This window comes from Chionomys nivalis, chromosome 8, assembly GCF_950005125.1.
Source record: "Chionomys nivalis chromosome 8, mChiNiv1.1, whole genome shotgun sequence".
Classification (NCBI taxonomy): Eukaryota; Metazoa; Chordata; class Mammalia; order Rodentia; family Cricetidae; genus Chionomys; species Chionomys nivalis.
Genome location: NC_080093.1, coordinates 15,612,155 through 15,731,998, shown reverse-complemented (window position 1 = coordinate 15,731,998; position 119,844 = coordinate 15,612,155). Strand labels below are relative to the sequence as shown.

The following is a 119,844-nucleotide window of genomic DNA, read 5'->3' as shown; positions in this document are numbered from 1 at the left end:
AGCAACCACATGGTGGCTCACAGCCATCTATAATGAGATCTGGTGCCCTCTTCTGGCCTGCAGGCACACATGGAAGGAAAAGTTGTATACATAATAAAATAAATAAATCTTAAAAAAAAAAGGAAAAACCTAAATAAATTGAAAAAAAAAAAGAGCTAGTGGGACAAGCCTAAGCTAAGGCCAAACTTTCATAATAATGAATCTGTATTATTATTTGGAAGCTGACTGGTGGGACATAGACTGGTTACAGTCTATAGAACGAGCTTCAGGACAGCCAGGGCTACATAAAGAAACCCTGTCTCAAATATTTTTTTAATTAATTTACTTGAAAAATTTTGTGTATACATACACATGACAAATGTCTGCCCACCATTTGTTTTCTCACTCAGCCACACACCTTGGATAGCCCTCTATGTTTGGTCCTTCCACATCCCTCCTGTGACTTCTGTGGAGTCCTCACCAGGGTAGGCACACTCAGGGTCTGAAACGCTATCCTCTCCAGGCAGTATTAGCCAACTCTGCTTCTTTCAAGCCGAGTCATTGCCAGGCAGGCGTCCCCCATCTTGGTCACTCTTCATTCCTCTCATGGTGGACTTAGAACCTCGGCCAGTCTGACCTCATCAGAAAACTTCTCAAGCAGCCACAATGGTCACAGTGATGTCCTCTCATTCCTTTCTTGGATGCAGATTCAGAACTTCACGTAGACTTAGGAATATTCTTACATTATTGTCTATAATCGGAGAAAGCCATATTCAAATGTCCACCAACTAAATACTATTCAATCCTCACAGGTGGCTATTATGCATCATTAGTCATTTTTACTGCAAGTCTACATGAAAAACTTTCCACAATATGTTATTAAGTGAGAAATAAAGTTTCCAAAGCCATGTGTATTAAATAATTCTATTTTGGTATAAATAAAATGTTGATTATGTATGCATAAAAACTAAAGCCTGGGAGATTTCATACCAAAATATTAAAAGTGACAATATAGGGATTATAGGTGATGTTTTAACTTGAATGTGTGAATCTACCAGATTTTCCTCTATTAGCATTCATATTTATGTATAGAGAGGAAAAGACACTTCTTTAAAACAGCAGTTCTCGTAGGGTGGTGGAGGTGCATGCCTTTAATTCCAGCACTCGAGAGGCAGAGATAGGCTGATCTCTGAGTTCAAGGCCAGTCTGGTCTATTGAGTGAGTTCCAGAAGAGCAAAAACTACAAAAAAAAAAGTGATTCTTAACCTGAGGAACATGACCCTCTCACAGGGGTTGCATATCAGATATCCTGCTTGTCAAATATTTACATTACCATTCAGAACAGTAGAAAAAAATAGTTATGAAGTAACAACAAAAATAATTTTATGGTTGGAGGTCACCACAATATAAGGAACTGTATTAAAAGGTTGCAGTAGGCCGGGCGGTGGTGGCGCACGCCTTTAATCCCAGCACTTGGGAGGCAGAGGCAAGCGGATCTCTGTGAGTTCGAGACCAGCCTGGTCTACAAGAGCTAGTTCCAGGATAGGCTCCAAAACCACAGAGAAACCCTGTCTCGAAAAACCAAAAAAAAAAAAAAAAAGGTTGCAGCAGTAGGAAGGTTGGAAACCACAGGTGTAAAAAGTTGAAGCTGACCTAACTGAACAGAGCTCTCTCAAAGCACAGGTAACACACCTCACAGTCCCTCCCTCTCTCCCTGAGAGTTTCTGTGTCCACCAGAAGGAAGGGGGAGGGGTGACACTGCCATTTACAGGCCTAGTGTTAAGCAAGTGCTGGGGGCTTCTCCATCATCATATCCCACATTTACAACAACTAAAGGGTCATTTACATATTACCATCCTATTTTAAAGATGAAGAAACAGACACACACAAAGTCACTTCCTGGAGAGAAGTAGTGGCACAAGCCTTTAATCCCAGCACTCTAGAGGTAGGCAAATCTCTGTGAGTTCCAGGCCAGCTGGGTCTACAGAGCAAGTTCTAGGACAGCCAACACTGTTACATACAGTCTCGAAACCCTGTCTCAAAATACCATTAATAGTAGTAGTAATAGTAATAAATAATAACAACTTCCAATCATTTAGTTAATGAATAACTAAAACAAAATTCAAATACCATTATTCCTGATGCCAAAGCTCACACTAACACTCTTTTTAGAAATGCTCTAGTTCTTACTTTGAAAGTTTCTACCAAATCAAGCTGGCTGTGGTGGCACATGAGTTTAGTCCCAGCATTTAGGAGGCAGATTCTTGTGGCAAAAAAAAAAAAAAAAAAAAAAAAAGAAGGAAGGAAGGAAGGAAGGAAGGAAAGAAAGAAAGAAAGAAAGAAAGAAAGAAAGAAAGAAAGAAAGAAAGAGAGGGGAGAAAGGGAGGGAGGGAGGAAGAAAGCCCACCAAATTTCTTTTTATCTACCCCTCCATCCAAAGCCTGGCCTCAAAGTCAGGTGTAATGGCCCATGTCTGTAATCTCAGCACTCAGGTGACTGAGGCAGGAGGATAATCACATGTTCAAAGCCAGCTGGACTACAGAGTGAGTTCCAGAACAGCCTGGGCTAAGAATAAGATTCTGCCTTGAAAATTAACAAACAAAAAAGGCTAGGATATGGTTCAGTGGTACAGTACTTACCAGACATGCACAAGACCCTAGGTATGGGCTCAGACGCTAAAAGTTGAGCACCAGGTTAGTGAATGGATACAATACTGTCCAACCCTAGAAGATGTTTTGTACTCTCTGTGTCTCTCTCTCCCTCTCTCCCTCCCTCCTGTACAGAACCTTCTATGTCTTGAAAAGACTTTATCCTCAAAGAGAGAGCACCTGGGCCAGGAGACTCAGTAATGAGTAGACCAAATGTTCCCTTGCTCTCTGTGGAACTCCTAACAGTGCCAGTGGTGTCTCTGACTTTTACCTGCTCTTGGGACTCTTTTCCTGCTATTGGGTGGCCTTGTCCAGCCTCAGCATGAGGGCTTTTCCTTGTCTTGCTGTGTCCTGTCCTGTCCTGTTTGGTTGTTGTCTCTTGGAGGCCTGCTCTTTTCTGAAGGGAAATGGAAGGGGAATGGATCTGGGGGAGGGGAGAGTGGGGAGGGTCTTGGAGGAGTAGAGAGGGGGAAACTGTGGTCGAGATGTACATGAGAGAAGAATCTATTTTCAATTTTAAAAAGAAGAACAAAGCTGCCTGGAAAACACATCTTTAACGAGTGGGCACCAAACAGAACGTTTGTGCATACCAATGACCAAAGCAGGTTTACAAAGAAGCCGTAGACCAAAGGGAGAAATGTGTGGCCAAGGTAAATGGAAGTGGGTTCAGAAGGAAATTTCTGGAGCTTTGCACTGTGACTCCAGTCTTTTTTTTTTTTTCCTATTTTTTGTTTCTTCAGTTCTTCAGAAGTGATGAAACGTGTTAAATTTCAAAAGATAGTGTTAACATCTCAAAGACATTTTGAAATAATAGGTCAAATTTTAAGAGAAATTTGCTTAAATCAGTTGCTCAAGTTCACTATAAAGGCTATGGTCTGCCAGAGGTTCACAGGAGAAAATGAAAGTATTTCTGTCACCTATGCACTCAGTTTTGGTCCACAAAGACAGATGGCTGTTAAAAAGCTAGGAAGTAGGCATGAGCAGCTTTGATGGAGCCCAGCGTGGGCTGGCAAGATACCTCGCCCTGGCTGCTCTTAGAAGGGCTTGCATGTGCACACCCATCAGGGCAGAGCACAGGTATCTCGAAGATGTGCGGCATCTGCATTGCTTAACAGATCACCTGTTCTCACAGAGTAACCAACTGAAGTTCAGAGAGGGAAAGGAGTCTGCCTGGAGGCAGCAACAAATTTCACCACACTAGACAGCAATCTACTATATGAATAAATGGATGGATGGATGGATGGATGGATGGATGGATGGATGGATGGATGAGTTAGTGAACATGAGTGGGGTAAAGTTCATGGAGAGGCAGCATGACTAGGGATAGCCATTTCATCTTCTTGGATGTTTTAGGTTTTCTATTGCTGTGAGGAAACACCATGACCACATCAACTCTTGTAAAGGAAAACATTGAATTGGAGCTAGCTGGGTTACAGTTCAGAGCTTTAGTCCATTATCATCATGGTGGGAAGCAAGGTAGTGTGCAGGCAGATATGGTACTGGAGAGGTAATTGAGAGTTCTACATCTTGATCTACAGACAACAGGAAGTGAACTATTTACCACACTGGGTATAGCTTGAGCACATGAGACCTCAAAGCCCACCCCACAGTGGCACACTTCCTCCAACAAGGCCACACCTTCTAATAGTGCCACTCCCTACAGACCAAACATTCAAACACATGAGTCTATGGGGGCCATACCTATTCAAACAACCATAGAGACGACAGAGGAAATTGATTAAAGTACAAGGCCTCCTATTCACTAGTGCACATGTCCTCTGTAGTCAATACACAAAGGAATGTGTCCTCCTCACCACAGCCCCAAAACCCTGCCTTCATTCCATCACCTCTTCTCTCTGCCCCAGGCTGGTGCCAGAGGCAGCCAGGAAAGCACTGGTCAGCTCTTGCCTCCCTAGGATTTCCAGGTTCCTTCCTAGAGCCCTCCTCCCAGAAGCCCTTCTGGGCAGGAAAGTTATGAATGACTCCCTCCTGCCCAGGTAGAGATCCAGGCCAGCTACAGCAACCTTGGGGAAGCTGGTCAGTTATTCCAAATCACGCCACTAGACAGGAGCTGTGTATCCCCAAGCATTTTTGCAGAGACCCTTGGCCCAGCACCCTCTTACCCATGTCGTGGCTCAAGTCCTCCACCCTCAGCCCCCTCTGATCCGTGGCTCCCAGGACCCCAGTTCCCAGGTCTAGTCCTTCCCCTGAGATTCTCTGTCATTATCTTTGGACAGTGAGGCTTGTGTATCATCATTAATGGGCTAAACAGCGAGGTCAGCGAGGCAGGTAGCAGTAAATGCGCCAATTATGGCTGCACCTCCATCCCAGCGCCTTCGCTCCCAATCCATCTCCCCTCATCACCGGGCAGTGCTGAGCCGGCCCTGCCTTCATTACATTAATCAGGTTAATTCTAACTTAGAGTCCACATTCTAATCAAAAGGCAGTGGGGGGGGGGAGGGGAAAGTTGTCCTCCCAAGGAATAGGGTTGACAGCAGGGCACAGGCGTGGACACCTGGCAGCCTGGCCTCCAGGGCCAGATCCCTTTCAGGGCCTGTTCCCACTCTGCCAGGACCTTTGTGCCTAAGATTGCTTTTGTTTTCTTGATTCCAGGCAAGGCTGAAGGAGCCAAGGGGAAATCCCAGTCTGTCTCTCTAACAAATTGAACACACCCTCTTGTGTTCCCTTCTCCTTTGCATTACTGTTGGCAAGGTTGTGCACTGAGAACTCTAAGAATTTCATATTGCACTGTGTATGAGTAACGCATCCGAGTCGTGCAACTTACAATCGCTATAGCAACGCAGAGATGCTCTGCAGGCCACCTCCAGCAAAACCGAGCGCCTGGAGACAGCAAGAAGATGGTGAAGGAGAGAGACAGAGGCCACGGAGTTTATTTAGATGTCAACCAAGATCAACAGGGTCTCTTCCACCCACAACTTCTCCATCAGCCTTAACACCCCTCCATGCCCTTCCAGTTCTGTCCCCAGCCAGTGTTAAGCAACTTCACTGGCTTCTGTTCTTTCAGAATCACTGTGTTAGGGTGGAGCCCGGTATGGCCCAGACTGTGTCACTATACTGAAATTCCTGTGCTTGGGCATGATTTATTTATTTATTTATTTATTTATTTATTTATTTATTCATTTCTGAGACAGGTTTCTCTGTGTAGCCTTGACTGTCTTGGAACTCACTACATAGGCCAGGCTGACCTCCAACTTAGAGATCTGCCTGCCTCCTCTGCCTCCTGAGTGTTGGGGTTAAAGGCATGTGTCACCATGCCCAGCTTTTTCCTTTTTTCTTTTCCTTCTTTTTTTTTTTTTTAAGATGTTAAGTTTAATTACTTCAAGTGGAGGCTAGAAGTCAAAGCAGCATTCCCTGGTCAGGGCTCCCCTAGTTATAGCCCATCATGGCAGGTACTGTCACAAGGGTGACACACGGTAAGGTAGAAGCTAAAGTGAAGAGAGGGCTCGCTCCTTTTAGGACAACACGGCTGCAAGAACCCACTGAGACTTCTGGGAGAACGGCCTTAATCTCCCCACTAGTCTATTCTGAGGGCAGTGTCCCCTGGGTCACCTCTTTTTTGATGGTCTCGTTTTCCATGTCGTTTGTGACAAGTTCTCATGTTATGAGTCCCCTTTTAAAGTTCCCACCACCTCCATACTGCTTTCATGCGTGAAGGTCTGGGAACGAAATGACACACAAGTCATCCACATTCCCCATCTTCCCTGCATCCCCGGCTTCACCTCGGCTCTGATGACTCAGGGAGGGAGTCACTCGAGCCACAGAGTGGGGTTGGATTTACTTCTCTCCCCTTTCTATCCATGGGGTTGAAGAGATGGCTCAGAATTAAGAACTGTTAAGAAATTGCTCTCCCAGAGGACCCAGGTTCTAGTCCCAGCACCCACATGGCCCAGGGCATCCTCTGCCCTCCTCTGACCTGCTTGGGAACCAGGCATGCACGTGGTACACATACATACATATAAGCAAGCATTCATACACACAAAATAAAATAAAAATAAATAAGTAAATAGATTCCTATCCAACCACTGCTAAAACTTCCTCAGGAACCATGACAGCCTCGTGCTTGGATTCGCTTTTACTTTATTTTTGCTACTGTAACAGACACCACATGATAAGTGACTTACAACAACCCCAATTCATTATTTTTCAGTGTGGAGCCAAAAATATAGCTAGGCCTCACTGAGCTCAAATCAGAGTGTCAACAGGGCCAGTCTTTCTGGAAATCTTTCTCATTCTCTGGCTTTTCCCAGTTTATGGAGGCATCTGCATCCCTTGGCTCATCCTCCTCCATCTTCAGAGGCAACGAAGAAGTATTGCAAGCCTTTGAGACCGACTCTCCTGTCCCTTGTTTATAAGGGTTTTTGTGCACACAGTGACCCTTAGCAGCCTTAATTCCTCCAGCTTTGCAAGGTAATTGCAGGTTCTCAGTACCAAGCTACTGGTAGGTTATTATTCTGCCTCTCACAAATGCTAAACATGGAATTTATCTCCAAGTGCAACTAATTCTATACCTTCAAGACAGCCCTCCCTCTGCCCAGCCAGTCCTTCTGTTACTTACCTCAGATTGCTTAGACAGTGCAGTCACATGACTACATCTTGCCCTAGCCTGGTTCACTTCTTTTTAAAATGTTTTTAAATTAAAAAAAAAAAATAAGGGCCAGGTATGGTGTTGCAGGCCTTTGATCCCAGCACTTGAGAGGCAGAGAGAGGCAAATCTCTGTAAGTTAAAGGCCAGTGTGATCTATGGTCTATACAGTAAGTTCCAGGACAGCCAGGACTGCATAGAGATACTCAGTGTAAATAATAAAATTAACTAATTAATTAATTTAATTAAGTGTATGTGTGTTGGGGAGTGTACATGTCAGTGTAGTGTCCATAGGGGACAGAAGAGGGCATGGGATCTCTTAAAATAGAGTTACAGGCACTTGTGAGTCACTTGACATAGGAGCTAGAGGCCCAACTCAGGTCCTCTGCAAGGGCAGTGGCTCCTCTAAAAGACAGAGTCATGGTTCCAACACCTCTAATCTACTTCTTAAGTGTCTGTCTCATTGGATCAGAGCCTTCCATCGGCTCCTCCCAGCCGCCTTTCAATGTCAGGCAATACAACTAGCCCAGGAAAAGACATGCCAAAGCTCTAAAGCAACCTTCCAACAGGGTCCTAACTCAGAAGGTGAAGGCCCAGATTCCTGTCCCGTGAAGGCACAGTTCTCAAATTCCACCGCTGCTTCCTCAGAGGGTCCCTAACAGCTGCGCTTCAGTTGCCGGCAGTGGCAACAGCTTTCTTCTGTTTCGCTCTTTATCCCTGCTCCCTGGATTCACCTCCCGAATATGCTGTCTTTACCCAAGTCCAGTCTCCAGCTCTGATTTCAGAGACAATCAAGCGTAGAGTGATCGCTAAAATTTGATCAGTCATCATCCTTCTTGAAGGCAGTCGCTAGTGCTTGGTTACAGGTTAAAGGACTGTTAATGACCTGCGGCTTGATACTCAAAGCCCTGAACCGCCCAACTCACCTTTCTAATCTCATCTCTATGCCTCCTACTCACCCGGTGCACAGTGGTGCCAGATTTCACCATGAACTTGCCTATCCCCAGGCCTTCATTCATGCTGGGATCTTGGAGTTCCAGCCCTTGCCAGTGAACACTGATTCCTGGATACCTTTAACTCTAGAGCTCTAAGAACTGCACTCAGCTCCCTGCTGTGCTTGTTGCTCCCATCTTCCAGTTTGTCTTTGTGAGGCTCTGGTCCGGCAGTGTCTTCCCTGGTTCCTTTTTCTCCTTCCACTACCACGAGTGATCCAGGCTTTTGTCCTTGATTTTCCTCTTTTTGTTTGTTAGTTTTTTGAAACAAGGTCACAGGTGGTCCAAGGCGGCCTTGGACTTGTTATGGAGTCAAGGATGACCATGGACTTCTGACCCACCTATTTCTACCTCCCAAGTGCTAGGAGTACAGGCAGGGGCTGCCACAACCCATCCACCCCCTTTTTAATGAGGATCTGGAGATTTAAACCAGGGCTTTGTGTGTACTAAGCAAGCACCCAAGCAACCATGCTACAATCACAGCCTCTTTCTTTTTCTTTTTTCTTTCTTTAAAGATTTATTTATTAATGTGTGTGTGTGTGCGCGCGCACGCGTGTGCGTGTACCCGTTCCTGTGCCTGCATAAGTTTATGTCCACCATGAGCAAGGAACCTGCAGAGACCAGGAGAGGGCATCAAATTCCCTGGAACTGGAGTTACAAGTAGTTATGAAGCACCTGGGATGGGCTCTGGGAACAGAACCCAGGCCTCTGCAAGAGGAATAAATATTTTTAACCACGAAACCATCGCTCCACCCACTCTTTCTTCTTTAAATGTTTTTTTAACATTGATTGGTTGGTTGATTGATTGATTGATTGACTGTGTGAGGGTGTGTGCGCGTCACAGTGTGTGTCAGAAGACAACTCTCCCGAACTGGATCCTCAGGACTGAGCTCAGGCTACCAGGTTTGGTAGCAAAAGTTTTTAGCTGCTGAGCCATCTTTCTGGCCCTTCTTTTCTCCCCCAATCCCCAGAAGTCCGCAATCTTCCCTCCTCAGCCTCCTCAGAAATACAGGCATGTACCACCATGTCCTGCCCTGGACATTCTTGGGTTTTGGATTTGGTTTGGGACTTCTTTTGGTTAGTTGGTTTTGATTTTGATTTTTGATTTGTTTGTTTTGTTTGCAGAGTTAGGGATGGAGCCCAGGGCCTCATACATGTTAGGCATATGCTCCACCACAGAGCTGCATGTTAGGCACATGCTCGGCCACAGAGCTGCGTGTTAGGAACATGCTCCACCACAGAGCTGCATGCACATCCCATTTTTTTCTTGTTCCACCCACACTCCTCTGCTCCTAGACATGTGCTTACATGTTCAGACTAGTTCTCCCTGCTGAACTCCAGCCCTGTATTTAATTGCTCCATGGATATAGCAACTCTAACGTCCTAGTAACTTAGGCTGCGTGTGCTCAAGGCTGAGATGTCTTGCTCTCACTCCCGACGCTGCCTAAGGAACCATTTACTACCTCGCTGTTTAGAAACCCTAACACATGTTTCTTCCCTATCCCCTTTCCAAATCCTGCTCATCTTACCCAGTCTAATCCCTCTTCCTTCTTTGCTTAGGCTATCATTACTTTCCCCCGCATCCTCGAGAGATCTTGCCTCAAGTCATGCTCCCCAACCCCTTCCATCCAGCAACCAAACCCATCTCTTTTTTTAATTGTTGCTGTTTCGTTTTTTGAGAATTTTTTTTTTTTTTGTAGCCCTGGCTGTCCTGGAACTCTCTCTGTAGACCAGGCTGACCTTGAACTCAGAGATCCACCTGCATTTGCCTTCCAAGTGCTGGGATTAAAGGTGTGCGCCCTCACCACCTAGCTCAAACCCATCTTCCTAACAAACATATCTGAAAGTTACTTCTCATTCAAAGTCCACATTTTTTCAGCACTATCTTAGCAATGGTTTTCAACCGGTGGGTCCCAATCCCCTTGGGAGACACATATCAGTGATCCTGCATATCAAATATTTATGTTGCCGGGCGGTGGTGGTGCACGCCTTTAATCCCAGCACTTGGGAGGCAGAGGCAGGCGGATCTCTGTGAGTTCGAGACCAGCCTGGTCTACAAGAGCTAGTTCCAGGGCAGGCTCCAAAACCACAGAGAAACCCTGTCTCGAAAAACCAAAATATATATATATATTTATGTTATAATTCATATCAGTAGTGAAATTACAGTTTTGAAGTAGAGGGTCACCACAGCATGAGGAACTGTATTAAAGGGTCACAGCAGTAAGAAAGGTTAAAACCACTGCTCTAGAGTCCTTTCTGTTCCAGGGTCTGCCCTTCTGAGGGCCCCTGCTTCCTGTCATGTGACGAATACTGTTGGATCCAGCCACCGTGCCTGTCCTGTTCCCCATCCCCAGCAGTCCCTTCTCTTCTCAGAAGCTGCAGTCTTTTAAACATCTCTTCTGAGAGCTTCCAGAACGGTGCACCAGAGTCATCCATACAGTGTGTGCCACAATCATGGCATTGCTTCTCAGCCTCCTCTGGTGCACCGCAGCCTTGAACGCAAGGACCCTGGCTCCATCATCTGCCCCACAGCCCCACGCCTGGTTCTGGCAGCCATGCATTCAGTGCTTCCTGAACAAATGCACCAGTGTCGGTGCAGCTCACACACACGATGACACACAGACAGTCGCTGCGTTATTCATAGTTCCATGGGCTGTGGCAGCCAGCCTCACCCATGCTCTCATTACAGTAGGCAAGGAGTCTCTGACAGCCAATCATATGCCTCTAACGTCACATACCTACAACCAAATACCAGCATTCACCCACATACCCACCTCCACATCCACCAAACCACCCGCAGTCACACCCACGCAGACAGGCCTGGTCGCAAACTCCCACACAGCCGAGCACACACGCACACAGAGCCCCACACCCGCAGCTCCAAACACCTCGAGGGCACACTTCATCTCCAATTGTGAGCAAATGCTGTTGGTTTTCATTAATCTGCAGACTCTGTGCTTGCCAGTCTCTCTGGCTCCCCCTCTCCCTCTTCCCCACTTTCTCTCTTTCTGCTCCGAGGCAGGTGAGCGCATCAATTTTCTCCTCGTCTGTGGCAGTTAAATTAAATGGAATCGGCCTGATTGCTGAAAATCAAAGGGAAGGCTGATAAAGCAATTAAATCCCTCTAATTCCTCGTCCTGAAAGGTGCAGTGGCTCTGAAGCTAATTAACTTCATAATGAAAATCCTTCTTCACCCTCTCAGGTTCTTCTCCCCGGGACCTCTCTTTTCCTCTCCTTCTGGGGAGAAGCTGGCTACTGCAGAAGCGCTGGATCAGCAGCCCTGAAAGTCAGAACCCTGGAGAGCTCTCAGAGGCCCTCTTACCTCCTGATTCCAGCTCTCCCCCACATCCTGTCCTCACTCACCTGCCCCAACACCTAGCACCCTGATTCCTATACCTTGTTTGCCTCTTAACATTGCGTCACACCCCAGACACCCCGCACTAGACCAAAACCAACTCCACCCCTGCGCTCAACCCACCTCCCCAACAGTTCCACCTCCACAACAGCTCCGTCCTCACCCCAAACCTCCTACATCAGCCAAGCCAGTACCAGATCAGGCCAACACCCAGCCTCAACCAACTGCAGCCAGTTCTCCTACCAGCCTACTCTAGCCTACCACCTATATAGCTCTGAACACCCCATATGTGCCAGGAGCTATAAAGAGGAGCAAACCCCAAGCCCTACCAGGAGGATTTGTTTGCCTAGAGGTAAGGACAGACTCGAGAAAAAGAGAGCCACTGTATATGAGCTATTCAGACCTTCCTAAACAGAACTTTGCCATTTATTTGAGATATATGAACGAAGATTGAGGGCTAGGACTATAGCTCAATTGGTAGAGTATTTGCCTAGCACACACAAAGACCCAGGTTCAATTCTCAGCACCATTAAAAAAAAAAAAAAAACTAGATGTGGTGGTACATGCTTGCAGTTGGTAAAAGTAGGAGGATCAGGAGGTCAAAGTCAGCCTAGGCTATATCAAAGGTTTGAAGCCAACCTGAACAACATGATACCCTGTCTCAATATATAAATAAACAAACATAGCCTTTAAAATAAAAAAGCAAAAAATTATTTCTCACGGTTGTGAAACTGGAAACTACAAGGTCAAGGTACCAGCAGCTTGTGACCTGTTTCTTCACAGATAGTAACTTCTTGTTGTGTCCCTAGATGGTGAAGGGGCCAGATAAGCAGGAGTCCCTCTTATGAAGGTTTTGCCTTTATGACCTAATCACTTCCTGACAGCTCTACCTGCTAGCATAATCTCATGAGGGTCAAGGTTTCCACATGAACTGCAGAAGGCACACACAGGCATTGAGACTATCGCACAAGACCATTAAAGGGGCCATGCAGGCTTCCAGAGGCACACGGGGCTCCTAGATGGGATCCGCTGGGTTGATTCAGGGAGGGAGATGGTGTCAAGGGAAAGAACTTAAGGGAGTGAGGCCGATGAGGGTTTGGGAGTTGGTTTGGAAAAGAGTTCTGAGGCCTGGAAGGCCTGCCCGTGCACAAGGCAGGGGCCAGGTAGAGCCATGTCATAGGGAGCTGTGAAGGCCATAACCAGCAGCCTTGGCTTCCTTCAAGGTCAGGGCTTGGAGAAGGATCAGCATCAGACAGAAGCATGTTTGTTGAGTGTGTCCTCCTCAACTCCATGAGTGGGAAGAGGCATCAGGGAGCCTGGCTACCTCACAGTCATGCATGAGAACGCATAAGGAGAACTGGAGAGCAGGGAGCGCCGGAAACACCCAGCCAACATTGGCCTCCTGGCCTTCCATGATGTGTGAGAAGATGCTTTGGTTCCTGCACTGCCTGTTGTCACTGGTACATTAGTATCCTCCTTCTCTCCTTCTGGGAAGTGTCCCCATACTGTCAAACATTACTTACTCATTGATGGCTATGAGCCTCACAAGGGAACAAGGCAGGCTGTCATTCACCACAAGAACCCCTGCCCAACCTATGACAGCCACCCAGTGGACAACTGTTGACAAACACACGGGGATGAGCTATCATCCACAAATCCACCCTCAGCTCCGGAGCCCGTGGTCCAGCAACAACTGAACAGTTCTACCTGGGTGTCTCCTCTCACTTAACATGTTCAAAACCAAACCCAGGACTCCCTCAGCCTCTGCCCTAACCCTTCTCTGCTCAGCTTCCCAAGTTAACAAACAGCACCATGAGCCTAGGCTAAAGGCTCCTGGCTCCCTTTTCTCTCCCACGCCTAGCCCCACTTCCAGTCAGTTTCCGCTCCTGTGCATTCTGTCTTCCCTTTTCCACTGCACAGCCCCAGTTGTCCCCTTCATTGCCTTTCCCCAGTGGCTTCTTAACTGATCTTTTTGCTCAGGTCCCAAAGCCTATAATTCCAGCATGTAGGAGGTAAAGGCAAGTGGGTCTCTGTGAGTTCAAAGCTAACCTGGTTTACATAAAAAGTCCCAGGCCAGCCAGGGCTACATAGTGAGAATGTGCCTAAATAACAAATTAATAAATTAATAAAAAATTAAAACTCTACTATCTCTCAGGATTCTCTGAAATCTCTATTTTAACTTTATAAATTTTATTTTTATTTTATATGCATATGTGTTTTGCTTGCATGATCTGTGCATCATGTACAGGCCGTGTCCAGGGAGCCCAGAAAGGGTGTATAATCCCCTGGGACTGGAGTCACAATTTTGAGCCACCCTGTGGCTGCTAGGAATTGAACCCCAGTCCTCTGCCAGAGCAGCCAGTGCTCTTAAATGCTAACCCATCTTTTCTGCCTACAAGTTTTCTTTAAAAGTTCTATTTGGAGTCAAGTGGTGGTGGTGCACACCTTTAATCCCAGCACTCAGAAGGCAGAGGCAGGTGGATCTCTGTGAGTCTGAGGCCAACCTAATCAACAGAGTAAGTTCCAGGACAGGCAGGGCTACACAGAGAAACCCTGTCTCAAAAACAAAAAAGTTCTATTTGGGTCAAGTTTGGCAGTGCATACTCATAATCCCAACACTCCAAATGCTGAGGCAGGAGAATCCAGGCTAGGTAGAATGGCACAGCTGGTCGTTGGCCAACACAGGATACATAGTAAGAACCTCTCTCCGAAATCAATAAATTTGGGTTTTAGTTTAAGTTCTGTTTTGTTTTCCTTTGAGCTTTTCTGTGCCTTTGAAGCTTTCTACATTGAGCAAATATTAGCTAGGAAAAAGAAAAGAAAGAAAGAAAGAAAGAAAGAAAGAAAGAAAGAAAGAAAGAAAGAAAGAAGAAAGAGAAAGTGCTAAAATGACTGGAATACACCTCAGCTCTCAGCTATAGAGAACTTTTCTTGGTGTGTGCCGAATCCTAGGTCTCACCTCCAGGGGAGAAGAACATAAGGAAGGGGACAATATGTTCACTGTTGATCCATTTTTTCTTTTCATGAGAAGGAAACAGTTTTAATACAGCCGAGAACCCCCTCTCCGAGGCTCTCATGCCCCCACACTGGGCTTCTTTCCTACCTCCTGGATGATTGGCGTCAGTATTTGCTTGCTCACCTGTCTCCCTTACACAGTGAGGCCCTTGTAGACAAGAACCTGTGAGCACTGCGTTCATGTCACGTAGCTCAGTGCTTGGCTCATCACATGTGCCCTATGGATTTTTCCCCCTGTGGTGCTGGGGTTCAAACCTGGACTTTTGAGAATGCTAGGCAAGCCTCTACTGCTGAGCTACACTACCATCTCCCACACACATACCCATGGTAAGAAGTTCAGGGTCCCATCGAATCACAGCATCCCGTGGGGAATAAGGTGTTGGGGACACTCACTTAGAGAAGGGACCAGCAGCCAGTATGCCCATTCCTGCTCTATCACATTCCCACCCAACACCACTAGATCTCTCTGCATCCTTCTGGCTCAAGGGAAGGAGGATAAGATGATTTCCCAAAAGTAGAAGGCCATCCTAAGGGCCTATGACCTCCATCCTACCCCAGCCCCGGTTTGTAACTCCAGAGACCCTCAGAAGTGTGGCCAGAAGCACAAAGGAGAGAAAAGTGGGGGGAGAGAAGTGAAAAGAAGGGATGGAACAAGGGAGGGAGGAAGGCAAGGCAGGACGGAGTGCCAGAAATGCAAAGACTGAAAGAAAGCCTAGTTATGTAGATGCCGAGGAGAAACAGAAACGGCGACAGACTCAGGGGTCAGACAGCCGGTCAGACACCAAGGAAGGCACAGGAGCATCAGCACACAAAGCTGGAGTTGGGGGATATGGATCATGAGGAGGAGGGAGAGGAAAGAGGGCTCCCAGCCCTCTGCAGGTGCCAGCCCTTATTTCCAGAGCCAGCGGGCAACACCCAGCAGGGGGTAGATGAGGCTGCAAAGTGAGTGATGGGCGCTGATTTGGGCCCAGATTCTTCGCTTGTGGGGGCTGGCACAGCTTTGAGACTAGGGAGGCCCTGGGTAAGCACACCAGGCTGAACTGATGATGGGAAGGAGGTAGAGCATCTCTGTGGGAAAGGGTCTGGCCCTTTTCTTTGAAGCATTGGCCTAGAGCTTGCTAAATTAACCAGTGATTTGTGCCAAACGCCGGGAGATTTGAGTGGGGACAGCATGCAAAGCCAGCTTTGAAGAGCCTAGATACACATTCCTATACACACAAAGCATTCCCGAGGTCAACATTCACACCTAAAACAAACTTTAAGTAGATGACTGCTTACCCACACTCAGGAATACTGTTTGAGCACATACTGTGTGCCACAATCATCTAAAACATTTGCACACTTAGTCACACCCAGCACAACCCTCAACTCCGTGCTCTCCAGGATCCATTGCATACACACAGCCATATCACCTCATCACTACCCAAACTCACGTTCACACCCACTCACATCCAGAAATCAGTCCTGCCAGGCCTACGACATTGTCACCAGGTCTCACTCATATCCTCACAGTTGCTCAAAGTGAAAGGTGACATACACAGATCTTACCCATCACACAAGACACTTGACAGTCTCTGAGACTTCCTCCCACGGACCCACAAGTAGATATGTACATGCATGAGCACACACATGCACATGCAGGTGTGCGTGCATACACACACTTTAAGTTCAGCGAAAGTAACAGGATAGCCCCAGAGAATGTTGGATTTAGAAAGTGCAAAAGATAGCATTGAGTCACTGAAGTCACAGCCTTAGCAACATTAAGTGGTGGTAGGCATGGCATCTAGGACTCTTGGGGACAGTCCTCCCATTCCATGTCTTGTTCTCTGCCCACACTGTCTTCAGAAGTCATCTGCCCTGCCAGGGTCCAGTCCCCCTTAGTCCCAACAGTTACCCTTCCCTGGCCCCTCTCCTGTCAGCTCATTCTCTTCCCATCTGCATCCCTTCTTCTCCCCCCACCCCCCCATCCCCACCCCTCCAGCCTTGGCGATAAAAGAGCCAGATTGGAGCGGGTGCCACGCAGCTTCATTCCCCACCATATGGGCCCAAAAGCCAAATCGTCAGCTAAGCGATTAAATCAAGTATGTCGAACAAAATGTTATGAACTGACATTATGGGTATATAATTTTATGCCATTTGTTGCCATCTGTTTATCTAAACAGCCCCCATTCCACACAGACACACAGACTCACACCTTCCCTCCTACTCTCCATTCAGCGGATTCCCCGCCCAGCCAGGGCCAGAGGTCAGGGACAAGAAGACATGTCCACAGAAGCTAAAGGACTGAGGCATTTGAGACTCGTGGGAATCCAAAAGCATTGGGGGCCAGGATCCCCGGATGGCTGAGACAGAAGAGTATGGGTCATTATCACTCACTGACCTGAGAGGGGCAAGGCCATCATAGAGGTGGAGGTTAACTCGCCAAAAGTCATGGCCACAAAGGATGTGACTGGGGCCTCAGCTCAGGACTATGGACCAAAGCCAGGGAACCTCATTGGCAAGCCTCCAACATAGCACGTGACACATGTGTGGGAGGGTGTGCTATGAAGGGCTGGCACACAAGTAACAGCTGTGCACGGCCTTGGCTGTGGACACTTCTCTGCGCCTGCTCTGGGCCTGAGATTCCCTCAGAACCAAAAGCAAAACCAGGAGTCCAGAAGCTTTAACGGATTCACTCACGTCTCAACACAAGGCCACAAGACAGATGTCCTGTGATCCCCAGAAGCAGGGCACTACTTCCTGTACCCCTGTATCCCCCAGCTTCAATCACTTGGCCTCTTGATGACAGGTCTATATTTCCTGCAGGCTTGAGCACGATACACAGTCACAGGCACACAGGCATTCTGTCCTTCCAATCTGTGTCTGCTCCCCAGTGTAAGTCCTTCTGCGTGTCTATCCCATGTCTGCCATATCCTCAGTGCTGAGTGTCTCTGACTTTCTCACCTGCTTGTCGGTTTTCATCCTTTTCCAATCCGCTTCTGACTTGGTGCAGACTCAGCCCTTGGGATTCACCACATGAAGGTGATCTCCACGGAGGATATGGGCCAGGGTGAGGAGTCACGGTAGAGGAAAAGGTTACACACCAGAGACACAGGTGGTGAACAACCGGGTGGTCCTGGGGGCATTGGAAGCTGTGGAGCCGTACCAAGAGTCAGAAGGGTGGCTGTCAGCCAGGAGGTATGAGGAGCATGCTGGGATCACGTGTCCACACTGAACTAGCCCAAAGGTGCACGAAAGTCCAGGAGAAGAGATGGAAGACAAATTCTCTAGTTTATCGAGGCCCTTCCCCTAACACACACACAACACACACACTCAGTGGGTCTTTGATGCACACCCATACCTACTCCGGCAAACCCATATAAGGAACCACCGCATGCAAAGCCATGGTAACGCCTCCAGAGAGCACACCGTCACAGCCAAGTTGAGTCACTAGTAAAATACTCTGCTCTCTGAGCCCTTGCCAGACACCCCCAAGCCCACCTTTCAGGGCTATGTGCAGCTGTGTGAGCCCAGGAATGCTGAACTCAACCCCACTTCCATACACCGAACCACAGGGCTACCCAGTATCACCAAAGTATCCAAGTGTCCAACACTGCTGCGGGAAGAGATTGGAATCACCCAGAGAGAGTCAAAAGTGAGAGACAGAAAGCCATGAAGTAAGCCGACTCAGCCAGGAGAGGCTTGAGGCTGAACCCAAGACCGAGAGAGAGAAAAAAAGAGACGAGGAAACAGAGACAGAGACATTGGTCAAGAGACAGAAGAAGAACAAGAAAGACAAAGAGAAGAAAGAGACTCAAAGGCCAGCCGGGAGAAAACGGAACAGCAAACCGTGCGAGGGGACTCTGCGGGCGGGCGGGAGGGCGGGTGGGGGCGCCCGGGACGCGGGAGCCGGGCCTGCGCGGGTGGCGGCAGCGGCGGAGGCTGGAAAAGCTCATTTTGCTAGTAATTTACTCTCCTGCTTTTGGGCCGCTCCGCCTGCCGCTGCCGCCCGCCCGGGCTGCCTGTTCCAATATTAGATATAAACAAGTAAACTGTGTAATGGATCACATTAAGCAGGCCTTGCGTCTTGAGGCAGGATTTAATTTGCATGGCAGATTAGCTTGTCTTCCCAGCAAGGCACCCCGGGGCACCCCGAGCTGTAATAGGATCCCGCCTCTTAGAGCCCATTAAGGCAATTGAGAGCGCCTCCTAATCTCCCTCCCCGCCCAGCACCAGAATCCCCTCCTGCCGGACTGGGAGGGACTTGTGATGGCCGGACCCCGTCTTGTCACCCTGGGTGGTGTCCCATCTCAGGCCCCACCTCGCCCTTAAAGTGACAATCCAAATCCTGTGGGCTGCCCCTTTCTACCTCTTGCTTTGGCACCTAACCTCAGAGAAGTTTCCCTTTTCTAGCTCCCAACATATCTAAGTTAGGGGGACCGCTCTCATCTCACCTCCAAGTCTGCCCAAACTCCAAGCCAGTACCCCCAATTTTCTTTTCCCCCCATAGCTTCTAAACATTCCACCAACGAATGGGCTTCTTGGCTGATATCAAAACCTAGAATAAGTTCTACCCTGTTCTTCAATTCCCCCAGAGCAACTGTTTGTGGAGGCGCCTGTCCCCTTAGCGATATAGTTAGGACAGAGTTCAGCACGGGACTCTGACTTGCTTGGAAGTCAATGCACAAGTCACAGTTGGTTCCAAATTAGACTAAAACAAGTTGTTATGATAGCCCTCATTTGTGCGCGGGGCGGGGGGGGGGGGGGCTCTAAAGTTTATAAGCGAGATCCATAATATGCCGTGAATCTTCAGAGGACCCTGTTAAATCAACTCCACTACGAAGCCACTGAGGCTCAGAGGGGAGAAATGACTCACACAAGGTTGAACAGCCAGGAAAATAACAGCTATGGGGTTCAACCAGGTCTCCTGACCCTAGGGCTGCCTTGGGACACACCATGGCACTGGAATCAGTCCTGGGGTCCAGAAAGGAACAGGCAAATTTTAGGTTAAAGTCTGTATCAGGGTCGACATCAAGACCAAGCCATCCACGAATGCCCCACTCCACCACCATCCCCAACCTCCCACTGGACAGGCAAGTGGAGCCCACAGCGTGGGCTCATTTGACAAGAGATGCTTCTGCGTGGGTTTATTGGACTAAACAGCTTGGAGCCAGAGACGTCAGAATCGAGGGGGATTGATTCGTGGAAGGCAGAGAGGGGAGCTTCCAGTCTGTGGGCACACACCGCTGTGCTCCTGTATTGCTGGGGGGGCCACTGAGCTGAATGGGCCAGGCTGAAAGCAGGGAGCTGTGGCCCAGGGTGGGTGGGATGGAGCCAACCTGGTGGAGAAGGGTCAGTGCAGCCTTGCTTGGTTCACAAAGGGTCCTTGTTGTGGGTAATGGGACTCCCCTGGCAGCTTTATTTGCTGTCAGTGGCTTTTATTAAAGTCTCCAGTTTCAGACCCTCCAACCTTCAGTCATTGTGTGTGCTCCCCATGGGCCCTGCCCCCAGCCCCCAACCCCTGGCTAAGCTGACTCCAGAGGGCCTCCTGCCCTGCCCTGCCCTGCCTCCCACCTCTACCTCCCAGGGCGAGAGCAGAGAAGCCGCACGCGTATCTGATCTACCACAGGTTGGGCTGACCCTGAACACAGGGAGGTGAACTGACCAGGAAGAATTCACAGTGACGCACACATGTGTGCACATGTATGTGTGTCCTCAAGGGGTGTGTGCCCCTCTGTTTCCTCAGTCTGAGTCTGCACAGATATGTTAGATTGTGTACTGCTTAGAAATCAAGGAGGTAGGCAGGGGGACCACAGTTCGATTCTATTGGCGTTTAGGAGCACCTGCTAGATATCCTGACCCAGGAAATGCACCAGATCCCAGACCAATTCCAGAGGTAGGAACATAAGGTGTCCGGGCCCCGACTGCCATCTGGATACCTTCTCCCTGCTCCCTTCTCTCCTTCTGTCATAGGGGTAGGAAGGAAGCAGTGGGGGTAGACTCGGCCTTGACCTTGGGTAGGTAGGGGTCTGGACTATACTAACTATCTGCTATCCGTGGATAGTCTGATCTCACTTCACTGGGACCCAGAATTGTAGTGCAGAGTCCCAGATTGACTTCCCAGCCCAGAACACAGGCAACTGAGGGAGGCCTGGTCCTCGCAGTTTTTTTAGTTGGCACATCTGAGGTCTGGGAGTGGAGAAACTTAGATCAGGCTCCTCAAGATTACCTCCTGAAGCAGAAGTCTGAAAAAAATCTGAGCACTTGATCCCAGAAAGTCCTTTTTAGCTGGGGAAACAGAAAAGGAACACAGAGCGAGGCCTAAACAGTCATAGGTAGGACCTGGAGTGGGGGCAGGGTCTCAAGTCCCACTTGGGTGCTATACCTTGCCTGATCCCATGCTGAAGGGGACAGTGGATAGATGGCTACTCCTCTCTGTACCCCACCATATGAGATCTGAGGTGGACATGGTGCGAAAGCCTCTGCCTGTGTGTGCTGTGGGGTGTGGACCATGGACATCTTGTATGAATGTGCACGTGGGTGCATGAACATCCATGTGTATGAAGGCGAGTGTGTTGGGAAGAGGATTTGTGTGAATGCAGGACTTTGGAACGAGTCAAGAAATCAATTTGCATGCTAGTATGTGTCTCTTCTGGGGGTTCTGCTCCATGAGGAGCAGCGCCGTGGGTTTAAGTGGAAGGCGTCTGTGTTTGAAGGTGAATCCATGTGTCTGTTGTCAGCTGTCAGTCGCGCATACATTGGAGTGTGTCAGAGATGGGGAGGGCCAGGGGATCCACAGCCCTCCCCAGGGTCTTCTAAGCTCCTGGCTCGGCTTGTGCCAGGCCATTTGGGGAGCGCCCGTGTTTTATGGTGCGCGGGTGAAAAATGGCAATGCTAATAAGTAGTCGTTAAGTTGTCTTGCAAAAATGTTAAATGATAAATTGGGTAATGTTATTGTTGAAATGAAATATGTAAAATAAATGAGTTATTTATTTCTAATAAATATTTTGTTTACGATATATTTGTAGGGATGTTAATTATTTTCCCCCTCAATCGGGGCAACGTATAAATTCTAATAAAGTGCAAGCTGTGGAGAAGGCGGTGAGGATGGTGCTGGCTCCTCCAGGCCAGGCTGTGGAGTTCCTCTCCCTTGAGGGGTGTCCTTAGGACTCACTGCTGTCTCAGGCTTTGAACCTAGGGAGGAAAAAAAAAAGACTAGACCAGGTAAGGAACTCCTGCGATCCCAGCACTTGTGTGGCTTAGGCAGGAGAAGAGTGAGTTTTCAGCTGCCTAGGCTACATAAAAAGACCTTGTCTCAAAGAGAATGAGAAGGGGTGAAAGGAAAAAGGAGGGAGGGGGAAGGAGGAGAAGCAAGTCAGGAAAGAAGTCACAGACAGGGTCCCCATGAGGAGAGACTGAACACCCCAAGGCTGGGCCTGTTCCTCATCTAGATAGCCAACTCTGGGAAGTTCTGCCACTGTGGGAATAATCATCATGCAAATAGCAGTAAATACCAACAGAAACCAAACAGTAATCTTGTGTCACCTACAGCTTCAACTGCACCGGTGCTCACACTCGACTGTGCCCTCAGTGACTCCCGCTCTTCCTGCTCTTCCCTGCCCATGTTGGGGATGCCCAGAGAGACAGATAGTCCAACTTCCACTGTTCCCAGATCCCCACCTACACCCTGTCTGCCCAATTAAACTTTCTCTTGTCTTCCTTCAAGGAAGCCTACCCTCCCCACTTGATCCCACTTCTCCTCCCTCAGCCCTTCTCCCTCTCTCCCCACGCAGGACTGTCTAGGGCAAGTGGTGTCAGTGGCCTCTTCAGGGTAATCCCAGCAATCAACCTAGGCCCAGGCCTGGCCCCTAAGGCTGAACCAAGTGGGTAGAGGTGGGGTTGCACATTCTCCTTCAGAACAAGCTGCTTCTTTGCAAGCATTATCTCCTGGTAGTAATAAAACTGCTGAGGCAGGACCTGGTGGGTAGGGACAAGCAGCACAGGGACCTGATGTAGGATGGTCCCTGCCCTAGGGGCCATCCAGCTTTCCCTCCAGTCTTCTCTTATATCTCCTGGGGCTGAACTAGACCCAAGTTCCCACGGTGAGCCTGACCAGATGGGGGCTCAATCACTTAGAATGTTTTTATCTGGGGGCTGGGAGGGTCATGGAGTAGGGTTGGGCAAATTCAGGGTGTTCCTGAGAGTTCTTAAAGTTGGGGTGGAGATTCATGCTTCCTAGGCTGGAGTGCCTAGTGTCTATCCACCTGCCTCTGCCCACCACCCCATAAGCCTTTGCACCTACTTCCCAGAGAGCACTCCTGTCCACAGGCACAGCCTTGCACATGTATGTGCACACGCAAATGTGTGTGTAAGAGGCCCGATATGTGGGAGGACAGAGAGACCTTGGGCCTTGACTAAGAGGAAGACGGATAGCATCAGTCAGCAGAGACATGCCAGATTCACAAATCCCACACACAGACACACTTGGACACGCGCCCTCCTGAGTACTAGTGTTGTATACATCCAGTCACAAAGTCTCAGTCCCATATAGCCAAAGTTCTACAGACACTTCTCGTGGGGAGCTTAAATCAGGTCCAGGGGTTATGAGCAAGCGAAGACCAAACAAAAAGGGTATATGAATTCATCTGTTGGGCTTTGAGGTAGAAGAGGGTATTGACACTGGGAGATGGCGCCCCCTGCTGGAAAGAACAGCCACACCAGCTCCCCACCTCAAGCTTTCTCCCTTACCTCACTCAACCCACTGATAAAACACTCAGTATACAAGTCCGCCACACATCGGACAAGGTGCACGCAGGCAGCATAACTCTACGTTCTTTTCAAAACATGTAAAATAGTTGATCATCGTTTGTTTAAACTGTATAAATAATCCACCCAGTTTTAATAGGGTTTTTCTATGAATCGGCAACAAAGCATGAAATGTGATATTTCCACCATGAGTAGCTGGGAAATCAGTCACCTCTGTCCGTGAAGCTTTGCTGGCTGGAGACCCTGTACCATCTTATCACTCCCTTCCTTCCACCTCAAGCTTCACTGGATCTTCAGAATGCTACCTGCCCCCTCAGCTTTTGCCTTTCTTGTTGGATAATGGAGGGGGGATTTCCAAGGAGCTCCTGGTGGCTATTATTTGGTCTGAGAGCAAAGATCAGGCACGCTGTACCCCATTTCACAGAGTCTCCACCTCAGTTCAAAGTCTCTACCCTGAGTCCCACTCTAGGCTCCAGAGAAGGCTGGACTGAAGTTCAAGATGAACAGCCAATGTAGAGACAGTTACCTGGAACAGGGGTGTCCGTTGGTTTAGGAGTAGAAACTTTGGACTATTCGCCATTTCCCCCAGATGTCTTCAAAGCGTTCTCAAACTTGACCCCCTAGGCTACTGCACACCCACGTATGTTATGCACCCAGGAGGCTGCCAAACTCACCACCTAGGCTGGTGACTGAAGGTGCTCAGACCAAGGGAGTCACAGTTGGTTACAAGGAAGGTCGGACCTGGAGAACCAGATGGAGGGGAACAACAAGGGGGACATCAAAGTTGAGCGTTCAACAGAGATCAGAGATGAAAGCCTCAGAAATGAGGCCAGACTGGGGACTTACATGGGCTAGAAACTTTCCAATGTCCAAGAAAGGTTTTCTAATTTACTTCCGGAAGTCCCTTGACTCCTGACCCCTGGTCCTGCCACCAAGTCCTGCAGTCCCAAAATATCCTTCCTCTGCCTTAGGGCCCTGTCTGGAAAAGCAAATAGCTCACGGCAGTGACCAAGGACCTAGAAGCAGAGCTGGCTGGCCCTGAGGCACTCAGTCAACTCAGGCCAAAGCCTGGTGAGGCTCAGCCTCAAAGTTGGGCATGGGCCATGGGGGAGGGGAGGTGGGCCTCCTTCCGGCACCAACCACTGTCCACGTGCTCCACGCAGAGCAGGGCCTTTCCTTTCTGCCCCCTGCCCCTAGCCCTAGTTGAATAAAACTCAGGGGGTTAGGGAAGCTATTCATGGAACCAGAGAATGTGTGAGCTGCCCAGCAGCCCCTCTCATTAGGGGACCCCCGTCAGGTGGCGCTCATTAACTTCAAGTTGTCTCTTGTTTTAAAACTCCAGTGAGGGGGGCAGGGTGGCGGGCACATTGTCTGGCTACTGCCCCAAAGAGATTAGGCACCAGGGGAGGGGGCAGGCAAAGGCCCTTTAATTAGTTACTTTGAAAGGTTCCCTGTCCCCTTTCTCTCAGGTCCTCCTCCTAACCTCCCCCCTCACATCCCCCTCCTGACTGGGCCCAGTTTCGAAGGGGGACAGTCTTTTCTGCTTGGTAGAGCTGGCTGGTCACTGGGCTTAAATCCTTAGTCTTTGTTCCTGCCTGGACAATGGGCCCAGCACATCAGCCATAGAGGCCAGAGAAGAAGCAGGACCATCTCCTGTGAAGTAGGACCCAGTTGAGGAAGTGTATCCTGGCACCAGGACACAGCAGGAGCTGGACATCATGGACCCTTTCCAGGCAGACAGGAAGAGGACAGGAGACACACACACACTTGCTCCTCAGTCTCAAAGCCTAGCTTTGGCACAGAGTAAACAAGAGAGGCCAGGGTCCTTTTACAGAAGGAATTTCTTGAGGGCTTACCTAGAACCTCTTCCTGTCTATATAACAAGAATGGCTTGTTACAGGCAGAGCTGAGTTGGGTTCTCTCTCTACAGTTAGTTCATCAATGAGCAGTTAGCTGCTCTAGACTCTGTTTTCCTCCCCCCATTAAATGGGGGAGCTAGAGCCAGACAAGGTGGCACACACCAGTAACCCCAGCACAAAGGATACTGAGGGAAGGACAGTGAGCTAGCAACTGGCCTGGGATATAGAGTGATTTACAGGACAACTTAGGCTATATACTGAGAGCCTGTCTCAAAAACAAAACAGAGGCTTGTGTGATTGCTCATCAGGTGAGAGCACTTACCACTAAGACTGACAACCGGAATTTGATCCCCAGAAACCGTCACATGGTAGAAGAGAATCAGCTCCTGCAAGTTGTCCTCTGACCTCCACATGTGCACTGTGGCACACAGAGAGGCAAACACACAAAAACAGACAAGGGTTTGAGATGTACCTCAGCCGCTAGAGTAGCTGCCTAGCATGCATGAAGCCCCAGGGTTTCATCTCCGGCACCACTGAAACCAGATGTTGTAGCACAGACCTGTGATCCTAGCACTCAGCAAGTGGAGGCAGGAGGATTAGAAATCCAAGGTCCCACCTTCAATTCCAGCACTCAAGAGGCAGGCGGATCTCTGAGAGTTCAAGGCCAGCCTGTTCTACGGAGTAAGTTCCAGGACAGCCAAAGATACACAGAGAAATCCTGTCTCGAAAAGTCAAAAAAAAAAAAAGGAGAAAGAAAGAAAGAAAAGAAAAAGAAATTCAAGGTCCTCAGCTATACAGTGAATTTGAAACTAGCCTGGACTACATAAACCCTATCTCAACAAACATCAACAGCAGCAGCAATTTTAAAAGGCATGGAGGAAATTATGCCTTCTTCTTAGGTCGTGTGTAAGGGCATCTAGCCTAATACGAACAGACTATAAACATGTTACAGTTTTTACCTCATATGATTCCTATTAGCCTGAGTCTGACCCCACACCCTTTGTTATTAGGGGGCAAGCACATGGGACCCATTCTGCTTCTGGGTACTGGTGGCAAACGTGAACTAAGAAACAAAACCCCACATTTGAGAAAGCCTTAGCGGACAGGAGTGAGGAGGACAGAGTGAGTGAAGAATGGGAAAGCCAGTGGAGTGGGGGTGTGTGAGCTGAACATGAGAGAGGATTCCTGCCTGATCAGGGGTGTCTCAGGGTAGGGGTAGGAGGCCGAGACGCAGGAAGAGACGGCGATTTGCCTGGGTCAGCAGATTAATGGTCCTAATGAAGTTTCTGAGAGCATGGTGAGTTGGGGGGCCGGGAGCGTCCATGTGGAAACGCACATGACTGGGGATTGATCAGGCTGTAGATGAAACAGAGAGAGCTTCCCGGACAGCGGAGGTAGGAAATGCCAAAACCAATTATGCCCCAACCCCTCTGGCCTCCAGATCCCTCCTCCAGAGAGCCGGGAAGAGGCTGTGACCTCTCTCTGTGGGTGTGTGCACTCTCAGACACACACATAGACACACTGCTCACGTGCCTAGGTTATGCTCTGTGTACACAGGGGCAGACCCATTCATCAGAGGGATAGTTAGATGTTAGTGTTGGTGTGTGTGCTGTCTACACACACATTTTATCTATGTCATTTGACTCCTCATTGTTGTCCCCATAACCCACCCAAGACTTATTTTTGTCTGGAATATACATGAGTCACATGATGGGGGTAGTCAGGGAACCATGATAGCAGAAGAAATTAAGAAGTGGGGAGAGAAACCCTGTCTCAAAAAAGAAAAAAGAAAAAGAAAGAAAGAAGGAGGAGGAGGAGGAGGAGGAGAAGAAGAGGGGAGTCTCTCCTCCACAAACCTACTCTGGGCTCAGCCCTAGGTTTTGACCTATCAAGTTGTTTAGGTGACTAGTTCTTCAAGTAGATAACTGAAAATTTATCAGCCTCTGGCTAATGGGAGTGTACCCCACTTTGGGGAAAGCCTCCCTTACGGAAATAGTCAATTACGCATTGATTGCTTTGAACAGCCCAAGTTTGTTGAATGAATAAGTGTTGCAGGTCGGGCACCCTCTCCAGTTTAAAGAATTCCCAAAGGCTATCAAGGAACCAGATCAAAGGGTGAGCAAACATCCCGTACAGGACCTGGAGAAGCCCTGGGTTAAAAATCAACAGTGAGGAGGCGATTCAGCATACGATAAGGGTCCTCCAGACTCATAACACTGGACCAACAGCAGCAGGGGTCTTGAGGGTCTTTAGGGGAGAGGGGGGGATGGTGAACTGAAGGCACAGGAAGGCTTGAATTAGACTCCCGCACGGAACAACATTCTTACAAGTGATGTGTATGTTGTCAGCATCAGAAGCTCCAGACACAGGACAGCATTCCTGTGCTGTGCCATATGCGAAGGGCTGTTATTATAGTTATTAGCAATCACGTCTTAGCATAAAATCACTTTTTCTTAAATATGTGAGAAAAAATGACTATTCTTGGAGTGAGTTCCAGTCTATTCCCCTGGGAAATCGTTTCCAGTTTTATAGTGTAAGAATGTAAACCAACAAGCAAGTCAGACAAGAACACAAGGCCCTATTGGCAGTTGACGGTGACATAAGGGGGCCACCACCATACTGCTAGGATCCACACGGCATCCTTTTGTGGGATTAAACTCCAAAGGTACTGCACAGTCGGCGGCCCCCACCCTGGGGATGCCAGCTCACCCCCTTAAACTCCAATCTCACAGACTCAGTCACTGGGGCTCTTGACCCTATGATGGCTCCCTCTTCCCATGCCTCCCCCAATAGTTCCCCTGCACCCCGCCGCACTGTCTATGAGGCAGACTGCTCCTCTTGGGGCCTGCAAGCTTTTGTCAGCGTTATGTGAGCCGCTAGTGACATGGGCCCTGAAACCCAACTCGACTAAACTCATAAAAGGGGTCACTGTCTCTTTAATTAAAGTTCCCTGTTTGGAGGTTAAAGACAAACCCGTTTGATGGTGCAGGTGTGTAGAGGTGGGGGCGGGGTGGGGGAAGAGTGGAAAGGGCTGGAGGAAAATGGAATTCTATCCTTGATGGGAGCAAGGAGGGGCCTTTGTAGGGGCAGACTGGCTGACCGACTCGAAGGTCTGATGGGGGAGCCGAGGTTCCCTGGTGTGGGGAGGACCACAAGGGAATAAATCAGGGAGCCTGGGGGCCCCAGGGCAGCTGACTCTGATGCTCCTCAAGCATGCGTGCAGTCCAGGCCCAGAGCCAAGCCTTCGCATACTGCATACTGTGTGCCCTCAGCCACCCGCCCAACATTATGCCTCGCTGACCACTCCCCGCGCCCACTCTGGGATTTTCTCCCTTTCCCATCCCAAAAGTTCTCCCTTAAATGAGGGCCCAGGGCCTAATCCCATCTCCGCACAGAAGCAACTTCATCACAGTTTAACATAAAAAGATCAGCTGGTATCGACCCGTAATTTGGACCCATGCCACGCTATTGGCAGGAAGACAGAATAAGTTAGGGTGGCCATGTTTCAAAAATTCTCTGTGTGCACTCAATCACAGCCCAGGGAAGGCGGGCGGGTGCGTAATAACCCAGCCGCGCTCTCCATTTCCCCTGTAGATCAATGCTAATACCAGGAGGCCCCAGAAGATGGATGGAACCGACAGGAACCTTGAAATCCCGACACAGGGGCTGGTGCCTCAACCGATAAAGAATTTCACTGCTGCTGGCGCAGGGACACGGAAACCCTTGGGGTTGTGGGGAGACAGTCTGGCGGGGGGCAGAAAGACTGGAGAAGAGGCAGCCTCTCTCACTCATGGTTACCCCGTCGCTCTCAACATGCACACTAACAGGGGTACACCTTGGCTCCCACCCTGCTAGCCCAAAGCACGAATGCCTTCTCAAGGAGGCCTTGGCTCTGAGAGGGCTCACAAGGGCTCTCCACTCAGACACAAACAGGAAACTCAGACCTGCCACAGGTAGGCAAGGCTGCTGCAGCGAGACACATTTACTCTCAGGCGTCCACACCTGTGGGCACCAAGCTGACAAACAGCCACACTATACTGTCTTTCCCTTCTTCCTCCCATCTCTGCCTTCTTTGTGTTTCCTTCTGATGTTCTTCTTCAGGAAGTTGTTGGCTGATGGGAAGTCTGAGAACTTTCTAAGACATAAACCACTAAGACCATGGCATCTAGACAGAAGCACACACAGTGGGCTGAAGGCAGGGTCCTAGGTCCACAGGACAGCTCAGCTGCAGACCTCGGGCCTCTGTTTCCCCATGTATAAAACCAGACACTTGACTGGGCTATTTCTTCCCTGACTCCTCTTGCCCTTTCTCTCCAGGCTAGCCTGGAACTCCCTGGCTAATCCAGGCTGGCCTCCAACTTCTGGTGATCCTCCTGCCTCAGCCCCCCCCCGAGTACAGGGATTGTAGGCTCATAGGCATAAGTCAGCATAGCCAACTAGAACAGGAACATTTGGAGGACCACCTACCTATCCAGATACAAACACTTGCAGCATCCCACACCAATACAGGGAACCCCAAAACTAGCATTCTCAGTTTTGTTTGGTTTTACTTTCTTAAGATTTAACTGATAGACTAAAACATAAAATCTGTACATGTTATTACATATTAACATGCAGTATTAATGTTCAATGCATTCATGTGCTGAGAAAATGTTTAAATGTATATTTATGTATTTCCTTAAACAGTTATCATTTCTATATGATGAAAAATTGTAAAAATTTTTCTAGTTTTTTTTAAACTAGAAGGTATATAATTATTATTGGTACAGTCTTTATCTCTTTAGGATGACCTGAACACACACACGGGGGGGGGGGTGTCGTCTTTTCCTAAGAGTCTACATCAGGGATGCAACCTCCCCATCTTTCCCAGAGCAGGATGCCAAGGAGTCTCAGAAACCCACCCCCACCCCTTCAACCCTCCTAGCAACCCCCCATTTGGAGCAAAGAATCAGGAATAAAAAAGAGATACAGAGGACTGACAAGAGTTTTGGAGGGGGAGGCATAAGACTGAGGTTGGCTGCCAAGCGCTGACTGACTCCCTACCTGCTATCTGATTTCCTCCCGACCCTTGCAGGACAGGAGCCATTTGTATGGCCTGGCACTGACATCTTGTGGCCATCTCCAAGGATTGCAGGCATTTCAATCCTTGGTCACCTACAGATGGGAATGTGGTCATAGCCTGGTCCGGACTGCAGATCCCATGTCGGGAAGCTTTCCTCCATGCCCAACTGCCAGGAAATACATGGGGGACTGGCAAGCACCTCCTGGGGGGTCAGGTGAAAGGGCAGGAGGCTACCTTAGGAAGAGGCTTCACTGGATGAAAAAAGAGCTGGAGAAGGTGGTGCGTGAGGGAACTTCAGTCTAGGGTAGAAACAGAATCGTGCCCTTCTATAGCCTTTACCTAAGGGGAAACTGACCCTGAGCCAGGAGCTAGGGCTGAGGGAATAGATGTGGCTTTCCCTAGGCAGCCCCGCCAGAATGAGACTCTGCCCTGGCCTCATGCATGTCCAGACTGCAGGGAAGTGTTTACCCTCCTTCCAGCATTAACCTGTTGCAGGGTGAGATAGGAGAAGGCATGGCTTCACCCTGGCAGAGCCTCTAACCCTAGGAGCAAGAAGACTCAGCTCCTTGCCAGTGGCTCATCTCTCTCCGAGGACAATGGAAGCCCGGAGCCACCACAGTCTTCCATAGAAAGCACTAGTCTGGAAATCTAAAAGAAGCTGGCTTCCATCACCAGCCTGGAGCAGAGGACTGGAGTAAGTGGGGTCCCCAGAGCCAGCCTCCTCCATTCTGCAGAGATCTAAGGGACACACAGAGATAGCCATGAGAAGCAAGGGCCTAACTGGGGCCTCCCAGGACCCAAGCTTCCTCCTACTTTATAGAGCCTCCTGCCACTGCTGGAACCAGGTCTCAGGCACCTAAAAAGTGACAGACCACACGCAGACAGATGCCTCGAGTTCCCAGTGCCAGAACCCTGGGGGTGCTGGTGTCATGAGTTTGTTATAAATTAGAGACTCATTAAGAAAAGGTGTGAAGAGCTCAGTAACAGCTTTCGGGGGCCATCTTTTCGATTTCTTGTTCAGTTTGTTTATTGCGATTGTTCCTGTCTCATAAGCTTATTGCAAAACCAATAAAAATGATCTATTCAGAGAGAGGAACTGTTCTTTTGACTAGTAAGCTGCCACTTAGTTGAGACCCCACCCTTCCCCCTTTCCGATAGCTGCAGCCCTAGCCTGGTTGACCAGCTGTCTCCTGCCGCGGGGTCAGCAGAGGGTGCCAGATTCCTGCTCACCAGAAACTGTGTCCACCTGCCATGCAACCACCCTGGGCTGGCCTCAGGCCTCCAACCTGGCCCCATCACACCAATGATTATGTACCCCAGCCCTCCAGCCCAGCTCAGTTACAGGGGGATGGGTGGCCAGAACAGGGTCCAAGGACAATCACAGGAGCTTAGAATTGCAAGTGGAGTTTTGCTGTTTCTTCCCTGTGCCTCAGTGAGTCTGTGTCAATCAGCATGAGCTTCTCTGCACTAAAAACTAGTAGGATTAGCAGAAAGACCTTCAGAGGTTCCCTACAATCAGAAATCCCAGCTTTGACCTTGACAGAGCAAAAGTCACCAAAGTCACAATGGCGGTAATGGACATAGAAACCTTCATCTAAGGAAACCGATTCCCTCCACCTCCAGTTCAAGAAGGCAGTCTGTCGCACTCAGTGACTACCACAGTCTGAGACACCCTAGATTTCCCTGGATTGCCTATGTTTAGATTAGTGTAGAGATTTTGAGATGATTACTGGGGAGGCGGACACAGCATAGGAAAGGAGACTCGGAGAAAATCCAACAGACCTCTTGGTGGACCCACACAGAATTCCACAGCGTCACAGTGAGAGACTTGGAAACTTTTTCTCCCCATTCCTTTCTCTTCTCAAACACGGGATCAAGGTCAGAGCCGAAGTGACTTGGTCAAGGTCCCACGGTCAGTGGGAGAGTTAGGAGGACCCAAGATAACCAGGCTTTGCCTATGCTCTCTTCCACATCCTGTTCACGTCAAAGAGTATGGTGTCCTTCATCAAGTTGCTACAGCCGGGACAACCCCAGATGGTCCTTCCCACTCACTAAGAGCAGGCTTGCTCTTTCTGAAAGCAAGATTGGTCCTTCCCCAAGGCCAGCGCACTGGCTAACCCTGGGGCCTGGAGGAGGAATACACCTTGGGAGAAACATTTGAAGTTTCTCTCCTGCCCCAAAGACATAGCAGAAGTTGACGGTGTCTTTATCTATTTGAAAAAGGAAGATGAGGAGTGAAGGGAAGGTGACAGAAAACATTCTCAGGAAGTGGAGCATCTCAAGGACTTGGCGTATCTTCAGAGAGCCCTGAATAACATCGGCCCTTGAACTCTGTGGATTTGTTTACATTAACAAACACTTAAAAAAGCCTTACTACATGTCAGTACTGTTCTAAGCATACTACTTACTCTTTTGCTAATTTTATTTTATGTAAATTTAAGCTGGGCATGGTGGCACATGTCTGTAATATAACCATGTAGGAAGCAGAGGCAGGAGCAGCAGGAACTCAAGGTGTGTCTTGACCACAGAGCAAGTTCAGACTAACAGGGATGCATAAAACTATCAAAATATTAATCTATTAAATAATCCTGTATCATTTGATTAAGTTATTGAATCTTCTTACTCTTCTGAAGTAGATACTGCTATTAGTCCCACTGAGTCCTAGAGTTTAAACAGCTTGCCCCAGGCCTCACAAATAGGAAGTGGAGAAGCAGGAATCCAAAGCCAGTGATTCTGGCTCTTAGCTGCCATGCTAGTACAAAGGCCGAGAGAATTTCCCTCACCGGGCCTCTGAAGGGTCAATGTTTTAGTCTATGAAGGAAACTGACAATAGATAAACAGAAGAAAGATACAAATGCATTGCTTGTACGTGCACAAGAACCACATAAAATGTAAGGCTCAAAACAGGGCCAATATTGGGTTGGAGAGATGAACGACTTCGAATATGCAGAACCCACATAAGAAGTCACACGTAGCACATCTATAACCACAGCCTTTGGGGGGTGTGCTGGGGAGAGAGAAGGGAAGATTGCTAAGGTTTTCTTCTTGCTTTTTAAAAAAATAATTTTAAGATTTATTTTTATGTGAATGAGTGTTTTGCCTGCATGTATGTATGTATGTGTACCATGTTAGTGCCTGTGGAGGCAAGATGAGGGCTTTGGATGAGGATGTCAAATCCAGGCACTGGATCCCCTGGAATTGAACCCTGTGGGTTCATATGGGTCCTGGAAATTGAACCCAAGTCCTCTACTAGAGTAGAGGCATCTCTGTAGACCCTCACTGGAGCCTTGTGGCCACCAGCCTAGCTGTGGAGTCTCAAGAAGAGACCTTGTCTCAAGGGACTAAGGTAGAGAGCAACAGAGCAGAACACCAGACATCTTCCTCTGCCCTCCTCCAAAACACACAAACACACACCCATGTGCATACCCCCACACACTGAGTTCCAGGTGACCAGATGATTTTATTTTTGAGACCTCGTTTTGCCATGGAGCCCAGGGTTGGCCTGGGACTGTCTATGTAGCCTAAATTAGTGACCCAGTCCTCCTGTCTCCGCCTCCTTGCTGCTCAGATTACAGAAGTATGCCACCATGCCTTTGTGAAAGTTTTAGACCATGCATGAAAGAATGGGGGCTTGGGGCTTCTGGTGGATGATGGGGTGAGCTGCACAAGGGTGGGAGAGGAGGTGAGAGCTGAAAACTATCAGTGCTATTATGAGAGGAAAACCTCCCAGGTGACAGCCCTCTGGAGAATGCGTGAGTCCTGGAGTGTGTGTGAACTCCACCTCTGACAGCCAGATAAGACAGCTAAGAGCTTGTTTGCTTTACTAAGGGCTAATGTAGATTTCCTCTCTGGATGCTTTAACCACCCCAGGAAAGGACTGAAGTTCAGAGCTAGTCTTCTGCCTGCCAAGCCTCCGGAGAGCCAGCGGGAACTTATCTACACAGCAGGCTTTTGGAGGGGCGCATTCCAGCGCCTGGGAATCTTTTTACAGACAGCACAAGGACTGGGTGCTCCCTGTGATGGGGAGGAAGGAAGATGCTGAACATTCCAAAGAGATAGGATGTCCTTGGAGCCAGCACTTGTTTACCACAGGCTGGGGTGCCTGTGCCCTTGGTCTCTTTGAAGACCAGTGTTTCCCCGCTTGAGACAGGCAGCACAGACCCCAGATCCTTCCATACCATTCCTATTGGAGGAGGATTTCTGCTGGGTTCTGGAAGCCAGGGTGAGGGGTGTGGTGCCAAGAACCCACGGCCTCCTCGCTCCCTCCCACACAGCAGCCTGCACTGACATCTCTGAGAGGGCCTTTGATTAAAGAGACAAGTGACTTTGCCCATTCTATTGATCAGAATAAATTACTAGGAACTAATTTATGGGCCTCCCCACTGCCGATGACATGGTGGATTGTGCGCTATTGGTCAGTAAATTGGATTGTCAGGCTAGATTATTGGTTCGTATACAGTTATCTCTCATAGCAATATCAGGCAGACCAGGTAGAGGGGTGAAATCCTTTCTCTGCTGCCAGATGCCAGGATGTCAGGCAGGAGGCCTTCTCCTTGGCTGCTGGGGAGGGGTGGGGAGGGGAGAGGAGGAGAGGGGAGGAGAGTCAAGCGAGGCCTCTGTGCAGGATGCTTATTAATTAGTGCAGCATCGCAGCATTAAAAGAACATTAGTGTGTCTTTGGCTGCAGAGTGACGGGGAAACGACATTGTGGGCCTCCTCCTGATTCTCCAGCTATGGCTCTGCTGGGTAGAGGCAGGGAGGGGGTTGATGAGCAGACAGGGGGATGGGAAAGATAAAGGGTGAGGGGCAAAATGGGCCACGGGGAGGGGAAGGGAGAGAAAAGGCCGTATTTGCTGGGAGCTGCAAGCCGAGCGGATCTGCTAAGTGCCAACGTTGCTGAGCCACGCTGGGGAAATGGAGCTGCCGTTCTGCTCCGTACATCACAGCCAACGATGAAAAGTTCTAGAGCTGGGATTTCTCAGGCAATTTGGCCAGTGATGCATGGGGCAGTAGATCCTCGTGCACTCTTCCGTGCTTCTGCCAAGCCAGCAATAACAAAAACTTATTTTTTGCCAGGGAAACGGATATGAGTCAGGCAGCCCATCAGGAGTAAGGGGGGCTTTACCACGCCACTGCGATTTGTACCGCTCCACTGTTTCCCCGAGCTCTAAAGACCTGCCAGGAGGTGACAAAGGCGAGACAATTTCGAGTTCACAGTCCTGTGTCCTCGAAGCATAACAGAGTGCCATAGATGGGGACTTGCTGGGCCTGAGGGTTGCAAAGTCAGCGGTCTTTCCTTCAAGCCCCCTGGTGGGTGAGATGAGGGAGTGAATGGAGAGTTGGGGTACAGCTACAGATTCCTGGAAAAGGTTTGTCCCCAGCTCCAACCTCACAGAAGCATGGTGGGAAAGATCCCAGAGTACAGGAAGGGACCGGAAGAGGATGGCAAGCAGGAGGAGTATGGAGTATCAGTCTAGCCATGATTGCTGGAAAGAAAGCATCCCTACTTCCAGTTAAGACCATCTATGTCCTCTTGTCAAGAACTGCTGGGGCCTTTCCTGCCACCCAGACCCTGAGCCATCCTGTCCCTGAAGGGCTGTATTGGGAACCCCACTTAGTCTTGCTTTCTCTCTGACTGTTGAGGCATGAGCCCTGAGGAGGTCTGCACCTCCTCTGAGGCATGATGGGGAACACAGGCAACCTGTTCTCTGAGCCTCAGGCCTCGGGGCAAACAGTCAGGTGGAGCATTCAGTCCTGACTTTAGCTATCACCCTTCTCACACTGCCAGTGACCCAGCAAGTAAACCCCCGTGGGGCAGGGACCCAGGCTTCCGACTTGCTTGAGCTGCCCCTGAGAACCGCCCCAGGAGGTCTCATTAGTATCTACAAAGACATCAGGATCATTCCTCCTCCTGGTGCGGACTTGAGTTTTCTGAGACTCACACCATAAGCTAAAAATATTCTACACATTCCAAAAAGATAGCGCCTTCAAAGCTGAAAAGCCTCGGCTAAGCCTCCAGGTGTATTTTAGGCCTACCCCCTGGTCACTGCGATCTCTAAAAGTTAAACTACAGATCTGGTGAGATGGCTCACTGGGTAACTGCGCTTCCTGCCAAGCCTGATGACCTGAGTTTGTTCCCCAGGACCCACACAGTAGAAGAGGGCCAACTCCCACAAACTGTCCTCTGACTTCTAGCTGTGCACTGTGTGCCCCCAACACACACATATACAAACACACACACACACACACAACAAATAAGTAGATGCAATTTATTTTTTTAAGTTAAATTGTGGCCCTTGGCTATTTCAGTATGAGTTGCCATGCTGACTGTCCTCCTACTCTACCCTCTGGTGACAAACTTGAAGCCAAAGAGGAAAGACCTTCAGAATCGGAAGAAACAGGACTGAGACAGCGCCACTTCCTCTTGTCTGGCTCTACTATGTCCCAGTTTTCATTACAGCGACTATGTGGAAATGAGTCCACCAGGCCTCAGAGCACCCGGGCCTCCAAGATGGAAGAGTTTGCAAAGCTCGAAGCAAGAAAAGTAGGCCCACCGGCTGCTCTATAAATTAGAGACTCATTAAGAAGAGGCAGGAAGGCTTTGGGGGCCTGAGCCTTTCGATTTCTTGTTGGGATAGTTTATTGCTATTGTTTCTATTTCATACGTTTATTGCAAAACCAATAAAAATTATCTATTAAGAGCAGGAAACTCATCTTTTGACTTCTTGGTGGAGGTTTCTACAGAATAAACTTTAACTGGTCCAGCATAGCTTGCAAGAGAGGAACAAGCCCTGTGGAGTTACCTCCAGAAGCCAGCTAAGCACAGAGTAGGAGTGTCCAGACCCGGGGGCACAGACTGGGGAGGTCACACAATTGAGACTCTCCTACACAGCTCCTGTCCACTGGCTGCATAGAACATCTGCTGCCAGCAACTCCGGAGCATCACGGAGGCCTGGGAGGAAGGCCTCAGCAGGAGGAAGGAGATGGCCAAATGCTTGATTTATGGAACTATTCTTGAAATGAAATTTTTGTAAGGATGTTTCTAAACCAGATGAATAAAGTGTCCAAGATTCCAAAGGAAGGTTTGTCCAGGCGAAAGAGCTAGGAGCCGCCATTTGTTGCACCCTACTGTGGTGTGCTAGGCTCTACACTGACACCCCTTTTGTTGGCTTTAGTTTTGCCCCTTTATTAAAATTTTTATTTTATTATTGGTGTGGGTGTATTGCACATGTGCATACGGAGGCCACGGACAACTCTGTATGGCTGCTTTTCTCCACCTTTGTGTGGGCTCCAGATATTAAACCTAGGTCACCAGGTTTGCAAAGTACCTTTACTTGCTGGGCCATCTCACTGGCCCCTGTACAGTCCCCCCACCTTTTAAGGAAAAAAAAAGTGTGTTATGTTGGGCTAGGGAAGTAGCTCAGTTGGTAGAGAGCTTGCCTAGTATGCAGAGAGCCTGGGTTTGATCCCCAGCACCACATAAAACACGGTGGCTGTAATCCCAACATTTGGGAAGTAAAAACAGGAGGATCAGAAGTTGAAGCTCGTTCTTGGCTCTATAGGCAATTTGTGGATAGCCTGGGATATATGAGACCTTGCCTTCAAAATAAAACAATTTTTAAATGTGTAATTATCTCCATTTTATTAAAAGGGACACTGAAGGTGGGCAATGTCAGCGATGTGACTGGGGACCAAGGACAACACAGTCCCCAGCCTGAGAGCACCAGTCCTAGACGAAGTTACCACTTCTCTTCTGAAGAATGAAGAGGAGGTAGGTGTTCTCCTTGTGGGCCTCCAGGATGCCCTGGAGAGGATTCACAGCCAATTGAGGGAAAACCCACCCAACCGTGACTCCCGTTAGAACTTGCCTCCAGAGTTATCCACACCCCTAAATCTAGTGCAAAGAACCACAAGGGCTCTTTAATAACTGCTCTGTCAGGTCACAGGGTGAAGACTAATGGGCTTAGAGGAGGAGGCTGTGGAAAACACTCCAGGAAATAAATTTGAGTGATTAAATTTCAAGGCAGTTCATGGAACAGCAACCGAGGCCTAAACTAAGCCATCAAGTTACTTAGAGAATCAAGATTTTGATTTCACCACAGCTGCCCAGGAACCAAGCTTAAGACTGAAAATTATCCGTGGGACAGGAGAAAGGTCCTCTCACCAAGCTTCAGACACCCTCTAGACCTTCCTTCCAAAGGCCAGTTAGCATTAAGTCATTACTGACATTCCACGGTTATCATGTCATTTTTTTTAACTCAAAAAAGAAAGTAAAAATTATTGCTCGCCGGGCGGTGGTGGCGCACGCCTTTAATCCCAGCACTTGGGAGGCAGAGGCAGGTGGATCTCTGTGAGTTCGAGACCAGCCTGGTCTACAAGAGCTAGTTCCAGGACAGGCTCCAAAACCACAGAGAAACCCTGTCTCGAAAAACCAAAAAAAAAAAAAAAAAAAAATTATTGCTCACCCATGTAAGAGAGGTAGAAGTGGGGGAAGGGTCCTCCAAGTGGGCACAAGCCAGAACCACTCACAAATTTCTGAGACTCTCGGGTTACTAAAATAACAGAAGAGGCCCAAATTCCTCCCCTCTTCTATTTCAACTGAAAGTCATGTACCCAGACTGGATCTAAGCCCCTGACAGCCACGGTCCAGTGGCTTGGGATGGAATCGACCACCCCGTCTCAGCCCAGTCACACCCCAGGTGCTGTGAAGCTTTGCAGGTAAACATGACCGGGCCTCTGGATGCTGTCCTCACCCGCTGTTTGCAGCTCATAGGGCTCTGCTTTAACCTGTTTATTGCTTTATGGATAAACTCATGTGGGGAGAGCTGGAGCCCCAGCAGCTCCTGCCATGGAAGGGCACAGAAGCCTCTAAATTGAAGGACCCAGAAGCCTCTGCCATGGAAGGGCCCACCAGCTTCCAAATGGAAGGGTCCAGGCAGGAAGACTTAAACAACTGCAGCTGCTTCCCTCTCTCTCTCTCTCTCTCTCTCTCTCTCTCTCTCTCTCTCTCTCTCTCTCTCCCTCCCAATTTCTTCCTCTCTTGAGAGTTCACCTCTCCCTGCCCTGGCTCCACCAGCTGTTTCATGCAAATCCAGCTGAGACAGCTGCTAACCCCATTCTGCTAAATTTCCAGGGGCCCTGGAGCCCCCTTGGCTGCCTTGGCCCAAAGCTGGGCAAATTTCTGGTGTCCAGACAAGATTGAGATTGTTCAGAAAGTACTTCAATAGGAAACTGGGGAAAAGCCAAAAACCTAAATTGCAAAAGCAGAGACTCAGACAATGTACAGAGCACTGATTATCCTCCTGAATAATTGTCATCCAATCCCAGAACATTTGTTTCAAGAAAAAGGACTGGTGGTGCAGGCCTGATACCCCAGTTACTCGGAAGGCTGAGCGGGGGAGGATCACAAATGAAAGGCCTGTCTGGGCTGGGAATGAGTTCAAGGCCAGCCTGGGAAACTTAAACTTTTTCTCGAAATAAAAAGTTAAAAAACCAAGAGGGTTGGAGTTATAGTTTAGTGGTAAAGCTATTGCCTGGTACGTGCAAACTGCTAGGTTCAATCTCTACCCCTGCCTTACCCCAAAAAGGGGGGGAAGGAAAGGTAGAAGGAGGGAAGGGGAAAAGGTAAGGTAGGAAGAAAAAGGACAGAGCTGTTGGAGTGGCAACAAAGGCCCATTGAGGGAAAACTGATCAAGAAACTTAAAACCAGCCAGTGCTCTAAATCCCAGCACTTGGGAGGCAGAAGCAGGTGGATCTCAGTGAGTTCGAGGCCAGTTTGGTCTACAGAGTTCCAGGACAGCCAGGACTGTTACCTGTCTCAAAAGAACAAAGTGGGGGGGAGGGAGGGAGGGAGGGAGGGAGGGAGGGAGGGAGGGAGGGAGGGAGGGAGGGAGGGAGGGAGAGAGAGAGAGAGAGAGGGAGAGAGAGAGAGACAGAGGAAACTTAAAACCTCTGACTGGGCTGGCCCTCAGGAAGGCAGGTTTACCATAAGCCATGCTAAAGAGACAGGTGGAATAATTGCTCCTTTAATGAAATCATGTACTTTTCCTTCCCAGAATTCCTGATCCCATCCACAGCAGCTTACATGGCCACAACCACGAGACTTTGTTAGCTTGCCTGCTTTTCTACATCACTCAAAAATACATATTTTCGCTTTTTCTTTTACCTGTGTTCTGAGCATGCTGTCCCCAGACTCTGGGCTCCCTTACTGCTTCGCTACAGCCTCCTCCCTGCCATATGGCTGACCCAGCTGGCCTCTGTGCTTGCTGCCTTAACCAGAATGGCTCGTCCTCTCCCTTGTCTCTCCTCCATTCTCCTCTTCCTGGCAGCTGCTGAGATTACAGCTTGCCTGCCCTGGCCTTTTCTTTTAAATGCAGTTAAAATTGTCTTCAAGAGTCTGTCTGAGTCTGTTCTAAATTATTTTATTAATGAGACTCAGAACGTTAAGAGAGAGACCCTGATTTCTCTGGTCTCACCTGGTACCAGATGAGACCCCTACATTTTTATTTATTTATTTATTTATTTATTTATTTATTTATTTATTTATTTTTTGGATTTTTCGAGACAGGGTTTCTCCATAGCTTTTGGTTCTTGTCCTGGAACTAGCTCTTGTAGACCAGGCTGGCCTCGAACTCACAGAGATCCACCTGCCTCTGCCTCCTGAGTGCTGGGATTAAAGGCGTGCGCCACCACCGCCCGGCAAGACCCCTACATTTTATAGTAACGATCTCTTTGGATACTCAGACTTCTCACTTTTGGTTCTTTAGGACTTGGCTACAGAACACTCTTTCATTCTAGCTTCAAACAGAGGCCAACTCCACTACCAAGCTTTACTGTGCTCTCCCTGGCTTTCAGAACCTGCCACCCAGGCTCCTCTAAGGCTCTGGTCTCCAGATCTGGGATTTACTACATGTCTGCTGTGCACCCTGCATGGGGGTACTCATCAGACCTCTGGATAAGGAAGGACTTCTTTGTCCCAGATTTTTATAGCAATTGTTCTCAACCTGTGGGTCATGACGCCCTTGGAGCTGAGCAGCCGTTTCACAGGGATCTCCTAAGACCATCTGCATAAAAGGTTTTTCTTTTTTGGTTTTTTGTTTGTTTGGTTGGTTGGTTTTTTGAGACAGGGTTTCTCTGTAGCTTTGGAGCTCTTGTAGACCAGGCTGGCCTCGAACTCACAGAGATCCGCCTGCCTCTGCCTCCTGAGTGCTGGCTGGCACCACCACCACCCAGCCATAAAAGATTCATAACAAGAGCAAAACTACACTTATGAAGTAGCAACAAAAATAATTCTATGGTTGGGGGGTCACCACTACTTGAGGAGCTGTATTAAAGGGCCACAGCGTTAGAAAGGTTGAGAACACTGCTCTGCAGAGTTCAGTGGTCCTAATCCAACCACACTTTCCCCAGGATCCTTCTTCTTAGAGCCCCAGGCTTTGGCAGTCCCTTTAAAATGCCAGTCTGTACCACTCAAATGCCTACCGAACCAGAGGAGCTCCCTATGTTCCACCAGTCTACTGGACACAAATATTCACCCAATGCTAAAAAGAATCCAAAGGTCCTTCTCTCAAAGATGCTCCTGAAGACCTAGGCCTGCTGATGAGCCTTATAATTTCATGTGTAGACAGAGGCTCAGCCAAGTCCTACTTCCACATGGACCCTTATGCCTAGGAAATCCCTGTTTGGCTGACTCACCAGCACTTCGGTATCCCTTAGCCAAGTTTCTCCTCCAACCCATACCTGCACATTCCCAGACAACTGGGACCTATTAAGCCAGCTTTGTAGTCAATCCTGGTTCTCTTACATCTTAGCCGAATAGCCTCTGTTTAAGTCATTTTGAGGGAATGAGAGTTAAACAGATCTCCAGTAAACAGACAGGGAGAGGAGCCACAGACAGATAATAAAGATGACTAATTTCTGGCTTCTTCTTCACCCTCTGACCTGTGACAAAGGCTTGGCAGGCTTTTTCTTCCAGGCCCCCCTACTGGTAGACTGGTCTAACAAGTTCAAGGCCAGACCAGGATATGTTTAGCCAAAATTTGTGGACCTATCAGGCTCCCTTTGTTTGAACTGACCAGCCCTAATGTAGGGGAGGAAGCCCCCCTCAAAGATCCTTTAAAGCCCCCAGTCCGCTGAGGAGAGACCAGATTTCAGGGTCTCTGTCCTCCCACCCCCACACACCGTGTGATCCCCACTCCCCGCTTTTCTGGATCTTTATGTGTGTGCTTTGCTCTGTGTGTGTGTGTGTGTGTAATATGTATGTGCTGTGCATGTATGCATGTGATGTATGTGTGCTGTGTATGGTGTGTGTGCAATGTGTGATGTGTGTGTGCAGTGTGTATATATGTGATGTGTGTGTGCTGTGTATGGTGTGTGTGTGGTGTGCATGTCTGTGGTGTGGTGTGTGTGTATGTGCTGTGCGTGTATGTATGGTGTGTGTGGTGTGGTGTGTGTGTGTGCTGTGCATGTCTGTGTGGTGTGTGTGTGATGTGCATGTGTTGCAGTGTGGTATGTGTGTGCTGTGCGTGTCTGTGTGGTGTGTGTGTGCTGTGCATGTGTGTGTGATGTGTGTGCTGTGTGTGTGTGGGTGTGCTGTGTGGGTGTCCTCACTCCTAACCAAAGCTTTTCTTCACAGGCTGATCCTGTCTGTCGTACCTGAGACTTTCCCTGCTGCTACCTGTCGTACTCCAGAGTTTCTCTGCCTTCTACTTCTTTAATTGGAGGAGAAAATGAGCCCTATCAAGACCCTTAGATGCTAACAATTTAAGCCTAAACTGCTTAAAAGAATTTTTCAGTTATTTTTTTAAAATATTTATTTATTTATTATGTATACAATATTCTGTGTGTATGCCTGAAGGCCAGAAGAGGGCATCAGACCCCGTTACAGATGGTTGTGAGCCACCATGTGGTTGCTGGGAATTGACCTCAGCACCTTTGGAAGAGCAGGCCATGCTCTTAATCTCTGAGCCATCTCTCCAGCCCTTTTTTCAGTTATTTTGTGTGTGGAGGTCAGAGGAGTCCCCAGGTGTCACTGCTCTCCACTCCCCATGTGACCACACTCGGGTTGTCAGGGTTGCTGGCTCCTTTACCCAGGAGCCATTCTGATGGCCCTGAACTAATATTTTAATAAAATGGACTTAAGCATTTTTGTTTTTCTCATATTTAACGTGGGAAATTAAATGTCATCTTGTAAATCACCCCGTATTTTGCCTGAAACATAGTGGGGGGGCTAAAAAGGGGGGGTAGCTATAAATACATAAACCTTTCTTACAAATTGGGGTCCACACCAATTTACTTATATCCTGTTCCCTGAAAACTCTGTACCCCCCGTCATAGAGCAAAGGCAACATCCTTATAGAATCATTTTAGATCCATATGATTCAGTATAGATTACATAGATTCATTATAGATTAGTAGATTCAGCCTTTCGAACGGAACACTCTCTACCACTAGGACCAGGTACTCTCTAGCTGCACATAAGGTTTTCTGAGCCCTTAAGGTTGACGGTGTCAGAACTTAAACCAGAGAAAATTGTCTAAGCTCATGTCAAGGCTGAAGAAAAATTTTCTTCTCTTCAGGGGAGGGTCCTGAGAGTTCACAGGGGGGCATGTCCAGGCCATGGTCCAGAGAAACTTCCCAGATGGCCTGCCCATCATTCATGTGGCATACTGGGTCACCTCTATAATGAACACCCTGACTTTGCTGCCTGTTTTCCCATTTGGAATTGATCTACACTGGGCACTGAGTTCACACACAATAAGGTTTAGAATCTACTCACTTTGCTGGTGGGTGGGCAGCTTGAGGATTCAGTGGGTCACTGGAAATCTGAAGAAACAGTGGTGGCCTAGCAACCAGGGAATCTGCCTAGCAACAAGGGTGAGAGGCAGCGCCTGCTGGGATTGTTTGGAATGACTGACGAATAGGCAGAATGGGAAGACTTTTCTGGATTTTGTCAAGCTGAGGTCTCAAGCCAAGAGGAGAAGGGCGATCCCTAGGGATCAAAAAGACGTGCAAACACAAAGTCAGCGCACTAGAGACTTTACAGACCCAAACTAGGAAAAGCCTCGGCCTTTCCCATAGTGTGCTTTGCAAAGAGGTGGCCGTCCCACTGCCACCGGGAGGAAGCTGACACCCCAGAGTGGACACACATGAAGAGTCTCCACCTCTTCTGTGCTCATGCACATGCAACAGGATCCATGTTCATGTATGCTGCTGACATGGAATTGCTTGACTCGGAAAACCACAAATCTTTGGAAAGGATAGCGACCTACATTCCTTACAATGGGCCCACAGGCCCTGACGCGACTTTCCACACGGTCTGTCATTAACGACTCAAGACTGCTCTGGCTTCAATCATTTGCCCGCTCCTCTCCTTTCTCTCCATCACAGGACAAGGGCCTGGACGTGCCCCCTGTGAACTCTCAAGACCCTTCCCTGAAGAGAAGAAAAACTGTCATCCGCCTTTGACCTGATTAATAATTAAAACCGCTGAGTTTGAACTGCCCCTACCAGCGAGGTGCTCCAAAACCCCAGAAAACTTGAACAAATAGCCAGCCTGCTGGGGGGGAGAGGAAGCTCTTTTCACTAGACAAACTGACAATTAGCTGCTATTCACAATCCCCCTCCAGTCTTAGCATATTGGTTCTCCTTTGAAAGTGGCTCGGCATGGGGTAGAATTTTTGGCCTTGAGTTGGGAACTACTGTGCATAAAATCAAAGAATGGAAGCCAGCAGTGGAGAGAATAGAGGCTATTTGGGGATTAGTGATTTCAGGAGTTAGCCTTCTAATAACTTTACAGAGTGGTGGGTTAGGAATGTCCTCCAGGAGCATCAGGCAGTCAACTCGGTGGGACACGTCCTCACAATGAACTGGGAAGCGTGAGTCACTCACAACCCCAGAGATCAGAAATACAAAATGGCAGGAAATAGCTGCAGCTCGGCAGAGCACATGGCAAGCCGCAGTTTAGAACTGCCACAGGCAACATCTCACGCTTGCTTGCAGTCTTGGGGTTACATGTGAGACCCCAAGTTGGGCTCCAAGTTTTCTCCCCAAAGAGCCACAAATATGGACCACCCGCCCCCCATTGGGGAGCAGCATGCTGATGGAGAACAAAGGAGAGCGGATGAGCTGGGAGAAGGGAGAAGGAGGAAGCAGGCATCCAAACTGCTCATTTTCCCCTAGGAAGCATAAGGCCCAGCCACTACGGTGGGTGAGCAAAGCAAATTGGTAATGGGTGATCCAGATTGCATCTCAGAGTCTTGCCTGCTTTCCAGGCACTTACTGAACTTTTATAACTCTTTTGGGGGTAAGGCAGAAGAACCCTGCGGTTTCTTATTGACCAGTGGGGGAGAGGGAGTCAGAGCTGGCTGGTCCACGTCTGTTGCTTCTCTACGAGCCGTACTGTAGTTCACCCAGAGATGTCTTCTCATAAATTTATTAAGGGAGGAGAGGCTAGAAAATCATTGCTGATCATTGCTGCAGCAGCTTCAAGACTGCAGAAGCCCAGGCTGGAAAACACTAGAAAGTCATTTTCCCAGAGAGGGAAAACAGAAGGCAGAGGCCCACCCGGACCACTCATCCTCAACACCCAGGCGGGGCAAAAAACAACCTTATGTGGCGGTAAATTTCCTTCTTATTCTTATTCGTCTTGATTGAAACCCTGCTTAGAACAGTAAAGCAAATGTTCTCAAGTACATGACTCAAGAAATGTGAATTCATACACTCCCTGGCCAGGACAAAGACAAGGCATGAGCTGTCCCAGAAGGGTCCCTGTCCCCTCACAGTCAATAAGCATTCACCTCCCCAAAGGAGGCATTATTCTCTCTATATAAATAGGCCTGACTTTGAACTTGTATAGGGCAATTACTAACTACGGGCATCTACCTTCCTGTGCTCAGCCTGCCTGTGAGATTCATTTCTGTTGTGGCTGGTATCAGAAGTTCACTCCTTTTCAGAGCTGTGTGGTATCCCACTGTATAAGAAGCAGACTACTATTTACCCATGCTTCTATCGGAACAGTGGTGTGCCTTCCTTTTTGTTTATTGCATAAAGCTGCTATGAGTGTTCTTGTACTATCTTGAGGTGGGGGTCAGCACTCTTTTCTACTGAATATATATCCAAGAGTGTAATTGCAAGGCCACTTAAGTTAAATGGAATAGTTTGACCTTCAAGAGAAGGGGCTGTGTCTGTCCATTGTTTTATCCTGTGAGATTGTCACAAAGTAGGCGCTCAGCAAATATCTTTGGAAATAATAAAAGAATACTGATAGAAAAATCAATTTTATCAGAATTAATGTGCACGTTTGATGTGATTTTAATTGGATAACAAGAAGGTTTTTATTTGGAGGGGAAAATGAACTGAATAAATACTTGGGAGAGGCAAATAAAAATGTGAAGAAGGAGAAATAAAGAGTGAGACTTGTCTTCCCAGACATCAGAGCGAACTATAAAACCTCTGTAATTAAATCAATTTGGTATTGGCATGGGAATAGATAAATGGATCCGTGGAATAAAATTGAGAGCCCAGAAATAGACCAAGTATACATATGAGAATTTACTGTATGACAAAGTTGGTATTTCAATTCCATGAAAAAGAATGGATTATTTAATAAATGGTGCCAAGTCAACTTCCATCTGGAAGAAAATAAAACTGGATTCCTATTTTATACTACTTACAAATATGAACTCTGTATAGATTAAAGGCAAATGTGAAAAAATAAGACAATAACAATCTTGAAAATTTAGGAAGCTATAACTTGGTAGAGAAAGGGAGGGGTACTTTACACACCACGACTGGAAACAAAGAAGCTGTAAAAGAAAGCATAAACATATTTTACCTCGTAACAACTTTTTAAAAAAAGTTTTGTCTGGCAAAAGAAAAAATAACGGTAGACAAGGGGCTGGAGAGAGGGCTCAGTGGTTAGGAGTACTGGCTGCTCTTCCAAAGGACCGCACTAGTCATTTTCTCTCCCTAGGGCAGGGAGAATAGAAACAAACTAATAAGAACTATATGGCCTGCCAATTAAAACCAGAAGAAAAGTCCTCCCCCTTTAAAGATTTATTATTTTTGTGTGAAAGACCCCCAATGAGGGGAGACTCTCACTCAAGTCTCGGGATAACACGGCCCCCCCAGTAACTCACAAGAGACCGTCCTTGCTGCAATCACACGAGGTTTATTTGACAGGACAAGAACCAGTGCACTGGGGCCAAGACTCATAACCCACACAGGGGAGGAGTTCGACCCCGAGTAACTGGGAGATAGGGTTTTTAAGGGAAGAAACCGAAACCACAGCCCAGTAATCCGAAGGGGGTAGGGAGGGTGTCATAGAAAATTCTGAAAATACCAGTGGTGATCAAAAGGGGCAACTCCCTGTTTCTCAAGATTATCCTCAAGATTATAATCAGCTAGTTCCCAAAACAGAGTATTCCAAAAATACTAATGATAATCACAAAGGGAAAATTCCCTGTTTCTCAAGACTATTCTCAAGATTATAATCTAACTTTATCTTCAGTTAGCTCCTGAAACAGAATCACTGAACCAGCTAATCCTAGATTTCTGATTCTTCTCTCCCTGATTAGATTCTTGGCTCTTATTTTTTCCTGCTGGGGTGGGGGTCTGGATTTATCCAGGTCTTTCAGTGAATGGGTGTTTTGCTTATGTTTATGTTTATGCACCATGTGTATGCAATACCCGCAGAGGCCAGAAGAGGGTGTCAGATCCCCTGGACCTGGAGTTACAAATGGTTGTGAACTGCCATGTGTATGCTGAGAACTGAACTCGAGTTCTCTGGGAGGGAAGTATGAAGTCTTAACTGCTGAGCCATCTCTCCAAACCCCAAAGCACCATTTTTTTTTTTTTTTGGCACTGGGGGAGGGGAGTGTTCAAGACAGGGTTTGTCTTTGTAGCGCTGGCTGTCCTGGAATGCTCTCTGTAGACCAGGCTGGCCCTGAACACACAGAGATTGACTGCCTCTGCCCACCCCATCCCCCGCCCCCAGTGCTGGGATTAAAGGCATGTGCCACCACTGCATGACCAAGGCACAATTTTTTTTTTTTTTTGGTTTTTCGAGACAGGGTTTCTCTGTGGTTTTGGAGCCTATCCTGGAACTAGCTCTTGTAGACCAGGCTGGTCTCGAACTCACAGAGATCCTCCTGCCTCTGCCTCCCAAGTGCTGGGATTAAAGGCGTGCGCCACCATCGTCCGACCCAAGGCACAATTTTTTTAACATCTGGAGATTTCTATGGTGTAAATCCTTTCATCGTGCCCAATTTCAAATCATCAGTGATGTCACTGGGGGAAAATAGATGTAAATAGAAGAATCCTTAGACTTTTGTTTGAGGCAGAAACATATCTACTTCTCTATTCCTGAAATACAAGGGCTGGCTATTAGCCACACCTGTTGACAATAACCTTGAGAGAGCAGAACTCTCCGTTCCACAGTTAGGTGAGACCTTTGTTTGAGGTAGAAACACAATAACCTTGAAGCAACTAGAGAGGTAAATTGTTAAATGTGGAAATAGGCTCATATTTTTAGGCCTCCACACATAATTATATGAATTTGAAGAGGAGCTAAGAGAAAAGTTAAGTAGGGGTATAGTTTTGCATTACACATGTATATGCATTAAAAATTTTTAGACAAAGTCTCACCACACAGTTCTCAACGTCCTAGAACTGGCTATATAGATCAGGCTACCCTCTAACTTACAGAGATCTACCTGCCTCTGCTTCTGGATTGTTGGGATTAAAGGCACGCACCCACCATACCTGTCTTATATAGAAATATTTTCAACTAAAAAAAGAAGGAAATAAACTATATTGAGCCTCTGACATCTGCCCAGTTCCTTACCAGACTGCATATAGCAGGCACTCCAGAATACAGGATCGTGGAAATCATGGTTCCGTTCTTTGGTTCAGCTAGAAATATAAAAACAAATGCAGGGAAATTAAATACAATACAGGGACAAATAATGGTGGACATTTTACAAAAACTAAGCCTGCTACTTCTCTCGAAGCCTTCTTTGCCCCAAGCTGGATGCCAGGACAGATAACCTGCACTGCCAGAAGGCAGCTCTGGGGCCAGCCTGCTTTCTCCTGATGGAACACTGCCCGCATCTAAAGATACATTTTATCTTTCAGCTTTTACTGTTTTACTGGTAACTGCTTTACTGCTAATCACCATGGAAACAGAGGTAGAAAATGTGAACAAACACAACCCAGGGAGCCACAGAGAGTAAAGAATTTTCCAGGTGATACAAGATTTGGTTCTGGGGTCTGGCTCTTGTTCCCTTCCAACAAGACTCCTGGAAGGCCTCTGTGGGTACTACCCCTCTCTTGTGTTCCAGAGCCCAGTGTTCCTCCCCACTTTCTCCGCTTGGGTGGCCTTGGGGATGATCCATTACTTCAAGGGATTTCAGTTCTTCTAGGCCTCTCATTTACTGGGGTTTTATCTTGGTACAGCACATTAATTAAAAAAAAAAAAAAAAAAAAGATAGGCAGACAGCAATCTCTGTGTCTCCAGACCAAGGATTATTAGATAGACCCCAGTAAATCCCAGCTGGCCCCAACAGCCTTTCTCTAGGAAGTTCCAGCCCCTGAAGAATGCTCCACCCAGAGAGCCTCTCTGCTGGTTAAAGTCCCTCTCGCCACTGGAGTGGAGAGCCCCACCACTCGAAAACCGTAGCTTTCTCACTTGGAGGGGACCTCCTCATTCCAGGGCCTATTTTCAGTTACAAAGCTGGTAAGCATCCTTGGCCATAGAAAGGCTAGTTTACCTCCATGTTTTTGCTTATTTATTGTTTTTGTTTTTCCTGGGTTTTTTTGGGGGGGAGCAGAGTCTCATTATGTAGTTCTAGCTGGCCTGGAACTTGCTATGTAGATCAGAATGACCTAAAACTCACAGAACTCCACTGCCTCTGCCTCTTGAGTGACGGTGTGCACAAGTACGCTGGGTTGTCTTGTTTTAAGACATTTTTCTTTTATGTGTATGGGTGTTTCGCGTGCATGTACGTCTGTACCACGTGCATGCAATGCCCATGGAGGTAAAAAGAGGGTACTGGGTCACTAGAAACTGGAGTTACAGACGGCTGTCAGCTGCCATGTGGGTGCTGGGAACCAAATTAGAATCCTCTGTAAGAGCAGCCAATGCTTTCACTGCAGTTCCATCTCTCCAGTCGCTTTTTTTGTTTATGAGACAGGGTCTCATATAGTTCAGGCTAACCTTACGTTTGAGATGTAGTCAAGGCTGACCTTGAACTCCTCACTCTCTCAATCTCCACTTCAAGAGTGTAGAATTACAATTAAGTATTACAATGCCCAGCTGTTGCTTCAGATTTAATCACAGCACTCTGTGTTTGGGGTTGGAACATATGTATCCCATGGAGTTTGTAGAAGTCAGAGGACAGCTTTCCTGGGTGGGTGCTTGTCTTCCACCTTGTTGAAGTAAGGTCTCGTATTTCTGCTGCTGCACAGCATACTCTAAGCTACCTAGTCCATGAACTCTATCTCACTCGAGGAGTGCTAGGATTTCAGATGCTTGCCATGACTCAGCATTTCACATGGGCTGTAGGGATTGAATTCGGGTCACCGGGTTTTGGAGGCAAATGCTTTTACCTGTTGAGCTAACTCTCTGGCTCCTCGACACAGCTTTTGGGAAACTGTGTGTTCAATATTTCATTGATTACATACAAATTTTATACTTATCTAGCTTCTTAAGGCATTTATATAAAGAAATGCACAAGAAAACATTCAGAAGAAAAAGACATAAGGTTTCATTAGAAGGTCCAAGTTGATATCAATTCTATGGGATCAGGAAGCCAAAAAAGAAAAATGAAGAACATACTCTTTTTTCCTTTCCATTTTCCTTTCTTTCTCTTCTGAGATGGGGTTCCTATATTGCCTAAGCATGCCAATCAATCCTCCTGTCTCAGCTTCCTGAGTAGTGGGGACTATGGACAAGTTTTCTCAACTCAGAGTTTGGAGTCTTAATAATCAGAAAGCCAACTGAGCCCAGACAAATTGAGGGGGTGGGAAGTAGGGCTGGAAGTCAGAAATTCCTATCATAGAAGAACCTTGACCCTTTAGAGCTTAAACAATATCAGGCCTGCAGTTAGCTGGAACCCTCATCTCACCAATGTATACACTAAAAATGCTAAGCAGGGCTGGAGAGGTGGCTCTGCAGTTAAGAGCACTTACTGCTCTTCCAGAGGACCCGGATTAGTTCCCAGCACTCATGTGGCCGTGCACAGCATCTGCAACTCCAGTTCAATAGAGTATGACATCCTCTTCTAGCCTCCACTGACACTGCACATATGTGGAATACAGACATACATGCAGGCACATAAAATAAAAAGAAATAATGGTTTTTAGAAGTGCTAAATAATAAACAAGCAAATGCCCGAGTTTTCACTCTCCCTCTACTCATGACCTCTGTGCTCTCTTAGAAATGTATTTGCACAAAAAGATTGTTATTCTTTGAGGCTAACCTGGTCTACAGAGTTAGTTAGTTCCAGGACAAGCAAGGCTACACAGAGAAACCCTGTCTTGAAAAACAAACAAAAAAATCCCAAAAAAACCCAAAAGGTTATTTTTCTCCCTCCTCTCCTTCCAATGTTAAGTACCTGCCTGCCTAGTGTAAGGCCTGGGTTTATCTTCAGCATTACAAATAAAGAATATCAAAAGTTGTAGCTCCTCCTTCCTTTCTTGGTGCTTAAACTATATGCATAAGTAGATAATCTACCAATGCAGTTGGATTACCCTGGAGTTGGCTGTAGCTTGTGGGTTTGGGTTCCCCCCACCCCACACGTAAGCTATCTTGAACATCTGTCCCTGTCAATATCTAAGCATTACTGTGACTGGCAGGTGTGGATGCCTCTCCAGAGAAAAACAGGATTCTTCAGATGTTGGCGACTGTGGGCATGCATTAGGATCTGGGGGGATTTTCACGCTGTAGTAAATGAGCATTACAACCACCAGCGAGAGGGTTTCTTCAGACTCCAAACTGCATTCACAAGCAACGGACCTGCTTCAGTCCTTCAAGGAAAAAGGTGAGATATAAATTAGCTTGATCATTTATTCAGAGGCATTTCAACACAGGAGTAAAGAGTCCTGTCATCATAATTAGAAGTGAAAGCTGAAAAAAACTGAGAAAATTCACCAGCACAAGTTTTTCCTTTGTTACCTCTGTTAAAAAGGCATGTATATACGCGTTATTTAAGTATTACTTAATATGATACTTTTGCTTGTTACTGAGTCTCTTACACTAGAGAACAGACAGAGCATCCAGAGTATCCTTTGCTGTTATCATCCTGTCGGGATCTCCCGGAATCTTGATAGGCTTTTTTTTTTTTCAAATATTCTACGTGTGCTTGAAAAGAATGTAAATTAACAATGCAAAGTTGCCCTCAATGAAGGCTGTGGATATAGTTCAGGGGTAGAGTATTCACCTAGCATGTATGAGGCCCTGGATTCCATTCTCATCACTGCAGAGAGAGAGGGGAGATAGGTAGATAGAACAGGGAGGGAGGGGGAGGGAGAGGGGAAAGGAGAAAGAAGAGAAGGAAGAAAAGAAGCAAGAGGAAACCTTTCTAGTGAATAGTTTCTCAGGATCCCCTCAGAGACCCAAATCCAAAGTTGTTCAAGTCTCTTGTATTATTGTATTATCTGCACATAGCACTTTAGGTTACATCTAAATTATTTATAATACCTTGGTGTGGGAGGTCCTTCTGTCTATGTGTTGCTTTTATTGGTTAATGAATAAAGAACTACTTTGAACCCATAGCAGAGCAGGGCAGAAAGAGCTAAGGGGGGGAGGGGGGAGTGGAGGAGGAGGGAACTGAATGTGGGGAGAAAGAAGGGCGGAGTCAAAGAGATAGCCCTGCTGGAGACAGATGCCAGAATTTTAACCAGTAAGCCACAGCCACATGGCCATACACAGATTAATAAAAATGGGTTAAATTAATATGTAAGAGTTAGCCAATAAGAAGCTAGAGCTAATGGGCCGAGAAGTGATTTAGTTAATACAGTTTCTTTTTTTTTTTTAAAAAAATATTTATTATGTATACAATATTCTGCCTACAGGCCAGAAGAGGGCACCAGACCTCATTATAGATGGTTGTGAGCCACCATGTGGTTGCTGGGATTTGAATTTAGGACTTTTGGAAGAACAGGCAATGCTCTTAACCGCTGAGCCATCTCTCCAGCCCCGGTTAATACAGTTTCTGTGTGACTATTTTGGGTCTGAACAGCCGGGAACCAACAAGCGGCCTACTACTACAATATCTAGAACAATGAAATTATTTTAGAAGACGACAAAAAGTCTGTACACATTCAGAACACAGGTTTCTTTTTCCTAAAATATTTTCAATCCTCATACAAAATTTTTAAAATTTATATTTATCTTCATCTGATATGTATGAATATTTTGCTTTCATGTAAGTATGTGCACTACGTGTATGCCTGATGCTCAATCAGGAAGAGGGTTCAGCACCCCCAGAACTGGATTACAGCCAATTATGAGCGAGCATAGCTGGGCAATGGTGGCGCATGCCTTTAATCCCAGCACTCGGGAGGCAGAGGCAGGCGGATCTCTGTGAGTTTGAGACCAGCCTGGTCTACAGAGCTAGTTCCAGGACAGGCTCCAAAGCCACAGAGAAACTCTGTCTCGAAAAACAAAAACAAACAAACAAACAAAAAATTATGAGCGAGCATATGGGGGCCAGGAAAAGCAGCCTGTGCTTCTAACCCCTCGAGCCACTCTCCAGTCCCAACTTCACACAACTGAATCCACTGATACAGAGGGCCTGTTGCTATATAAGACATCCGGAAATTCACCTTGCTGAAATCATCAAAGGTCTTTTTAAAACAGAATTTTTTAAAAAGTAAAAAGTTGTTTAAAATTGTCAATCCGAGGGGCTAGAGAAATGGCTCGGTGGTTAAGAGCAGTTTGCTGCTCTTCTAGCTGACCCAGGTTCGATTCTTTGCACTCACATGGTCGGCTTGCAGCCAGTTCCGGAGACACTAGCATCCTCTTCTGGCCTCCTTGGATACTAGGCACCCACATGGTACACAGACATACATGCAGGCACAATACCCATACATATAAAAACTTGACAAGCCATATAAAAGACTCCAAAGTTGAAAGTAACAATTTCCTGATTCCTCCCTTATAACCCAATCCTGGAGATGCTGCCAACCCTGTTTGTGCAAATAGTCCTGACTTACGATGGTTCCACTTAATGGCTTTAGACTTTATGACAGTGTCAATGCAACACACATTCAGTGTGCATTGGGATTTTGATCTTTTCCTGGCCTAGCAATATGCTACAAAATACTCTCTAGTGGGCATTGGGCAGGGGCTGCGCGGTGCAGCTCATCAGCCAGGAGACACAAGCAGTGCTCTACAGTGAACTGTGTGGCTAGACTGTGATATATGAAATGCATTTTCCACTCTCAATGTTTTCAATTTACCATGAGTTTAGTAGGCTGTAACACCATCAAAAAATAACTGTACTTCCTTGTAGATATTGTCTATGCAATACAAGAATATGTTAGTAAACATTATATGTCTGACCTTAAAAAGAAAACACCCAACACAGAAAGGATTGCATTATATGTATACTTTGGTACACTGTGCTTTTTTTTCCCCCTTTATTTCAAGATATCTTTTTTGTATCAGCACATTTATATCTTCTCCAGTGTTTTTAATGGTTGTATAGTATTCTAGGATAAAATTGTTCTGTGGGGTACTTAGTTGCCCTTTGATGGATACTTGAATTATTTCCAGTCTGGCAGTTATGAATAATAATGCTACAGGCAGCTTTCCTTTACACATGAACTTTGTAGCTGTTCACTTACTCTTTTCAGGCTGTTTCCTCCAGTGACCTTCATCCAACTTTCTTCCTTCCCTATGCGGCAGACCCTGGTATCCTACTTCCTTCCTTCCCTTTGCTGGCTGCCATTTGTCCTTTGAGTTTGTCTGCCTCTAAGCCTCACTAAAGAGCAACTGTCTGTCGCTGTCTGGTGATCAACACAGGGACATGTCAGTTTTAAGTGGGTTTTGCCATCACTCCACAACATAAAACTCACAAAGTGTGATTCATCTAGTAGGCCCTGGCTCTGGCTCCTGTCCACCTTAGACAAGAGTAATGGAAATGCCTATTTTACAGAGTTCTCCAGCCCAATTTCTAACTCCAGTATCGGGGAGGTTCTCCCTCCCATAATATGTCTGCTTGTCAAGCCTGAGCATGCCATATTTTCAGAGAAATCTTAGTGACTCTGAGCACCCTAGATTTGGGGTCCCCATTCAGTGGGCCGATGTCCTGTCAGTTCTGTTGGTCCTAACCATGTGCTCAAGCCAACAAGTCCCCTTAATTACTATACAAAGAGATGACTACAGTGTTCTATAATCAACCAACAGCCTAAAAATGTCAGAATTTCTGGTTCCAAGGGCAGCTAATCCCAAGTGAGTAGCACCAAACCTCCAAGTACCCATAACCAAGGCTGGCAGAAGTCCTCAGGATGCAGAATTTCTGAAGCCCCATGAAGAACCAGTGTGTGGGGACAGGGAGGGCATCACAAAGGGACCCATTTCATGAGAATTCAATCTCCCGAGCGAGCTGTGGGCGCATTGCCTCATGGGTCGGTGCATCTGCAGACACCTGTTGTTTCCCCATTTGCTCTGCCGAACCAGAGCGGGTCCAAATCCCCAAGACTGATCCTTGACTCTCACACCTGTCCACATTTAAGTGCTTCATTGTGATTGAAGCCAGCAGCCAGGCCTCTAGAAAATCAGGCGTAGCATTTTTTGGCTCTGCCCTATCAGACAAATATCATGCTAATTCTCTGCTCCTGGCTGCTTTCCGCCCAGGTCATAAGGAGAACACAAAGTAAAAAGTTTGTGCTTGGAAGAGTTCAGAAAGAGGACATTATGGTGAGGGACATGTGAGCCCCCAACACGGGAAACTGGATTCCAGAGGAATTCTGGCCCAGAGCCTTGGAGTATGCCACTGAGCGCTCAGACTTAAAGCCTGCTTCAAGAGTGAAGGCAGACTTGGTGAGTGGGATGGACACGACTGGGGTGGTGGCAGCCCAGGGTTTTACAAAGCAAAGAAAGTTCCTAGGCTCCTTTGACACAATGTGTTTTCCTGTACCTCTAGCTGTTTCTGTCAAGAAGTTGAGTGTCTGGGATGGAGGGTCAAGGGACATAGGCAAGGAACAAGAACATTACTGTCGGGACCCCAGCCAGGAGTGACTTCTGCGTGACTCCTAGACCTTCAGTTGGGGATGTCCAGGTGTTTCTGCCTTGGGTACATCTTCCTGCCAAGTGTCATCCATAACGATATAAATAAATGACAGCTATTAGTAACTAGTTAATAACAGTGATCATCAGAATGAAGATTTATTGAGCACATACTAGATGCTGCCAGACACTATTATAAGATCTTCATATGTATTAACTCGATTAATACAAACCAATGAGGCTAGCACTGCTGCTATGTTCATTTCCCACATGAGAACTCTGGGGGCATGGAGGGGTTAAGCAACTTCCCTAAGAACAAAAAAGACCGTTCAAACCCAGGTAGGCTGGCTTCAGAACATACACTCCTACACACCCTGCTGTTTTGCCTCTCGAGACAAGCAGCCAGAGCCCTGTTCATATGAAGCACCAGGAAAGATGATGGTCTACACAGAAGATAGTGAGGGATCTGAAAGTGTCACATCTGGCATGGCGAATCTTAAAAGTTGGCAGAGGCTGGAAGGGTGGGGGGCAGCCATGTCTTATATGATACTTTATTTAGTTTTCTTGGATGTGATGAATTTAGAAACAGCATGGTCAGAGTGGCTTATTAGAGATAGTGGAGGCTTTGATGTGGAAAGAGGATTAAAGCAAAGCAAAGTGGAAGACAAGGAGGCCACCACAGACTCAAGAGACTCTGAGGACCGTTGACCTCTGACAGGGTGCAGCTGAGAGACAGAAAGGATTTTTGAGTATTCAAAATAAGGATTCTTCCAGCTGGGCAATGTTAACACAAGCCTTTAATCTCAGCACTTGTGGGCAGAGGAAGGCAGCTCTCTGGTGCGGGAGAGTTGTCTGTATTCTGTCAGTCATGTTTTAAATAAATGCTGATTAGCCAGGCAGGACGTATAGGCGGGAAAACCAAACAGGAAGTAGAAATGATGCAAGGAGAACAGGAGAATTCTGGGAAGAAGGAAGTTGATTCCTCCCACTTCAGTCCAGATCACCTAAGCAGCAGGATGTGATCTGCTTCACTGAAAAAAGGAACTGAGCCACATGGCTAACATAGATCAAAAAATTAGTTAATCAAGATGTGAGAGATAGCCAGTGAGAGGCTAGAGCTAATGGGCCAATCAGCTTATAATTTATGGAGACCTATGTGTGATTTTCTTTGGGGCTAAACAATTGTGGGGAACCGGGCAGGACAGAAACACAAACAAGCAGACCGTTCGTGTTACAGATCTCTATGCGAGGCCAGCTTGGTCTACAGAGCAAGTTCCAGGACAGCCAAGACTACACAGAGAAACCCCATCTCAAAAAAAAAAAAAAAAAAAAAAAAAAAAGAAAAAGAAAAAAAAGAAAAGGAAATATGGGTAAAATATAGAAATATGCAATTAACAAAAGATATTCAAGTTGTTTCTTAAATATAGAAGTGATATTAAACCAAATAAGTAAGGCTAATGTAAAATAAAACAATGAAATATTAGAGGTTGCACTAAGAAAAGTGATACTCTTGTATGTCAATGGGGGAAAGTAATTCAGCCATTTATGGAAAGCAATTTGGAAGCATACAGTAAACTTGATAAAGCAACACGCCATAGCCCAGTAATTTCTCTTCTGATTATATAACCCATAGAGGCTCTTGCACATAGACACAAAGACATGGGGACAGAGATGTCCATGGCAGCATGGTTTGTCATGGGCAAATAAAATGCAGACTATTAACTATTTATTAACATAAATGAAATACACATGTGAATTTATTTTATTTTTCGAGACAGTGTTTCTCTGTAGCTTCTGACCCTGTCCTGGAACTCACAGAGATTCACCTGTCTGCTTCCCAAGCCCTGGGATTAAAGGCCACCACCCAGCATATGTGCATATTTTTAAGATATATAGAAAGTAATCCTATACATTCTTATTGACTAAATATCCATGAGAGACCCTTTCAGTTGACTTCAAAACCACAATAGTGGGAAAGAGGGGAATTAAAAGGGGATGGCAGTTTTAAAAAATAAAAGATGAGAAAAGAACTAACTAGATAAAAAAATTAACAGTTGGGAATGCAAACTAGTGGGACGTGGTCTTATATTATTCTTTGTATATAACTATATATTTTATATTTGTAAAAAAAAAAAACCAAAACAAGAGTTTACAAAGGTACTTGAGGTACAAAATCAGTAAGATTTGCTTACTGGTAACCCAATAAGGCTGAGGGTGAGCAACGAAGGCTAGGCAGTCAGGTGTATGCTAACCACAACACATCCTACCTATACACCCAGCCTGGTAGTGTACTATGTGGCTCTATCATCATTTGTCTAACCAATCAGTTCTCTTTCAACGTTTTGCTGCTGATATTATGACAAGAAATGCTTGCATACATTCATCTTTATGAATGTTCATATCTATTTGTAAGATGTATCATAACATGTACATTATATATGTTTGATAGATATTGATCATTGGTCCTTGTAGATGATCATAGGTATTGGTACTTGTGGTACTTTCTTTAAATAAGAATGAGGATGTAGTCAGGGGTAGAATGCTTGCCTAGCACATAGGAAACCCTGGATTTGATCCCATGCACACACTTGGTGTGGGAACACACTTACAATCTAGGACTCGTAAGTGGAGGAGGGAGAACCCAAGGTTCAATGTCACCTTTGACTATGTGCGGAGTTCAAGGCCAGACCAGGATACGTCAGACCTTATCTTAAAGAAAAATTATTCAGTAAGAATCTTGGCCAGGAGGTGGTTGTACGTGCATTTAATTCCAGCACTGGGAGGCAGAGGTAGGTGGATCTCCATGAGTTCAAGGCCAGTCTGGTCAACAAGAGCAAGTTCCAGGACAGCCAAGGCTACACTGAAAAACCCTGTCTCAAAAAAAAAAAAAAAACAGGGGCTGGAGAGATGGCTCAGCGGTTAAGAGCACTTGCTGCTCTTCCAAAGGTTCTGAGTTCAATTCCCAGCAACCACATGGTGGCTCACAACCATCTGTAATGAGGTCTGGTGCCCTTGTATACATAATAAATAAATAATATTTTTAAAAAAACAAAAAAAAACAAAAAAAACAAAACAAAAACAAAAACAAAAAAAATTAAAAATAAATAAATAAATAAATCTTGCCTACTCTCTGGAACACTCCTTTAGGCAGAGAAATGTTCATTACTTCTTTTGGTTCCTAAAGACATTTGGTTGGACTGGGCTAAACAGTGGGGTATATGTTGGAGTGTGAACATAATCTCGTAGTGCTATAGAAATAAACAAGTGTTGGAGTGTATGTGAAATCATTGGGAACTGCCTGCTTTGACAGCAGGTCTGTCATGTCTCACTCATGGCTCCCCAGGGTTTGGTGCTGTGAGGAGAAGCAACAGACCCACATTCCCATGTGGAAATTATGGTCTAGAGACGCTGCCCCCACTTAGTCAGGAATGTGCCCTCCAGTGCTCCCAGTCCCACCTCCTTCCACACTGAGCTGAGTACCAGGTACCATTTATCATCATGCTGATATGGATGCGGGACCAGGCCACCTTTTCTAATTTGTAGGAATGTGGTGATTAAATGGGTCAGAATCCAGAAACTGCTTACAACAGGGTCTGACCCACAACATGTCCAAAGAGAGCTTGCTGTGGACATCATCAGTGTTGAGAAATATTCTTTGACTTCATGTCTCTATAAGATATAGGAAAATGATCTGATTTTATTTCAATTTTAATTTTATTGATTGAGGCAGGGTTTCACTGTATTAGAACTCTCTATGTACACCAAGCTGGCCTTAGCCTCACAAAGCACCACCTGCCTCTGCCTCCCCAATGCTAAGATTAAAGGTAGCTTCCTGGCTACTAAATATTTCTTCATTACCTACCTAGTCCATGTGGGGCAAGTGTGAGAACCTTGATTGTGCTACTCAAAACAAAAAAAAATCTCCAAGTTTGTATAGAATATCTTGAATTTAAATTTTTTTTCATGTCTTTACAATATCTCCTGAGTAAATTGGGAGCATGGGTACCATGGGAGAGGGTAAAAGGGGAGGGGAGAGGAAGGGATGGGAACAGAGAAAAATATGTAGTTTAATAAAAAAAATTTTTTAAAAAGATCAGGAAAATTTTTTCCATGTCTTTAAAAAGTTATTTGGGGCTTGATATAGAAATATAGGCATATAATCCCAACCCTCCGTGATCATGAGTTCAAGGCCAGTCTGATCTACATAGTACATTCCAGGTTAGCCAGGCTGCACTAGCAAGACAGCATCTCACAAAATCTAGACGACAATGGAATAAAACAAACAAAAAAACCTCTTTAGGGCTAAAATGCACACCTTCTTAGGAGGCTATCTTATGACTCAGGCTCAGCATTATGGTGTTCTTCAAACTTAAAGCTTGAAGATAAAGGAAAGACCTGTGAGGCTAAGGGTATAACACAATGGTAGCATGAATGTGTATGTGTGTGTTTATGTCCCTGTGTTCCATCCCTAGCACCATAAAAAAATACAAGACGCATCATGGTTGAGGCTAGATAGTTCAGTGGTTACAAGCTGGCTGTTCTTCCAAAAAACTGGGCTCAATTGCTAGCACGCACATGATGGCTCACAACTAGTTGGAATTCCAATTCCAGGATATCCGGTACCCTTTTCTAGTCTCTGCATACTTATGGTATAGACATATATACTGGCAAAATACCTATACCTGCAAAATAAAAATAAGTCACACACATCATAGTCAATATGTTGAATTCTGCTAAGAGCAGTACAAAGGTCTGAGATCAAATTATTACCCCCAAAAGACTCTCTACAGCTCCAGGGAAATCAAGTTCTTCATGATGGACATTTTGAACTATCCCCTCTCACCCATATCCCTCTTGCAGGCACTAGATTACTGAAGACCCGAGAGAGGTTAATCAATTCCTCTCTGTCTAGAAGATGTTATAGGCTAGAAGGCAAAGACATACTAATAGAAAAAGAAGGATCAGTGTTCCCTATTATACGCAGTGAAATGTACAGGAATTTCTCCCTGTCAGCAAGTTAACATTCAAGTCTTAAGGAAAGATGATCTGTAATTCAAATAAGTTCGGAGCTCATATACCATGTGAACTGCACTAGCATTCTCTGTGCCCCATCCTGGGGCAGTTGTTAATTATTCAGTTTCAAAACTTTCTAAGGGCTCACTAACCATGTGTGAGAAAGGCCTGACTGCAGGCCAGAGTCTCTGAAACCAATAATTCCCAAAACCTACCTTACGTTTTTAGATAGACAAGTCTACTACCACTGTAGAAACTTGGACCTCACTCTCTCCTCTTTCCTACTATATGTATACACACCAACATAGGTATATGTCACAAAGAAAAAAAGTCCATAGAACATGTGTGTGTGTGTGTACATGTACTATGTATGTTACATGCTTAAAGTCAAAATAGCTGTGATGGCACATGCTTATAATCCCTGTTCTTAGGAGGTAGAGGCAGGAGGATTGTGGGAAGATGGTCTGCTTAGTGAGTTAAGTGAGACAGTGAGACCCAGACTCAAAACAGCAAGGGTCAGGGACGTAACCAGACGGCAGAACATTTGCCTAGCATGGATAAGGCTCTGAAATGGATCCCCAGCAAAGATGACAAAGAATGAAGTAACTAAGCAGTAGTATAAGAATTGTTAGACATGTTAAAATTCACGAATATATTTCTCATGTGTCTGTGTGGGAAACTGTCTTGAAACATTCCATAGGGAAACAGCACGAAACAGGCGTCCTTAGCTGCGGGGTTTGCAGTTGTACTACTTACTCCTAGGACGTTTGGATTGTGTGACGTTATATTAAATTTGGCACCTCGCAGGTGGTCCCTGAAGCTAAACTGGTGCTTTTTCCAATCATTTGCTCAGCCCTGTCTAGTTCAACATCTGTTTGCAAAGGTGCTCTGTGTGTGTGTGTGTGTGTGTGTGTGTGTGTGTGTCTTGAGCCATGGTGAGCTCACCTTTCCCTTCTTGAGACCCTTATGTGGTCTGTCTTTCTCTGTCAGGCTTTCAAGTTAATTGTTTCCTGTTTCTCTGAGTCTGTTCCTTATCCCCCTCTCAGACCACCCTCCACACACTCCTACCCCCACCCTCTCCCCAGCACATGGGTCTTTGTCTCTTGGCCTGCCCTTGGGCACCCTCTGAGAGCCTTTGAGTTAATTTCCAAGTAGAGCAATCTCAACACAAAACCATGCCATTCTTGTAAAGCCAGAAGTTGCTTTCCATGTTTCTAGATTTTTAGCGAGTCTTTGTTATGTACTGATTATTCTCTTAATCCCTGAGTGCTGAGGTTTTCTGTGAGATCACAAGTCTTTGTGACTGCTTGAGTTCGCTGGCATACCTTAGACAGTCACTGCTCCCAGAGCTTGCTGTCCCTAGTGACACTTTTCCCTGGCTATCTCTCCCATTCCTCTCATGAGTGTCAGAGCCTGCTGACTCTGGAGTTACTGCTAGAGTACCAGATAGCTCACAAATACTTTATATACACAGGGAGGGGAGGTGGGGGGGGCAGGGCTAGAGACAAGTCTCAGTGGTGGCTCACAACTGCCTGTGACTCCAGTTCTAGGGCCATTCACTGCTGCCTTCTGGCCTCTCTGAGCAGCAGGCGTGCAAGTGGTACACAGACATACACGTAGACAGAATACTCACATATATCAAAATAAATAATTTAGCCTTTAATCCCAGCAGTCAAGAGGCAGAGGAAGGTGAATATGTGAGTCCAAGGCCAACCTGGTCTACAGATCGAGTTTGAGGACAGCCAGGGGTACACAGAGAAACCCCTGTCTGGAAAACCAAACAAATAAAGTTTCAAAAGCCACTCCAGGTTCTGAGCCTTTGCTTCCTTATCCCCACACTCAGAAATCTTACCTAACTAGCTGTTTACAGTCTGGCCTTCCTTTCTCAAATTCTTTTCTCCGTGTTAGCTCTCTCACCTAGTCTTGCTGACACTGTTCATTATCCCCCACCCCATGAGAGCACACACGAGAGCTCTTTTGACAGCTTTTACAGTCTATAGTTCCCTGGCCATCTATTTTCAGTCCACTACAAAGTACAAGAGGAAACAAACCAAAAAGCTCTCACAAAACTGAGAATAACTTAGTGGCAGTGTGCTTGCCTCATATGCATGAGACCCTGAGTTTCATCTTCGGTATCTTAAGAGGTAGGGGAAACCCTTGACTGGGAATATATATGTCTGTGCATAGTGCATATGTACACATGAAAAGTGAAAAGTGAGTATAAACACATGACAGGGATTCAGTTCTCTTTGGAGGAAAGGAACGTCTTAGTTTCTACCCATTTGTTAGTAATGCTGAGTGCATCTCACCCTGCAACCCAAATCTGTATCTTTTTCCTGTGCAGCTTAAGCAAAGAAAAGCTTTGATGTTTATTGAGGATTTAGGCAACTACTTCCCAGTTAAGGAGAGATTTTTTTTTTTAAAGTTGTGCTTTCATTATGACTCCATTTATTGATCAAGGGATTTCTTGCCTCATTTAACTTCATAATCTGTTGATCAGATTAAGAAAATGTGAAAACTATTGTTTGGCACCATGAGTAGAGACTTTAAAGTGATGGTTTGGAGGCTGGATGATTCAAATACTATAATCCAAGAAAAGCGGCTAATTGATCATGCAGAATGTGTTTTTATGCTTTATTCTTTTTATGGACTGAGCATGCAATGAAACGAATCATCTTAAAAGTTTTGTGGATGTGCTGTTATGGAAGCAGGGACTTCCTAGTGTAGAAACAGCCAACAAAAAGTACTACATCAAGGAAGGAACAGAAAATGACGCACGGAAAAAGGCATAAACATAGGTTCAACATATTTTCAGCATCTATTATGCTTTTTTTAAATGTATCAAATAATACATAAAAGCAGAAAAGTGCCCTTGATTTTGGTACTTCTATCCTTACAGCTTTCCTACCCATAAACAGCTGTGTGTTCTGGGAAGACCCATGTTTACTCTTTACCTCCTACTTTGCCAGCTTATTGGTCGCTTTATTCTCATTAATTCTTCCTCTTGAGAGCTACCAGGGAAGAGAAGAAATGTGAACTTTGGGTCAGTCTAGTGCGCTTAGAAACAGAAGCAATTCAGTCTCAGTACAATAAATTTGGAAGACCTGTTCAAATTTTTTTGTGTGTCATTTAGGAATTTGTTCTATCCAACTGAGGGAACATTCCTCTTAATTAAATCCAGGACATCTTTGATATTGGTATTTTGTTTATTGACAAACATTATAAAGTGATTTTTCTCAGTCTCTGGAATATTTTATTTAGCTCTTTTGAGACAGGATCTTGCTACATAGTCAAGACTACCCTCAATCATATTCTCTCTCTCTCTCTCTCTCTCTCTCTCTCTCTCTCTCTCTCTCTCTCTCTCTCCAGGGTTTCTTTGTGCAGCCCTGGCTGTCCTGGAATTTGCTCTATAGACCAGGCTGGCCTCAAACTCACAGAGATCTGCCTGCCTCTGCTTTTTGAGTTCTGGGATTAAAGGCGTGCGCCACCACCACCAGGCTAGTTCTCTCCTTCCTTACATTTATTTCATGTGTGTGTGTATGATGACAAAAGTCACAGGATGACTCGCTGGATGGCATCAGTTCTCTCTTTCTGTCCTGTGGTCCTGGGTCGTGAAAGCAAGTTCCTTTATGCCCGGAACTCTCACCATAGCCACGGCCTCAGTCTCTTCAGTCTCCCAAGTGCTAGGATTCAGGCCTTCCCTACAGCAACCGGCCTGTTCCGCAGGAGTCTGATGGACAAAGGAAAGGGAATCATGTATTTGTACCAATTGCATAACAGAATCTAAACCTGTTTACATTGATGTTTTTTTTTTTTTTTTGTTTTTTTTTTTTTTTTTTGGTTTTTCGAGACAGGGTTTCTCTGTGGCTTTGGAGTCTGTCCTGGAACTAGCTCTTGTAGACCAGGCTGGTCTCGAACTCACAGAGATCCGCCTGCCTCTGCCTCCCGAGTGCTGGGATTAAAGGCGTGCGCCACCATCGCCCGGCCCTTACATTGATGTTTTTTATGGCTTAAAATTACCCAGAGAAGTAATATACCCATTCTATACACAGGGAGTGTGAGACTCAGAAATACTATCTGAGCAGTCTCTCAGCTTACAAAGAAAACCCAGACTAATCAGTTGTCTTCAAATGAGGAATGATCCGTACAAAAATCCCCCAAAACATCTATTTGCAGGGACTTCAAGGGAAACCCATTACAGACAAACGCTTTTACAGAATTAAAAAAAAAAAATCTAGATCAATGGTTGGGTATCCTCCGTACCCTGCCCTTAGTGGAGTGGGGGGAGGGGCAAAAGCATATTATTGTATACAAGATCCCTCACAGAACGGCCAAATCACAATGGACAGAGCAGATTACTGAGGAAATGGTGACAGCATTATGGCACTTTGGCCTAAGATGCTAAAGTGACTATGTAATATTAGCGCAGCTGTGCACTTCCTTAAGCACAGTTGTGACAACTGCTGGACAGCCTCACTGCAGACAGCTGCAGGCTCGGATTTACTTCTGCAAACCTCACCCCTACCCCTCGGTCAGGCGGCTGTCGCCAGCTGTCGTAGCACTCATCACAATCTCCCCTTTCCCACTCCCACGCACCCGCCAAGGCCGGCGCGGCCCCGACGCGGAGGCGCGCGCCTCGCGCACGTGACGGGTCTGGGGAGGGCAGTTTTCATTCTCCCCTCCCCCTTCCAGAAGCCCCCGCCTTCTCCTTCTAGGACGAGGCTTTTCATTGGGTCACCACCAGAGTGACCCCCAGGTCAGCCAATCAAGATGCGGCACCTCAGGTAAGGCCCGCCCCCTGGCGGTCCTCAGGTTCCTTCCCGCTCACACCGGAGTCACTTCCGAAGAGAGAACCGCCATGAAGAGAGTAGGGGGTGCCGCCCACCTCTGCACCGACAGCCTCCCCGAGTCCCAGCAGCAAGACGGCAACCACGCAACCAGCTTCTCCATTCACAGCTCATGCCGCCGTCGCCAGCGGCGCCGACATGACAAGGCGCTGCATGCCCGCTAGGCCAGGTTTCCCCTCATCCCCAGCCCCGGGGTCATCGCCCCCGCGCTGCCATCTGAGACCCGGTAGTACCGCCCCTGCTGCAGCGGGAAAAAGAACAGAAAGTCCTGGGGACAGGTACCGTGCAGAGGGCTTGAGAAGGGGCCGGGTCGTGGGGGCACGGGTAGAAGGGAGGACTGCGGACGGCTGCTCTTGAGTTCCCGCCATCCTCAGCGAGCTCAGGCCTTGATGTTCTGGGGCCTGCAAACCCTTGCCCCGCCTCCGCGCGGGGGCTTCTGGGAGTTGGAGTCTCCTTTTTTGTAGTTGGGATGTTGCTTTTGGTATAGTGACCACGGTAGCTATGGAGAGCTCGCCTTAGGCAGAAGGTTATTTTTATTCTTTTCGAGAGCTTGACCTGGGACCCTCCCTACTCAATGCATCTATTTAGATCGTTCTGATGCTGGTGGTTTCTACACTGTGCGTGGAATTATGTAAGATGTGATAAGGAAAACCCACGAATTACTTTATAGTACAGTGTACACGATCATTCATACTAAAAAGATTTTTGGAATGCGCCTGTTTTCTCCTTGAGTAACTTTCTGCCTCTCCAAGAAAGCTTTCTTTTCCTCTTTATTTTTTTCTTCTCTCTCTCTCTTCTTTCTCTCTCTCTCTCTCTCTCTCTCTCTCTCTCTCTCTCTTTCTCTCTTTGTAAAGATTTTCTGGGAGCTATGTAATGATGGAGAATTTCATCAAATGACATCCTCTGACAATAAAACATACTTAAATTATCTATGAACTTGGTACTGTCTTTTTTATTTTAATTTTTAAAATTAACACGGTTAAAAGTAAATTTGTGTTTTAAAAGTATTGTGGCATAGACTCACAATCCTTTATCTTAATTCTGAATGCCAGAAAGCTATGAAAAACAAACGCTTCCATTAAGTTTTTTACCACAGCTCATTTGGCAGCCGAGGCAGGCTGGCCAGAGTTAATGTAAGATTGTCTACTGCTGTCATAAGCTTTGCTGGAGAAATATTAGTATGTTTGGCTACAGGTTACAACACCAGACCATGCTGGGGGTTGTATATAATACATTCAAGTTATTTTCTTCCCAAAGTCCAGTAAATCCAGAATTCTAACCCGTTTGGTTCCTGAACTTTCAGATAAAGGTTTGTGAGGCTGTCATAATCTTTTTAACCAGTTACAGAGAAGTTATGGACATTTCTGTGCATTCAGAGTTAGGGAAGCAATTATTTTTACCTCTAGAAAGTTTCATTTATAGTTACGTGATTTACCTAAAGCCATTTTCCCCCCTCTTTCTAGTGTATTTAGGAGGAGTATTAGGCTTGATGCTTTAGGGAAGAGATATGGCGTTATATTTAGCAGAACTAGTAGTATTATTTTGATTTGCATTAGCTGCTTATGGATTCTTTTCCACCTTTCCAGCTACCAATAATAGGGTATCACTTGTCTTCCCTTTGCAGACTAGCATTTCTTCCTTTACTCGGTGGTGGAGTTAATTTACCTAATGTAATTTACTTTCTATAAACAAATGTATATATTCTCCTTTAGCCTGTAACTTATCTTTCAGTCAGAACCATTTAGATTCTATCAACATACCTTTCGAGTCTTAAGTAAGCCAGTAATGATGCGCATCGCTCTTATGTGACCAATAAAAAGATAGAAAAGGACATCAGCCTTGGATTTGGATTGCTCATTCACTGAGTAATCAAGTTCATCCACAGAGGAGACAACGCTGGTAGCCTACTGCTGCTGGCTATCAGCAAAATGGATACATTTTATAAATTTTTTATAACTTATTTACTTTATTTCATATTCATTGATGTTTTGCCTGCATGTATGTCTGTGTGAGGGTGTCAGATCCCCTGGAACTGGAGTTACAGACAGTTGTGAGCTGCCATGTGGGTGCTTGAAATTGAACCCAGGTCCTCTGGAAGAGCAGTCAGTGCTCTTAACTGCTGAGCTTTCCAGCCCCTCAGTAAGTTATTTACTCAGTTTTCCTATACATGTAATATCAGTGTGCAAGAGTAAGTCAGAGTTGAGGTTTTGGTAATAATTGCTGTGTGTCCATCTTAGGGCACAGTAACCCATAAAAATTATTAAACCAGTTTGGTTTTAGATCTTTTTCCTTGTTAACTTTCACATCTCTGTTTTTCATTTTAGTTGGGTAGTATGCTGTTTTTTAAAAAATGCTTAAGAGTTTTATTACTATTTTACTTATTTTTATGTGTATGACTGTGTTGGCTGCATGTATATCTGCACCATGTGTGTGTCTGGTGCCTGAGGAGACCAGAAGAGGGTGTCACATACCCTGGAGCTGGAGTCAGACATTTGTGAACAACCAAACCACTTCTCTGCAAGAACAGCAAGGTTCTTAAACACTGAGCCATCTCTTCAGCCCCTTGAACTCTTTTGTGTTTTTGTTTATATGGTTTTTTGGTTTGTGTGTGGGTGGTGTCCCCTGAGTCAAGGTCTCACTATGTAGCTCCCACTGGCCTAAAATTCACTACATAGACCAGCCTGATCTCAAACAAATGCACCTGCCTCTGTCTCCTGAGTGCTGGAATTAAAGGTGTGCTCCACTGCTGCTGGCTAATCTTAAGGAATCTTAGATTTAGAAAAAGAAAAAATCATTTGAAACACAGTGTGGCTCATTCTAGTTTTTGCTGTTGCTTAGTTTAGACTCAAAGATTCTTTCTGCTTTTGCCTTGCACATTCCTTTCTCTGTGGTTTTGGAGCCTGTCCTGGAACTAGCTCTTGTAGACCAGGCTGGTCTCGAACTCACAGAGATCCGCCTGCCTCTGCCTCCCTAGTGCTGGGATTAAAGGCGTGCGCCACCACCGCCCGGCTGCACAGTCCTTTCAATTATCTCCCTAGAATCAACAACCTAGGTGTTGTTTCTCCCATCTGTTACCCTGCTCCTGCTGCAAGAGTTTGTGAAGGTTTATGATCCATCGCCATTACTCACCACTTCCCTAGATTTACACTGCAGTTTTGCCATTTTAGTATTGTTGATTTTATTGTCTCCGTTGTATATATAAACAGAGAAAATTGGTTATATTTTCAACTTTCTTATGGCTTAGCAAAGTATGATTACTATTGTCAGAACCTGATTAGTTACATCACAGAGTGGAATCCTGCTGGTTATGTAAATCTAACATTCACCACTTAATCTAAAGTATTTATGTTTTAATACTTGATTTTGTGATACCATATTAGTTGTGCTTTTGTTTTCAGGAAACAATCAATCATAGATTTCTTCAAGCCAGCTTCAAAACAAGGTATGCGTGTTGTTAATGTATTTTTGATGGGTTGTTTTAGAGGTGAAGAGGGCCTCCAAACTTTGATTATACTGTTCAGAATTGGAAATTGTACATTTTTAATGAAGATGTGATAAACATTGAGCCATTTGTTATGCATTTTTAACATTTAAAATAATTCAGTTTATAGTGTTTTTAATTTTTTTTTTTTTTTTTTTAAATTCCCAAAACAGTTTCTCTGTGTAGATCTGGCTGTCCTGGAACTCACTCTGTAGACCAGGCTGGCCTCGAACTCATAGATCTATCTGCCTCTGCTTCCCAATGTTTATATTATTTTTATTCTCTAATACAGTAGCTCACAAATGGAGCCATAGGGAGGTTAGATGAGGTAGCAGAAGGGATTCATGAATGTAAACTTCATAAAAGGTAAATCTATTTCTTAATTTCTCTCTCTTCCAAAATGTATTTTATTACCCAAATATTAATTGGCTTGAATTTTTTAATTCAATTTTTCAATAATTTATAAATTGATAGTTAGATAGTAATAGAAACGTTAGTTTATTTTTAATAACATACAGTTTGTATGTGTTTTAATTGTGGCTGTTTTAGATAAACATATGTTGGATTCTCAACAAAAATCAAACATCCAATATGGAGGAAATGGAGTATCCATCAATGGAACAGAACAATTTGAAAGGAAATTATCATCACCAAAAAAACCCAAACCCAAAAGAATGTCATCAGAAGAAAGTCCTATTTTAGAAGCTTTCATGAAAGGTGGTAAAGAGCACCACAAAGATCATGGTGTACATGAATCACGTCAGCCTTGTATGTCAGTAGGCTCCAAATACTTACTTAAAGGAGCAGGTATGTATGCTCCTTCCTCTTATCGATTGTCCAAAGAGATGAAGGCACGAAAGAAAAAACACCGGTCTCCAGAGAGAAGGAAGTCACTGTTCATTCATGAAAGTAACAGGGAGAAGAATGAGAGAGATCGAGGAAAGACCAATGAAGACTCCAGAAAGCAGGCCCAAGAGACAGAAGGTGACATCTTCAAGAACAGCTCCAGAAGTGTTAGTAGCAGAAGCAGTCTGTCCCGGCACCACCCAGGAGAAAGCCCCCTGGGAGCTCGGTTCCAGTTGTCATTAGCTTCTTACTGCCGAGAACGAGAGCAGAAGAAGTTGAGAAAGGAACAAATGGAGCAGAGAATCAACTCGGAAAATTCTTTCTCAGAAACATCCTTAAAATCCTCTAGCATAGGGAAAAAATGTAAGCCAAGGCATGAGCACAGCAAACAGAATGATGCTGTACCTGGGAAGAGTAACCTGTCAAATCTGGTATGTACAGTAATTACTGGGTTAGCTTTACCACTGCTGTACCATGGTTAGATCCTAAGTCTAAAGATACTTAATAATCCGTAACATTTAAGGAAATGCAGTACATAATTTGGGCTGACACTGAATTCATTAGGTTTCCTCCAACTCCCCTACATTGAATTCAGTAAATTTCTTTACCCAATTTTTTCAGACTAGGAGTAAAGATCATTTCTAGTGGAAAGTAAACATTCAGGCAAGTATAGTCATTTTTTTTTTTAAGTTAAGATTTCCAAAAGTAGGTACCGAAGGAATGGCAAATATAAAAGAACAAGAAACAATTTAGAGCATTGGTTCTTAAAATGTCCTCGGAGCAGTAGCAGCGCTAGCAGCAGTTGGGAATTTGTCAGAAATGCGGTCTCTGCTTGGAGAGACAGTGGAGTTGGAACCCATCAGTTCTTGGTTCTAAAGCCATCAGGATAACTGATACACTCCAAAAGTTGAAGAATCACTGTTCCAGATATATATAAATCTTTATTATTTTATTTAAACCTGTATGTGAAGGTACCCATAGAGGCCAAAAGAAGCCATCAGATCCCTTGGAGTTGTAGTTACTGATGGTTGTGAGCTGCCTGATGTGGATGCTAAGAACTCAAGTCCTACAAGAGGACAAAAACTCATAACTGCTGAGCTATTTCTCCAGCCCCATAAATAAATCTTTGATTGGGCATGGGTCTTAGAAACATAGTTGATGACTTAGAAAACTACATGTATTTTTTTAGTTCTTACCATTTTTCTTTTGAGAATATAGACTCAGTATCAGAGCTTTCCACTCTTCCCTAGAAAATCAACTATGCTGGTCTTTGTAACCTAATCCTTGCTCAGAAACAAAAACAATTTAGAACTAGGAATGCCGCTCTGGTTCAATGCTTGCCCACAAGTATATAAGAACCCTGCAGTTCCCAACATTGCGTAGAAGTGCAGTTGATAAGCTGCTATGAAAACTTCAAATCAGATAAACCAGAAATAACTAACATTCCAGTAGTGAATAAAAAGAAATCTTGGTTGGCATTGTGTATTACTAGAAGATATTGTAAATTCAGAGGCCTCTTTGCAATAAGATTGTGCATTTACTATAAATGTTGCTAATGATGAATAGATATAATATTTGGTCCATAAACTAATAGTTTTCAACTATTGTATTAATTTTTGAGTTATGAGTATAAATTACTGTTAACTTATGAAACATGAACTACTTTTTTGTGTTTTTTTTTTTAGCATATTTTATGATACAGATGGCAGTGTGTATGTGTATTTGGTATTGCGTTTGGGCCTTCTGTCTCTGGACAAGCACTGTACCATTGAGCTACATCACTAGCCCATACCCTTATTTAAGATCTTTAAAGTTCTTTAAAAAAAAAACAACAACAAAAACTACCTCTGAGTATAGATGCTTGCTTTATTGGTCTAGAAGTCTGTTCAAATGTAAGTTCATATTTTTTACTTCCTCATAGGAAAACGGACATCTCTCAAGAAAAAGATCATCTTCAGACTCATGGGAACTTTCAGGTAGGTAGCATCAGATTTAAACAGAATTTCTAAGTAAGTTTGAAAATAAATTTATTCAAATATTCATTTCCCTTTCTAGAATTAAATGTCTCAGATAGTAAGAGTTTTATAAAATTACATCCCAGAAGAATGTTATTCCAAGCTAGGTATGGTGGCACATGTCTTTATGTTCAAGACCTCAGGAGGCAGGGATGAGGATCTAGAGCTTGTAGTCAGCCTGAACTATACTGAGTAAGAACTGACCTCAAAAAAAGTGATTGAATTTATTCTGTATAATTTGTTGTCTTGACTTCTCTCTGCCTTATTCAGGAGTTCCTAATAGTGTGTTTTAGCAATGTGTTCTGAATCCTTGGCTACATCAAGAAACATAATTTTGGTGTTAGGAGAGAGGCACATACCTGTAATTCTAACACTCAGGCTGAGGGAAGAGGATTGCAAGTTTGGGGCTAACGGGCTACAATGGGTTGCTGTCCCAGAACAAATGAACAGCAGCATATTCTTGCATTCTTGTATACTGTTGAAATGTTTTGTATGAAGTTAAAACAGTATCCAAATATTTCAAATACAAAGAGGCCTTTCTAAAATAACATCTCAAGGAAACAGAGGCAGGCCTGGTCGACAGACTGAGTTCCAGGACAGGTTCCAAAGCTACACAGAGAAACACAAGCCAAACAAACAAACAAAAGATAATCTGTTTAACTACCTCAACCTTGGTTTTTAGTCATTTGATTTCTCTTCCTGCATTGTTTTTGTTTTGTTTTATTTTGCTTTTTCTAGACAAAGTTTTCTGTATAGTCCTGGCTGTCCAGGAACATGCTCTATAGATCAGGCTGGCCTTGAACTGCCTTTGCCTCCTGAATGCTAGGATTAAAGCCATTCACCTCCAATGTTGAGCAAATATATAGCTATTGAAGTGTTTCTGGTTGCAGTTGTTAAAGAACACAGGCATCTGTAAGTAACAAAGTACCCAAGCTTGCGTAGCTTCAAACAGCAAAAACTATTACCTCATAGTTCTAGAAAGTTGAAGTCTAAAATCAGTGCATTGGTAAGGCCTTCCTCTGATTACTCTTGGGGAAGACTGCATCTTTACATCTTACCGCTTCTGGTGTTTGCTTGTAGGCTTTAGTATTCCTTGATTTAAAATGTCATCACTCAGTAACGTGGTATCTTGTGTATTCCCTCTGGCATACCTGTATTTGGGTCTAAATTTCCTATTTTAGTAAGGAAGCTGATCCTTCGCATCGACCTTGTTTTAATTTGGGTATAATCTGTGAAGACCCTGTTCCCAGTTAAGTTCTTGTCCTTGAGTGAAAGTCAGTAGTTGACCATATTTGGGGAGACACAGCACAACCCATAGCAACTGAAAACTAGAAGGACATAAGAATTGGTGGTAATCACTAGGTGGAAATATTTGGATGAGTCTATTTATGGGGTTAGTTTTTGGTTTGGTGTTTTTATGTTTTTGTTTTTTAAAACAGGGCTGTCCAATTCCCCCAGCCCCTTCTAGTCCAGACTGACCTTGTATTCACGATCCTCCGGCCTCAGACTCTCTACTGCTGGGATTGTAGGTATACACCACAATGCAAGGTAGAATTTGTTTGTTTGTTTGATTGATTGATTGGCTGATTGATTTCTCTCTGTAGCTTTGGCTGTCCCGGAGCACTATGTAGACCAAGCTGACTTCAAACTCAGAGATTCCCTTGCCTCTGCCTCCCAAGTGATTTATCTGTCTTTTAGTCCTATATTTGCTTATAATCTAAAACCCCCTTTTATTTTTGAAGTATTTGATTCTAGAACCAGGTGGTTTGGGGGCTTGAAAAGAACGTCCACTTTGAGCAGAAGTACTCTAGAATCCCCTCATTTACTGCCGTAGTGCCAGTGTACAGTCTTAGGTTTTAGGGAGCGATACCTCTGGTAAGGTAGTAGCTTAATAGACTAACAATAACATTGAGCACCTGTCATTTAGCTCTAAATTTCTTGGGCATTCCTTTCAGTTCCCTTTCTTCATCACATATACATAGTGAATGGTTTCAGTTTAAACATTTCACCAGAGTTCTGTGAATAAGCTTGAGCCAGACAGAACAGTATGCTTTTCACTGATGTGACAAAAATTAATTTTAGGCTCTAAGCAGAATAAACTCTTCGACAAAAGAAAAAGGAACTCTGTGGACTCAGATCTGAAAAGCACAAAAGAATCTATCATACCAAAAGCAAAAGAGTCCTTTCTAGAGAAGCGTCCAGACACATCACATCAGAAGGAAAAGTTTATAAGACACATTGCACTGAAGACACCGGGTGGTGTTCTGCGCTTAGAAGATATAGCCAAGGAACCTGATGATGAAACAGAGCGTTCTTCTGCAGACTTGGCACCTTCAAATTCTGGCCACCATTCTTCCAGGAATAGTGACCAAGTCCACGCAGCAAGTACCAAAGAGACTAAAATACAGAAGCCCCACTTACCTTTACCTCAGGAAAAATCTGCAATTAAAAGAGCTAGCAACCTTCAGAAAAGTAAAACAGCTGGCTCTATGCCATCAAAAGAGACAAAACTACCTTTACTTTCCCATGTTCCAAGTGCTGTTTCCTCTCGAGTACCGTTAAATGCTAAAAATTGCACTCTTCCAGTTCCTAAAAAAGATAAAGAGCGTTCCTCCTCTAAAGAACATTCTGGGCATTCTGCAGAATCCTCCAAACACAAGGAACACAAAGCAAAGACTATTAAGGCTGTTTCTAATGAATCTTCAGGGAAAAGTTCTGGGGGATCTTTGCATTCAGAGTACAGCCCTCCTACAGAGTCTCCCCCAGCTGCCTTGGAAGTTGTGCCGCGTGTCCCAAGCCCTGCAGCACCTTCAGATAAAGAGACTTCAGGAAATTCTAATGCAGGTAGCAGTGCACTGACAAGGAAATTCAGGGGTGGTTTTGATAGTGATGAAGAAAGTTTAGGTTACAACTTAGAGAGCGATGAGGAAGAAGAAACATTAAAATCGCTGGAAGAAATAATGGCTTTGAACTTCAACCAGACTCCGCCAGCTTCAGGAAAGCCTCCTGCCTTTTCCAAGGGCCTTAGGTCCCAGTCATCAGACTACGTAGTAAGTAGTTCTGTGATAATTTGTCTTCACTTGATGGGGAAAAGATGAATTAAAGAAGATAGATTATTAACTTATTTTAAAATTCGGTGTTTACTACTACAACTCATCATTAGACGTGGGTATGATTTTCTCTTTTGGTAAATGAGTTCCCCATATCTTCAATTTTATTATTGTAAATCAGTGGTCTCCAAACTTTTTTGATCACATGTACTTTTTTATTGAAAGGAAACTTTAAGCATGTACGCCAATATAAATGTAACTTATAGATTCTATACATGTACCACTATAATACTGTGTACTTTTGAAATAAAGTATATACAAAAACAGAATTTAGAAGGAAAAAGAACAATTAAGTATTTTCCTGTGGCAGTTACGTAGAAGTTACTATAGATTAAGTTCTACTGGAGTTTCTATAGAAGTTCCATATAAATAGAAGTTCTATTATTTTCTTCCTGCACCCCAATGGATCACCTTGCACACCCCCTGCTTTGGAGACCACTGCTGTAAATGAAGGTAGAGTGTAGAAATGTTGTTAATTGTGGTGTGCAATTTTATTTATAAAGTGCTTCATTCTATCTTGGGAGTAAACTGTATTAATTTTAAGATTTCTGTAAAGTTTGGTGGGGAAGGTATAATATTCCATGGTAACACCTAAAAATTAGTGGTAGTTTGATTTCACTAAAATAGAATGCAGAACCAAAGTCAGGGATGCCACAAAGCCCTTGGGTGTTTGCATTTAGATCCAGAGGTTAGCAGGGTTTTACAGGCAGTGACCCTCCTAATGGATATTGGAATCAGATTGCCTGCAGTACAGAATACTAGATTTAAAGCATGATGGTGAAATTTTTCCTTTAAGAAGGCTATCATCCAGACTCAGGTTACTGACAGAAAATAGTCATTAGTACTTTGAATAACTTATTATCCCAGTTCTTCTACTAAGATAAGTTATAAATTATTTGTTAAACTTTCTTTTTGTTTTAGGAATATTCTCAGAGTGGAACTTACACAAATACTTTAGAGCGTCTTGTAAAGGAGATGGAAGACACACAAAGGTTGGTTAAAATCATAATCTGTTAAATTTAACAAGCTGCTTTGCTTATGTGGTTGACTTTATTTAACTAAATGATAAATTAGTATATATTGGGCTGGGGATTTAGCTCAAGTGGTAAGTGATTATCAAGCAAGTGCAAAGCCCTGACTTCTGGCTCCAGCACCAGAAATCCCAAGGAAACTAGAAGTTAACATGCATTTTATAGGAGTGCCTTTATTACAGGTCTCCTGTCAACTGTTATAGAAATACGATGTGCTCTCTTATTCATGAGATATCAAAAGATAGAGGCTTTACAGTATACCTTATATTGCATCATTATAAATTCCTTTTTGCTTGTTATAACAGTGTCTTAACTGATATTCTTGAGGAAAAGCATGGGTAGAACTTATTTTTATTGTGTGTGCACATGAAAGTGCTAGTGTGTGTTTGCTGTGGCCTACATGTGAAGCTCTGACGACTCCTTCCATTGTTGAGGCAGCCTTCTCAGTGCTCTGTATGCCAGGCCAGCTGACCATGAGCTCCAGGGAGTCTCCTGTCTCCGCCACCCATCTCCTTGTCGACACACTGGGATTGCAGACACTTAGGCTATGCATTCATTGCCCCCCCGCCTTTTTTTTTCTTTTCTTTCTTTCTTTTTTTTTTTGAGATAAGAGTCTCACTGGGTAGCCCTGGCTGCCTTCAGATTTACAAAATTCTGCTTACCTCTGCCTACTGGGTTCTGGGATTAGGAGTGTGCAGTACCACGCCTGGCATATGCATCCAGCTTTTATGTGGGTTCTGAGAATTTAGACTCAGGTCCTGATGCTTGTGCGGTGAGCGCTTACTCAGCAGCCATCACCACAGCCCTCGTTCAGTTTAGTTTAGCACACTAACATCAGTGTAGCCATCATCACCACCTCCTAGCTCCAGAATGTTCTTCGTCTTCTCAACTGAAACCATATGGCTCTTCCTGCCTTTGGCAAGCCACCATTTTTCTTTTTCTTCCTGTTTCTATGAAGTTGACTACTCTGGATATGTCATGTGAGATTATTTAGTAGTTTCCTTGTTAGATCAGGAATATTGTACTTAGCATAATGTCTTGTTTGTAGTGATGATTGGGTTAGAATTTCCTTTTTAAGGTTAGCTAGTCTGTCTTAAATACATGCCACATTTTATTCACTTATCCATTAATGAATGTTCACTTGGGCAGTATCTACTATTTGGCTGTTGTGGGAGGAAAAACGTTATGATAATGTGTGTACCTCCTTTCGGGTATTTTGGGTATATACCCACATGTGGACTTAGTGAATCATGAGGTGATTATTGGGATTTGGGAGAGCCACCACAGCAACCACAGCATTTTACGTAACCACCAGCGTGAAGGAGGATTTCTTTTCTCCACATCTTCTCCAGCACTTGCTATTTTCTCTCACTTTTTTTTCTTTTTATAATAACCATCTTAAAGGGCACAGAATGATTTCTCATTATGATTGACATTTTAAATCTATTTTTTTTTTTTAATTTTTTTTTTTTAAATCTATTTTTAAATCTATTGTGTGATTGGCTTTTTTTTTTTTCCAAGACAGAGTTTCTCTGTGACTTTGGAACCTGACCTGGAACTAGCTCATGTAGACCAGGTTGGCCTCGAACTCACAGAGATCCGCCTGCCTCTGCCACCACCACCCGGCAGCACATTGGAACAATACAGAGAAGGTTAACACGGCTCCTGTGTAAGGATGACATACAGATCTATGAAGCTTTCCATAGTTTTTTAAAATTTAGTATCATTTAACTCTGAAAAAACTCAGTTTTCGTAGAATATGATATAAACTATTTTGAATAAGGAACCATTATTTTATTTATTTGGGGGGTTTGTTCATTTTGTTTTCTAGAGTCAGGGTTTCTCTATAGCTCTGACTGAAGCTTACTTTGTAGACCAGACTCACAGCGCTCCCCTGCCTCTTCCTCCTGAGTGCTGGGGTTAATGGTGTGTGCCTCCACCACCACCACTGGCAGAAATAAAATTTGAAAAAAACATTTTTTTCATGTTTACCAATTTCAAGCATTTTTGTTACTGTTTTCTTGGGTTGGGGGAACGGTTATTTGCTTAGACATGATCTCAATATGTTGCTACAGCTGGCCACAAAGTTTGGATTCTTCTCCTAGTTTGCCCAAATTCTGGGTTTACAGGTGTGTGCACCATGTCCAACATTAAGTATAAAATTTGAAACTAAGATAACTGTACATTTATTCCTATATCATGTTACTCTTTGAAGGAATAGTTCAAAATGATAATAAGCAGCCCAGTTTATGTACCTCTAAAAATTGAGGGTCATAATTTCCCTAATGAAATTTATGTGACTAGCTGAATATAGTGGCAGTTGTTGGAATTCAGGAACTTGAATGAGTTCAGTGTCTGTCTCAGTGAATAAATGAGTAACAGCACTTGCTGCTGAGCTTGACATCCAGATTTCAGTCCCTGAGACTTAGGGTTAAAGGAGAGGACTGACGGTTGAGTTATCCTCCAGCCCATATACAAACCTAGTGTGCATACACACGTGCACATGTACACATGCAAATGCAAATAAATGTAATTTTGTTTGTTTGGTTTTGTTTTTTTAAATATTTATTTATTATGTATACAGCATTCCTTCCATGTATGCCTGCAGGCCAGAAGAGCGCACCAGACCCTATTACAGATGGTTGTGAGCCACCATGTGGTTGCTGGGAATTGAACTCAGGACCTTTGGAAGAGCAGGAAATGCTCTTAACCTCTGAGCCATCACTCCAGCCCCAGTTGGTTTTGGTTTTTTGACACAGGGTCTCACTATGTATGTCTAGCTGTCCTGGAATTCACTATATACTCAGACTCACAGAGAGATCTGCCTGCCACAGCCTCTGACATGCTGGGATTAAAGGCATGTGCCACTATGTCTGGCTTAAATATAATTTTAAAAATTAAGAAGTAAATAAAAATTTTAAACAGTGGGCCTGGAGATAAGGATCACTGGCTAAGAATACTTGCTGCTCTTCCAACGGGACTGATTTTGTTTTTCAAAACCCATGTCTGGTAGCTCACAACCACCTTCAGGAACTCCAACACCCTCTTCTGGTCTCTATGGAAAAACACACACGTGTGGCACACATATATAAATTAAACTTTAAATTAAAAATTATGTGACTGGTTACAGACTTATTGCTAGTGTGAATAACATGCCTTATTTATTCAAAGACTACTGATAAAACGAGCCTACAAAACTTCATTTAAAGTTTAGCCGACTGGAGTAGGTGAGAGGGCTCAGTGGACTCGAACTCACAGATCCAAGGACTGGGATTAAAGGCGTGAGCTACCACTCCCAGTTTCAAAATCAATTTTAATTCACTTTAAAAGTAAGTCTTAACTGCCTATATTATATAAAAGTTAATATATACAAGTCTCAAACTTGTTAAATATATAAGTAAATATAGAAAAATTTCAGACATTTAGGTTAAAAGTTTTTGCCTCTGAATTTAGAGAAATATTTAAAATTAAGCATTGATACATGTGGTGGTACACACCAGTAATAACATGTAAGTGGAGGGAGGCAGGAAGATCTCAAGTGTAAGGCCAGCCTAGGATATATCACAAGACCTAGATGTGTACACACATGTGCAGACACAATGGTAGTAGGGATATCTTTCTCAGACCAAACACAGAAGTACCATTTGGTGTGATGATTGACCCATCAGTAGTGATAGAACAGTAAGTTTATTGATTGCTTATTTTCCTTTAGTCTCACCAAGAGTTCATGTTTAAGTGTGCCATAGTAAGTGCTCAGTGTTAGGTGTGGTGAAGATGACTGTGATGAAGACAAAAACCTAATTAACTTTATCAGGATGTTGGTCTGCAAGATGTCAATGAGTATTAAAGATTAGAGAAGATAATCAAATTTGATCATTATTTACCATTTTTCTTTTTCTGTTCTCTGGTTTGGACAGATCATTCTTAAATTTCTAGCTGTAAAGAAATATTCAAGGGGCTAGAAAGATGGCTCAGTGACTAAGAGTATTGGTTGCTCTTCCAGAGGACCCAGGTTTGATTCCCAGCACCCACATGATGGCTCACCATTTGTGACTCCAGTGCCAGGAGATCAACACCCTCTTCTGGCTTCTATGGGCACTGCGTGCACGTGATTCACAGACATGCATGTAGGCAAAACACATACCCATAAAGTAGCATTCTTTAAAATAGTATAATGTTTGTGGAGATATGATTTACCCTGTATTCTAACAGAATTTGTTTAAAATAGAGTATATAGTAAGAGTTTTTGGTTGGGGTTACTTTTAGATAACAACTAAAGTTATCTGGGTTTCTTTTGTGGTTTTTGTTTGTTTGTTTGTGGGGTGGTCATTTGTTTGTTTGTTTGTTTGCTTGGTTTTACAAGACAGGGTTTCTTTGTGTACCCTTGACTGTCCTGGAACTAGCTCTGTAGACCAAGTGCCTGCTCTGGTTGTCTTTTTTAAATAAGTCATAAGACTGGCCTGGTATGCATGCTTTTACTCCCAGCACTCAGGAGGCAGAGGCAGGCGGATCTATAGAGAGAGTTCTAAGACTACATGGAGAGAACCAGTCTCAAAAATAAATAAATATAAATCATTTATTAGTACACTCTTTTAATTTTCAGGTTAGATGAACTGCAGAAGCAGCTACAGGAAGACATAAGACAAGGCCGGGGCATTAAATCTCCTATCAGAATTGGTGACCAGGACAGTACAGATGATGAGGATGGTCTCTTGGAAGAACACAGGTAGTGTCTTTTCACACCATCTATAAGCGTTCAGTACTATTGATTTTTTTTTTTTTTGAGACGGGGTTTCTTTGTAGCTTTTTGGTTTCTGTCCTGGAACTAGCTCTTGTAGACCAGGCTGGCCTCGAACTTACAGAGATCTGCTTGCCTCTGCCTCCCAAGTGCTGGGATTAAAGGCGTGCGCCACCACCGCCTGGCCCTATTAATCATTTTAATTTGACTTTTATGAAACAGCTTGGGCCACTGATGGCTGGCTGCCCAGTGACTGAGATACACTTGGGTTTTGTTGGAAGGCAAATCAAGGCACACAGGCAAGCCTTTGGTTCCAGTACTTGGGAGGTAGAGGCCAGCCTGATCCACAGAGTGAGTTCCAGGATAGCCAGACCTACACAGAGAAACCCTGTCTTGACAAGCAAAAAAAAATCAAATTAAAGATACCCCACAAGGTACATGATAAATCTTTATCAGTGGTGTTCACTGTGAGCTTTAAAGAGAAGGACAAAACATTCTTTTTGAGACAGGGCTTTTCTGTGTTGCCTTGGCTGTCCTGTAGACCGGTCTGGCCTTGAACTCACAGAAATCTGCCTGCCTCTCCCTAGGGAGTATTGGGATCCCAGGTGTGCTCCACTATTGCCCCACTGACTGCCTTCATTTTTAAATACAAAAAAACCATTTGTGTCCTAACTCTTCACTATTCAATGGTCTTTGTGTTTCAGGGAATTTCTAAAGAAATTTTCAGTTACAATTGATGCTATTCCTGATCATCATCCAGGTGAAGAAATATTTAATTTTCTCAATTCTGGAAAAATTTTCAATCAGTATACCTTAGATTTAAGAGACTCTGGTTTTATCGGAGAAAGTGCTGTGGAAAAGCTTATTCTCAAGTAAGTAAATCAAACATTTTGGGTTTTTTTTTTTCTGTATTAAAAAATTGTTCTAAGGGCTGGAGAGATGGCTCATTGGTTAATTACACTTATTGTGGGGTGGTGACGGTGCATGCCCTTAATCCCAGCACTCAGGAGGCAGAGGCTGGCAAATGGATCTCTGAGTTTAAGGCCAGCCTGGTCTACAGAGTGAGTTCCAGGATGGTCAGGGCTACATAGAGAAATCCTATCTTGGAAAAGAAAAATAAAATAACACTGCTCTTGTAGACGACCCAGGCTCATGTGTGATGGCTCACAACTATCCATAACTCCAGTTCCAGGGAATCTGACAGGCTTCTGACCCTTGTGGGTATCAGGCATTTATGTGGTGCACATATATGCATGCAGGGCTATTAATCAGGGTTCTCTGGAGCATTCAACCTGTAGGTCTCAACCCCTCTAGAGCTGGAATGACCATTGGAAAATACAGATATTTGCATTACGATTTTTAACAGTAGCAAAATCACAGTTATGAAGTAGCAGCAGAAGAAGTAACAAAAGTAACTTTGTGGTTGGGAATCACCACAGCATGAGGAACTGTATTAAAGGGTCACAGCAGTAGGAAAGTTGAGAGCTACTGCTCTAGAGGAACAGAATTCATAGACTTACCTTTATATATTGAAAGGGGACTTAATATGATTTACAGGCTGTGGTCCACCAAGGAAAGGTCTGAAAATCTAGTTGTTCAGTCCACAAGGTTGGATGTATAATCTGGTCTTCAGTGTGTGCTGGAATCCAGAATAAGTAGCCTCTAATGCCAGTGAGTGAATGAATTTGCTAGGGAGATCGAGAGCCAGAGCAAGCAAGCAAAAAAGAGCAATAGCCTTCCTCCTTCCATGGCCTTTACATAGGCTGCCAGCAGAAGATGTGGCCCAGATTCCCACCTCAAAGATCCAGGTTAGAAATGGGTCTTCCCAAGCTACACTGTGGTGGTGCACACCTTTAATCCCAGCACTCAGGAGACAGAAGCAGGTGTCTCTGTGAATTCGAGGCCAGCCTGGTCTAAAGAGCTAGTTCTAACACAGCCAGGATTACACAGACAAACCTTGTCTCAAAAAACAAAACAAAAGGGGGGGGGGGGTATGGAGAACTTCACACTTAAAATGACTTAATTTTTTTTTTAAAGATTTATTTATTTATTAAGCATACAATATACTGCTGGCAAGGAAGGCACCAGTTCTCATTACATTACAGATGGTTGTGAGCCACCGTGTGGTTGCTGGGAATTGAACTCAGGACCTCTGGAAGAGCAGCCAGTGCTCTTACCCTCTGAGCCATCTCTCCAGCCCAAAATGACTTAATTTAAAAAAAAAAAAAAATCCCTCACATGTGTGCCCAGCCATTTGGGTTTTAGTTAATTCTAGGTATAGCCAAAAATAACCATCACAGAAGCTAACACCCATACACATAAAATAAAATCTTTTCTTAAAAGTTGTTCTTAAAAGCTTCTGATTGGCTGGGACTAAGACTAAAGGTAGTGTGCACCTTTAGTCCCAGCATTCGGAAGGCAGAGGCAGGCGGATCTCTGTGAGTTTGAGGCCAGCCTGGTCTACAGAATAAGTTCCAGGACAGGCTCCAAAGCTACACAGAGAAATCCTGTCTTTAAAAAAATAAAAAAATAAATAAAAGCTCTGGCTGGGGAACTAGTAGAAGAGTCTGCCTCTGCCTCCTGAGTGCTGGTATTAACACCACATCAACATGGATTTTTCTTTTTGTTTACAGTGCTAGAAGTAAAGCCAAAAGCTTCAAGCATGGTTCATCGTTACTTTTTTATCAGCTAAGATTAAAATGAATATGTGATGGCTGGGCTGTAGCTCATTTGGTAGAGTGATTATGTCTCATATGTATGGCTCTGGATTTGATCTTCAGCACCACAGAAGTCAGAAGTAGTGGCACATGCTGCAGCAGGAAGACGGCACATTTAGTCACCCTGAGCTACAAAGCAGGACCTTGTCTCCAAAAACATATTCCCAGTACCACAAAAGAAAGATTCATCAATGACAAGAGTACTAACATGAGTCAGATTGTTTACTTCATGTAGGAAGTCCTGGCTCTGGTGTATTGTTTTTGCCATGTTTTTTCTCTACTTGTTGTATCTTATTAAGTGCTGGCTTTCTGTTCAGATTCCCAGGAAGCACATACAACCTGTGCTTAATTTCTGCTGATTCAGTGAACTTTAGTTTGCCCAGCTAAAATTCAAAACAGGTACCACTGAGAAAGGCAAAATACAGACCTTGGATCGGCTCAATGCCTAGACTAGGATGATTGTCTTAGTGTGTGACATTTCAGGTGTAGAAACCATGTGGAGGGGGCTGGAGAGATGGCTCAGTGGTTAAGAGCATTGCCTGCTCTTCCAAAGGTCCCGAGTTCAATTCCCAGCAACCACATGGTGGCTCACAACCATCTGTAAAGAGGTCTGGCGCCCTCTTCTGTCCTTCAGGCATATACACAGACAGAATATTGTATACATAATAAATAAATATTTAAAAAAAAAAAAAAGAAAGAAACCATGTGGATTCTGGTGCCAAGTTTTGGGAAATTCATCCCTAAACTGATAAAAGCCCATGTCCTGAGACTGGTACCTTTGTCTGCAGAGGAGTGTGGAGTCCATCGACTGAGTCAGCTAGGCACCAGTCCAACTTATGTGTGAGCCTGCTCCATGTTAGTATTGAATCTGCCTCTGTTAACTGAGGTTTGCCTACTTGTTTCTCCGATCATATCAAATGTCTTTTGTGCTAGAAAGGTTTTGCCATAGGTAACAGTCACTGGTTTTCTGTTTCCAGATCAGGAAAAACAGATCAGATTTTTTTGACAACACAAGGCTTCCTTACCTCTGCATACCACTATGTCCAGTGTCCTGTACCTGTGTTAAAGTGGCTGTTTCGGGTAAGAGAATGTTTGGGGCTTATAATGGGTTCCTTCTGTGTTTCCTATTAATAAACTTCAAGCCTGACAACCTGAGTTCAATTCCTAGGCCCCACATAGTGAAAAGAAAGAACCACCTCATGAAAGTTGTGCTTGGCCTCCACATGGAACATATGCGCACCCCCATGCACACACTAAATTAATGAATGAGTAAATGAAATTAAATTTTTATTATTAAGCAGAAAAAATATTAAATTTAAGCAAAAATAAATAGTGTATTACACCCGTAATTTCTGGGTGCAATAAAACGAGGCAGGGAGAGCCATGTTCTCTCTTCATATATGTGTTTATGTGTGGTTACATACATGTGAGTGTCAGATCCTGTGGAGCTAAGCTGGCAGGTGACTGTGAATTATCAGACATGGGTACTAGGAACTTAATTCTAATTTTCTACAAGAGCACTCAGCCATATTAGCAGTGTGTGTGTGTGTGTGTGTGTGTGTGTGTGTGTGTGTGTGTGTGTGTTTATGCAAACCCAACTGTTTCTCTTCCTTCTCCATTTAACACTTATATATTTATATATCTTTTTTTTCTCTTTTTGTTTTTTTGTTTGTTTGTTTGTTTGTTTCTCTGGTATTTTGAGACAGGGTTTCTCTGTCTCTTTGTATGGTTCTGACTGTTCTGGAACTAGCTCTGTAGACCAGACCAGCCTCAAACTGACAAGAGATCTACCTGCCTCTGCCTCCCAAATGTTGGATTAGGCATGTACCACCATGCCCAGCTATATCTTCATTTTTGTTTTATGTAAGTGGTGTTGATTTTATGTATTGCTTTGGTATTCCTCTAGATATGTTGGCCAGAAATGTAGATGTTTATTACTCTTGACATATCAAGAAGACAGTAATTCAGGATTTAATGCAGTATATTTTGACAGAGCTGCGAGGCCATTATTCTCCTTTCAAGGACAAGATTCATGTCACCTTTTTTCAGGCTATTAGAGTATTTTATTTTAATAAAATCCTGGATGTATAGGAAATAATAGGAGTAAACAGTTTTTAAGTATAAAGGGATATTTTACACTATGCAAAAGTTTGCCTTACTGGAAGGGGAGATGTCTCAATACATAAAATCTTCCTGGATAAGCACAAGAGGCCTAAGTTCTTAGGACAAGTGTGCAAGCCAGGAGTGACAGCACATGTCTGCAGCTCCAGAGCTGGAAGTGGATACAGGGAAATCCTGGGGGCTCACTGGCCAGCTATTCTAGCTGAATCAAGCTTCAGGTTAATCAAGAGACTCTTTCTCAAAAAGTAAAAAGAAGTGGGCTGGGCAAGATGTCTCATTCAGTAAGGGTGCTTGCCTCCAAGCCTGGCAACCTAGATGCAGTGTCTAGAACCCATATGGTAGGAGACAGCAGGCTCCAGAGGTTGTTCTCTGACCTCCGCTGGCTTGCTGTGACATACATTTGTTCCCTCCACACCCAATAAGTGAAGGTCAGAGTCGTATAACACGAACATAGCCAGTGTTGACCCTTTGTCCTAATGGGGCCTGTGTGGGTGATTATGCCTTCATGTACATACACACAAAAGTCTTGTCCTAGAAATCCAATCTTCTTTTAAAGACAGTCTTATGTAGCCCTCACTGACCTGGAATTCACTATGTAGACCAGGCCTCCAACTCAAAGAGATCTATCTACCTTACCTGTTATTAGATGACCTGGGAGAATGAGTCAGCAGTTTCAAGCACTGGCTGCTTTTGCGGAGGAGCCAGGTACTATTGGTATCAGAAAACTCCATTACATGTTGTCTTGGTTAGGGTTTCTAAGAGACCATGACCATGGTAACTCTTTTAAAGAAAAACACTTAATTGGGACTGGCTTACAGTTCAGAGGTTTAGCCCATAATTGTCATGCTGCAGAGTATGGCATTATGTAGACAGACTTGATGCTGGAGAGGTAGTTGAGTGTCTACATCTGGATCAGCAGGCAGCAGGGAGAGTGACCCTGGGCCTGTCTTGGTCATCTGAAACCTCCAATCCCACCCCCAGTGACAAGCTTCTTCCAACAAGGCCACACACCTCCTAATTGTGCCACTCCCTACGAGCCTATGAAAGCCATTTTCATCCATATGACCACACATATGAACTAAGATGTAGGGGAAACAGCATTTCTACTCTGGGTTTTGAGAGCGTGTCAAGGAATCTTATGTTTGGCAAGAATTAGACATTCTAGAATACTCATGTTCAGTTTTTCCATGGGATTGGTATTTTTTAGTGTCAACTCTGCCAGGTACTGGATGAATAGCACATGAAGCCCACATTCTAACACGGAAAAAGTAGGGGGAAATGTGAGTGTACAGTAATTAATTTTAAGGGTCAAGTATGGTGAAGAAAAGTTGAGAAGACTAAGATAGCTATGGAAAATATAAGAAAGAAGAATTTTTGTTATTTTTTTAATGGAAGGTGGTTAATAAAGTTTTTGTTTTGTTTTTTTTTTTAGTTTTTCGAGACAGGTTTTCTCTGTGTAGCCCTGGCTTCTGGAACTTGCTCTGTAGACCATGTTAGCCTTGAATTCAGTGATCCATCTACTTTTGCCCCCAAGTACAGGGGTTTAAAGGTGTGAGCCACCACTACCCAGTTGTCCTGTCCTTGAAGGCAGCTAATACCTAGTTATTGTTCTTCCTTGTATCTCTGATGACAACTGAATATCTTCTTAAAGGTACCTTAGTTGGGCCTGGGAAGATGGCTTAGTGGTTAAAAATGCTTCCTTCACAAGCATGAGGACATAAGTTCAAATCCCAGCAGTCGCATAAAAACTGTGCACATTGTAATCTCAGCAGTGCCATGGAGAGGGTAGGGGCCAGTAAAGCAGGGAAGGGGAGTTGCTGACTGCCCAATCTAGGAGAAATCGTGCACTCCAGGTTCAGTGAGAGACCCTATGGTCTGTCTTTAGGCTTATTTGAGCCTGAGCAACATGAGACCCTGTTTCAAAAATCAATTATTGGTGAATGCTGTTTCATGAGTGTAGGTGCAGTGTGACCATACACCTATCCTGTCTCTTCTCTACTGTGGTAGGGTGATCCCCTAAAACCCTAAGCCCAGAAAAGTCTTTCCTCCCTTATAAAGAACAGTTAGAGAGTGACTAGGTATGGTAGTGCCACCTATACACCTAGCACTTAGGAGATAGAAACAAGAGGATCAAAAGTTAAGGTCAGTTTTAGATACATAGCTAAAATACATAGATACATCTGGAGCTACTTAAGATTCAGGTTCAAGTCCTCTCCCTAATTAAAAATGTATGAGTGTTTTATTTATTTATTTATTTATTTTTGGTTTTTCGAGACAGGGTTTCTCTGTAGCTTTGGTGCCCGTCCCGGAACTAGCTCTTGTAGACCAGGCTGGCCTCGAACTCCCAGAGATCCGCCTGCCTCTGCTTCCCGAGTGCTGGGATTAAAGGCATGCGCCACCACCGCCCGACTGTATTATTTATTTTTAACTTTGATAACTAATTTGTAATTTGATTTTCCCATGTCTGTGCTTAAATGTAGAGGTCAGGGGTCAACCTTGGATGTTTTTTCCTAAGCACCACCCACTTTGTTCTTTGAGAAAAAGTGTCTCTTATTGGCCTGGACTTGCTGTGTAAGCTAGGCTACATGGCTAATGTCTTCATTAGGGTTTTATTGCTGTGATGAGGCACCATGACCATAGCAACTCTTTTTTTTTTTTTTTTTTTTTTTTTTTTTTTTTTTTTTTTTTTTACAATGGAATACCGGTCAGGGATTTTCTTTTTTTTTCTTTTTTTTATTAATATTTCCACCTGCTCCCCGTTTCCCATTTCCCTCCCCTCCTCCCAAATATTACCCCCTCCCCCGACTCCCCTCCCCCTATCCCCACTCCTCTTCTCCACTCCCCACACCATTCCCCCTCCCTTTCGATACTGAAGAGCAGTCCAAATTCTCTGCCCTGCGGGAAGACGAAGGTCTTCTATCTATGTCCAGGAAGGTGAGCGTCTAAACAGGCTAAGCTCCCACAAAGCCAGTTCATGTATTAGGATTGAAACCTAGTGCCATTGTCCTTGGCTTCTCATCAGCCTTCATTGTCCGCCATGCTCAGAGAGTCCAGTTTCAACCCATGCTTATTCAGTCCCAGACGAGCTGGCCTTGGTGGGCTCCCAATAAATCAGATCCACTGTCACAGTGGGTGGGTGCATCCCTCGTGGTCCTGATTTCCTTGCTCATGTTCTCCCTCCTTCTGCTCCTCATTTGGACCTTAAGAGCTCAGACCGTTGCTCCAAATTGAGTCTCTGTCTCTACCTCGATCCATCGCCAGATGAAGGTTCTAAGGTGATATGTAAGACATTCATCAGTATAGGATAGGGTCATTTCAGGTTCCCTCTCCTCAGTTGCCCAAGGTACCAGCTGGGAACATCTCCCTGGACCACAGCAACTCTTATAAAGGAAAATATTTAATTGAGGCTAACTTAATAGTTCAGAACTTTAATCCATTATCATCATGGTGGGAAATGTGGCCACACAAGTTGGAGGAGCTGAGAATTCTATGTCTGGATCTTACTACTTAGCCCTAGATAGTATGGACTGCTCTATAAGACCACTCTGGCTTCAAACTCAACAGAGATCTGTCTGCCTTTGCCTAGTGATTAAAGATGTTCACTACCATACCCAGCCGTACTTGGTTTTGGTTTTTGTCTTTTAAGATTTTTTTTTATTATTATTAATGATGTATACAGTGTTCTGTTTGCATGTATCTCTGCCCGCCAGAAGAGGGTACCAGATCTCATTACAGATGGTTGTGAGCCATCATGTGGTTGCTGGGAATTGAACTCAGAACCTCTGGAAGAACAGCCAGTGCTCTTAACCTCTGAGCCATCTCTCCAGCCCTGTACTTGGGTTTTAGGTGTGTACTGAGGCTAGAACTCAGGTCCTCACACTTGTTCACCAACACTTCAACAACTAAGTCATCTTCCCAGCCCTCCTTTATGTTTTGTTTGGAGTGGTGATACATACAGAAAAGTGACTTCTAGTTTCAAATGCTATTTACGTAATTACAAGTAGAAGTTGTAAAACTAAAAAGCAGGGGGCTGGAGAGATGGCTCAGAGGTTAAGAGCACTGTCTGCTCTTCCAGAGATCATGAGTTCAATTCCCAGCAACCACATGGTGGCTCACAGCCATCTATAATGGGATCTGTCACCCTCTTCTGGCCTGCAGACACACATGCAAACAGAATACTATATACATAAATAAATAAAATCTTTAAAAAAAAAAAAACTAAAAAGCAAACACCATGGGGCTGGAGAGATGGCTCAGAGGTTAAGAGCATTGCCTGGGGCTGGAGAGATGGCTCAGTGGTTAAGAACACTGTCTGCTCTTCCAAAGGTCCTGAGTTCAATTCCCAGCAACCACATGGTGGCTCACAACCATCTGTAATGAGGTCTGGTGCCCTCTTCTGGCCAGCAGGCATACATGCAGACAGAATATTGTACACATAATAAATAAATAAATAAATTTAAAAAAAAAAAAAAAAAAAGAGCATTGCCTGCTCTTCCAAAGGTCCTGAGTTCAATTCCCAGCAACCACATGGTGGCTCACAACCATCTGTAATGGGATCTGGTGCCCTCTTCTGGCCTGCAGGTATAACACAGACAGAATATTGTATACATAATGAATAAATAAATATTTAAAAAAAAAAAAGCAAACACCAGAGTCCAGGTAGCCTGATAGAATGGAAAGAGGCCTGACCTGAGACTAGACCTGTGTTTGGTTCTACCTGCTATGGCTCCATTAGTGAATATATAACCCATTAGTGACGTATTGTTTATACATAAAATGAAAACCCTTCTTAAGTTCTTAAGTTGTTGTGTTAAGTGCACATGAAACTATTTTGGAAGTGGGATGTCACTGCTTTGCCCAGGCTAAACTCATATTCACAATTTTTCCGTCTTAGCTTCCTAAGGAACTAGGATTAAGAACATTCTCTGTATCACCATACTTAAAATAGTTTTATATGAGCCTAGCAAATACTAAACTCATGTTTCCTTTCTAACACTTGGTTATATTTTTGACAGATGATGTCAGTTCACACAAATTGTATTGTGTCGGTACAGATTTTAAGTACATTGATGGAAATAACCATTAGGAATGGTGAGTACATAAACTAATTTGTAGTATGTGTTGTTGTTTATTACATATTGCTTAATGTTAGAATTGTGTTTTTGTTTGTTTTGATTTTTGCTGATCCTGGAGATTAAATGTGAAGCCTCATAAATGCTAAACAAGCACTCCACCTGACCTATAATCCTAGCTCTAAAATTGTTTTTTTGTAAATTTATTTTTATTTTATGTGCATTGGTGTTTTGCCATGGGTGTTGGGTCCCTTGGAACTAGAATTCTAGCTATGAGCTGCCATTGTGGATGCTGGAAATTGAACCTAGGCCCTCTGGAAAAGCAGTCAGTGCTCTTAATTTCTGAACCATCTCTCCAGCCCCATAATCACACATCTTTGAAAAGAAAAGAAAAAAGAAATGAAATACCAGTCAAAAACAAATGTCTGATTTTCTATGTTCTTTGAGGAAACAGATCCCAGATTTTACTGATGACAACCCTTAATATTTAACACGTGCGTTATTTTATAGGGTCAGTAGAAATGTTTGGAAACTTTTCTATGCGTTAGAGCACCCAATTAAAAAATATTATTATTTAGGCTTAGTTATTGTTATTGTTTGACACAGTCTCATATAGCTGAGGCTATCTCAAACTAACTTTGTAACCTGGGCTGGCCTTAAATTCTTGATCCTCCTACCTCAACCTTCTGAGTGATGGGATTACAAGCATAAACCCCTAGGCTCAGATTTAACCAATTGATTTTTAGTTTGCTTATGAATTAACAACAGTATGTGTTAATAGTGACCTAAGGCAGATTGAAACCATCTGTTGTGTGTGTCGCTTTCTTGCCTTTGAAAGCCCTCTTAATACAAGAAGGATTGTGATTCAACCAATCACTTATTTGAGGGATAAAGACTATAAGGCTACTGAATATGATAAAGTCTTCCAGTGTTAATGGTAGTTAGGATTTTAACCAGTGTTGTGTCTAATCATTTCAAAACGTGTTACTTGCATATGACTTGCATATGCATATGACATACACTCTGGATCACTCAGGTATTTCCTTTGTATTATTTAGTTCACATGATCTGGTGAGTTATACTGTCTATGATGTATCATAACTATATTGTTAACATGCCATTAGCAGCTGTCATTTCTGTGAAATCATTGTCATAAGAGCCACTATGGTAACAAATGCCTGTAATCTTAGCATAGGTTGTATAGTGAGACTCTTGTCTCAAAAAACAAAAAAAAAAAAAACGAATGAAAGAAGAAAAAAATGGCAATCATCTGCTTCACAGGCAGACTGTCACTTTGCAATGTTCCTTTGTGCAATAGTGTTTTGAGTTGAAATAATTTCTTGTTTTACACAGATACTTTCAGTGACTCACCAGTTTGGCCCTGGATCCCATCGTTGTCTGACATAGCAGCTGTGTTTTTAAACATGGGCATTGCCTTTGGATCTTTGTTTCCTCTGGAGACTCTTCAGCCAGATTTTAATGAAGACAATCTAATGTAAGTTTTCTTCTCATAGTAAATACCAAAAGATCTTTTGGGGTTTTTTGAGACAGTATCTTACTCTAGCCCTGCCTGGCCTGGAGTTAGCCACGTAAAATGTGCTAGCTGGCCTTGAACTAACAGAACTCACCTGTTTCTGCCCCCAGTGCTGGAATTAAAGGCAAGCACTACTTCACTGTGCTCTGAAAGGAATTTGTTAATGGTCATCTTCCATTGTCATTATAATTGATTTAATGTATTCATTCTTGACTTAAATTCAAAGCTGAAATCAGTCTGGAAATACTTGCTTTTTTTTTTAAAGGTTTTGTTTGTTTTTCAAGACGAGTTTCTTGAAGCCTGTCCTGGAACTAGCTCTTTAGACCAGACTGGCCTTGAACTCACAGAGATCTGCTTTCCTCTGCCACCCAGCTACTTACATTATCTGCCCTGCTCTAAAACATGGCATCTTTTTAATGGTGAAATAATAGAAACACTCCTGTATAAAGAGTTTTAAAGTCTTCTCATTATTATTTAAGATTGTCTTACTGGGCCAGCAAGATGGTTGATCAAGTAAAAGCACTTCCATGCAAGCCAGATAACTTCACCTCAGTTCTGTCTTTGATACACATGATAGAAAGAAATAATTTGACTCCCAAAAATTGTCCTCGGACCTCTATCCTGGGGCCTTGGCACCTACACCCAAATCACACACTACCTACCCACCTCTATACCTAACCCCACCTTCAATAAATTTAATTTTTAAAAAATGTTATGTATATTTATTGAGCGAACGGTTAGACAAGAAGGGGGAAACCATAAAGTTTGGAAAGAACTTGATAAAAAAATAATTTGAGGCCGGGCGGTGGTGGCGCACGCCTTTAATCCCAGCACTTGGGAGGCAGAGGCAGGCAGATCTCTGTGAGTTCGAGACCAGTCTGGTCTACAAGAGTTAGTTCCAGGACAGGCTCCAAAACCACAGAGAAACCCTGTCTCGAAAAACCAAAAAAAAAAAAATAATAATAATTTGATAAATAATTCAGACTATGCATAAAGGCCTAAGAATCAACTGAGAGACTCTGACAAAAAGATTTGGTATGGATGCTGGGGAGTAAAATTTATAGAGAAAAGCCGATAACCTTCAGGTATCTGATGAGGAACCACTTAAAAGTATGCCAAAAGGAAGGAGTTTATGACATCTAGAAAATAAACCTATGTAGCAATGTGTGCATATGAATTACTAAAGCAAGCAAAGATTGTAAATGGAAAGCCTACTGTGTGTTCTAACGAGGACTTCTAGCCTAGGTATTCAGATATAGGACTAAATGTCAGCAGGATTTGAGGGAATAGGAAGGGTTGGATCATACAACTGATTCAGAATTCATAAAAATCAGAAATATGAGGCAAAACTGGCCGTAATTATAGAAGAGGAAAAGATGGTTTTATGTGTACAGCCTCCATAAAAGGAAATGGGAATTTGATCACTATTTTGAAGTCTTGATGGCAATGATTTTTTTCTTATTTATGTGTGTTTACAACTTTATGCCAAAAGAGGACATCAGATCCCACTATAGATGGTTATGAGCCACCTTGTGGTTGTTGGGAATTGAACTCAGGTCCTCTGGAAGGGCAACCAGTTCTCTTAATTGCTGAGCCATCTCTCCAGCCCCAGCAATGATTATTTTAAGTAATGTCAAAGAAAATCTTCAAAATTGGGAAGTTGGGGAACATGGTAGAAGCACAAGTGAGAGCAAGGCGGCCTGGTCACAGACAAGGACTTGATTCCAACTATGAAAGATAAACATCAATAAAACACTGCAGAATGGGCAAAAGAAATAGCGACCCGATTGCAGAGAAAAGAAATAAAAGTAATTCTTAAATTTCGAGCACATATTCATCTTGGTTTGTAGTATGAAAAGCTGTGCGTTGTGTCCCTCTGCCCGGCTAGCTTAACCCCTGAAATAACCATACGGAAATTGTATTAATTAAATTACTGTCTGGCCCATTATTTCTAGCCTCTTATTGGCTAACTCTCACATCTTGATTAACTCATTTCTATTAATGTGTATTGCCACTTGACTGTGGCTTACCGGCAAGAGTCTAACCTGAAGGATAATCTTGGCGTCTGCCACACTTCCCTTCTTCCCAGCATTCTGTTCTGTCTACTCCGTCTACCTAAGGGCTGCCCTATCAAAAGGCTAAGGCAGTTTTCTTTATTCAATCAATGAAAACAACACATAGAAAGAAGACCCTCCTACACCATTGGGTCGTAAGAAAAATATGAATTGTTAAAACATGGTGCATCCAAAACCAAATTCTCTTGTACAATTCTCTTTTCACTGTAACTGGACCCCTTGTTACCTGTGTATACTTCATATCAGAAAATATGCTGAATAGCAAAATTTTAGACATACTCTGATACTCTAAATAGAAGAAACAATGCCTTCCTAGTCTATCAAAAAATCTTTTTATATTATTAGAACATTCTGTTTGTGTTTTGAAGCAGTAGCTCTAGCTGTCCTGAATTTGAACTCCTGCCTCTGCCTTCTAAGTTATGGGATTGCAGGTGTGTGCCGCCACACCCAGCCAGCTAAATACCTCTTACCACCCCACCACCACCCGAAAACAGGGTTTCAGTTTGTGGGCCCTGGCTGTCCTGGAACTTGTGTAGACGAGGCTGGCCTTGAAATCACAAGAATTCCACCTACCTCTGCCTCCCAAGTTCTGGGATCAAAAACGTGCACCATCACCACACCGAGCTATGTACCCAATTAAAAATACCACATACTTCTGGGTGATATAAATAGTTAAGGGGCTAGAGAGATGGCTTAGCAGTTAAGAGTTTGTGCTGCTCTTGCAGAGGATCCAAGTTTGGTTCCTAGCACCCATGTCCATTGTTTTACAACTGCCTATAACTCCAACTCTAGGGGGATCCAATATTTCCCATCCCTATGACATATCTACACAGGGATACATAATTAACAATAAATAAATACATGTATGTGAACATTTAAAATATCAACTACATTACTTTTGGTAAACTCAATAGTATGAAGTAATTTTTTATATTGTGTATGATCAATTTGAGTGCTTAATTGATTTTAGTAAGCATGTACAATGATGAAATCAAATAATTGCATTAATACAAAAATGTGAATAATATTTAGCAATATAATTTAGAGGGTTTTCTGGAGAGAAGGTTCTGTGATTAAGAACACTTGCTGCTCTTCTAGAGGACCAAAGTTGCATCATCAAAACCAATGTCAAGCTGCTCACAACTGTCTGTAATTCCAGCATCACAAGATCCAGTACTCTCTTCTGGACTCCATGGGCATTGTACTCATGTGTACACAAACATATGCAGATGCACACATATACATAACTAAAAATAAAATAACTTTAAAATTATAATCTTTTTTTTTTTTTTTTTTTTTTTTTTGGTTTTTTGAGACAGGGTTTCTCTGTGGTTTTGGAGCCTGTCCTGGAACTAGCTCTTGTAGACCAAGCTGGTCTCGAACTCCCAGAGATCCGCCTGCCTCTGCCTCCCGAGTGCTGGGATTAAAGGCGTGCACCACCACCGCCCGGCTAAAATTATAATCTTGATTACTTAACTAACTGAAGAATTGCCTCAGTCTGGTTTAGTAACTAGACAGTGATACATAATGGTCAGGGAAGATGGTAAATAAGTAGAAATGTTATGAAGCGTGAACAGTGTGTCCAGAGAGGAGCGTCTAGTGCGCTGGGAAGGAGCGAGCAGTGTCCAGAGAGCAATAGCAAGTGTGTAACGAGTCTTTCTCTGTCCTAACAGCCAGCTCCCTAGTGTTGGGATTAAAGGCATGTGCCACCACTGCCCAGCCAAAATTACATTGTTAAAAGAGCTAAATAGGTACAATAACTCAAACAAAAGAAGAAATATATAGCAAAAATAACCTTAAATTTGTATCACTATACCAAAATCTATACCAATGTAAAATATTTGAGACTACCAGTTATTTTTTTAAAACTTATTGTCTTTATTTATTTATGATATATTTATTATGTATTTAGTGTATCCCTGCAGGCCAGAAGCGGGCACCAAATCTCATTACAGGTGGTTATGAGCACATGTGGTTGCTGGGAATTCAGGACCTTTGGAAGAGCAAGCAAAGGTCTTAACCACTGAGCCATCTCTCCAGCCCCCCCCCCCCACACCAGTTATTCAAAAGTAGACTCAACAATCTACCCTTTTATTATATCACTTCTATACTATATCTCCCCTTTTCCCTTCTGAGATCCTGAATCTAATCTTTGTTCAGCTTTTTTTCCTGACCATGACCAATAAAAAACTTGTAACCAATGATAAGCATCTATGTCCACCAAATGACCAAAGACCACCCACCCTACCTTTTGGAAATGTGGGTGTTGGATTCTGTAGACTGTTTCCTGTTGTTTGTAGATGACGGCATCTTTAGGGAATCTGAGAAAATTGGGAAGTAATCAAGTCCTGGGAGAGCTAGCTGTATTTTTTGTTTGTTTGTTTGTTTGTTTGTTTGGTCTCTGTGTGATGGGAAAGTGTAGGGCTTTCCTGAAGCCCTGGCTAGAGTAGTGTTTGAGGCTGGACCGTCTCACTGGCAGCTTTGAAGTAGATCTGGATACAGAAGTCTGAGGAAACAGGCATTTTGAGAAGTTGGCTCCCCTGGACTCCTTGTCCTCATTGGTGTTTGGTCCTTTTTTTTTTTGTCTGAAAACCCTCAAACTTTTAAAGGTTATATATGTGTGTGTGTGTGTGTGTGTGTTATGCATGTATACACACACATGCATTAACACAAGTATGGAAATGTGTTAATCAGCTAAAGGTGATTTTCTGTTCTGTTTGAGCAGGTAAAAGGCATCTGTCAATTTTATAAATCTTTTGAACTATATAATCAAACTATAAGTCTCCATCCATGTCGTGAAAGGATGGCATGTAATAATAAGTCACGATTCTGTAGCCAACAAGATCTATCATGTCTCATCTAGTCTCAGAGCTGTTCCCATAGTAGAGGAATCAGCATGTACGTCCTCTATCCTGTAGCCTTTCTTGGTTTCTTTCTTCATGTCTATAGCTAAGATTTTCAGATGGTCTCCCCCAATCAAATCTGATCTTTATTAATTTTGAAGACAACAATAACTTTTGTTTTTTATGGAAACAAAGGCATAACCTATCTCCAGTGCAACGCATTTTGTTGACCTCCATTCTGAAGTAGACATTATTAAAATATATAGATTGGTTTAATTTAGTAGTTTTCATAATCTAGTGTCTCTCAGCAACTATTGCTTTTTGTTCATTAGCATATAAAAAAATTTAAAGTCACCGGGCAGTGGTGGTGCATACCTTTAATCTCAGCATTCGGGAAGCGGAGACAGGCAGATCTCTGTGAGTTTGAGGCCAGCCTGATCTACAGATCGAGTTCCAGGACAGGCTTCAAAAAGCTACAGAGAAACCCTATCAGGAAAAACCAAAAAAAAAAAAAAAAAAAAATTTAAAGTCAACAAAGCTCCATACAGGATCCAGACACCCTGTGTATTTCCCATCTTTATATGACTTTTTTTCTTTCATATTCCTATACACTCTCTTTAAAGACTTTTTTTTTTTTTTTTTTTTTTTTTGATTTTCGAGACAGGGTTTCTCCATAGCTTTTGGTTTCTGTCCTGGAACTAGCTCTTGTAGACCAGGCTGGCCTTGAACTCACAGAGATCCGCCTGCCTCTGCCTCCCGAGTGCTGGGACTAAAGGCATGCACCACCACCGCCTCGCTAAAGACTTTATTTTTAAATTATTTATTTTCTATGACTGTACCCATTTTCTTTCTTTTTTCTAAACACTTTTATCTTTTCTTTTACTTACTTATTTTTTCTTTTGTTTTATTTATTTTTGGCTTCTCAAGACAGGGTTTCACTTTGTGACCGTTCTGGCTATCCTGGACCTCATTTTGTAGAACAGGCTGGCCTCGAACTCACAGAGATCCACCTGCCTCTGCATCCCAAGCAGTGGGATTAAAGGCATGCAGCACCACCACCCAACCTAAACACATTTTTAAACATGTACCTCTTTAGAGATTTTCTGTGTCAAGACCTGGCTTTACTAAGCGCCTGTAGTATTTTCTGATTACATGAGACAAATCATAAAACTGCCATGCCAACTTAATGCATGGTTCTGGCACATGGCACTAGTGAATGCCTCCAGCCCATAGGCAGCAGCTGATAGCCGTGCCTCTGTATACCGCCAAGCACTGGACTGTCTAGGAGGCAAGGCTTCTTGTGCATAACCTTTTTTAGCTTTCTCAAGCCCTTTGTTAGGATATTTGAGCCTCCATGTTAGATACCATATGTAAAGAGTCTTTTCCCACCAGCCAGCTCCCAAGTAATGATATGGGGACTTATTTGATTATGAAAGCTCAGCCTATAGCTTAGGCTTGTTTCTAACTAGCTCTTAAAACTTAACCCATGTATTTTATAATCTATGCTCTATCATGTGGCATTGCCTCTCTTCCATCTGGTACCTCCTGTTTCCTCTCCATGTTTCCTGGTGTCACCCTCCACATCTTGATTCCTCCTACTGCTTTCTCTCTCTGCCCAGAAGTTCTGCTTATGCTCCCTACCTAGCTAGTGACCATTTAGCTTTTTTTTTTTTTGGTTTTTCGAGACAGGGTTTCTCTGTGGTTTTGGAGCCTGTCCTGGAACTAGCTCTGTAGACCAGGCTGGTCTCGAACTCACAGAGATCCGCCTGCCTCTACCTCCCAAGTGCTGGGATTAAAGGCGTGCGCCACCATCGCCCGGTTCCATTTAGCTTTTTTTAAACCAGTCACAGTGACACTTTACACAGTGTAATCACATATCTCACAAGAGCAGTGTGAAGAAGCAAGTAGTGTGTTCGGAGAGCAACATCAAATGTAGTGTGAAGGAGTGACGTGCTCAGAGAGGAGTCAAAGACTGGCACAGTAAGGACAGTCTACCGTTTGCAGTTGATATCCCCATCTGTTCTCCCACCAGTGTTTTCTTCCTTTCCTGTCTCATAGCTGCTTCTTCCTTCTTATGCCTAGTATCAGTCTTAAGTTAGTCCTCTCTCCATGCCTAACCTACCAAACATCTTTTTTTTTTTTTTAAATATTTATTTATTTATTATGTATACAATATTCATTCTGTGTGTATGCCTGAAGGCCAGAAGAGGGCACCAGACCTCATTACAGATGGTTGTGAGCCACCATGTGGTTGCTGGGAATTGAACTCAGGACCTTTGGAAGAGCAGGCAATGCTCTTAACTGCTGAGCCATCTCTCCAGCCTCCAACATCTTTTTTTCCTAGTATTTCTTCCTCTAAGACTCTTCACTGTTAGAAGAAATCTCTGTACTTTTATATCATGTTGAGTTTATAATTTTACTTACCTATTTTCTATTTTTCCTATTTTTCTCCCTTCTGGAGACAAGGGTCACTATGTTACCTCAGTCTAGGCTCAAACGTAGGTCTTCCAGCTTAAACCTAAGAGCTGTGAAATACTGGGCCTCTGACCAGTCTTCTGTTTTGTTCTTTAGCATTACCAAATTATCTACCTATTGCACATCATTGCATCATAGTTGGGAGCCTTTCTACTGTAATTGCTGTGTGCCAGATTGATATAGTGTAATATTACTAGTACTTCATTCCCATTTTACAAGCTGGGCACGGAAAGATGAAGTAGTTTTCTACAAGTTATACAGAGAGGGGGACTAAGATCCACTAAGGAGCTACTTAGAAAAAGAAGAAAATTGCTAGGTGTGGTGGCTTATACCTGTGATTACATCACTATGAGTTCAAGTCTCGCTTATGATAAATAGTAATTTCTAGGCCAGCTATGGCCATAGTTACCCTGTTCTCTTTTCCTTTTTTTTTTTTTTTTTTTTTTCTTCTTTTCTTTCGAGACAGAGTTTCTCTATGTAGCCCTGGCTGTCCTGGAACTTGCTCCGTAGACCAGGGTCTATCTTCTTTCTTTCTTTCTTTTTTTCTTGTGTGGTGCCTCATGTTTGTGACCCTAGCATGTGAGAGACTTAAGAATCTAACTTGGGCTACATACATAGTTCCAGGCTAGTCTGAACTACATTACAGAGTGAGATCATCTCAAAAAAACTGCTCCAAAGCCTAGGAGATATATCACAGAAGGGAGGGCAGAAAGCATGTGCAAGTTGAAGGTTGGGAAGGGAGCTGTGAAATCCTGTCTTTTGGGCATGACTTAGCTGTTGTATCTGTAAATTTGTGGTGGTTACCTGCAGGAGACTCATGAGAACCTCTTCCCCCACCCCCACCCCCTTCAGCTGTAAGCAGTATCTGATTACAAGGAGAGCAGGATCATCTTACTCTTTGCTATGGCCGCTAGTAACAGCCTTGCCCAGAAGTAAACCCCATCATGCTCATGCAAGAGCCCCCATCAGAGGTAATGGGGCACAAAAGAACAAAGAGGAATTCCACATGTGAGTGTGAAGGGATCTTCAAGGTACCATTACTAAGGAAAAACAGGAAGCTGGAGAACAGTGCATGGTTTACCACTGTTCATAGTACAGTGGGTACCGAGGGCCATTGTGCAGGGCTGAAGACATTCTATTCTGACCCCAAATGTGTGGGGTTTTCCACCTAAACATCAAAATATGGAGGGGGGTGTATTTTTTTAACCACCAAACCATCTCTCCAGTCCAACCTAAAGAGTTCCTATAGAGGTTCTATTTCACAAGGATGGTGGATGAAACCATTTACCATTTGATGATCAGTTTGATTCCTAGACCCTCTGGGTAGAACTTAATTTCTAACCCCCTAATCACAGGTTAGTTACTGTGGTTCATGAGCACCTTATCAGCAGTAAAGAGCTCTTGCTGGTACATGGAAACAAAGACCAAATGTTCTCAGAGCACAGGGTTCTGTTTGCTTTTTATACATAAGATGTTTGTGGAACGAAGGACCAGCACCAATAGCAGCTGTGGGAGGAGAAAGCAAGTAGCTGAAAGAGTACAGTTGGGAAGGCAAATCATTTGATACATCATGGGTTTGTTGGTTTGGTCCTGCCAAATGAATATTGTTGGGGTTTTGTTGTTTTAAGTAAAAATGTCTCAAAAGTCAAGATCAGAAGCTGCAGAGATTGCTCAGTGGTTAAGAGCACATACTGCTCTTTTTTTTTTTTTTTTTTTTTTGGTTTTTCGAGACAGGGTTTCTCTGTGGCTTTGGAGCCTGTCCTGGAACTAGCTCTTGTAGACCAGGCTGGACTCGAACTCACAGAGATCCGCCTGCCTCTGCCTCCCAAGTGCTGGGATTAAAGGCGTGCGCCACCACCGCCCGGCAGGAAAGTTTGTTTTTTTGTTTTTTTTTTTTTTTTTGGTTTTTTTTTTTTGGTTTTTCGAGACAGGGTTCACATACTGCTCTTATAGAAGACCTGAGTTCAGTTCCCCGTAATCTGTAATTGTAGATCCAAGGGTTCCCATGTTGTCTCTGGCCTCTGTTGGCACTACACTCGTGTACAAACCCACACACATGTCATTAAAAATAAAAAAGACAAGTTTATGCATCTTTTTTCAGAATTGGTTTGTGAGTATATTATCTGTATGTGGTGTTTATACATAAGTGTGCCTGAACCTGCTCCTCTGCATGCCCATGCAAGGCCACAGTAGTAACTTGAGTCTCTTCCTACAGTGACTTCCCACCCAATTGCCTTGAGGCAAGGTCTGTTTCTCACTGAAACAGAAGCTAACCCTTCACTTGGACTGGCTAGTGAGCTCTTTCTATCTCCCAGTGATGAAATTTCAGACACTTAGAGTCATGCCTAGAATTGTGCATGGTTGTTAGAGATTAGAACTCAGGTCTTCATGCTTGCATAGCACGGAGCCATGTCCTTAGCCTCTCTAATTATCTTTATGTTATATTGGCAGGTTCTCTAACAATCATGAGTCCGTTACTGTTTTATCAAGCCTGTCTTATGTAGTTTTCTAACACGGGAAGCATTAGAGTAAGTAATCATTTCAAATGAAAACTAAGCTGGGTACAGTGGCATGCACCTGTAACCTCAGCTTCTCAGGAGGCTGAGGCGGGGTGAGTATACATTTGGGACTTGCCTGGGCAGCATAGTGAGACCCTGACTGAACGTAGTTGTTCAGAGTTTCCCACAGTGAGTACTTTATGCCTCATTCCATCCTGCTTTCGCAGTGGTTCTGAAATGCATGCTTTATTCCCTTCTCAATAGTTTTGAAACACAGAAAACTCTGGGGGGAAGAGGAAGCGAAGATTCATCTTGTAATCCCATTTTTTCAACACTTCCTGAAACCAACATTTTAAATGTAGTTAAGGTAAGGAAGACTTTATTATATATCTTTAGCAAAGAGTCAGAACCAGTTTTGTGGTTGTTTAAAATTCCACTGGTTTCTTACCAAGTGAAAGGTCTTAGCAATTATATTCCTATTACAAATGCAATTTTCTTTTAATATTAAGAGTAAACAGGAACTTCAGGTGAGAATTTCACTGTTAAAGTGTTACAGTATAATTTATTGGCCAAGAAGTAATTGTAGTATGAAGATATTTTAGTGGCTGAATCCAATCACTAATTGAAAATGGAGAAGGAAATACTTACCCTTTCATTTTACTATCTGTGTTGTATTTCTTACCTTTCCTAGACATCTAATACTTGTTATCTGTGTGGGTTTTTTTTTTTTTTTTTTTAATTTTTTGATCTTTTGTCAAGAATATACTTTAAACTCTTTAGGTAATTTTCTTCTTTGTTCATTTCTGGCAGTTTCTAGGCTTGTGTACATCTATACATCCAGAAGGTTACCAAGATCGAGAAATAATGTTGTTGATTTTAATGCTATTTAAAATGAGTCTGGAAAAAGAACTGAAACAGATTCCATTAGTAGACTTTCAAAGCCTCCTGATAAATCTCATGAAAAACATCAGAGATTGGAACACAAAGGTAACATTTCTTAAAAACTTAGGTGTTGTACCAAGGATGGCCGTGCATACCTGTAATTCTAGCATTTATGAATGAATAAGGTAGGAGGTTAAAGAACTAATAATGTCCTCTTCAGTTACACAGCGGCTGCAGGAGACCAGTCTACAGATAAAGCGTAGGAGTTGTACAGCATAACGTTTCATATGCACTCAGAGTTCAAAGTTTCTACGTTCAAGAAGTTTAACCATGAAAATAGCAGAGGAGGGCACTATTTGCTGGAACTCTGTTGTTTAAACTAACTGGATTTTGTTTTCTAAAAGTAGCTGTCTTTTCAACATTTATTAGGGATTTACTATGTATGAGCGTTCAAAGGTTCTAGCAAGCCAGTACCTTTGCCCTTGTTGGGCTGTCTTACCTACCATTCATGCAGTTAGAGGATGCATAAAGGAATTCAGGCAGATGTCATAAAGTGACATTTCAGGTTGTAATCAGGTGTTGCAAATTAAGGTAAAGGGTGACCAGGGTGACACGATTAGCACAACTGGACTGCAACGATCTCATCTGAGGCCTTCAAGGATGAGGCGTCTTTCTGAAATGGCCTTTGAGCATAAATGACATGATGTTATACCTGCACCCGGGACTGAGTTATAAGTAAATAGCCATGTGGGAGCTGAGCATGCGTTATTAGACCTTTTTATAGTTAAATTCTCGGCCATTTTTGGTAGAGGTTTTTAAACTGAAGTGGGAGGAGCATAATAAACTCCTGAGTACCGGTCATAATGGCCCACGTTTTTAATCACAGCAGAGGCAGGCAGATCTCTGTGATTTCGAGGCCAGACTGGTCTACAGAGCGAGTTTTAGGACAGTCAAAGCTACATAGAGAAACCCTATCTTGAAAATAACAACAAAAATAACTAAACTGAATAACTGTCACCAAGCTTATTCCCATCCATGCTCATCAGCTTATTTTGAAGCAACTGTCAGTTTTTAATATCATTATCGTGATAAACAGCTAGAGAGCTAAAGGCATAGCTCAGTGGTTGGGTACATGACTAGCAAGTACAAGGCTGGAGTACATAGCCAGAAAATAAAAATACTGTAATAAAATCCAAGTGTGCAAGAATTTTCAGGTCTCGATTATGATGTGTGTATGTGTTATACACACTTGGGGAAACTGATATTTGAATACTTTATTCTTTCAAGAAAGACCATTAAATAAAAGTAAAGTGTAGCAACAACATGAGAGTGACATGAAATGCTAGTAGATGTGTGTGACCAGAGTACTTTAAGAAAAAAAAATAGAATTTATTTATTTATTTATTATTAAAAAAATTTCTGCCTCCTCCCCGCCTCCTATTTCCCTCCCCAGAATTTTTTTATATATATGCATTTTAGTAGGTTTTAAATGGCATGCGTTTTCATAATTCAGAGTTGTTTTAGTGACTTCCTTCAAGGCAAGAGGGTCTGTAGGTCTGATCCTGGGCTTGTTCTCTTTTTTTTTCTTTCAGGTGCATGAACTCTGTGTGGGCATAAATGAACTATCTAGTCATCCACACAACCTTCTGTGGTTGGTGCAACTGGTCCCTAACTGGACGTCTCGTGGAAGGTATTGGAAAGTGAGATAAGCATCAAGATGTCTTATAATGCTGATGCTAGTTAATGCTGTGGAGTGCTCACTGTGAGGCAGGGTCTCACTCTCTAGCCTGGGCTGGCCTTTCCTGAATGTTGTGTGCCTAGGCCACCACACCCAACTTAGGACTTCCATTTCTATTCATCAGTTTCGAATGTTCTTTGATTTTATTGAGAGAAAAGGTGTAGAAATCCTGATTATGTTATTTAATTCAGAACATGACTATTCTTGGTTTTTATTTTTAGTTTATCAGATAAGTCAGCACAGCACAGTGTTTCTCAACCTTCCTAATGCTGTGACACTTTAATACAGGTCTGTATGTTGTGGTGACCCCAACCATAAAATTATTTTCTTTTCCTTTCCCATAAAATTATTTTCATCACTACTTCACAACTGTAGTTTTACTATGGTTATGAATCATAAGGTAAATATCTGTTGTGCAGGATATCTGATACCCCTGTGAAAGGATCGTTCGAACCACCACCACCATCCCCACCCTGCTGCCAGGGGTTGAAAACCACTGGCTGGTGTAGATGATGCATAACAAAAATTAATTTGCTTTTTGTAGAGGGTGAGGGGGTGCAACAAGGCTTCTCTGTGTATCCTTGAACTCCATACTGAGCTAACCTTGAACTCAGAGATCTGCCTTCCTAGTGCTGGGATTAAGGGCGTGTGCCACCTTACTCAGCTTCCTTTTCTACTTTTGTGAGACAGGTTCTTAGAACCTAAGGCAGAGTGAGGAGGAGCTCACTGCTTAGGAAAAGATGATCTTGAACTTTGGATCGTGCTGATGAGCACTAGGATTTCAGATGTGCCCTGGCACACCAGGGCTCAGTGCATGCTGGGTAGGCACTCTACCAACTGAACTATTCCCAGCCCTAGGTGGTTCTAACTTGATGTGCACATATCTTACATGAACACTGCTGCTCTGTAACGGTTGGTTGGTTGGTTCCGAGACAGCCTTGAGAGACTAAGACTCCTTTTGACTCATTTGCTTGCTTGTCAAGTTGTATTGTTTAAACACATTATAAAAACTTTTTATTTCTAATTCCAGGCAACTGAGGCAGTGCCTCAGTCTAGTGATTATTTCAAAGCTTTTGGATGAAAAACAGGAAGATATCCCTAATGCCAATAATCTTCAGGTATAAATACACTTTTGTTTTAATAAATGGGAGAGTTAGTGAGATGTTGGGAAATTTAATGAACCCTAAATCAGAAGTTCTAACCAGCTAGACTTGGCGGCCCTGTGCCTTTAATCCCAGCATTGCAAAGGCAAGAAATCTTGTCTCATCCAAAACAAAGTCCTTTGTAAACTCAGACTTTCAAGCGTGATATTGCTGATATAATCTTTTGCATTGTACCTAATTAAAAAAAATACCTGCTCTTTCAACCTTTTTCTGAAGAGGGAACTATTACCTCCCCCCCCCCCCCCCCCCCGCCCTCGCCGCCTCTCTGTCTTCTTCCCTTTCCCTTTCTCTTTCCCCTCCCTGACTCACTAAATAAACTCTATACCCCCCCCCAAAAGACACAATTTATCAACTCTAAAATGGAAGTTATATAGCTTCTACCCTATAGGACAATTACAGACAGATTAATCTATAAATAAACTCTTAAGAAAATCATAAATTGACTTCCTGTTGCCTTCTGATCAAAATGTAGCCAGCGTCATGTCTGCCATGCTCCCTGCCATGATGAGAATGAACTGAACCTCTGAAACTATAAGCGAGCCACCCCAATTAAATGTTTTCCTGTTAAGAGTTGCTGTGAGCCGGGCGATGGTGGCGCACGCCTTTAATCCCAGCACTCGGGAGGAAGAGGCAGGCGGATCTCTGTGAGTTTGAGACCAGCCTGGTCTACAGAGCTAGTTCCAGAACAGGCTTCAAAGCCACAGAGAAACCCTGTCTCAAAAAAAAAAAAAAAAAAAAAAAAAAAAAAAAGTTGCTGTGGTCATGGTGTCTCTTCCCAACAATAGAAACTGTAGCTAAGACAAGGGCTATCCTTATTTTGAGTGTAAAAATACACAAAACTTTGGGTGCCCTGTATTGTTCTTATTTGAATTGCAATTCACTATAAGTTACTAGCTTATGTCCTAGAAATAAATGAAAAATGAGACTGTGCTCTGGAAGATAGTATAGTGATATGAACCATTACGTGTAAGAGCAGTATTAGGATATACACAAGATACTATGGGACAGAACCAACCAACTGCCACCCTAGTCAGGCGGAAGTGGATTTGATTGGAGATTCGTGGCACCATTCCTGAGCCACTAAGATAGCTAAAAGTCCTCAGTCCATTTAGCAATATTTATAGCTACCAAGGGATCCTGGATAGGATTTGTGTTGCCTATCACCTTTTCGTTTTATATCTATATAAAAGAGAACCGCATGAATAATTAACGCTCAGGTTTACTACTTGATGTCAGCCAGACCTCACTCACTGATAGCCCACTTGGCCTTCAACTCCCAGTGATCCTCCTGCTTCAGCATCAAGTGTTGGGATTGCAAGCGTGAACCACCACATTGGATAGATAGTGCTTCTTTCTTAGAATTCAATGACCTCTATCATATATAATATCATTTGATCTTGTTCTAAGCATTTAACCTAAATTATAAATACTAAATCTTAATATAAAACACCTCAGAGCAATTGAGGACTTTCAGGTAAACAGAATTATGGGTATCATAGAATTACCAAGCCAGGAAAAGGAGCCAGAATAACAGTGGGTACACTGGAATTAGCTCAAAAAAGAACACTGCACTAGAATTGACTCAAGTCTTTCTTCCCTTAATAGATCTCAGTCCTACATCGCTATCTAGTGCAGATGAAGCCTTCTGATTTGTTGAAGAAAATGGTCTTAAAAAAAAGGGCTGAACAACCAAATGGAACAATTGATGACAGTCTTCATTTAGAACTTGAAAAGCAGGTATCCAGAGCTAGAGCTCAGAGAATGCATGGGGCATAGAGTAAACAATGTTTATTGCTGTCAGAAAATTCTTCAGAGTAGAATTGAAAGTTGGTGTGAAGGAGCAGTTGTTGGTAATTTAACCTATACTGTGGCAGTTGTAAGGTGGTTAAAAAGAAAAAGCACTTAATTTGGTTTAAGTGCATGGCTTTTTCTTCCTCACAAAATTAAATCCTGTCTTTCCTGGGAAGTTTGCTAATTGGTAGACCTGGGTGGTATTTATGCTTGCCTTTTCATGAGTAGTAATTTTCTTCATCTCTCTAACAGGCATATTACCTGACCTATGTTCTACTTCATTTAGTTGGGGAAGTTAGTTGTTCTCATTCTTTTTCTTCTGGACAACGGGTAAGTAATATCCGGTATTGTTATAAGTAGGTGTCCTATTGGTGGAATGAATGAGCATGTGTGTGTCAGAAGACAACTTGAAAGTTGACTGGTTTTGCTGTAGAAATCCGGAAGTCATAGCAACCTGCAACCAGATCATAGTGACAAAAATGATTTCTCAGTAGTGGTTGGTTGGAGTAGAGCTTAGTGACCATCCCCTGGCAATAGTGTAATCTATTCATGAGATACCAGGGTCACCAAGTAGACTACCTTTTAGCTTGTTTCTTCTCGCTTTCTTTCTCTGAACCTCCTCTGACTTTTATGTTCCTTTAGAAAAACTAGAATGCCTTTAAAATTGGTGATTTAGAGGAACCTGGGAGATGCCTCTGTGGTATAAAGGTCTTTGTTGCCAGATTTGACAACCTGAGCTCAGTCCTCAGGCCCCACATGATGGAAAGAGAGAGCCAACTTATGACTTGCCACATGTACACCATGGCACATGTACATGTACACAAAATTAATTTTTTAATGTTAATTAGAAAGTTTTGTCTGCCAAGTTAAAATTAAACTATTACTCATTCTACTTCAAATGTACATTTCTGAATTCTCTCTCCATATCAATTTTATTTTGGAGCTGGAGAGATGACTCAGCAGTTAAGAGCACTGGCTGCTCTACAAGAAATCCTGAGTTCGATTCCCAGCAACTACATGGTGGCTCACAACCATCTGTATTAGGATCTGATGTCCTCTTCTGGCCTTAAGGCATCCGTGTATACATTTATACACATACACAAAATACTTTTTTTTTTTTTAAGGATTTCATTTTTGTGTTTTTGTTTTGTTTTTTGAGACAAGGTTTCTTTGTATAGGCCTGGCTGTACTGGAACCCTCTCTATAGACCAGGCTGGCCTTAAACTCACATAGATCCACTTGCCTCTACCTCCCAATGCTGGGATTAAAGGTGTGTGATGCCACTGCCACAGCCACCACCACTGCCCAACAAGAATTTTATTTTTGAAACTAGGTGTGGAAATGTGCACCATTAATCCCAGCACTCCCAAGATCCAGATTAACAGCATGTGCTCCCAGACCTGCTATTTTGTGTGTTTTTAAACAGTGTCTCATATAGCCCAGTCTCTCCAATTTTTGATACCGATGAGGGTAACCTTGAACTTTTTCTGACCCTCCTTCTGCCTCCCAAGTGTTCGGTGTAAAGCCATGCACCACCTCTCCAGACAAGGAAACTTTTTGGAGTAGATAAATTTGATTCTCTATTAATAAAAGCCTGTGCTTACTGGCTATACTGGCTTGTGCCTATAATCCCAGAATTTTAGAGACTGAGAAAGGAGGATTACCCTGAGTTGGTGTCTGAGCTATATAGTGAGTTCCGGGCTAGCCTGTAGAGCAGTGGTTCTCAGCTTTTCCTGCGACTCTTTAATACAGTTCCTAATGTCGTGATGATCCCCAACCATAAAATTATTTTAGTTGCTACTTCATAACTAATTTTGCTACTATTATGAATCATAGTGTGAATATCTAATATACAGGAAATCTAATATGTGATCCCTAAAGGGGTCTTGACTCACAGGTTGAAAATAACTGCTATATAGTGAAACCTTGTCTCAGGAGTAGGGGAAAAAACAAACAAAACAAACAAACAAAAAAACCACACCAAACCAGGCTTGATCTTTAATCCCAGCAGAGGTAGGCAGCTCTCTATGAGTTTGAGGCTACCCTGGTCTACATAATGAGTTCTAAACCAGCCAAGGCTATTGTGAGACCCTACTTTAAAAAAAAAAAAAAAAAAAGAGCCAGGTGGTGATGGCACACTTGGTGCATGCCTTTAATCCAAGAAGAAGCAGGCACATCTGAGTTGAAGGCTAACCTGATCTGTGGAGTTCCATGCATAGCCAAGAGGATTGGGAGGACCAGAAGAAAAGCCCAAGTGGCACAGGCCTGTAATCCCATCTGCTCAGGAGGCTGAGGCACTGGGTAATAACAAATTCAAGCCCATCCCAGACAGTTTAGTAAGAAAGCTAGGAATGTAGCTCAGTGGTAAAGCACTTTCTAACTTGTTGGAGACACCATATTCAATCTCAACTATTGGTGGGAGAAAGGAGATTAGGCCAGATGTTCTGGCTCATCTTGGCTACTCTGGAGAATAGAGGATTGCTTGCACCCAAGGTTTCAAGGCCAGCCTAAATAATATAACCAGACTACCTCTCAGAAAACTAAGTGCCTTCGTGTAGGTATGCACTCTTGAGTGCAGGTGCCCTTGGAGGCCAAAGGCCCCAGATCCCTTGGAGCTACAGTTAACAGATAGCTGTGAGATGCCTAATGTGGATACTAGGAACCAAAACCTACTGAGCCATCTCTCCAAGCCCAATAAAGAGCAGAGAGGCTGGTTGTTTGTTTGTTTGTTTGTTTTAGTGCCAAGAGTAGTGTCACGTGCCTGTAATCGAAGAGTACTTTGCACTCAGAAGGTGGAGGAAAGTATTAGGAGTTAAATTGTGTGCACATGAGTATGCCAAAGCCCACATGGTAATCAGGGTTCGTTCCACCTTGTGGGTGCTGAGGGTTAACTCAGGTCAGGCCTGGCAGGGAGGACTTTGTCCACTGAATGGTTCTAACAGGTCTGGTGTTTTCTAAGAGAAAGGATCTCATTGTTTTGTCTTGATGATCTTCAGCTAGTCCTCCTGCCTCAGCCTACCTAATAACTAAAGCTGGTAAGCATTTGCTGTGCCACATGTAGTTCTTTGTATATTTTTTAATTCACTAGCAATGAGTCATAACCATTATGTTCTTATGGAAGTCAACACCTTTCACTGGTGGGACTATCAAGTAAGTTTTAAGTGATATGTTTTTTTTGTTTTTTTTTTTTTTAACTGCATAGTCTGTTATTTTACAAGACTTTGGAATTGTTTTCATCTATTGCATTTGTTTTGTTTTACATAGAAACATTTCTTGCTGCTTTGTGGGGCTTTGGAAAAGCATGTTAAGTGTGATATTAGGGAAGATGCAAGGCTTTTCTACAGAACTAAAGTAAGTATGTTATTTATGGTGGGTGTGGGGTGTGAGCATGCATGTGACGTGGTGCTCATGGGGATGTCTAAGGACAGTTATGAATGTCAGCCCTTGCCTTATTCCTTGTTTAAAACAGACTAGATGTCCTTAGAGCTCCCAGTTATCATAGATTGTACTAATCCACCTGGCTTCACCTTGACTCTTGCTTACACAGCAGCCTCATCTCTCACAGAGTACCCTGCTTCCTGTTTTTGTGTGTTGTTGGCAAGACACCTTTGAGTTTGACAGACTGGCTAAATCTGTGTGTAGCAGGTGCCAGGTACAGAGATTTGTGTAGCACTTACAAGGGGAGTGACAGTGAGTTAGGATCTTCTGATTCCGTGGAAGGGATCAAGTAACACATTAAAAACATTTTAGACATGTATAACTTTATGTGTGTTTTTTCTTGAATGTATGTCTGTGAGCTATAGTGTGGTATATTTGTGCCTGGCTATCAGAAGAGGGCATTGAATTCCCTAGATCTGAGGTTATAAATGGTTGTGAGCTACCATGTAGGTTCTGGGACTCAAACCTATGCTCTCCACAAGAATAACTGCTCTTAACTACTGAGCCATATCCCAACAAAGACATTTTTTGTTGTCTTTCTATCGAGCCTATTTTAGAAGAAAGCTATGGTAAAGCTGAATCCGTCAGTGCATTGGGCCCTATAAAATGATCCACCCTTCAGCTTCCCTAGCTGAGTGTTCAAAAGCCAGAGAATAGAAAGTAAAAATTTCTTTGATGGCAGCATTGTGATTCTCTGAACCATCTGGATTGACCTTAGTAACGAGAAATCGGGTATGGTGGTGCATCGTTGTAATCTCTGTACGTGGGAGACAGGAGCAGGAAAACTGCTTTAAATCTAAGGTTATCCAGGGCTAAATAGAGCAATCCTGTTTCTGAATAATAATTTTTAAAAAGGAAATTAAGGACTAGAGATGACTTAGTGGTTAATAGCACTAGGTGCCCTTCCAGAGGACCCAAATGGGATTTGCAGCACCTACATGGCAGCTCACAGCCATCTGTATGTAATGCTTCTACTTCAGGAGATCTGTAGCCCTCTTCTGGCTTTGGTGGCCAACGAACAGATGTACATGTAGGCAGAATACACATACACATAAAATGAAAGAAAATTAAGACTGGGTGTTGTAGCTCACACCTAATCCTAGCACTCAAGAAACAGGGGAAGGTGGATCTCTATGAGTTTGAGGCTAGCCTGGTCTACATAGGGAGTTCAGGACAGCCAAGATTATACAGAGAGAGCCGGGCGGTGGTGGCGCACGCCTTTAATCCCAGCACTCGGGAGGCAGAGGCAGGCGGATCTCTGTGAGTTCGAGACCAGCCTGGTCTACAAGAGCTAGTTCCAGGACAGGCTCCAAAACCACAGAGAAACCCTGTCTCGAAAAGCCAAAAAAAAAAAAAAAAAAAAAAAAAAAGATTATACAGAGAGACCCTGTCTCAAAAAACAAACACACAAGAAAATTAAGTCATGCCGGGCGGTGGTGGCGCACACCTTTAATCCCAGCACTCGGGGGGCAGAGGCAGGCGGATCTCTGTGAGTTCAAGGCCAGCCTGGTCTACAAGAGCTAGTTCCAGGACAGGCTCCAAAACCACAGAGAAACCCTGTCTCGAAAAACCAAAAAAAAAAAAAAAAAAATTAAGTCATAATTATTTGACATTGTAGATTGTGAAAAAATAAATTACGGTAATTTAAAAAAAATGTTGTCATTTGAAAGCCTCCGCAAAAGATAAGTAGCCTTTTCTTAACAGCAGTCAAATAGAATTGTTGGGTACGGGCCTATGATAGCTATGAGATATATGTGGCTTTTATGCCTATTTTGGTTGTTATTGTTTTGTTTCAGTTTTTTGAAGCAGGATCTCACACACAGTTCAGACTGGCCTTGGACTTTGAGCAGTCCCCGAGTACTGGGAGTGCAGCCATGCACCTCCATAGCAGCAACTGTGAGGTGCTTTCTATCAAATGTTAAGTTGATTTTAAGTGAGGATACTCTGATCTGATATTCTCCTCTTTTTGTTGTTTTTAAGGTGAAAGACTTGGTTGCCAGGATACATGGAAAATGGCAGGAAATAATCCAGAACTGTCGGCCTAGTCAGGTATCATTTTATTTAACAGTTTTATTTATTATGAAACCCACTGCGTGTTGTATGATTTTCATGAGTCTAACCGTTCTCTTAAGATAGAATGCAGGCCGGGCGATGGTGGCGCACGCCTTTAATCCCAGCACTTGGGAGGCAGAGGCAGGCGGATCTCTGTGAGTTCGAGACCAGCCTGGTCTACAAGAGCTAGTTCCAGGACAGGCTCCAAAACCACAGAGAAACCCTGTCTCGAAAAAACCAAAAAAAAAAAAAAAAAAAAAAAAAAGATAGAATGCATGTTGTGCATTTCACTACTTAGTCTGTGCTAAGTAGTATAGCCACAGAATTGAAGATCAGCACCACACTTGAACTTTGGCAATCCCTCCCAGTTCCTCCACCACCTTTGTGCCTCTTTTTGTTCCCCTTCAGGGCTGATCTTACTTTCTGACTATTAAGAATTCTCGACAGGTAGTAGTGGCCCACGACTTTAATCCTAGCACTTGGGAGGCAGAGGCAGGATCACTGTGAGTTCGAGGCCAGCCTGGACTACAGAACAATTTTCAGAAGAGCCAGAACTGTTAACACAGAGAAACTCTATCTCAGAAAACAAAAAAAGGGGGCTGGAGAGATGGCTCAGCAGTTAAGAGCATTGCCTGCTCTTCCAAAGGTCCTGAGTTCAATTCCCAGCAACCACATGGTGGCTCACAACCATCTGTAATAAGGTCTGGTGCCCTCTTCTGGCCTGCAGGAATACATGTAAACAAAATATTGTATATATAATAAATAAATAAATTTTTTTTTTTGAAAAAAAAGGAGGGGTGCTGGTGAGATGGCTCAGCGGTTAAGAGCACTGACTGCTCTTCCAGAGGTCCTGAGTTCAATTCTCAGCAACCACATGGTGGCTCACAGCCATCTATAATGAGATCTGGTACCCTTTTCTGGCCAGCAAGCATACAGACGGACAGAACATATACATAATAAATAAATAAATCTTAAAAAGAAAAAAGAAAAGAAAACTCAAAAAAGAAAAGAAATATTTCCATGAACATTTATATATAAAGTTTTATGTAAGAATGTGTTTAAAGGAAAACATCTTGAGCATATTCTTGGTGGAATCTCTTTGTCTCACAGCATTTCAGTATTTGTATGGGGCTCAGGCTGCCCTTGAACTCTCTGTATAGACAAGGGTAACCTTGGGCTTCTGATCTTCATTTCTCTTCCTCCACTGCTAGGATTGCAGGTATACACTACCACATCCTGCTCATTCTAAGCTGGGGATCAAATCCGGAGCCTTGTGCATGCTAGAAAGACTTCTGCCAAGTGCAGTGTGGAGTTTTTTGTTATTTTGTGTGGGGGGGTGTTTGTCTTCATGTATATCTGCATACCGCTTCGGAGGCTAGGAAGTATCAGGTCTCCTGGTACTGGAGTTACAGACAGTTGTGAGCTGCTAGTTTGGCGCTGGGAATCAAATTCAGGTCCTCTGGAAAAGTAGACAGTGTTGTTAACCACTGAGACAACCACTTCAGTTCCCTCAAAATGTTAAGGTCCTGTGCCAATGTGACATTAATAGCAAAACTTTTTATTAGTAAGTTTAACACTTTTTTTTTTTTAAATATTTATTATGTATACAATATTCTGTCTGTGTGTATGCCTGCCCGCCAGAAGAGGGCACCAGACCTCATTACAGATGGTTGTAAGCCACCATGTGGTTGCTGGGAATTGAACTCAGGACCTTTGGAAGAGCAGTCAGTGCTCTTAACCACTGAGCCATCTCTCCAGCCCCAAGTTTAACACTTTTAATCTCCTTAAATACGTCCCTTTGTGAGTGTGCCCATGAGAAAAATGCCCTATATTTGTATTATCCCTTTTTATTGCCAGAGCACAAAGTGTAAAGGTTATAAAATCATAAGAAATTTTCAGTGGGCATGGTGGCTTCGTGCTTTTAGTCCCAGCACTTGAAAGACAGAAGCATGCAAATCTCTGGGAGTTCAAGGCTGGCCAGAGCTAATAATATAAGACCCCGTCTCAAAACAAAAAAGATGCTTTCAGAGGCTTGTATGTGTAATGATTTTTTTTCTGCTTTCATTATCAAAGCCTGCTGTCCAGTGATTAAGAGTATTAATTAATAATCTGATTAAATTTTCCTTTTTTCTCCCTTTTCCAGGGGCAGCTTCATGACTTCTGGGTACCAGATTCTTAACAGGAGTACAGCAGCAGAAATACAAAGCGAGAAGGACCTTTCCAAGAGGCTTACTGTGGGATCCAGCAGATGCTATGGAACACAACTGTGTGATGAGGCTGGTAATGAAGACTTCGCCGTGTCTGAAGCAGATATGAAATGCCATCTGCAGCTTGACCTTAGAGGAAAGAACGGGAGAACGGGAGCCTATAAGAGAAGGGTAGGGGTAGACACAGCTGGTAGAAGAACCCAGCCTGCCCCTCCTAGCGCCCCTTGTTAAGGTTTCAGCTATTATCTTGGTAGGTGACTTCATAGCACTTGGACCATCACAGAAAATAAAGAGGAAAAGTATGGGCCAACTTGAGGAGTTGGACATTGAAACGAAGGTCAGGGTCTAGCTGGTTTTCATTTTCCTCTTGGTTATTTTAGGGCACAAAGGGAAAGCCTAGAATAGAGTTCTGTAGTCAGGAGTCTGGGTCTGTAAACCATAGGCAGTTTCAGTTCATACACTGTCCCTTTACTATCAAAATTATAGATCTGAAGTCTTGAAGTCTGTTTAAAGTCAGTTAAGGAACAGGCATGCTGTCAGATTGCCTAGAGAAAGAGATTAAGCTACAAAGTAGTGGCCGTTTTAAAAATGCCAGACCATTCATAGGCAGTTTGTTTAGGATTTCTTGTAAATGCATATATTTTGAAAATCTGATTCAATCATACAATCTTAGCTAAGTCAGAATTCTGTCCATTGCTAACTATATTACAGAAGTCTCTGTATAAAGGCTTAAAAAAATCTGGAAGTTTCCAAAAACCTTGTTCCCACGAGTATATAATTTAGCAGAGACCTTGGTGATGTTTATTTTGGGGACACTGTGTATGTGTGTGTATGTGTGTGTTCGCTCGAGCGTTTGTATCTTGAAGTTGTTGCACTTGAAAACCACAGCTGCTCTAAATTCTTTTAAACACTGGAAAGCCATCCTCTAGTTTAGATGGTAGAGGGTTAGCAGAGGTGCACATGCTAGATTGAGCCTAGGCCCTTTGAAACCTTTGGTAGTAACACTCTTGCAGAATGTTGCCTGTCTGGGGAGGGTTTGCTTCCTGAAATGGAAGCCAACTGCTTGTTTGAAAACTGGCATGAGTGACTTGTTCCCTCCTGAGCATGCTGATGTCTACCTGAGTCCAGGTGGGGGTTAGAAAGGGAACTGGGCTCAATGTTTATGGTTTGAGAGGAGAAAATAAGTTCTGAGAGCTAACTTTTTACCTCTAAATTGAGGCTTAGGAATAAAAACCATTCTTATCTTAAATTTATCATTTAAAATAGCAGTAGCTTTTGAGCTCATGTCAAGCATTGGGCAGTTAGAGATTTTACAGGGAAGACTAAACAAATCAAATTTTCAAGCTCTGAGGCTGATCAAGGCTCCAAGAGTCAGACCAACAAAAGTTTTCTTCTGTGTTGAGTTTACTGGTAAGAAAAGTATCTTGATGCTACCTCTCAAGGGTATTGTTACAAAATGCCACTATGGTTAAAGAGATAGATACAAAGAGTTGTATTTGACAGAAGCTTGAAACTCTGGCATCTATCTGCCCAACAATGGGGGCTTTCACTCTGTAATTTAATACCTTGTAGATACATTATTTGTGTGTAATTTTATAAGTGTTCATATTTTTCTCATTCTGCATTGTGTAAAGTGTACAAAAATCTCAAAATATAAAAATCTGCTTATATTGCTTGTAATTACAGTGTGTAAATATTTTCTATTGTGTACATTGACGGGGATAAGTGGGTTATTCAGGTTTTTAAGTGACCCTTTTATATTGCAATTTCAACTGATAACCACCCATCAAATTTAAAACCACTTTGATACACTTATTTAGCAGTTCCAATAAGAGTAAAATCTATTTTCAATTGTCTTTCTCCATGAGAGAAAAATACTTTGTCGTTCCCTTTAAAATAAATGGCCAGACATAAGTTTAGGCCCTTGTATTCATGACTCTGGTAGCAGCCTTCAGTCTCTGGGTCATAGTACAGTCAGTATTTGCATTTGGGTTCTCATAGAAATTTATGATTCTATTTTAGCACAAGTAAGTAGTTCATGGTTTTTCTCCCAAATCAAGTATTTTCCATCTCCTTCTGAGTCCCCATGCTTTGTCTCCCTCCAGCTGTTGTTGCTCAGATAATGGGATGGTAGAGAGGGAGAAAATGCTCATTGCACAAAGACTGTCAGGCCACATTTGGTACTTGGCAAACAAAGCTTGCACTGAGTGGTGGTGTGTTTGGCAATCTTACTGTGCCAAAAATCACCTTGTCTAATTTTCTTGTTGTGTATGTCAGACTTATTACCCTTACTGCAAGCTGAAAATTAAAGTCCTTGTGTTGATGCTTTATGTGTAACTGTTCGCCTTTTCTAACCTGCTTTTCCTGTTATCTGAAAATACAGTTCTGTAATAACGTTCCGTGAAGAGGCTCTGTACGCAAATCATCTGTGTAGCATTTGTGCATTTTTTTGTCCTATCTCCTGATGGCAGTGGTGCCTTTGTCACCTTTTGGAAGGTCGGCATTTTGTTCTTGTTTTGAGTGCAAGTAGTAGCTTGCTTTTGACTTCACAACATATATATATACATATATATATCCCCAGTAAGTGATAAGTAAGATAGTGTGTTACCATCCAGGCTCTGTTGAAGCATTTGGATTTTTTTGTTTGTTTGTTGGGTTGGTTTTGGTTTTTTGTTCGTTTGTTTGTTTTCCCTCAATCAAAATAGATACAGTTGATGGGGACTGGCCAGTAATGATGTGTGGAGTCTTTGAACCAAGAGGAATTTTTTTTACATTTTAAAAGTGACTCATTGATAAGCAGCTGAGTTCAGAGAACTGACTTGGCTTGTCTCTCAGTTAGCCAATCTCGATGGTGCAGGCAGGCACACCTCATCAACTGTGTGTCGGTCGGCTGTCCCGGGGCGTTCTTGCCAGCCAGTTCACCTACTCGCTCTTAGGCAGTGAATGCAGTGTTTCCTCCTCTTCCCTCCTTTCTTTGAGATTTTATACTATGTCTTGTTTAAAGTTCTCTAAATGTATGTGTATGTGTCATTAAAACTTTTTTCTCAGTTTAAACGTGTCTGGTGACATTTGATTGAGGAGTGGAGGTGACATTATCTGGAATGTTCTGTCTTAAACTGGTATCTTCCTTAATTTGGATTCTACAGGTTTTTTTTTTTAGCTTGATAGTGCTTTATCTGTAGAAAACAAAGCCACAACTGTCCACAGTTCATGTTTATATCACCCAATTAATAACTTGCTGTATACTTTACAGTCAGGAATTTAATAATCTCATTCTGACCTCATTCTCCACATCCATTCGACTGTTACTGAGAACCTACATGTTAGGGTTTGGTGGTGAGCAGTACAAACTCCTCTTACCTGCTGGTGTCTGAGGAAAACAGAAGAGGAAAGAAGTACCCTGACCTGGGTGTTGTGTTCTAGAGCCCAGGGTCAAGAAAGGTGATTTTACAGTCTAGAAGGATTTGGAGCCGCCTGTGCCCTGGCAGACAGACAACTTATGATATGCCAGCTGAGGGAAAGCTGACACCTCATAAGAGAAACTTATGACCTCATAGAAGGCCATTGCTGCCAGAGCCATAGTGTCACAGCCATGCAGTAGCTTATGGTAGACAAAGTTGAGAATGGATGGTGACAGCCCAGGTAGAAGCAGGTGTGGGCATAACT

At 43.8% G+C, this 119,844-nt stretch overlaps 1 protein-coding gene and 1 pseudogene across 2 annotated transcripts; both read left to right on the top strand.

Annotated features, from left to right (window-relative positions):
* The first annotated feature begins 66,338 nt into the window (after nt 1-66,338).
* Slf2 (SMC5-SMC6 complex localization factor 2) lies at nt 66,339-119,220 on the top strand. Of its 2 annotated transcripts, XM_057778027.1 has the most exons (21): nt 66,563-66,629; nt 69,750-69,793; nt 70,125-70,198; nt 70,382-71,109; nt 72,600-72,654; nt 74,776-75,743; nt 76,725-76,795; nt 81,438-81,560; nt 82,277-82,444; nt 85,267-85,369; nt 91,426-91,501; nt 92,836-92,977; nt 103,172-103,274; nt 103,718-103,894; nt 105,382-105,479; nt 106,558-106,645; nt 108,296-108,427; nt 108,734-108,811; nt 111,746-111,832; nt 113,900-113,968; nt 116,115-119,220. In XM_057778027.1, the coding sequence occupies exons 3-21, from the start codon at nt 70,177-70,179 to the stop codon at nt 116,148-116,150; spliced, it is 3,324 nt and encodes a 1,107-aa protein (XP_057634010.1). In that variant the 5' UTR covers nt 66,563-66,629; nt 69,750-69,793; nt 70,125-70,176; the 3' UTR covers nt 116,151-119,220. The 2 variants fall into 2 exon arrangements, with proteins under 2 accessions (XP_057634009.1, XP_057634010.1); XM_057778026.1 differs by lacking the exon at nt 70,125-70,198 and having other exon boundaries at nt 66,339-66,629.
* Nucleotides 78,444-78,544, top strand: LOC130880882 (U6 spliceosomal RNA; annotated as a pseudogene).
* Nucleotides 119,221-119,844: the final 624 nt, after the last annotated feature.

Excerpts from the sequence above, each read along its gene's own strand:
- Slf2 (XM_057778026.1), top strand. The coding sequence starts at position 66,490 with ATGACAAGGCGCTGCATGCCCGCTAGGCCAGGTTTCCCCTCATCCCCA. Across the intron at positions 108,812-111,745 it reads CTTTTTCTTCTGGACAACGG|AAACATTTCTTGCTGCTTTG; the intron begins GTAAGTAATATC and ends TGTTTTACATAG. Across the intron at positions 111,833-113,899 it reads GGCTTTTCTACAGAACTAAA|GTGAAAGACTTGGTTGCCAG; the intron begins GTAAGTATGTTA and ends GTTGTTTTTAAG.